At 55.7% G+C, this 108,505-nt stretch overlaps 6 protein-coding genes across 15 annotated transcripts; 5 read left to right on the top strand and 1 right to left on the bottom strand.

Annotated features, from left to right (window-relative positions):
• Positions 1–286: 286 nt before the first annotated feature.
• Positions 287–14,808, top strand: HELZ2 (helicase with zinc finger 2). The gene is made up of 20 exons (XM_049777125.1): positions 287–392; positions 2,459–3,536; positions 3,869–4,052; positions 4,172–4,279; positions 4,431–4,951; positions 5,098–5,739; positions 6,271–7,054; positions 7,224–7,299; positions 7,379–11,030; positions 11,133–11,251; positions 11,325–11,456; positions 11,564–11,710; positions 11,804–11,951; positions 12,053–12,169; positions 12,252–12,444; positions 12,552–12,686; positions 12,796–13,014; positions 13,143–13,296; positions 13,388–13,555; positions 13,928–14,808. The coding sequence occupies exons 2-20, from the start codon at positions 2,542–2,544 to the stop codon at positions 14,041–14,043; spliced, it is 8,610 nt and encodes a 2,869-aa protein (XP_049633082.1). The 5' UTR covers positions 287–392; positions 2,459–2,541; the 3' UTR covers positions 14,044–14,808.
• A 1,448-nt stretch (positions 14,809–16,256) lies between these two features.
• On the bottom strand, positions 16,257–17,243 carry FNDC11 (fibronectin type III domain containing 11). The gene has a single exon (XM_049777104.1). The coding sequence runs from the start codon at positions 17,241–17,243 to the stop codon at positions 16,257–16,259; it is 987 nt and encodes a 328-aa protein (XP_049633061.1).
• A 3,841-nt stretch (positions 17,244–21,084) lies between these two features.
• SRMS (src-related kinase lacking C-terminal regulatory tyrosine and N-terminal myristylation sites) lies at positions 21,085–27,360 on the top strand. Its single transcript, XM_049777147.1, has 8 exons — positions 21,085–21,473; positions 23,514–23,635; positions 25,162–25,329; positions 25,707–25,844; positions 25,919–26,077; positions 26,666–26,847; positions 26,925–27,081; positions 27,167–27,360. The coding sequence occupies exons 1-8, from the start codon at positions 21,085–21,087 to the stop codon at positions 27,358–27,360; spliced, it is 1,509 nt and encodes a 502-aa protein (XP_049633104.1).
• A 1,837-nt stretch (positions 27,361–29,197) lies between these two features.
• PTK6 (protein tyrosine kinase 6) lies at positions 29,198–34,091 on the top strand. Its single transcript, XM_049777148.1, has 8 exons — positions 29,198–29,427; positions 30,212–30,333; positions 30,491–30,651; positions 31,046–31,199; positions 31,657–31,818; positions 32,790–32,971; positions 33,596–33,749; positions 33,904–34,091. Exons 1-8 carry the CDS (start codon positions 29,198–29,200, stop codon positions 34,089–34,091), a joined length of 1,353 nt encoding a protein of 450 aa, XP_049633105.1.
• A 13,624-nt stretch (positions 34,092–47,715) lies between these two features.
• Positions 47,716–53,882, top strand: EEF1A2 (eukaryotic translation elongation factor 1 alpha 2). The gene is made up of 8 exons (XM_049777146.1): positions 47,716–47,874; positions 48,767–48,963; positions 50,097–50,276; positions 50,399–50,695; positions 51,235–51,385; positions 51,945–52,201; positions 52,702–52,936; positions 53,509–53,882. Exons 2-8 carry the CDS (start codon positions 48,820–48,822, stop codon positions 53,634–53,636), a joined length of 1,392 nt encoding a protein of 463 aa, XP_049633103.1. The 5' UTR covers positions 47,716–47,874; positions 48,767–48,819; the 3' UTR covers positions 53,637–53,882.
• Positions 53,883–66,304: 12,422 nt separating this feature from the next.
• KCNQ2 (potassium voltage-gated channel subfamily Q member 2) lies at positions 66,305–102,696 on the top strand. 10 transcript variants are annotated; one of them, XM_049777129.1, is made up of 18 exons: positions 66,305–66,717; positions 77,256–77,346; positions 77,814–77,940; positions 78,042–78,217; positions 78,431–78,556; positions 79,095–79,205; positions 79,905–80,000; positions 83,374–83,468; positions 84,389–84,418; positions 86,764–86,832; positions 88,001–88,030; positions 90,272–90,325; positions 93,230–93,417; positions 94,054–94,159; positions 94,354–94,485; positions 96,981–97,088; positions 100,221–100,344; positions 100,873–102,696. In XM_049777129.1, the coding sequence occupies exons 1-18, from the start codon at positions 66,422–66,424 to the stop codon at positions 101,578–101,580; spliced, it is 2,667 nt and encodes an 888-aa protein (XP_049633086.1). In that variant the 5' UTR covers positions 66,305–66,421; the 3' UTR covers positions 101,581–102,696. The 10 variants fall into 10 exon arrangements, with proteins under 10 accessions (XP_049633086.1, XP_049633084.1, XP_049633085.1 ...); XM_049777127.1 differs by having other exon boundaries at positions 93,194–93,417; XM_049777128.1 differs by lacking the exon at positions 84,389–84,418 and having other exon boundaries at positions 93,194–93,417.
• The last annotated feature ends 5,809 nt before the right edge of the window (positions 102,697–108,505 follow it).

Below are 108,505 nucleotides of genomic sequence, written 5' to 3'. Positions count from 1 at the left end.
CCTGGGGTTTGCCGGAGCCTCAGAAGCTGCAGGCTGGGGCTAGGTCTGAGATGTGGCACATCATGCTGGCAGGTTCCCCATGACAAGTCCTTGCAGAGGGAGGGTCTGCAATCGGCTGGGACCCTGGGTGAGTGTGTGAGGGGACACTGGGCCCCGGGTTGGGCGGCAGCAGCGGCCATCTGGAGCTGCGGAGGCGGGGCAGGGGTTGTGGGGGGGGGGGGCCGAGACTGGGGCGGGGCGGGGGCCCGTGAGGTAATTTCCGTGGCTGCCTATCCTGGTCCTCGGGCGGCGTCAGAGCTTTGAGTCACCCGGGGCAGAATCGAAAGTGATCACCAGGCGTTTGGCCAGGCTGGGCTTGTGCGATGGGCTCTGGAGGGCCGGTGAGCTGGACGGTGAGTGGCACAGGGGTCCGGGTCCTGCGTGGGAAGGGGTCCCTGCATGGGGAGGGTCTCGCTCCCTGCTTGGGAGCCCAGGAGCTGCCCCCCAGGTTTCTCTGGGGTAGGGGGATTGGACTCAGTTGCAGGTGGTAGGACCCCCCCACACCCAAAGTCTAGGCTAATCTTCGGGCTCATGAGGGTCTGTGCTGTCTGTGTGCAGGTGTGCATGACGGTCTATATGTGGGTCCGGGAATGAGTGTGTGGGTCTGGAGGGGTGGAGGGGTGTGCGTGGGTCCGTGTGGTCTGTGAGCGGGTCCAGGCAGGTGTGCGTGGGTCCCCGCGGGTGTGCATGGGTCCCGGTGGGTTCGTGCGGAGCTGTGCCGTGGCATTGGCTGGTTTGCTGCAGCTTAGCAGTGGCCCCGTATTTGCGTTTCCTTCCGGCTCCTGTCACAGCCCCCCCCCCCCCCGTGACCCCCCTAACTGAATCTGGTGCTAGGGGGATGTGCAGCCCCGGTGCTCCCTACTGTGCTCACCTTCCTGCCCCAGAGCACGGAACCGGTGGGAGCTCTCCGGGCTGAACCTGCCAGTACAGGGTCACCCCCCTTTTTCATCTGTTGTGCCCTAGAAGCTGGGTCCGGGTCTCCCCCATCTGCCTGCAGGGTCCACCCTCCTCCCCCACAGTGGGCTTAGCCCTCTCCTGGCTGCTCGGGTGTTAGATTACACCTCATTTATACCCAAAACAAAGGCCATCCCTGGTTCCTTTGTATCTGTTTGTTTACAACTTGGTTTCACCCCAAAACTGGGTTGTCTTACTTGTAAACTGGGCGGGACCTGTTCAGGATATCCTGAGCTCTGTCTGTACTCCCCCACTTGGGGGTGATGGAGGGACTCCATAAAACTGGCAGCTGTGGCACGCAGCTCACTCTTGATAGGAGGCAGAAGACTGCCAGATACCTGGGGTTTCACCCTCAGCCCGGTTCGGGTGATTTCATGGGCGACCCGGTTTCAGACCCCTGGGTAGAAAATACAGCGCTTGGGGTGATCTTCCACACAGGGGCACCTGCTCCATCTGCTTCTGGTGCCTGGGAGGGCTCTGAGCAGGGCACTGCCTACATGTGCCCATGGGTGCCCCTATTTGCTTATGTGGTATGTGCATGCTTGCACATGTGTGGTCCATGCGTGTAATGTTTAATCTATGTACCTGGTTATGTGTGCTAGGTGTTGAAGAGTGCAGATGTGTGGTTCATACATGTAATGTACATCTGTGTGCCTGCTCGTGTGGCATGTATTGTATGTATGTGTGTACATGGACCTGCGTGGCTTGTGTGTGGAAGTCGTACCTTGTGTTGGCATATATGTAGTGCGTTGTATTTTGTATGTGTGTGGTTCATGTGTGTAATGCGTATCTGCTCACATGTGGCATGTATTGTGTGCATGCGTGGTGTTTTATGCATGTGCACATGCAAATGTGTGGTTAGTGTGGAATTTTTTTTTTTTTTTGGTTTTGGGGCCACACCCGGCGGTGCTCAGGGGTGACTCCTGGCTGTCTGCTCAGAAATAGCTCCTGGCAGGCACGGGGGACCATATGGGACACCGGGATTCGAACCAACCACCTTTGGTCCTGGATCAGCTGCTTGCAAGGCAAACGCCGCTGTGCGAACTCTCCGGGGCCCACCGTGGAATATTTATCAGTGTGACTGCTCACATTGTGTATATGTCACATTTGCTCATGTACATGTTTGCTCATGTACGTGCATGTTCATATATGACAGGCACGCAACATACGATCAACATGTTACATATAGACCCACATTACATGTACTTCACATACACCGCATGCTACAAGTATCTTAACACACATGAACACGATACACATGTGTGCGCATATGCTCACACGTGGTATGTATTGTACATGTATGTAATAACGTGTGCCGTGCACCTGCTCATATGTTGTAGGTATGTATCTGATCACATATAGAATGTATAATGTATACATATTTGTACACGTACATGTGTGTTGTGTTTATCTGTGTGTCACACACGTGTGCCCGCCTGGCCTGACTTGAATGTCCCCCATACAGCCACATCCTGGTGGGGCATCAGTGTCCGTGGCCCTTTCGACCCGTGACCCGTGACGCTGCTCACAGACGAGGCTGCGCCGAACATGCCGTCCCCCGGAAGTGGCCGGGCGTCCGCCAGTGCTGGGACATCGAAGGAGCTGTGCCTGGCCCGGCTGCAGCTGCAGGTGGATGTGTCGCTGGGCTGCTCGCGCTGCACACAGCGGCTCAATGAAAGCACCTACTTGCTGCGTGGGCTGGAGCACAGGTGTGCGCAGGAAATCCTTCTGGCACGCCGGAAAGGTGCGGCGCCTAGCGAGGCCTGGCGCAAGGTGGACCGGAGGCCTCTCTTCCCCAGGCCAGCGCGCTATGTGGTGTGCCGTTACTATCGACCCGGCCTGGGCTGCCAGCGCCACCGCAATCGGTGCACCTTCGCACACAGCCCCGAGGAGGCGCAGGTGTGGAACTTGGAGCGGGAGTTCGGGCTGTACTGGCCCTGGCTGAAGGTGGCCCTGAAGGGGGGTACAGCCCAGACCAGCCCGGCTGATGCCATCCTTGCCGAGTTTGGGGGCCACTTCCAAGAGTTCTGCACCCACTGCTTCCGACGCTGCCCCCCGTGCCTCAGCCCCGTGGACGCCAGGGGAGAGTGTCACACACACAGGGCCTGCCTGGCAATGCTGGCACACGTGAGTGCCGAGGGCCACCGCAAACAGCAAGTGGTCGAGGTGCGACAGCAGCCCCAGGCTGGCTGGGCCTTGGACTACTGTATGTACGTGGCCGATGGCCGGCCCTGCAAGCATGGAGTCGCGCGGTGCCAGTTCGCTCACAGCGCAGTGGAGATGGCGGTGTGGAAGGCTGAGAGGCAGGATGGACTGCAGCGAGGGGACTTGCTCAAAGCCCTGGCCCCTGAAGCTCCTGCTGACCAGACCCCCAGTGTCCAGCTGTATTGCCAGGCCTGCTTGGTGTCGTGTGAGTCCGTGGAGGCCTTTGAAAACCACTGTGCTTCCCTGGAGCATTCTCAGATGGTGGCCTTGGAGCCAGTCACGACCTGGGAGCACCGCAGCCCACCCACGGGCCTGTCCACCTTTGAGCTGTGTCCTAGGTGAGTGAAACCGGCAGAAGCCGAGCCCAAAGCTGAGGCTCTGGGGCCAAAGTGAGAGCACAGCGGTAGGGCATTTGCCTTGCACGCAGCTGACCCAGGATGGACCTGGTTCGATCCCTGGCATCCCATATAGTCCCCCAAGCCAGTAGCGATTTCTGAGCACAGAGCCAGGAGGAACCTCTGAGCGTCACTGGGTATGGCTCAAAAACCAACCAACCAAACAAACAAAAAACCCTGAGGCCCTTTGTCCACAGGAGGGGGCAGGAGGTCTGTGGGATGGCCAGTGCCAGAGAGAAGGGACCCTGCCTCCCTGACAACTGTCCTCCCTGCAGGCCTGAGCTCTGTGAGTACGGACGTCTCTGCACCAAGGCTCACTCCCCGCAGGAGCTCCTGGAGTGGACCCGGCGGGCCGAGACAATACGTTTGCGGGAGGAGGACGCCTGGCGGGAAGGCCTAGTGTCTTACCAGGCTCGGCTGCTAGACGAGTATCAACGCAGTAGCAACAAATTGCTGGTGGTGAGTGGAAGGGCCGGGAGAGGAAAGCCTGGCTTGTCCTGAGGGTCTTTACTGCTGGTGAGTGGCCTGGGGGAGGCTGTGGGTCCTGCTGAGACCCAGCGTCCCGTCTGTCCGTGCAGCTGGCTGAGTCGGTGGAAGGCGTATCCGCTGCCTGTGACCAGCCCCTGCTGCACCGGGCTCAGCACCGAGTCACTGAACACAGCTGGACATTCACCCTTGAATCCAAGGTGAGCCTGGCAGCCCGAGTCTGTCTGTCCCATCATGTTCGCCTGTGTCCGCCTGCCCGCATCGTGCCACCTTGCTCTGGGCCCTGAGGGACAGGGGGGCTGGGTGAGCTGCTGGGAACGGGGCATTCAAGCAAGGCCTCTTCTCCCCCAGAAACCCCTGGAGCATGTGGCCTTACTCAGGCAGGAACCTGGAGCCACCTTCTGGCTTGCAGTCCCCGGCCTCGGCCCGGGGCAGCAGTACGCGCGTGGGGAGCGCTTCCTTGTGCCTGGTGCTGGCAGGCATCACTTCCGGGTGACAGTGCATGTCCTCAGCGCCTCCTTTGGCACTTTTGAGCAGTGGCTTGTGTTCAGCTTCGGCCACCTGCCGGCGCTGCTGAGGAAACTCACACTGCAGCTGGGCCAGGAACCCTGCCTGGAGGTCCCAGGCCAGTCCGCATCAGACCTCCAACAGCCACTGGAGCGTTGGCACACGGGCAACCGCCAGGTGGTCCCCGGCGTGGAGCGCAAGGCTGGGGAGGCGGCCCTACTGGCCAAGTACAAGGTGCCTGACCTGGTCCTGGATCTCAAGCATGGCTGCCAAACCCTGGAGCCGATCTCCTGTGCCAACTACCGGCAGCGGATGCACCAGTTTCTCTTTGAAGAAGAGACAGCACAACAGCAGCTGGTGGCCAAGTGCGTGCTGGTGGCAAGGGAGTGCTGATAGGGGACTGGTGGTGTGGGTGGGAGACAGGGAGGATCAGGTGGGAACAGATGGGTGTTGACGGGGGCAGGCAGGCAGGCAGGATGTCCCCAACTCCATGATCCTCATGTTTTCCCAGGCTGAACCTGCAGGCCCCGGTGGCTCTCAAGCAGACCCTGGAGACGCCAGCTCTGGGGATGGTGATCGCGCCACCGGGTGACCTGTATGCAGAAGTGTCTATCCCGTCCTCACTCACACCAGACACGGATCAGGGTTTCCTGCTAAGCCGGGCGGTCAGTACAGCGCTGGTGGCCCCAGTGCCGGCACCTGACCTCCGGGTGTTTGAAGTGCGTCTGGAGAGCCGGGCCAGCTCGGACTGGACCCTGTGGTTGCTGCTGCCCGCCCGTTGCTGCCAGGCTCTGGGGCTCCAGGCTGACACCAGCCCTGTCCTGGAGGTACAGTTCCAGATCGACCCACTGACCTTCTGCCGCTGGCACCAGGCGGTGGATGCGCTGGCCGACGAGCGCCTGGTGGTGCCAGACCTGCAGCTGTGCGCACTGCCCCGAGCCCTGAACAATCTGCCCTTGGTGCATGGCAATCGTAAGCAGAAGCTGGCCATCGAGGCCATCCTGGGTGGCAACCCCAGCGGCTCTAAGCCAGTGGCCCCTCTGCTCATCTATGGCCCCTTTGGTACTGGCAAGACCTATACGCTGGCCATGGCGACTCTGGAGGTGGTGAGGCGGCCACACACCAGGGTGCTCATCTGCACGCACACCAACAGGTGAGCTGGCATGAGGGTCGGCCTGGCAACTCCTGGGCTTCTCAGGATAGGCTCCTGTTGGAGCCTGGGTACGTTGTGCGTGCCCCCAATTCTTCCTGAGAGTTGGTGTTGGTTCTCCTTGTTACCCAGTGGAGACCAAGTTCAGGGGCAGACAAGCCCTCATCTCGGGGCTTCTGGGCTGGTCGGGCTATGGACCCCTATTCTGCTTTTCTGTCTCACCGCTTGGCCAGCTTCTCCTCATCTCCTTTCAGGAAGTCCTCCCTGATCACCTCCCTGTTCTCTGCCGCTGCATGGCTCTGCTCACCGGGCTCTGACTTTGCCCAGCTCCTCACCTCCTCTGGGAAGCCCTCCCTAACCTCTCAGGCACTGTGTTGCTGCTCCGTGCTCTCCCTCATTGCGTCTGACCTGCCTCTGTTTCTTTTATCTGTGTATCTGTCCCCTCTGCTGCCGCGGACTCTCCATGGGGGCCGGACACGGCGTCCAGGTGGGGCCAGTGGCCAAGGCCCCACGCGTGCCTCTCCTCCCTCTCAGCGCCGCCGATATCTACATCCACGAGCACTTCCACGGCTACGTCAGCAGTGGCCACCCCGAGGCTGCGCCTCTGCGCGTCATGTACATGGACCGCCCACCCAGCCAGACGGATGCGGTCACACTGCAGTACTGCTGCCTGAGCCCCGACCGCCGGGCCTTCCGGCCACCCAGCCCTGCGGAGCTGCAGAAACATCGCATTGTGGTCACCACCACAGCGCAGGCCCGGAATCTGCCCGTGGCCCCTGGCTTCTTCTCGCATATCCTCATCGACGAGGCTGCCCAGATGCTGGAGTGCGAGGCGCTGATGCCGCTAGGCCACGCGGTGGCCGGCACGCGAGTGGTGCTGGCGGGTGACCACATGCAGGTCACGCCCAGGCTCTTCAGTGTGGCCCAGGGCCAGGCGGCCAACCACACTCTGCTGTACCGCCTTTTCTTGCATTACCAGCAGCAGCCGCAGGAACAGGCCCAGAATAGCCGCATCATCTTCCACGAAAACTACCGCTCCACGGACGCCATCATCAACTTTGTGGGGCGCTACTTCTATGTGGCCAAAGGCAGCCCCATCCACGCCAGTGGCAAGGTCCCGCGTCACCCCCGCCTTTACCCGCTCATGTTCTGCCACGTGGCAGGCCCTCCGGAGCGGGATCTGTCCCTCACATCCTGGCTCAATCCGGCCGAGGTCAGCCAGGTGGTCGAGAAGGTGAGGGAGATCTTGGGGAGCTGGCCACACTGCTGGGGCGCCTGCGATCAGAAGCGGGTCTGCGTCGTCTCCCACGGTGCCCAGGTGAGTTGCCCGCTTCTGCTGGATGGGTGGAGTGGGGTTGGTGCTGGCACAGATGTGGGAACTCGGGCCGGCACCTGGGATCCCGCCTCTGTCCCCTGCTCTGTCGGGGCCTCCTGGCATATCCCAGTGATCGCCCGGTGATGGGCTGCTGATGGCTGTGCATCCCCAGGTGAGTGCGCTGAGACAGGAGCTGAGGAAATGCTACATGGGCCAGGTATCTGTGGGCAGCTTTGAAATTCTGCCAGGTGGGTGCCAGTGGCGAGGGTGGTGGGGGCGGCCGGAGTGGGCCCCGTGCAGGCTGGTCTGACCATGTGCTTCCCGCAGGCCGTGAGTTCCGGGTGGTGGTCCTCAGCACTGTGCATACCCACCACAGCCTGCTGGACCAGGGTGCGCCCACCCCCGAGGTCTTCACCGACCCCCGCGTGCTCAACACCATCCTGACCCGCGCTCAGTCGCAGGTGGTGGTTGTGGGTGATGCTGTGGCGCTCTGCTCCGTGGGGGCCTGCAGCAAGCTGTGGAAATGCTTCATTCGGGACTGTATGGAGCACCACAGTGTCTGTCCCCCAGACCTGTCACTGGAGCAGATTGAAACCAGCGTGCGACGGCGCTGGGCCCATGGGGTCCTACAGGCACCAGGAGGCACCACCAGGGATCCTGTTGCTGGGCCCAGGACCGAGGGGGCTGTGCCTCCTCCAGATCCTACTGCAGACACATCTGCACAGAAGGCCGAATCCAGGGCTGTGGTATCACTGGGGTCCGTGACTGCAGCCAACATGGCCCCGGAGAAATTGGAGGAGGCAGCTGCAGGCAATGGGAAGCTCATGGGCCCCGAGGATACCGAAGAGACTGAGTCTGACTTTTGGTTGTTCGAGGGGGAGCTGGACCCCGAGGACTCCATCCTGAAGGAGCTGCTGGATGAGAGCCTGAAAATGGCTGTGACTGTGCGTGAGGATGGCCTCCTGGACACCGTGGCCAGGCCCACATCCCGGCTGCAGGCCGGGCAGTACACGAATTTGCCGCTGGCCATACTGCAGTCGCTGCTCCGCTCACAGCCCAAGCTGTACCATCGCTGCACCTTCGTGCAGGACACCTTCCATAGCGCCACGGCAGTGCCGCTGGATGCGGTGGGTTCAGAGACCATCCAGCTCTGCGGCCGCTTGAACTGCGGCATGGCCTTCACAGGGGACGAGGTGGTGGTGAAAGTCATCAAGCAGGTGCCCAGGCAGCCCCAGGGCTGTGTGGTGGGTGTGCTGCAGCGGCGGCAGCGCGAGCTGGTATTCGTGTGCCGCATGGATGAGTGGGACTCGCGGATCATGACCCCCATCGACAACAGTGTGACCAAAATCTTTGTGGCGGAGCTGCGGGACCCACGGGAGGTGCCTTTGCATCGCCTCGTGCGAGGCCGTCTGAAGCGGGTGGGCACCGAGCGGCTGGCTCTTAGTGAACGGCATACTCGGCTCTTCCTCGTGCATGTGGTGCTGTGGCGGGCACGTTTCTATTACCCACTAGGTATCATCCTTGAGGTGCTGCCTGAAGCATCCACCTGGGAACATGGCCTCAAAGCCCTGGACTTGGAATACGGACTAAAACCGCTGACGCCGGAGCCGGGTGCTGTGTCCCAAGCACTGCAGAGGTTCCGTGGCCAGCTGGACAAGGCTTCCAGCCAGAGGCAAGACTGCCGCAACTTCCTGACCTTCACCGTGGACCCGCAGGATGCCTGCAACTTGGACGATGCCCTCAGTGTCCGGGACCTGGGCCCCAGGTATGAGGTGGCTGTGCACATCACGGATGTGGCCAGCTGTGTGCACAGGGGCGGAGCCCTGGACGTGGAAGCCCACAGGCGAGGGTCGACATTCTATGCCCCTGAACGAGAGCCGGTGCCCATACTGCCCGCCAGCCTCTGCCAGAGCGCACTCAGCCTCCTGCCCGGCCAGGACCGCCTGGCCATCTCCTTGTTCCTCACCGTGGAGAAAGGCAGCGACCAGCTCAAGGATGTCCGCTTCGCGCTCTCCCTCATCCGCTCTGACCACCGGCTGTCCTATGAGGATGCAGAACGGCTCATCCGAGAGCACCCAGAGTCAGGCTTCAAAATGCCTGCCAGCCTGAACTCTTTGGGCGACTGCGTGGCAGCCGCCTGCTACTTCTCCCGCGTGCTGCGGGAGCGCCGGTTGCAACATTCCTGCTATTACGAGCGGCCGGACGAGGACATTGCGCTGGGCTTCCGTGCCTCGCATACCATGATCCAAGAGTACATGATACAGTTCAACAGCCACGTGGCCGAGTTCCTGGTGGGCAGCAAGGCCACGCAGGATGTCACCCCACTGCGGTGGCAGCAGGCGCTCAGCAAAAAGCAGCTGGAAACGCTGAGCGAGAAGCACAGGGCTTGGCTGCCCTTGTCACTGCAGATGAAGCAGCATCTGGGTGACCTCTGTCCCCCAGCGTCAGCGGCTGAGGCGCAGCTGCCCTTGCTGATTGCCTTCTGGAGGCATATCCGGCTTGCAGCCCAGGAGCAGGACCTGCAGCTGCTGGTGGACCTTGTCACCACAGACGACCTGCACCCCACTCTGATGCCCGTTATGCTAGACTACCGCCGGGCACAGAACCGCTCTGCCTTCTACCGCTCTGGGCAGGGCAAGAATGAGCCTCTGGGCAAGCACCGGCCTCTGGGCCACTACTCGCTGCAGGTAGACTGGTACACCTGGGCCAGCTCGCCCATCCGCAGGTACCTGGATCTGGTGCTGCAGAGGCAGCTGCTGCTGGTGCTGGGCCAAGGGAACGTCGCCTATTCAGCCGGGGACATCGACCGGCTCTGCCAGGAGTTCAGCCACCAGCAGGTGTGCGCCCAGGGCTACCAGCGCCGGGCGCAGAACCTGCACCTGGCCACGCAGCTCAAGGTCCAGCCCCGGGACAAGCTGGGTTTTGTGGTGGACGTGGAGCCAGGGGCCCGCTGCTTCAAGCTGCTCTTCCCCGGTGACAGAGAGAGCCTGCCAGAGCCCTGCCCAGTGTTCTACCGTTCCTTGCTACTAGCCGAGCACCCCCAGACACAGCCAGGCCTGCATCTGATGTGGCGCCGTCGTATCTACTCGCTGCAGAAGGATAAGGCATGCCTGCCGCTGCCTGGTGCCCTGCTGGACCCCCACTGCCAGCCGGTGGATTCCGGAATGTGGCAGCAGCTGCTGGAACTGATGCAGGAGCAGCGCTGGCCGGAGGCAATGGCCCTTGTGAAGGCGCAGCGAGTGGCTGCGCCCACGCCGAGGCGGCTGGGCTGGGTGCAGCAGAGCAAGTGCAAGCTGTTTGTGGAGGTGTCTCTGGACCTGTGCGCTGGGGACGTGCTGCAAGTGCAGCTGAGCCCAGCCCTGCAGCGTGGCTTCCTGGCACCTGTGCTGCAGCTGTGGACAGTGGCGCCTGGCCTCAGCTTATGCCTGGAGCACGCGGACAGGCCGGAGAACTGCTTCTCGGGTCATGAGCTCCAGCCGGGCAAGGACCGATACCACGACCTGGCTGAGTACGAGCGCGTGTGGCAGCCATTTTGCACACTGGAGACGATTATCGGAGCAGTGATTGAGAACGAGTCCATCACGCTGCAGGGAGTGAATATCTTCTGGACTCAGGAGCAGACTGCGCAGAACCAGATGCAGGGAACCTTCTACCTGGATGCAGCCTTCCTGATACAATATAGCATCAACATCAGCTTCAACCAGTGCTACCTCTGCATTCGGCTGGAGGGACTGAAGGCGGCCCAGCCCCCTGCCTGCCAAGGCCTAGTGCCTGCCGTCACCATGGACCCCGGCACCTTCACCTGGGTGGCCCATGGACTGACAGTGGACACCGAGGAGGACAGCCGGTCCAACCTCTTTTCTAGCAAATATGTGAATTTTTTTATCCAGCACATGGCCATGGAGAAGGTTCCAGACCAGGTATTTGAGCCTGATGCCCGGTTCACCATCGAAGTGCTACCCAAGCAGCTTCCAGACATGTGAGTTGAGTGGGCTCTAGGGGACAGGCAGGTGGTTCGTGGGATGGTGGTCCTGTCCCTAGGGTCAGCTGCCATGTTTTGCCATCTGCACCCACCCCCCAGTCGCAAAGAAGAGGCGTTGCGAAACCTGCCAAAGGCCTCGAAGCTGATCACCAGCATTGCCCTAGGCCAGCCCCTTACCCTGCCCAGCCACTCATCCCGCCAGCCTCCCCTGAACAGAGGTAAGTTGGACCTGGCCACCTTGGGCTGACCTCTGCCCGCCTGCCCCTCTGCTCAAGGATGCTCCTTCCTCAGGGGTTTACAGCAGGTTCCTGGAGCAGAAAGCCTTCGACATCCCACAATACTGTCACAAGCTGAACCCCAGCCAGACCATGGCTGTCCGAGAGGCCCTGAGGAAGCAATTCACGGTCATCCAGGGTCCTCCAGGTGGGCCACATCTGGGGGAGCTGCTGGCTTCCCACAGGTCGGCTGGGAAGATGATGGTGGTGGGAGCAGGGCACTGGGCCACCTGCCCTCATCGCCCATTCCCACAGGCACGGGGAAGACCGTGGTGGCCCTTCACATCGTCTTCTGGTTCCACAAGTGTAATGATCAGGTTCTGGACAGCAGTGAACGTCGGCGGTCAGGCCCTCACATCCTGTACTGCGGGCCTTCCAACAAGTCGGTGGACGTGCTGGCAGGTGAGTAATCCAGCTGCATGGGAGGCTCCCCTGGGTTCCCCAGAGTCTAGGCACTCACACTCACTCACTCACGCTCACTCCACCTGCCCCCAGGTCTGCTCCTGAATAGGATGCAAGAATTGAAGCCCCTCCGCGTGTACGGCGAGCAGGCCGAAGCCACCGAGTTCCCCGCACCCGGAGTGGGTAGCCGGGGCCTTTCCAAGAAGAGCCCCGGGGAGGGGCGTCCAAACCAAGCCCTCAGGTGTGGCCCCTGTGGATCATTCGTGCCTGGGAGGAAGGAAGCAAGGGCCCAGGCCCAAGCTGCCCTGTAATTCGGCTTCACCACCTTGTCCTTGTCCCCAGGAGTATCAGCCTCCACCACCGCATCCGGCAGCCATCTAACCCCCACTCGGCATTACTCAAAGCCTTTGACACACGGCTACAGAGCGGAGAAATCTTGTCCGTAGAAGATCTCATAAAGTAAGGGAGCAAGCAGGACTGGACCCCGTCTCCGGGCATGTCGGCTCCTGCGGTGACTCACAGACCCCCTTCTCGATGGTAGGTACAAGTCTGTGCTGTCCAAGGCGAGAAGATACGAGCTGGCCCGGCACCGCGTGATCCTCTGCACCTGCTCCTGTTCCGCTGCGGGATACCTCAATGACCTGGACGTGAAGCAGGTGCTCATAGATGAGGCGGGCATGGCCACGGAGCCCGAGATCCTCATCCCCCTGGTGACATTCTTCAAGATCGAGAAGGTGGGTCACTGCTGAGCTGGTTCTTGCCATGGCTCCTGGCCGGGCACAGGCGAGCAGGTGGGTTGGGTACAGGCTGTGAACCCACCCGCCTCCTGCCTGCCCCATAGGTGGTCCTTCTCGGAGACCACAAGCAATTGCGGCCCGTGGTCAAGAACGACTCGCTACAGAAACTGGGGCTGGACCGTTCCCTCTTCGAGCGGTACTACCAAGACGCCCTCATGCTGGACACGCAGTACCGCATGGTGAGAGCTCACGCTGGGGCCGGATTGTCTCGGGGGGGTTCCAGGCAGGCGGGCGGATGGTGTCCTGACCCGCTACACACACACACACATACATGTTCTTGCCGCGCAGCACAGGGACATCTGTGCCTTTCCATCCATGGAGTTCTACCAGAATCGACTCAAGACGTGGCCGAACCTTCAGCGGCAGCCCAGCATCCTGGGCCACCCCGGCAAGAAAAGCTGCCCTGTCATCTTTGGCCACATTCAGGGCCACGAGAAAAGCCTACTGGTGTGCACGGAGGAAGGAAATGAGAACTCCAAAGCCAACCTGGAGGAGGTAGACAGAGTGGTAAGTATGGATCAAGGAGGACTTTCCAGAGAGGGAGGCAGAGGTGAGAGAACAGGCCCGGCCCCAGAGGCCCAATCGATTGGGAGCTACTCTGAGGCCACATTCTCACTACTCTTAACCCCTGTTAGGTCCACATCGCCAATCAGCTGGTTCTTGGGGGCATCCTCACCCGGGACGTTGCCATCCTCACCCCCTACAATGCACAGGCGGCAGAGATTAGCAAGAAGCTCGCTCTCAAAGGCATCAAGGGCATGACCGTGTCCTCCATCACCAAGAGCCAGGGTGAGGCTGGGGCACAGGGGCGAGGTGGGTGTGCGGGTGGGGTCTGTGGGGGTGCGTGGGGGGTTGAAGACTCCCACCTGCCCTCCCACAGGCAGTGAGTGGCGCTACGTGCTAGTGAGCACGGTGCGTTCCTGCCCCGAGCTCGAAGTGGACCAGCGGCCCACCAAGGGCTGGATGAAGAAGTTCCTGGGCTTTGTGACGGACCCCAACCAGCTGAACGTGGCCATCACACGTGCCCAGGAAGGGCTGTGCTTCATTGGTGAGGGTGTGGGCAAGGTCTGGGGTTCTCTGGAGGATTTATGGAGTAGGGCTTCTCTATGGGAGGGAGAGGAGCCTGTCAGGATGAAGCTTCCTTTTCTGAGTGTGAAGCTCTTTCTAGGGAGTGGGTCTTTTTATGGGTGAAGTTCTTACCTGGGGGAGGGTATTTCCTGGGGGTGGAGCTATTCCTCGGGGTGGGGCTCTTCCCTGGGGGTGGAACTCTTTCTTGGGGGTGGGTGTTTCCCCCTGGGGGTGGAGTTAATCGTTGGGGTGGGGCTCTTCCCTGGGTGGAGCTCTTTTAAGGGGCAGGTCGGGAGTCATCCTTGGCTTGCTCCTGGCCCTGGGTGAGCCCCTGCTGACCCTTCCTTCGCAGGGGACCACCTCCTTCTGCGCTGCTGCCCGCTCTGGCGCCGGCTCCTGGACTTCTGCGAGGCCCAGGGTGGCTTGGTGCCGGCCGAGCAGATCCGGGTGCAGAGAAGGTCCTTCTGAAGAGCCCAGCCCTGCCCTTGCAATTCCTCTGCAATTCTTGGTTGGAGGAAAGTCCCACTGGCTCCCCGCCAGACACTGTCTCAGCACCACCTCCTGACCACGGCGGCTGCTGGGGCCTTGCTGAGTGGGAGGAAATCCGCTGGGGCAGCTCCTCAACCTTTGATCGCTGGATTGGGTCCTGGACCTCAAAGGGAAGTACAGGAAGCTCAGCTCCATTTTCTGTTTCAATGAGCCGAGCCTGAGCACTGCACCCCGGCTCTCAGGGCCACTCTGGGCCAGGAGTCCTTTCGGGGAAGAAGGGCCCTTTTCTCTGCTACCTCTTGCCCCTGCTCCGGCTGCCCATTCTCCTGCCTGGCCATCCAGCTGCTGTGCAAACAATCAATCACTCAATACCCAATCTACCAATCATTCCTGCTGGGGGCAGGGGTGTGCCTCACCCCCCAACCTGGGCCTTTTTGGGGAGCCCCGTGCACTGTATCACTTTGCAGCGCTGAGGCATCGTCCACCCCCATACTTTTGGGCCTCTTGGGTGGACCATGCCCCGTGCTACCCTCCCTCCCCCAGTGCCTCTGGGCCCGATGCAATTCCTCTCCCCACCATGTGGCGGCGCTGCAAGCTCCGTTTACATCCAGGGAGTGCCTGTGATTCTGATTTTTTTAGTTGTATTTTATTTTATTTTTACAAATCAGATTTCTATATTCCAATTTTTATATATATCTTTTCTTGGACCCTGGCTTAATTTTATTATAAAGACTGCTCTGAAAAGCTGTTGTCTTTGGATTTTGGGGAGGTGGTTCTGCTCTCTGGGAAACATCAAGGAGACCCTAGATTTGCTTTTTGGGGTGAGGGACATCCTCCGAGTGAGGGCAAGGGGGCGATCTCTGATATTCACCCAGATCTGGGAACTGACCTAGGCAGGGCAGATATGCCTTGTCCAGGTGAGCCAAAGGGCCTGCCTGGGGCTGGAGAGAGCACAGCAGTAGAGCATTTGCCTTGTCTACGGCTAACTCAGGAAAGTGGTTCGATTCCTGGCATCCCTTATGGTCCCCTAGCCTGCCAGGGATGATTTCTGAGCACAGAGCCAGGAGTAACCTCTGAGCACTGCTGAGTATGACACCCCCTTTCCCCCCTCCCCCAAAAAACCCTAACATGCAAAAAAAAAAAAAAAAAGGCAAAGGCAAAGGGCCTGCCTGGAACTGGGAAATTAAGTGTGAGAAGCCCTTGAGGATTTGGAGGTGGGACCTTCTCTGCCTGGAATCCCTGAGAGTTTCCTGGAGGAAGAGGCCTGGTGGCACGAAGGACCAGGATGCAGGGCAGGGTGTAAGGTAGGGGATTTTCAGGCAGGGTGTGTGTGGGAGATGTACATATCCTGTCTACATCCCTAGCCCTCCCCTCCCTTTCCCTCGGACTCTGCCAGGACATTTGGAGACACTGGCATGAGCCCTAAACTGACACGGTGCCACAGAAGGTGTGCCCGATTGGCCTCCCAATTCTCAGCAGGCTGTACTGCTCACGGCTGGGGTTTGACAGTCCCCCACCCTAATCCTTGCTGAGCCCCACGTCTTTCTGGAGGCCCCACGGTGCAGAGACCACAATCAGCAACAGCCTGGTGCTTTGGGCAGCTCCTGGCTGTCCCTCCTGCCTGGACAAGGCCTCTCAGGTGTTCATGTGATGGGTGGGTCAGAGCAGTGTACTGGCAGGCTGGTCCCTCATGGGTTGCGGTTGATAAAGGCCAAAGACCAGGAGGGATTCTGCACAGACCCCCTTGCCCTAGGGGAGGGCCTGCTGATGAATTTCAGTTCCTTTTGGGGAGAAGATAAGAATTTTATTGTTATCATAAGAAAAAAATGTCCTCTTGACCTCAGGCACCTTGGCACTGGGGCAGGGGGACAGGGCTGATAGGGCCTGGCCCTTGGGGAGCCCAGAACTAGGCACAGGAAAAAGCCCACCAGACCATCAGCCAGGGCCATGTGGGTGGGTGGAGGGAGGGACACAGGGCAGATGAGTGCTATCCATGGAGGTGCAGCCTGTGCGGCCTTCTTCAGGCTGTGGAAGGTGCAGCTGAGGGAGGCCTGAGGCTGGGAATGGGGTGGGGGGCACTGATGGGACTCCTCCAGCCGGAATGAGTGGGTTTGCGAGTCTTTGTGGACATACGTGTATACTCCTTTTTATTAGCAGATAAATACTAGAAAATCATCTCTTAGAAGGTGAGGTCAGGGCTGGGCTGGGCTCGTCCAGCCGGTGTTGTGGGGGGCCAAGCCCTCAGGGGGCCCTGGCTTGGTCTGCAGGGTGAGACTGTCCCGCCAGGACTCATACACCAGCGTGTAGCTCTCGGCCCTCTTAACAGTGAACCGGTAGCAGCGGTTGGGCAGCAAGTTGTGGATGTCGAACGTGCAGGCGGCCACAGGGATGACGCTCCTCTGGGTGCCCTCCTGTTGGCTCCGGGGGTTCAGGAGCTTGAAGCGTAGCTCAAACTGCTCAGGCGCAGCTGGTTGGACGGTGGCAAACCAGCGCAGGCTTACCCAGTCCCTGTGCGCCACCGACTCCTTGCGGTCGAACATGACGGGCATCTTGGTGCTCAGCATGAGCCGGATGTGTGGCACCTTGGTGGCGCCGACGTCTGACACCAGGCGGTGCTTGATGTGCAGACGCCCTGGCACCATCATGGCCAGGAAGCTGTCCATGACGCCCGACAGGTCTGCCAGCCGCTGCTCCACCATCCCCCAGCCTGCCAGGAAGGGCCGCGGGTCTGGGGACTCCAACAGGGCATCCAGCTGGGCACGGCCGTGGTCCAGCTGCTCCAGGAGGTCCCCGAGCAGCAACAGCTGGATCTGGGTTTGTGCTGTGCCCACTTTTTTCATGCGCTGGAACTTCCAGGGGTCGATGAGCTGGAACATGGTGTTGGGCAGCGCCAGCGGGTTCTGGTCGCCCAGTGCAAGGTGCTTGGGGAGGACCTCGATGTAATAGGAGCACTTCTGGAGCAGCTCCATGCGGGCATGGTGTCGCTTGAGCAGGTGGGGGCTCAGGTCAGAGCTCAGGAACTCCCGCAGCGCTGCCCGGCGCCCCACGTAGGTCCTCCATGCTTCGGGCTCCAGGAGCTGCCTGTCCTCTGCCTCCTCGGTGTCCTCCTGGTCCGGGAAGGACTGGGGACTGTCGAGCTTCATCTTGTCCAGTCCCAGGCCCGTCACCTGGGGGTTCATTGTCTGGGAGCTGGACGGGAGGAGAGTGGGTGGTCAGAGCACATCTGCCCCTGCATGTGGGGTGCTTGAGCACCGGGTTGGGCTGATGTCCTGGCACTGGGGCCAGCAGTTCAGGGGCTGGCGCCAGCTAGGGCATCAACTCTGTGCACAGCGGAGTGGACATGTTGGCTCAGGGATCTCCCTGAAGATTTGAGGACAGGGTCTGAAACCATTAGCAGGGGGGTTGGGAGTGAGGCCTGAGCAGGGAGGGGAAACCCCACTCTGGACTACCCGCCCATACCAGTCATTGGAAGCTCTTGCTCTGTCTTGGGCGAGTTGGGAATCCCCCACGCGGTGTGGACATCCCCAAAATGTGAACACAAGGACGGACGGGTAGGGGTGAGGCCTCTGGTTGCCTCAGCATCTCAGCTGGGAGCAGCAGGGGCTTCCCTGTGAGTTCCTGCTCTTTGGGCCGACCAAGCAGAGATCTCACAGCCCAGGGGGGAATAATAGTGGGGTCCAAGTCGACCCTTCCAGCAGGCCCCGAGCACGGAGGTTTTTGGGGTGAAATGCAAGCACGCACGCTTGCAGAAGAAGGCCGCGGGAAAGTGGGAAGGGGGACGTCGTCCAGCATCCTAGAGTGCCCTGCGGCCACTCCTCCTGCGCCTCCCGGACCTGGACCCGCCTCCGCTGCCCGGCCCGGCCCCACTTGCCTTGCGCCTGGGAGCTGAGCACTGGCTGCCCGGAGCCAGGGGCCCAGCCTCGCGCCGCCGCGTCCCTTGGTTGCCTGGGGGACAGCGCGCCTCTGTGACGCCGCCCGTGTGTGTGGGGGGGTGGCCTGGGAAGTCCGAGCGCGCCCCGCTGGGGAACCCCCCACCCCACACACCCAACGTCGCTCGAGCTCCAGGTTCGACCACGCACGGATCCTGCGCAGCAGGGCCGAGGAGGCGGGGCTGGAAACATGTAATGGGCGTGGCCTGCGAGGGTGGGTCTGTGAAGGGGCGGGGCCTGCACTGGACAGAGCCACGCTATAGGCGGGGCTCTGCGCGGGGCGGGGCCTTGCTATGCAAAACTATGTTGTGGGCGGGGCCTCGCAGAGCTGAACCCATTTGGGACTTGGCCTTTGAGAGGGGGTGTGGTCTTGTGGGTGGGACCCGTGGTGGGCGGGACTACAGGGATGGGCGTGGTCGTGGTGGGTGGGACTTGTGGGCGGGGCTTCAAGACGTTGGCAGTTTGGGGCGTGGCCGTGTGGGCTGGACTTGTTGTGGGCGGGGTTACGTGGGCGGGGTCATGTTGATGGGGCGTGTTGTGGGCGGGGTCTTGTAGAGCCAAGCACATTTGGGGGCGTGGTCTTTTAAGAGGAAGCGTACTCATGTGAGTTGGGTCTGTTGTGGGCGGAGCCACGCGAGTGAGCGTGGTCATAGTGGGTGGGGCTGTTAAGGGCGGGACTAAAACGTTGTGGGAGGGGCCTTGTAGGGTGGAACACGGCTTAGATGAGGCTCTGAGGGGGAGTGGCCTTGTAGGCGGGCCTGTTGTGGGCGGGGCTACATCTGGTGGGTGGGGTCATGTGTGGGCGTGGCCTTGCTGGGCAAGGCCTTGGGCAGCACACGCTGGGTTGAGCCCTGTTGTAGGCGGGATCCTGTGCAGGGGAGGGGGCCCTCATGGGCAGGGCCTTGCTGGGCAGGACCTTGTGAGGGGCGCGCAATGTTGTAGGCGGTGCAATGCAAGGGATCTGTGTGTGGGGTGCGATGTGGGATTTGTTCATAGCAAGCCCTTTGCAGAGTACTCTGTCCAGCTTGGGAGCATCCTGATCGCTGTCCAGCCAATCTGGGGCTCCCCCGTGTGGTGGTCCACCAGTGGGAGGGACCCCCTTCCTTGCTGCCCTCTCACGAGAAGGCTTGCCTTATTGTCTTCACTGGAGAGCTGGGTGGAACGCTGCAGGCCGGGTGCTGTGGGGGAGGCTGAAGTCAGACCAGGAAAGGGGCTGGCTGACTCGTGGGGAATCCACCTCTCAGCGGCAGCTCTGCTCCAGACACGTTGGGCCATATGTAGCTGCTCTTTGTGTGGCAGTGCTTGGGGTCTGCAGTCATCAGAGGTTGTAGTACTTAGCTTTCCTAAGACACTAGGGCCTCAAGGAGTTGGGCTGGGGATGGGACAAAGCCTTCAGGCTGCCTCTGACTCCACCCCAGGCCCCCACCAGGACTTTGCTTCTCTCCTGGTTCCAGTCCAACAGTGGGAAGGAAGCTGCCGGCAGTGGGCAGATAGTTTGATATGCCAAATTGGTACCTAGAGAGGGAGGGTGCTGACCCAACCTCACTCACACTTCCTTCTTCATTGCCACTGCTGTCCGTGTCCTCCCAAGTGGGGAGTCAGCCATCCCCATATCCTATCGCCCCATGTCGCCCTGAGTGGAGGTCAGCCATGCTGCTGTCCCCTGGCCCAGAAGCACATCTCCTTGTGAATTTACCCGCATTTGTAATCTCCACCAGTTCAGAAAGCTGAGCTCGATGGTCCAGAGCCACAGGAGCAGGGTGTGGTCCTCATGATAATCTCAGTCCCCACTGAGACACCCAGAGGCTCCTAGCTGGCCAGCCCTGCTCTCTCCTGAACACTTAGCAACTCTTTATTTATGTTGGCGCCTATAATGGTACCCAGGACTCTCACCCTCACCAGGGATGCATTTGCCCTTTCTCGGAACCACACCCAGGCCTTGGCCAATTACTTTGTAGAGCACAGCAGTTTGCTCACAGATCTCAGCTAGGCAGTTAATGGTGTGTGCTACTCACCACCCATCTGATAAAACTCCAGTTGAGTTGGAGTCAAAGGCAGGTGCAGGGCACTTTCTCCAGTGATCTGATGCCCCCTGGCTAGGCAGAGGCACCTACAGTAGCCTGGTTGGTGGGCAGGAAGGGAAGGAACTTCCTGAGCTGTCTACCGCATACATAGACCCGCCCTCCTCTCCCTAATCGTCCTCCATTCACTGCCCTCCGGAGGGGGGCCCCCCCGCCTCCTTCGAATAACGGAGGCCCCGCCCCAAAGACGACACGCCCACTTAGGCCCCGCCCCGAGGCTCTGAGGTCCCGCCCTACAGTTTTGAAGGCAGGTCATTGGCTGCCCAGTCCCAAATCTAAAGGCCCCACCCACTAGGCCACGCCCCGTAGAAGTCCCGCCTTGAGGATGGCGTTGTCCAACCCCGAGCCTCGCCCGACTCCCGAGGTCCCGCCCACAGACACCAGCTGCCCAATCCAAGCCTCACCCGACTCCCCGAAGCCCCGCCCACAGAGGCCCATTGTCTAACTCCGAGCCCCGCCCGACTCCCGAGACTCACCGAGGTCCCGCCCACCCAGGCCACGCCCACACCACTGCCCCGCCCACCGAGGCTAGCTGTCCAATCCGAGCCCAGTCCGACTCCCGAGGCCCCGCCCACAGCGGCCCATAGTTCAACATCGAGCCCCGCCCGACTTTAGAGGCCCCGCCCACGTGTCCCCGCCCACAGAGGCCAACTGTCCAATCCGAGCCCCGCCCGACTCCTGTGGTCCAGCCACCGAGGCTCCGCCCCACGCCCTGCATCTTGCAGCACGCTGAGCATCCTCCAGCAAGCAGCCGGAGAGGCTTGTCGGGCAGGTCCTGCATGCAAGGTCGCTTGAGTTGGCGAGCTCGGGACTGGGCGGTCCGTCTTGCCTGCAGCCGGGGCCGGGGGTGAGCACCGGCTGGGAGGCTAGTGAGAGGGGGTCCCCATCGCACCCGTCCTTCCAATTTCGCGGCCCCACGAAGGGCCCCATGATTGCAGCACTCGAACCCCGAGCCCGCGGAGCGCACCGCGCGCGGTGACCAGCGCCCGCCGTCGGAGCGCCCGCCGAGCATGGAATCCTTCGCCAGGAAGCGGCTGGCTTTCCTGTCCTTCTTCTGGGACAAGATCTGGCCGGCGGGCGTGCGCTCCCCAGACTTCCACCCCGACAGGGACTTGAACCCCGATCCGGACTCGAACCCCGACCCGGACCCGGACCTAGAGCCCGACCCCGCCGCCGAGCTGGTCCACCCGGCGGCGCGCACGCAGCTGTTCCGGGTGCTGCAAGACTTCACGGCGCGCTGCACCGACGAGCTCAGCGTCCGTCGTGGGGACCGGCTGGTCGCGCTCCGGGAGGACGGCGACTGCATCTTCGCCCGCAAGCTTTCGGGTGTGCCCGGCTCTGGGCGCATCCCCATCACCCACGTGGCCAAGGCCACCCACGAGGCAATCCCGGACCAACCGTGAGTAGCACCCGGGAGGGGAGGGGGCTGTCTGGGCCTGCAGAAGTTAGTGACAGCAAACTGGCCCTGCCTGACTCTCTGGGGGTCTCTGGGATGGCCCTGTGGTGGGCAGGTTCCCCGCGGGATAGGTGTTCCCCAAAAATGTCAGGTTCTGGGAGGACCAGCAGGGGGAGAGGGTCCCTGTCCACTCTTCCTGGCCAATGCAGGGCACACATATGCCTGGCCAGCCTGCCCTTCCCTCACCAGACTGCCAGGGCTATGCCAGTCCCAGACCCCTAGAAGGTTTACCAAGCAGTTGGAGGAGGCTGTCAGCATGGGGTCTGGGCCTGTTGGACATGGCCAAGCGGAGGAGATGGACTGGCTTCCAGCAGAACCAGGTGTCATGCTTAGTGTCCTTCTCCTGGGCTGGAGTCTCCTGACCCTTCAGTGCCCATAGGGGGATACTCGCTAGGGGCATGTTCTTACTCCCAGTCTGCATGTGGGGTAGGAATATCCAGAGCAGGCCAGTGAAAGGCTTGTTGACCCAAGTATTCCCTCCCCTGGGTCAGGCCTGAGCCCTGGATACATTCTTTGAAAACCAAGTGCCAGCTACACTCAGTGTCTGCATGCTTCTGTGCCCTCCGCCCCTGTCAGGCACCTGTGTCAGGGGTCTCAAGGAGTGCCCAGGGTGCAGGGCATAGGCTCTGGGCAGTTCCCAGAGAAACTAGAAGGACTGGGGCAAGCTCCTAGCTAATGATTATTTGCTGGTGTGTGATGAGATGAAAGCTTGGCCGCAGCTTGGCCATGGGCCCCAGATACTTGTTCCTAGGCCAGCCGGGCGACCTCAAGGCTCCACCCCATGGTGGCCTTTTGTCCTGGGCTTCTCTTCTTCATCTCGGGAGTATCCCCTCATAAACCCCAACTGTTGCCTCTGGGGGAGGAGGGCTCATCTCAGGACGGATGCTTTCTGCTCCCTCAGGCTACTGCCCACCATCACCTGTCTCCCCTCAGGCCCCCTATCCTTATGATCTGTCTTCACTGGACAATATCTTTCACCAGTTCAGCCCATAATACTCTTGGTCCAATGTCAACCTTATACCCCTCTGTACTAGCCTCTTCCCTATAATCCACCTGTGTAGACCTGTGCCCCAATCCTCCCTAATTCCCTTTCATCCCTGTGCAGGCCCATCCCCTACAATCCCCCCTAATTCCCCATGTGTCAGCTTGTCCCCCTAATTCTTCCGTATACAGACACATGTCCTAAATATCCCCAGTTCCCTCTCATCCCCTCAAAGTTTCTTGTACAGGCATGTCCCCCAATTCCCCCTCATGTCCCCTTGTGCCAGCCCACCTCTGTCCCCCCTCTGTTCAGGACATGAAGCAGTACCCCTGGCTCTCACTGTGGGATGACCCCCTGTGTGGACTCCCTTTGAGCCTTTAGTGGTTCTTGGCCCAGCTCTGCACCTCTCAGGCTTCTTGAAGGACTTTCCCTTTGAACTTTCCCTTCCTCTGGGTCCCTGGATGCTATGGGAAGTGGACACCCTGGTGGCACCGAATGGTGTGAGGACCCCCTACATCAGACCTTGTGGAGCAAACCCAGATGGGGGTAGGTTTTCACAGGGATCTGTCTGTAGACCAGGGATGCACACAGAGTGCAGGTGAGGACCCAATTCTCCCGAGTTCCAGCCCTGGACATGTGCACATGGACAGACCTTAGTGACCACCTCTACTTGCCACTCACTCCCCATGGTAGCCAGTGGAGAGATAGGTCTCTCTTGACCTCTGGGGACCCTGGAACTGATGCCTCCTCCCTGCCCTGGGCTATACCCAGCAGTGCTCCGGACAGTCTGGATACCCCGGCAATCACCACCATTGGGTGAGGCCTGTGTGCTCAGGGCCTGAGGGCCAGAAGGCACCTCCCCATGCGGGCAAACACTGCAGGGAGAGTTATCTCTGGCCCAGTTCAGTGCCCTACCCCGCCCTGCCCTCCTGCACAAGTAGTTTTCTGGGGCCTCTGCTGGTATGGACAGGCTCACTTAGGCCCATTGCTGTCCCCTGTAGCTGGTACTTCAGCGGCATCAGCCGGATGCAAGCCCAGAAACTGCTCCTGTCTGCTGCCAATGCACCCGGTGCCTTCCTCGTCCGGCCCAGCGAGAGCAGCCTCGGGGACTACTCACTCTCAGGTAGGGCTGCCAGAGCCGGGCCGGCATCCCACAGTGCTCCCACCTCTGAGCTGAGCCCTCCTAGTCTACAGTGCCCCCCACACCTCAGGGCTGGGCCCTGCACCTCACAGTGCCCCATAGCTCTGCCCATTCACAAAGTGGCATGTTTGTTCACTTGTCTTCATGTGTTATATATGTTTCATTCATTCACTCACTCATTCAGTCTCATTCATTCAGTTATCCATTCACTCATTTATCCTTGCCCATTCTCTCTCCATTCATTCTTATTCACTCACTGATTCAGTTATTATTCACTCATTCATTTACTTGGTCATTCACTCATTTACTGTCATTCATTCAGTTATCTATTCACTCACTTATTCTTGCCCATTCTCTCATCCATTCATTCTTTTTTTTGTTTTTGTTTTTGGGCCACACTTGTCAGCGCTCAGGGGTTACTCCTGGCTCTGCGCTCAGAAAATGCTCCTGGAAGGCTTGGGGGACCATATGGGATGCCAGGATTTGAACCACAGTTCTGCATGCAAGGCAAATGCCCTACCTCCATGCTATCTCTCCGGCCTCATCTTTGTGTGTGTGTGTGTGTGTGTGTGTGTGTGTGTGCATGTGTGTGTGTTTTGTTTTGGGGCTTACCCAGTCTTACTCAGGGGTTACTCCTGTCTCTGCACTTCAGAAATCACTCCTGGCAGGCTTGGGAGGGCATATAAAATGCCAAGGATCAAACCCAGGTCAACCCACTATGCTATCACTCCATCCCCACCTCTATTCATTTCTACTTGCTTGCTGACTTGATTTCCCATTCACCAATTTTTTGGGGGGTCACACCTGGTGGCACTCAAGGGTTACTCCTGGCTCTGTGCTCAGAAATTGCCCCTAGCAGGCTCGGGGGACCATATGGGATGCCAGAGATCTAACCGGAGTCTGTCCTGGGTTGGCTGTGTGCAAGGCAAATGCCTTACTTCTGTGTTATCTCTCTGGCCCCTCATTCACCAATTTATTTATTTATTTACTTATTTGTTTGTTTGGGGGGGTCACACAGGGCAGCGCTCAGGGGTTACGCCTGGCTATGCCCAGAAATCGCTCCTGGGCAGGCTCAGGGGACCATATGGGATGCTGGGATTCGAACCACCGTCCTTCTGCATGCAAGGCAAAAGCCTTACCTCCATGCTATCTCTCCAGTCCCAATTTAGTTATTTATTAACTCATTCACTTACTCAGTTATCATTTTACTCATTTATTACTCAGTTATCCATCCTTACATTGAGTCACTCATTCACTCACTTGCTCATCCATTCATTCAGTTCCCCATTGTGGGATTAATCGAATCCCATCCATCCAATCACTCATTCGCTCTCAGCCTCTCCCTCACATCTTTCTTCATAATCTCAAAGACTCACTCACATGTAATCAGTGAGGAGGACCCCTGACGTTGGCTTCACCGCCCTCCTCTAGCCTTTCTCTGCATCAGCGACCCCCTGGATTTGAGTCAGGGGGTTGATGGTGACATAGCTTCTGTGTATGTCCTGCAGTGCGGGCTCAGGCCAGGGTGTGCCACTACCGGATTTGTGCAGTGGACGGCGGCCTCTTCCTCCAGAAAGGCCGGCTCTTCCCCAACCTGGAGGAGCTGCTTTTGTACTACCAGGCCAACTGGAAGCTGATCCAGAACCCCCTGCTGCAGCCCTGCGCGCCTCAGGTGAGTGGCCGGGGTTAAGCGCGAGGGACAGTTGCAGTGAGGAGGGAGGAAGAAGAGGACACTGATCAGATGTCTCAGGGGAATCTCATTGGGGGCTGGGGACCATGAGGTGCAACTGTGGAGCTTGGGAGCCGACAAGGCTGGAGAGTTGCCAACGCATGCCCGAGGCCCTGGGGAGAAGCTGTGTGCAGAGACAGCTGTGGGGCTCCTGCCATATCCAGCCCATTCAGCGGGCCGGTTCCTCTGGTCTCCTAATGACAGCCCGGTTGTGATGAGTGTTTGCGGAGGAACTTCCGGTCCGGCTAAGGTGCCACTTAGGGTGCTGAGTAATGAAGGCCTGGCTCTGCCCCCTCTGTGTCCCCCATGTCCCCCTGCAGACAGCCCTGGAGCAGGATGAGTGGGAGCGGCCACATTCCGAGTTCCTGCTGCAGAGGAAGCTGGGCCAGGGCTTCTTCGGGGAGGTGTGGGAAGGCCTGTGGCTGGGCTCTGTGCCCGTGGCCATCAAAGTCATCAAGTCAGGTGGGTGAGGCCTCCCCTGGGCCTGGGCACGGATGCCACGGCGGGTCGTGGTGCTGAGTGTTTGGCTCCCACAGCCGACATGAAGCTTGCCGACCTCACCAAGGAGATCGACACGCTCAAGAGCCTGAAACACGAGCGCCTGATCCGGCTCCATGCTGTGTGCTCCGCTGGCTCCCCCGTGTACATCGTCACGGAACTCATGCGCAAAGGCAGCCTGCAGGTCTACCTGGGCAGTGAGTATTCTTGAACTTAGGGTGCTGGGCTAACTGTTGATTCCCACTTAAGGCCCCAAGGCTCTAGCCAGCAGTGGGCTTAGATGGACCTGAGACAGGCCTGGGGTGTCCTGGGTTGGGTCTGTCCCAGCTGAACCCTGAAGGTGGACATGGCCCTGGGGTGGCCACTGTGACTGTGTCCAGCTGTCCAGATATAGGCTTGTCATTCTCAGCCACACTCAATGTCTCCTGGGTCAACAAAGTCACCCAGGCCCTGGGTCCTTCTGCCTCCCAGTCTGGCCCTTCTGCATTCTGTTTTTGTTTTTGTTTTTGGGCCACACCCAGTGATGCTCAGGGGTTACTCCTGGCTGTCTGCTCAGAAATAGCTCCTGGCAGGCACGGGGGACACCGGGATTCGAACCAACCACCTTTGGTCCTGGATCGGCTGCTTGCAAGGCAAACACCGCTGTGCTATCTCTCCGGGCCCCCTTCTGCATTCTGGCTTCAACCTTCCAGTGCCAGATGTGGGTGCCCTCTCACCCACTAGCCTCTACACGAGCCCCTGCAGCTGCATCTCATAGCCTCTGAGCCTGTCCCTCACTCCCACAGGCCCTGAGGGCCGGACTTTGGGCCTGCAGCTCCTGCTGGGCTTCGCCTGCCAGGTGGCTGAGGGCATGAGCTACTTGGAGGAGCGGCACATTGTGCACCGGGACCTGGCTGCTCGGAATGTGCTGGTGGGTGAAGACCTGGCCTGCAAGGTGGCCGACTTTGGTCTGGCACGGCTGCTCAAGGTCAGCTCAAGGTGACCCAATGGCTGGCTGGCTGGCTCGGGGAGGGCAGGGAGGTGCCTGCAACACCCCTGTCCCAGGACGATGTCTACTCTCCCAGCAGCGGCTCCAGGATCCCCGTCAAGTGGACGGCGCCCGAGGCCGCAAGCTATCGCGTGTACTCACAGAAGTCTGACGTCTGGTCTTTTGGGGTTCTGCTGTACGAGGTCTTCACCTACGGCCAGTGTCCCTACGAAGGTGGGTCGTGGGGGCCCGAGGCTGGGAGTCAGGCGAGGGTAGGGGGAGTGAGAATCCAAGCCTGCCCTGTCTTCTGCGCCCCCAGGGATGAGCAACCACGAGACATTGCAACAGATCCTGCGTGGATACCGGCTACCAAGACCGCCTGCCTGCCCTGCAGAAGTCTATGCCCTCATGCGGGACTGTTGGCAGGGCAGCCCCGAGCAGCGGCCGGCCTTTGCGGCACTGCAGGACAAGCTGGTTGCCCTCTGCCGGCGTCTGCACCCCACCCTCACGTGATACCCCCTCAACCTGCCATCTCAGCTCACTGCCACATCATGACAATATTTGCTACCATGACCAGTGTAGATATGGGAATAGGAAACACGCCAGTGTGAGCCATGTTTACATGCACGAGCACAGAGATCTGTGCTGGCACAGATGGGCACAACATGTACCCATACGTGTTTACAGAACGGACATGCCAACACACATGTGCCCACATGCATGTTCACATGTGACGACAGGCTTCAACATAGGCTGACATGTGTTTCCAGTTGCAGGTGTGCACCATGAACAATGCACACATTTTTTTTTGTTGTTCTTGTTATTTGTTTTGGGGGCTCTTACCTTCAGAAATCACTCCTGGCAGGTTCCGGGGACCTTATGGGATGCCAGGGATCAAACCCTGGTTGGCTACGTGCAAAGGAGACACTCTCCCCATTGTGTTATTATTGCTCTGACCCTGAACTGAGACATGTTTGCATGAGTTGATATGCTGAGATATTGTGACATACAGTGACAGTGACACTTGTTTACATGCGCTGACATGCACCAACATGAGCTGCCATGTCCACAGACTGACTCCAAGTAGATGCAGCTAATGTCTCTTTGTGGGGTGCCGTCCAGAGCTATGTTGCTCACTGACCTGAACAGCTGCTGCAGTCTGGAGGTGCCCACTTTGGGGAGTGGCATCTTTCTATTAGTGCCCTGCTAGCCCTCCTGAATGTCATTGGTCAGGATTGATGGGGCGTCCCCATGTTCTCCAATGTGCCTGGGATGGGAATGAGGGACCATTTCTACCTTCCCTCAGGGGTCCAGACACTGATGCTGATGACTGGAGGGTCAGGCTGGGCATCAGTTACCATCTCAGGGCCCCTCTGGGAGCAGGACTGATAGATCCTGGAACAGCAGGCAAGAGGTAGTACGGGTCACAGTGTGGTGTGGCTGTTACGCTCCTTTCTGGCCCTCTCATAGGGGTGCTGAGTGGTGTTAGAGGGGTGGATGCCCCTCATTACTGTTTCTGCTACTACAAGCCAAATCCTCCTGGAGCCCCCTGCTGGAAGCTGCACTCCAGATAACTTAGGGCAGGAGGCAAGGCTGCCCACACCTTGATCCCTGGGAGAGCTGTTGCCCCGTGTGGTGGGGTGAGGTGGGGAATATCTCCAGGACTGGCACAGGAGGAGCCCAGTGCCCCTCTATGCAGAGAGGGTGCAACTGGGGCAAGGAGTTCACCCTCACAGGGTAGTCCAAAGCAGGCGGGACTTTGCTGCCAGGGCAGGGCAGAAGCTGGCATAGAGTGCCCCAGCGAGCTGAACGAGACTGATGCCTAGGCAGGCGTGGGCAGGACCTGGTCGGGCACATTCCTGCTCACCTCATCACGCAGGCCTGAGGGTTCAGGGGCAGGCATTGCAGACTCAGCTCCTGTTCCCTGGGTGACTCACCAACTACTCTGCACCCCTGAAGGACAGGGGCAGTGGGTGACACTGTCTCAGCATCTCTCTGTGTCTGCTCTGCTGTCCCAAAGTCATTCCTGCCCTACCTAATTACTCGGCCTCCTCAGGAGGAGGCTGCCATGGAGACCCCCAGGATCTGACCTGCCAGCTGGCATGCTTTTGCTCTACCTGAGGTGGGTCTTTGCTTGCTGGCTGGCACAGAGTCCCTGAGTCCCAGCATGGGAAGAGCAGAAGGGTTGGGCAGAATTTGAGGTGTTCAACACAGGGAAGTAGGTGTCCCTGACTGGGTGGGGACAGTTGTCAGGGCCAGCCCCATCTCCATCCTTCCCACTGCAGTTAGTAGCAGGTGCCCAGCGACAGTTGCAGGAAGGGCAGCTGGCGGTCCCGGCTCCGCTTTCACCATGGTGTCCCGCAACCAGGCGTCCTTGGTTCCACAGTATGTGGGGCTCTGGGACTTCGAGGCCCGCACAGAGGAGGAGCTGAGCTTCCGGTCGGGAGACCTCTTTCACGTGACCCAGAAGGAGGGCCAGTGGGGCCTGGCTGAGAAGCTGGACTCATCTGGCAAGGCGGTGGCCCGGGGCTATGTGCCCCTCAACTACTTGGCCCAGAAGGAGACGCTGGAATCAGAGCCGTGAGTGTTCCCGCCCCGCCTGCTTGGGCCACAGAAGTCCTTGCAGAGTCCCTGGGGATAGGACTGTGCCCTTTGTTCCTCTGTGCCTAGCCAGGTTGAAGGTCCAGTCCCAATTGCTGCTGCACCGCTGTGTGTGTGTAACATCTGGGGCATGAGGACTTGAGTCCTTTCCCTGGGCTGTCCAGGATCCAGAGGACGGAGGGACCACCAGGAGCTGCCGGGTGCCCGGCTGCCCGTGGTAGAGGCTAGGAGACTCTAAAGATTTGGCAAGGCAGTGGCTGGGGCTGAAACCAGATGCCTGCCCTACTTAGAAACTGTGGGTGGGGTAACCACACCCCATGTGGGCAGCTAGCCCTGCCTCCTGTACTCACTGGGGCGGGTCTTGCCAGGGCTTCCTAGGAAGCCTACACCAGGCCAGACTGCAGTGAGGGGTCAGACCACTTGTGGGCCATGGGCCTTGCATCCTACACAGGGACTTCAGGAGCAGACCTCAGGAGAGGGTGTGCGGTGCAGAGAGCACAGACTTGAGCACCGCAGCCTCTGAGCCAGGCCCACCACAGCCCCTGGGGTTTCTTCGGTGCTGACCCCATAAGTACAGGCAGGCACCTGGGTCCAGGGCACCTTGCTCTATCTGGGGACAGCATAGCAGGTGGGAGGACTGACCATGAAGCCACAGCACCACACAAGGTCGCCACCGATGACCAGGGGACCAAATCGCTGCTATGGGGTCAGGGGTCTGGGTGGGGGTGTCCAGGGGCTGGAGTGAGTGGTGGACCCGCCGCAGGTGGTTCTTTGGCTGCATTTCCCGCTCAGAAGCGTCGCACCGACTCCAGGCTGAGGGCACTGGACGCGGAACTTTCCTGCTTAGGGTCAGCGAGAAGCCAGGAGCTGACTACGTCCTGTCCGGTACAGCCCCAGCCTGCTCCCCTCTTCCCCACGTGCCTCAGGGCCAGGTGCCCCCATGCTGCGTCCCTGTCCTGCTGGGATCTGGGTGGCAAGTGAGGGTCCCCAGACTCGGCTCCTCCTCACGCACCCCTCCCCCGGCTCTCTTCTCGTTCTGCAGTGCGGGACTCGCAGAGTGTGAGGCACTACAAGATCTGGCGAGCGCGGGACAGGCTGCACCTCAGCGAGGCCCTGTCCTTCCCCAGCCTGTCCGAGCTCGTGGCTCACCACCAGGCACACAGCCTGACCCACGGCCTGCAGCTGACCGTGCCCTGCCGCAAGGTGGGTACCCCACAACCACAGCAGCAGAGCGGGGAGCCCTTGGGGCTGCTGGTGAGGACCTGCCCTCTCTGACCCGCTGGACCCTTCCTCGTGGGTCCCTGCAGCCAAGCCAGGGGTCCAGATGCTTGGGCAACAGCCAGGCAGGAGGGGCTCAGCTTGGGTGAGGGCTACGTCTCAGGGGCTCATGGGCTTGGGTGACTCTAAGGTGCAGGGGTGAAACTGGCCTGCCTGCCTGCTGAGTTTGGTCTGGAGTATCTGCTAGGGTCCTGCATGAGTAGGAGGGGAGCTGGACAAGGTAGACACGCCCGAGCACCTGTCCCCAGGGAGCCCCAGTAGGCTGCACAGCAGCCACAGGCAGTGGGACGAGGGTCTCCCCGGAATTGTCCGTTTCCAGCATGAGCAGGAGCCGCTGCCTTACTGTGACGACTGGGAGCAACCTAGGGATGAATTCACACTCTGCAGGAAACTCGGCTCTGGCTACTTTGGGGAGGTCTTTGAGGCGCTCTGGAAGAACCAGGTTCAAGTGGCCGTCAAGGTCATCCCCCGAGGTGAGTGGGCACAGGGAACCCCCAACGACCAGTGTCCACTCAGCACCCCACATTGCCCACCCAGCTGTGTCCACTCAGCACCCCACATTGCCCACCCAGCTGTGTCCACCCAGTACTCCACACTGCCCACACCACATCCCATACTGCCCCGTGCCCATCCAGCATTGCATACTGCCTACCCAGCACCCCATACTGCTCAGTGTACCTGCGGTACCAGCTACCCCCTGGTCTGGTTCTGCTAAACCACTAGAGGCCTCGAGGGATGGCTAGGCCCTTTGGTGGCTGTGGAAAAAATTTGAGCAGGAGTTTCTACAGTCCAGATCACAAACCACAGGACTCAGGCCTGCAGGTGGAGGGTGGGGAGGAAGAGCAAGGATGCGGTCCCAGGGTCAGCTGGGGGCCGTGGGCAAGGCTGGGCCAGACAGAACCTGCCCCCTGTGCCTTGCCCTGCCCACAGCTGACCTCAAGCATCAGCACGTGATCCACTCGGAGATCCAGGCCATGAAGCAGCTGCGACACAAACACATCCTGGCACTCTACGCCGTGGCCTCATTGGGGGACCCGGTGTACATCATCACGGAACTTATGCCCAAGGGCAACCTTCTGGAGCTACTGCGGGGTGAGCAGCTGGGAGGCACCGCCACCCCCTTCCCCGAGTCTATCAGGACAAATGTGCCTGCTAGTCTGGCAGGACTGGGGAGGTCATGGGACATGCTGGGCACAAGCACTCTGAGGCTCCTGTTGTCTTGGGACAAGCTGTTGTCAGAGCCCAGGACAAACACTGTCTCCTCATCTCCTCACCTCACTCCATACACTACACAATGCTCCCACATGAACTCATTGTAATGTTCTGATATAGTGTATGCCCTCAACACATGAAAGACTATGCACCCAAGACAGCCAACAACACATATGACCAATAATCACAGCACATCTCATTCACTCACACAGGAATCATGGCGTGTGTGTAGACATCTAGTATATCCACCCTGGGCAATTGGCACAGTGGACAGACTCAACACACAGCTATAACATGCATAAAATCACTCCCACTGGGAACCAGAGCAATAACACAGTGGGGAGAGCATTTGCCTTGCACATGGCCAATCCAGGTTTGATCCTTGGCATCCCAGATGGTCCCCTAAGCCTGCCTGGAGTGATTTCTGAGCTCAGAGCCAGGAGTACTACCCCTGAGCGCTGCTGGGTGTGCCCCCCCCCAAATAAACAACAACAACAACAACAATAAAAATACCGCACTCAGGTTGGGCCTCAGCATCTGTGAAACGGCCAAATGCCTGGGTGATCATTGGTATTCATTCAGTGGTACATGTATAAATGCTCTGGAGAACTGTGCTTCTTGAGCTTCATGTGACTCTGCCCAACTGCTTTGCTATCTCTCTGACCCCTGAGGTTTTTTCCATCACAGGGATCCCCTCCTCATCTGTAGTCTCATTTCTGCCCCTGCTAGTGAGGCTATTGGGTCAAGTGGAGGCAATGAGCCCATACTCAGTCCCACCAGGCCCACTGTCCTTTGCCCCCGAATCTGGGACCAGACTGCTTGCTCTGGTAACATGCCTGTCCTTGCTCTAGACTCTGATGAGACGATCCTGCCTGTGTCCGAGATGGTGGACATAGCATCACAGGTGGCTGAGGGAATGTGCTACCTGCAATCCCAGAATTTTGTCCACCGTGACCTGGCTGCTAGGAATATCCTTGTGGGAAGGAATAACATCTGCAAAGTTGGGGACTTTGGCCTGGCCCGGCTCATCAAGGTAAGGTCCTAGGGACGCAGGATCCACAGAGTCAGTCTTGCATGGGGCTGCTGTGTGGGGGCCCTGGACCCTGCATGACCTATACTGATGTCCATGTGCTTGGCATGACTGAGGAACAGAATTCAAGGACTGGCCCATCTCTCCCAGGGGTAGTTTGCATGGTGACTGGGGTGAGCTCTAGCCACTGTAAACACCTGAATAATAAAACCTGGTGGAAGGAGGAGAGGGGCCAAAGTGTCATGTGTGAGTGAGACCTACATCCTGCTACCCCATGCTTTCCCGAAGAGAGTAGCATGGGCTAGTCATGGTGATGCCCTCCCTGACTCTCCTGTCTGCCCCACAGCAGAGCCTAGCAGCCTCAGGAGGCTTGCTGTTTCTCCTCAGGCAGCCCCTCTATCCCCATCTTCCCCAATTATGCTCTGGGAGGAGCCCACGCCCTCATCCATGTGAGATTCTAGGCTCACTTTCCCTCTTCTGCTGGATGCTTCTAGAAAACATTCCCTCACCCAGGCCATTGGCTGTAGCTGCTGGCTCTTGGATCTGAGGCAAACACCTGCCACTTCTGGGTACCCCTGCTCTGTGACCCCATCCAAGGAGGGCATCCCAGAGTAACTGTGCTTGCAGGAGGGCACGTATCTGTCCAGAGAGCACAACATTCCATACAAGTGGACAGCACCCGAGGCCCTGGCCCGAGGCCACTACTCCATCAAGTCGGACGTCTGGTCCTTCGGGATCCTCCTGCATGAGATCTTCAGCAGGGGACAAGCACCTTACCCAGGTATAAGCCGGAGGGGTAGGGGCAGGGACCTACCAGGTACAGGTCCAGAGGGGCAGGTCTGGCTGGGCTTCCCAGGTTTGGGCCATGCGGCTGAGGGCAGGGGTCTGGGCAGGGTGTGGAGCATCATCCTCTGAGCCATGCTTTCTGGCTGCAGGTATGACCAACCATGAGGCCACCCAGAAGGTGGATGCTGGCTACCGCATGCCCTGCCCGCCCATGTGCCCACCTGCCATGCACAGGCTGATGCTGTCCTGCTGGCAAGCGGATCCTGGGGCCCGGCCCTGCTTCCAGGCCATTCAGGAGCGGTTGTGCAGCCTCACCAGATATGAGAACCCTCTGTGAGGGCCGCAAATCCCACTGAGGGGCTGTGCTCCCAGCAAGTGGGACCCCCAGGAAGGACGGTCCTGTCTGCCCATGCTGTCTGGACAGGACTCCATGCCATGGGACCAGCCTCTGGACCTGGGTTCGACCATTAATCCCTGCTGCTTGGGGTCTAGGCTCCTGTCCCTTCTCCACCAACATTGACAGTGACCCCTGAGGGTCTGTGGTCCCTTGTGCTGCATAGGAGACTTGGGGCTCCCTGGAAACCATGGAGGATAACAGGATACTTGAAGGGTCACAGAGACTTTGGGGGCTTCTGTGACTCCAGGCACCCCCTTCTACATGCAGTCAAATTGGATAAGAACTTTCCAATTCAGGCCTTTGAAGACCACTGGACCCAAGGCAGCCCCTACCATGTCCCTGGCCCCCTGTGGGGAAACTGAGGCAGATACAACAGCAGCTGCCAGAAGGACCCAAAGGGCCTAAGAAGCCAAGCTGAACCTAAGATGGTCCCCACACCCAAGGTGCCTGTCCTCAGTGGTACCACACCTGGGCCCACCCCACTGTACCTCATGCAACTGCTTGTCCTGCCACCAAGTCCCTATATACTGGAGGCAACAGATCCACACATGTTGCTTCTTCCTCATCCCTGGTGAGGGTTTTGTAGCTCCAGAGACTCTGCCTGGGTGCGAATCCGAGTGTCTGACCTCCAGAAGCAAGTGCCCTGCTTGGCACATGTCATAGCAGTTTACTCTATCCTGCCTCTCATAAACTGTGATTCATTCACTCCCGGAATTTCACTGTGGTAAAAGACACCTGGAAACTACTGTCTTAACTATCTTCCCTTTGTTTTTCTATTCTTTGTGCTCAGGAGTTGTAAGATAACACCCAGCTATCAACCCCAAACAAAGGTGTTCTCCCAACTTCCTGTTTCCTTGAACCTCTCTTCCTTGGTTATGGATACTGGATAGGTACTTTTGTCTCACTCTCAACTTTCCCCTTCTGGGTGGATGGGCATTAGTATAATAAAGAAAAGTCAGTTTTGGCTTGGGGCTCAGAGATTTCACCAAGCACACACTGGTTCCATGGCTCTCTCCTAACTAGATTGGCTTATTATTTCTTTGCTGCTTGCTACTCAGCTTCTTCAGACCTTGCTGAGTGGAGTGTAGAAATACGGTGCCTTGGATGATCTCACAATTCATGGATTTTTATTTTACAACTGGCGCTTGAACAAAGAGCCAGGACCCAGGGACCCAAGAAGACGCCAGCGATGTTGAGTACCTTGACCCATGGTGGCTAATCACCATCATGGTCTCCTTGAACTGGACTGTGTGTGCAGAGCCCATCACCAGAAGGTTGATGAGGTGGCATAGCCCCTTCAGGCAGAACAGAAGCAGCAAGTGAAGGGGAGAGATCTGAAGACTCTGAGCAGCATCCCAGAGGCCAAGGACCTCTGCCTTTCTTCTACCAAAGATGTTTTGTGCGAGAACCCCCAAACTTGCAGCAATTTATCAAGCTCACTGATGGGATAGAAAGCTCCATTCGAAAGGGACCAACAGAAGAGAGATGAGTGGGTCCCCCCCGACCCAGATTTCAGCCCAGGAACCAAAAGCCTTTCTGTCCCAGACAATCTAAGTAGCTTACCACAGAAGAAGAAGAAGATGGAAGATCCAAGCCCAGCAGAAGCCCAGTGAAGGAGCCTAGTGCTTTCTTGCAACTTTCTTTTCGGTTAATCTCTTGACCCTATTTGTGTCAGTCATGATATTGCTGGTTAAACTGTAGTCTGGTTAAACTGTGTGTTCTATCTGTATAGATCTTAATGCTACAGTTTTGTTCTATGCCCACTGCAAAAAGATAATTTTGTATCCAACTTTAGCGGTTTTATATTAATTTGCACAGTTCCGGGGAAACGCATAATGTTTTTAGATTTTTAAAAGTTCTCAGCTATCCTTGTGAATGTTTCTCAATTGCTGTAATGTTCATGTATATATTTATTGTGTATGTAAACATTTTAATGGGATTATTATGTTACTGACCCTACCCTGATCGGTGATTGTGCCCTACCCTAGGATGTGACCGGCATTCTGCTCCCACCCTAGGGTGGTACCTGATTCTGCTCCCACTATTGGGTGGTACTTGATCCCACCATTGGGTGGTACCTGATTCTGGGGGATAAAAGCAAGGGTCTGTGGAAGGCGAGGGGCTTTTTGTCCTGGACCTATTCTTAGGCCTTTTGGCTTCTGCCTCTTCATGGAATAAAGAGCTGTTTTCTTTGGAAGCCTGACTGCCTATTGGCTTTCTTCCCGCCACATTCACCTCAGAACCACCTACTGAACAGGGTAACAGACGTGTGGTCTGAGCTGGAGGAGAAAGGCCTCATCCTCCATCCCTCCATCAGTCAGACCCTCTTCAGGGGCTGACTTGCAACATATATTTTAGAAAATATTTTCAAAATTATGTCTGTTAGGGGCTGGAGTGATAGCACAATGGTTAGGTGTTTGCCTTGCATGTGGCCAACAAAGGATGGAATCATGGCATTCCATGAGCCTGACAGGAGTGACTTCTGAGTATAGAACCAGGAGTAATCCCTGAGCACTGCCAGGTATGACCCCCCCAAAAAATTTATGTCTGTTAAAATGTTCTAATGTCTTTGTCCACAGAAGTTGATGGAAAAGGAGCTTGGATGCTATACACTCTTATTTTAGTGCTCATTAGAATTTTTTAGCAAACTTCTTTTTTGGTTTTTGGGTCACACCCGGCATTGCTCAGGGGTTACTCTTGGCTCTATATTAGAAATCCCTCCTGGGGGCTGGGAAGGTGGCGCTAGAGGTAAGGTGTCTGCCTTGCAAGCGCTAGCGTAGGACAGACCGCAGTTCAATCCCCCGGTGTCCCATATGGTCCCCCCAAGCCAGGGGCGATTTCTGAGTGCATAGCCAGGAGTAACCCCTGAGCGTCAAACGGGTGTGGCCCAAAAACCAAGAAAAAAAAAAGAAATCCCTCCTGGCAGGCTTGGGGGGCCATATGGGATGCTGGGATTTGAAATACTGTCCTTCTGCATGCAAGGCAAAATGCCCTACCTCCATGCTATCTCTCCGGCCACTACAAACTTTTTTTTTTTTTTTTTTGGTTTTTGAACCACACCTGGTGACGCTCAGGGGTTACTCCTGGCTATGCGCTCAGAAGTAAGTTGCTCCTGGCTTGGGGGACCATATGGGATGCTGGGGGATAGAACCGCAGTCCATCCTAGGCTAGCGCAGGCAAGATAGGCACCTTACCTCTAGCGCCACCGCGCCGGCCCCCACGACAAACTTATTTTTAAACTGTATATATGCAGAAATGTTCTTGTAATTTTCTTTAGGGAAGTTTATGAAAAGGAACTCATGTTTTAGACTCATATTATAGTACTCGGTGTAAGAATGTTTAAGAATTCTCTTTTTTTAAATAATAATTTCTTTATTAAATATCATGGTTACAAACATTTTTGTAGTTGGGTTTCAGCCATAGAATGCACACCCCTCTCACCAGTGCAACATTTCCCACCCCCCACTGTCTCCCATTTCCCTTCTCCCCTTCTCTTACCTGTCTTCGAGACAGAAATTGTATTTCTCTCTCTATCATTGAGGTAGTAGTAGTGTAGATATTTCTTTTTTAGTTTTTTTTTTTTTGTTTTTTGGGCCACACCCAGTGACACTCAGGGGTTACTCCTGGCTATGTGCTCAGAAATTGCTCCTGACTTGGGGGACCATATGGGACACCGGAGGATTGAACTGTGGTCCCTCCTAGGCTAGTGCTTGCAAGACACCTTACCTCTAGCACCACCACTCCGGCCCCTACTGTACTTATTTCCTAAACTGCACTTACCACTCTTTGTAGTAAGCTTCATATATGGACTGGTCCTTCTGGTCCTCATCTCTATTGTCTCTGGGCATTATTACTATACTGTCTTTTTGTTTGTTTGTTTGTTTGTTTTTTGTGGTTTTTGGGTCACACCCGGCAGTGCTCAGGGGTTTTTCCTGGCTCCGTGCTCAGAAATCGCTCCTTTTAGGCACGGGGGACCATATGGGACATCAGGATTCGAACCGATGACCTTCTGCATGAAAGGTAAACGCCTTACCTTCATGCTATCTCTCCGGCCCCACTATACTTTCTTAAATCCCACAGAGGGATGAGACTATCCTTTACCTCACTCCCTCTAACTTGTTTTGCTCAACATAGTAGTCTCAATATCCATCCATATAAAGGCAAATTTTGTGACTTGATCTCTCCTGACGGCTACATAGTATTCCATTGTGTAGATATACCACGATTTCTTTAGCCATTCATCTGTTTTTGTGCATCTGGGTTGTTTCTAGATTTTAGAATTTTTAAATTAAGTGTATCTGCAGAAAGGTTCTAATGTTTATTTTCAGATGTTTATGAAAAAAATTGTGACATGTATACAACAAGAATATGGAAAAAGCAGATTGTTTTGGGAATAATGTATGCACAATCTAAATTATGATGCTTTTACAGCCAGGTCTACCCTCACTAGCAGTGATTCCTAGAAATTAGCTACAGGGGCCGGGCAGTGGCGCTAAAGGTAAGGTGCCTGCCTTGCCTGCGCTAGCCTTGGATGGACCGCGGTTCGATTCCCCCCGGTGTCCCATATGGTCCCCCTCGCCAGGAGCGACTTCTGAGCGCATAGCCAGGAGTAACCCCTGAGCGTCACCGGGTGTGGCCCAAAAACCAAAAAAAAAAAAAAAAAAAAATTAGCTACAACAGTAACTGGCTTAAATTTTCCTCACAACCTTACTTAATGCTAAAAGTTTTTTTTCCCAGGCCCGGAGAGATAGCACAGCGGCGTTTGCCTTGCAAGCAGCCGATCCAGGACCAAAGGTGGTTGGTTCGAAATCCCGGTGTCCCATATGGTCCCCCGTGCCTGCCAGGAGCTATTTCTGATCAGACAGCCAGTAGTAACCCTGACCATCTCCGGGTGTGGCCCAAAAACCAAAAAAAAAAAGTTTTTTTTCCCGTCTTTGAATATCCCCAGCTTTTACCACGCCTATGAAAATAACAATCACTTTTATAATTTCTGCTCTGGGGTTCCATCCTCTTGCATAGAATAATAGACCACTTATGTACCCCTTTCAATTGTTTTTTGTTTGTTTGTTTGTTTTGGTTTGGTTTGGTTTGATTTATGGGTCACACCCAGCAGCACTCAGGGGTTATCCTGGCTGTACGCTCAGAAATCGCTCCTGGCAGGCTCTGGAGAACATATGGGATGCTGGGATTCGAACCACCATCCTTCTGCAAATGCCCTACCTCCATGCTTATCTCTCTGGCCCCCTTTTTTCAATTTGTTGAACAAAAAAGGGGGACTTGTTAGATTATACCTTGTTTTACCCAAAATAAAGATCATTCCTGGTTTGTTTGTTTTTTGTTTTGTTTTGTTTTTTGGGTCATACCCGGCAAGGCAGACATCCTGCCTCTATGCTATTTCTCCGGCCCCTCATTCCTGGTTCCTTAGGATCTGTTTGTTTTCTACTTGATTTTTTTAAATTACAAAACAGAGATCATCTTACATGTAAACTGGGTGGGATTGGCTCTGGATAGCCTGAGCTACCTGTCCTTATTCTGTCCTTATTGCCCCACCTGGGGGTGTTCTCTGTACTCAATAAAAATGAGTCTGGCAGGCAACTTGCACTCAATACAAGATAGAAGGTGGTCAGACTACATGTGTTTTACTCTCAGCCTGGTCTGGATTATTTCATGCAGCGACTCTGCTTCAGACTCGTTCACCTGGGGTTGGAGATATGGTGAGTTGGGTGACTTTATAAGAGGTCAATCCCCACTTGGTGCCTTGGGCACAAGCCAGTGCCAGGATCAAACCTAAGACAGCCCTGTGCAGAACCCTCTCCCAGCACGGCCTTCCTTTTATTTTTTGTTTGTTTTTGGGTCCCACTCAAAGGTGCTCAGGGCTTATTCCTGACTCTGAACTCACTCCTGTTGAGGCTTGAGGGACCATTTTGTGGTGCCAGGAATTGAACCTGGTCAGCCATGTGTAAGACTAACATACACTCCCTCCCTACTCCAGCTCCAACCCCTTGGTTTCATATCTGCTGCACTCCAAGCTCTTTACTTGCAAATAAACTGCCTCTGGAAATGAATTCCCACATTTTTGGGGGCCACACCTGGCAGAGCTCAAGGGGTTACTCCTGACTGTGCACTCAGGAATCCTGGCAGGCTCAGGGTACTATGCCAGGGATAGAAACCAGGGTTGGCATGTACAAGACAAGTACCCTCCCCTCTGTGTTATTAGTCCAGCCCCTGAGCTGCCATTTTTCCATCTCATCTCAGCCTCTGGCAATTCCTGTTGAACTGTGTGGCTCTGGGCTGCCTCTGTGTGTCTGTCCTACTAAGAACCTCTTCTTTCACTGCACTATCTCTGGGCCAACCTGGAGTGTGTGTGTGTGTGTGTGTGTGTGTGTGTGTGTGTGTGTGTGTGTGTGTGTGTATTTCCTTCCCTCTCAAGGTGGATTTAAGTTGCATTTTATAGGGACACCACCTTTTTGTTTCTTCACTCAAGTTGACTCAAGTAAAATATGTATCTGAATATTAAACTCTTAAAATTTTGAAGACAAGCAGAGGGAAACAATATCACCCAGGCCAGCCAAGGTCCAAAGTATGATTCAAACAGGAAAACGGAGACAGATTGATGGATGTTAGAGCTTTTCTTTTCTTTTCTTTTTTCTTTTTTTGTTTTTGGGCCACATCCAGCGGTGCTCAGGGGTTGCTCCTGGCTATCTGCTCAGAAATAGCTCCTGGCAGGCTCGGGGGACCATATGGGATGCTGGGATTCGAACCAATCACCTTAGGTCCTGGATCGACTGTTTGCAAGGCGTTTGCTGCTGTGCTATCTCTCTGGTCCCGAATGTTAGAGATTTTCTGTTTTGTTTTCTTTTTGGGTCACACACCCTGTGGCACTTAGGTTATTTCTGACTCTGTGCTCAGAAATCACCCCTGGCAGGCTCAGAGGACCATATGGGATGCCGTGAATAGAACCACAAACCATCCTGGGTTGGCCGTATTTAAAACAAATGCACTACCGCTGAGCTATCTCTCTGGACAGAATGTTAGAGCTTTTGTGCTACTCAAGACACATCAGTGAAAGAAACCATAGTTGGGGGCCAGCGAGGTGGCACTAGAGGTAAGGTGTCTGCCTTGCAAGCGCTAGCCTAGGAAGGACTGCGGTTCGATCCCCCCCCCCCCCCGCGTCCCATATGGTCTCCCCAAGCCAGGGGCAATTTCTGAGCGCTTAGCTAGAAGTAACCCCATTAGAAGCATCTAATGGGTGTGGCCCAAAAAACCAAAGAAAAAAATAAAAGAAACCATAGTTGAAGGGATGGTATTTGCAAGTCTGATGGGGCAAAGCATTTGCATATAGAATGCAGCTGAACCCTCAAAGTCACCACCCAATAAATAAATGACAGGAGATGGAGGGATAGCATAGTGGGGAGTGTGTTTGCCTTGCAAGCTGCCAACCCTGGTTCAATCTTCAGCACCCCATAGGGTTCCCTGAGCACCGCCAGGAATGATTCTGAGTGCAGAGCCAGGAGTAAACCTGGGCACCACCAGGTGTGACCCAAAAACTCAAAAATAAAAAAATAAACAAGCAATTAATTAGTCCTTTTTCTAAGAGAATCAGTGAATGAACCTGGACCAGCTGGCACACTGAACATTCTTCCATATCATGAGTCATTTGAGCAAGAGATGGAATCCTGGAGCACCAAGTCTGAGTACCAGCTTGGCAATGGTTTAATCTCTAGGGCCACGCCACACCGCACACCTTCATGCGCCCATGTTCCCAGGTGGAGCACCACAGAGGGCAACTGTTAAATGTGGAGAGGTTAGGAGCTGAAGCGATAGCTCAGGGCATTTGCCTCGCAGGCAGCTGACCTGGGGCAGACCAGGGTTCGATATCCGGCATCACATTTGGTCCCCTGAGCCTGCCAGGAGCGATTTCTGAGCACAGAGCCAGAAGTAACCCCTGAGTGCCGCCGGGTGTGACCCAAAAACCAAATAAATAAATTAAAATAAAGTTAGAGAGTGCCTCCTCCAGGGCCCCCACCCCTGGTCCTCCAGCTCATGTGTCTGAGAAATTCTGTCTCGTTTTACATAAAAGCTTATCCCCAAATGTTAGCAGACAGGATGGGATATGAGGACAGTGCAAGGACCTGGCTATCGGGGGTCATGGTGACCCCTTGGTTTTGCTCCTTTGAGACTCACGAAGGAGGGCCTGCCCAGCATGGCCCAGTGAGGGGGCAGGTGATGATATAGAGAGGAAATCTAAAGGGCTCTAAAGTGACTCAACAAACAGGAAGAAGAACAAGGAAACAAAACCTCTGAAAAAGCATTGACAGAGATGCAGATGGCTCTCACACGGGGCTGTGGATGTCATTTGTATTCGTATGCATGCACACACAACATTCGCACTCATACACAAGGCAGATGTATGCAACACACACACACACACACACACACACACACACACACACACACACACACACCATCTTTGCTGCTGCTGCTACTTCCAGGAAGTCTCCTATGTGGTCACCTGTGGTACTTTGTGTTCTGGGTTTGTGTTCTTTGTGGTTCAGGAGAGGCCGGGAGAGAGTACAAGGGCCTGTCTGCCCTAGACCCCCAGTGAGGGCCTCAGGGAGGAGGAGGAGGAGGAGAAAGAGGAGGAGGAGGAGGAGGAGGAGGAGGAGGAGGAGGAGGAGGAGGAGAGGGGTATTGGGAAGAGGGAAGACAATGGGGAGGAGGGAGAAGGTGGAGGAAAGAAAGAAGGAGCAGGAGGGGAGGGGAGGAGGAGGCAGAGGAGGAAGATGGGAAGGAGGAGAGGAAGGAGGGGAAAAGGGAAAGAGGGGGAGGAGGAAGGGGAGGGGAGGAGGAGGAACAGGAGGAGGAGGAAGAAGAGGAGGAGGAGGAGGAGAAATAGGGAGGAGAAAGGAGGAGGAGAGGAGGGGTGCGGCCCCCATAGGAGAAGCAAAGCCCCACAGCATCAATCTGCACAGCACCCACTCTCCTCCAGCTCTGCGCAGCTCCGCAAGGCCGCTGCCCTTCCCCACTGCCCGCCCATCACGGGGCCACCCCGATGCTGCGGGAGGGAGGGAAGAGGCCTGGTCCCCATGGCGACTGCTCACGCGCCCGCCCCACGCGGTGCCTCAGGGGCGCATCTTGGGCCGCGCATCCTGGCCGGGCTGGGGGGGACTCTGGGCATCCTGGCAGGCCCAGGTGACCTAGCCCCCCTGGAATAGGGGGGTGGGCGTCTTCTTGCTCTGCCCTTTGAGTTGCCCAGCTCCCGTCCCCGTGACCCAGGGCGCAGGCGTAATCCCATAGGGCCCCCTCATTACTGAACCTTTCTTCACCATGGAGACTGTTTCTCAGGCCATCCCCCTGGGGTACCATCCCTGGGGTACCGCGCTAAGTGCCGCAGGGCTGGCCAGAGGGACTTGCCAGTGGCCAGACCCTCCCTGCAGGCCCAGGTGAGCTCAGGGGGGCTAGAGCACACCCCGGGAACCCCAGAAAAGGTCACGCTGAGCCCAGGCCTGGAGCATTGTACATGTTGGTGGCCTGCGCCCCGGAAAGTTATTATTGACTGGCAGTGACGTCACCCGCAGCCAATGGGAGCAGGATTTATTTCTGGGGCTCGCAGCTCCATCCGGGCCTTTTAGCTGCAATCTGCCAAAGAGGGAGCTCCAGGGTGTTCCCAGACAGTCTGTGTGACCTGACTGGGGGTGCAGGGGTGGGGGAATCGGCTGGCCGGGGGATGACACACAGGTGGGGCCTAGGCTGCTTCTACCTCCAAAGAGCACTGTTTTCAGAGTCCAGTGGGCAGGACCAAGCTGCCACTCATGCTACAGCCTCACTGGCATCTGACTGACCATTTGTGTTGTTAGGCCCCAGAGGTTTGCTAGTACTAGTCCTTGGTAGTTTGTGCGGGCCTCCAAGTGATAGTACTTAGTGCTGATCAGTGCTGTGAATAATTGGGCTTGTCTAGGACCAGCTAGTTCTTAAAAGTCCTTGACTCAGGGGCCGGAGGAATAGCTCAGCGGTAAGGCATTTGATTTGCATGCGGCCAGCACAGGATGAACCCCGGTTTGAGTCTCAGCATCCCATATGGTCTCCCAAGCCTGCCGGGAGCGACTTCTGAGCTCAGAGCCCAGAGTATCCCCTGAGCACTGCCAAGTGTGACCCTCCCCCCATAAAAAGAGAAGCCCTTGACTCACTTGTCAGTACTTAGGAATGACTAAACTCTGGATCGACAGTCCTGGCACCTTGTAACATTGGTATCACATGGTCCATGGACTAGTTAGTGGCTCTGGGCTCTGGTCAGTCCTGAAAAGTGTGTGACTTGGCAACCTTGGGAGTTTGGGGGGCCAGAGAGATAGCTTGAAGGTAAGGCGTTTGCCTTGCACATGCAGAAGGTCGGTGGTTCGAATCCCAGCATCCCAAATGGTCCCCTGAGACTGCCAGGAGTGATTTCTGAACGTAGAGCCAGAAGAACCCCTGAGCGCTCTGGGTGTGACCCAAAAACCAACCAATCAATTAAACAAACAAACAAACAAAAACTTTAGGAGTTTGGGCCTGGCATTACCTTGCTTTCCACCTGTGCCCACGTTGGCCCTGGTGCCCAGATGGTCAGTAGCTCCATTCCTGTGGGAACAGAGAATATCTTGGGGGACCCAGAGAGCCCAGGATATCCCATGGACCTTGGGCATTGACCTAGCTCCTCCGTGACTAGGTGAGCAGAAGTAGGAGCCCTCTCAAAGCCTGTAGACTGTGGGGGTAGGTTTTTGGAGTCCTTCAGAGAAAGCCCTGGGCCCTGGGCCTGCCTGGCCCCTGTCAGCTGCTGAGGTGAGCGGGGACCAAATGCAATCTCACCTCCCAGTTGAGGGCATATTAAATATAGACCACTGGGCCCTGCCCCTCCCCACAGGAGTTTATTTTTAATTGCTGGCTCCTGTTTAGTCAAATCTGAGCACCGGCGGGAATGGCCCAACGCTGGGATTCTCCACACTGTCCTGAGCCCTTTCTCATCTGCTGGGTTCCATCTCTGAGTTCCATTTTGTTTTTAACCTTTATTTATGGGCCCAGAGAGATAGCACAGCAGCGTTTGCCTTGCAAGCAGCTGATCCAGGACCAAAGGTGGTTGGTTCAAATCCTGGTGTCCCATATGGTCCCCCATGCCTATTTCTATTTCTGTTTCTGAGAAACCCCTGAGCACCGCCGGGTGTGGCCCAAAAACCAAAAAACAAACAAACAAAGAAACTTTATTTATTTATTTATTCATTCATTCACTCATTTATTTATTGGTTTTTGGGCCACACCTGGAACTCAGGGGTCACTACTGTCTCTGCACTCTGGCAGGCTTGGGGACTATACGGTATGCCAGGAATCTAACCGGGTCCCTCCTGGGTTGGCCACATGCAAGGCAAAAGCCCTGCCACTGTGCTATCTCTCCGGCCCCTATCTCTGAGTTCCTGAATGCATCATCCAGAGAGACCTTGTCACTTGCCTTACACACTTGCCAACCCAGATTTGATACTCAGCAGCCCATAATGTAAAGAAGCTGCATAATATTCCATTGTGTATATATACCACATTTTCTTTAGCCATTCATCTGGAATATTATGCAGCCGTCAGGAGAGATGAAGTCATGAAATTTTCCTATACATGGATGTACATGGAATCTCTTATGCTGAATGAAATAAGTCAGAGAGAAAGACAGACACAGAATAGTATCACTCATCGATGGGTTTTAAGAAAAATAAAAGACATTTTTGTAATACTTCTCAGAGGCAATAGAGATGAGGGCTGGAAGATCCAACTCACGATAGGAAGCTCAACACAGAGAGTGGTGAGTGCAGTTAGAGAAATAACTACACTGACAACTATCATAACAATGTGAATAAATGAAGGAAGTAGAAAGCCTGTCTCAAATACAGGCAGGGGGTAAGGAGGTGGGACATTTGGGGCATTGTGATGGGAATGTCACACTGGTGAAAGGGGGTGTTCTTTATATGACTGAAATCCAACTACAATCATGTTGTAATCAAATTGTATAAATAAAGACAGTAATAAAAATAATTCATATACTAGGAAAAAAATTATAATTTTTTCTCAATAAAATACAGAAATAAAAATTAAAAAAAAGAAAATAGTGTACGCCATACTTAAATAAATGTTTCTGAGATAGACTATCTCATTTTATTATTTTTTTTATTATTTTTTTGTGTGGTTTTTGGGTCACACCCGGCAGTGCTCAGGGGTTATTCCTGGCTCCAGGCTCAGAAATTGCTCCTGGCAGGCACGGGGGACCATATGGGACTCGGGGATTCGAAGCGATGACCTCCTGCATGAAAGGCAAACGCCTTACCTCCATGCTATCTCTCCGGCCCCCTCATTTTATTATTAAATTAAATATCACTTGAATGGTAAAAATAATGTAAAGAAGCATAACATAAGCAGTGAGAGAGAGAGAGAGAAAGAGAGCGATCTACCCCTCCCAACTGCCAGGCTTCTCCTTTTATACCAGATCAGTTATCAGTTACAGGGAGCGGGTCCCAGTCCATTGACAGTTACAGAAAGACATTATCACTCCTTAAAGATAAATCAACATTTGGGGACAAAATGATAGCACACTGATAGGGCATTTGCCTTGCACGCGGCTGACCTGGGATGGACCTGGGTTTGATCCTCGGCATCCCATATGGTTCCCCGAGCCTGCCAGGAATGATTTCTGAGCACAGAGCCAGGAAGGCCATCGAGTGTGGCCCCAAAACCAAAAACAAAGATAAATTAACACTGCATATGCTGTATTTATACAGCAGCACTGACAGAACTGACTTCAGAGTGCTGAGCTAGGAGGAACCCCAAGTACCACCAGACTTAGCCCCTAAACAGAGGGGTCCTTGTATTCTCCCCTGGCACACATTCCCTGAGACACCATTGTTGCCGGCTCTCTTCCTCTGGCCTGGCAGTTAGCTGCCCTGGGATCCTAAAACCCCCCTCACCATAAGTGGGAGCAGAAATGGCCCCAGAGGTGGGATGAGGGGGTCAATCCTGGAGCCTCCCCAGCATTCGTCCCATCCTTGGGGGCCCAGGATTCCCCTTCCAGGGAGAGGAAGGAACCTCAGAGCTGCCTGCTCAGGGGTTAGGGAAGATGGGAGCCTGGACTCGGGGAGGTCCCCTGGGCAGTACCCCAAAGGGGGCCTAGAAGCTCATTTCCAGCGCACTTTGTGGGGTCTCCCACAAACCCTCGGTCACTGGGCAGCAGATGGCCATAGGCTGCCTATCTGGGACCACTGAGGACAGGTCAAGGGCAGGGGGAGGCCAGCAGACTGCCCCCCACCACGCTGCCCAACTGGGGTCCCTCCTGGGCAAGAGCGCATGCAGGCTCAGTCCTGCCCTCTGGGGGACCCCCAGGAGCTCCTTTGTGCCCACCGTGCGCCCTAACCGCACCCTCCTCCCCAGGCACGGTCCTCTCCAGGACTCCTGTGGCTCGGCCCCTCCTCCCCGCCTGTTTTCCTCCGGCTGCGCGTCCCCATCCCTCCCGTCCCTCCGGTGCGGGGTGCGGTGCGTAGTCGCCCCGCGTGCCTCTGAGCCGGCCCCGCCGCTGCCCGCGCCGTCGCCCCAGCGCCCCGCCCGCCAGTACCGCAGTGCGCGGTGCGTCGCCTCGCGCCGTCAATAGGTGGACCCCGCCTGGAGAGATAAAACCGGGGCGCCGGCGCCGCCTGTCCCTCTGCTGAGACCGCGGCTCCGGGTAAGGACGCGCCAGCCGGGGTCCGGGTTAGGGGACAGAGAATGGGGGCGCACGGAGCGCAGCCCTTGGGGACCCGCGGGTGCCCAGCGCCTTGACGCGCTCGGTGCGCATCCGTTCGGAGGATGACAGCGGGGTGGGGAGGGGACGCCCTGGAAGGCGCAGGGGGTCGCGGCGGCGCTCAGATCCAGCCAGAGTCGTCCCCCTGCCCCGATCTTCCTGCCTTGGTGACCTTGGAGCTGCTCAGGCCTCCTCCCCACTTGGGGCAGGGTTTTTAGGGAGCTGGGGTCTGGCCTCTGGCGAGAGTGGGGGCGGCCTTGGAGAGGGAGGTAGGGAAGGTGGGGGACATGCCGCTACTGCAGCTTTCTGGCAGCCCCTGGAGTGGGTGACCCTGACCTTTCAGAGAGGGCACCCCCCAAGCTGAGATGTCTCCTCCTAGGATGAGTCTCGGGGTCCTGCCTGTTGTGAAATGTAAGGGCGACATCTCAGCCCTCCTGTCACCCTCCTGTCATCCCCTGCCCTCAGAGGCCTGAGCTATTCTGGGCGCTGGTGTGGGTACCGCATTGCCCGTCTGCCGCCTGGCAGGCAGGGAGAAGGAAGATGGCGCAGTCCCAGCGGGGGAGGGGATGGCCCTTGCCTCCCCCAGGACGGCTCTGTGGGTGGGGAGTGCTGGGGGCAGCGCCTGGCCGGGAGGAGGATGGGGCAGGCCTTGCCCTGCTGTGCTGGAGACCTCTGTGGCATCTGGACACCCTGGTGGTCTTCAGCAGGCTTGGTTGGGTCAAGGGCTAGCGAGCTCACCCCTCCCAGGCATGGCAGGGACCTGGTCCCTGGGGGCAGGGCTGTGTCCTTGCTGGCATCCCGCACACCGCCTATCCCTGACCCCACTGCCCCACAGACCGAGCCGGAGCAAACCCAAGTGGTGCCAGCCCCTCCCCACAGGTGGGCAGGATGGGCAAGGAGAAAACCCACATCAATATCGTGGTCATCGGCCATGTGGACTCAGGCAAATCCACCACGACGGGCCACCTCATCTACAAATGTGGGGGCATTGACAAGAGAACCATCGAGAAGTTTGAGAAGGAGGCAGCCGAGGTGAGTGGGGGGAGGAGGAGTTGTGCAGGGGGACCCAGGGGAGAGGGTCCTGCTGGATTGATCAGAACCAAAACATCAGGAACCTAGAGCTTGCCATGGCCCTGGGCTTGTTCTGTGACCTCCGCTAAGGTCTGGCAGGGGGGTGGCATTGCCATCCCTGCCCAGCGGGGCTATTAATAACCCCTGACAACACCAGGCAGCAGCTCTGTTTCCCTTCCAGGAGGTGTCTTAGTAGACTTCTGCTTGCCTGGGGCTGGGGAGGGGGTGTCCCTTAAAACTGGTTTTCTTACAAGCCCTGGGCGCAGACATGTCTAGGGGGGGCGGTGCTGGAGGATCAGCCACTTGGGGAGATGCAACACCCCTGCAATACCCAGCACAGACCAGTCATGGGGAGTGTTTGCAGTGTGTGTGGTCTCAGTCCAACTGGACCTTGTCCAGGGTCCAGCTGGGTGGTCAATGCCACAGGTGGGAGCTGTGTATGCCTGGCTGTAGTGGTGGCTGGGGGGGGTGTCCCAGGGACACCAGGAGAGGGGAGGAGGGAGAAGAGAGATAAAAGGGAGGAGGGGCCAGAGAGATAGCACGGAGGTAGGGCGTTTGCCTTACATCCAGAAGGATGGTGGTTCGAATTTCGGCATCCCATATTGTCCCCTGAGCCTGCCAGAGGCAATTTCTGAGCATAGAGCCAGGAGTAACCCCTGAGCACTGCTGGGTGTGACCCCCCCCCAAAAAAAAAGAAAGAAACATAAAAAGGGAGGAGGAGGAAAGGTACATTTCTGGTGCTCATCTCTGCAGTCTGTCCCATTTGGGTTTGACAGCCCAGCCCTGTAAAGGCTCCACCTTTCTCTCATCTGAATGGCACAGGCCCCAAAATGCTGGTGGCAAGTGACCTGCTGGTGGGGCTCTGAGCTGTGCGTCCTTCCCCCACAGATATTTTTATTTTGTTTTTGTTTTGTGTTTGGGTCACACCCAGCAGCATTCAGGGGTGACTACTGGCTCTGAGCACAGAAATAGCTCCAGGCAGGCTCGGGGACCATATGGGATGCTGGGGATCGAACCTGGGTCCGTCCTGGGTCTGCCGTGTGCAAGGCAAATGCCCTACTTCTGTGCTATCACTCTGGCCCCTTCCTCCACAGATGGGCAAGGGCTCCTTCAAGTACGCCTGGGTGCTGGACAAGCTGAAGGCGGAACGGGAGCGCGGAATCACCATTGACATCTCCCTCTGGAAATTTGAGACCACCAAGTACTACATCACCATCATTGATGCTCCTGGCCACCGAGACTTCATCAAAAACATGATCACCGGCACCTCGCAGGTGGGCCCTTGTCGGCACTGCTGGCTACCTCTGGGCAGCCTGGCAGTGAGTGAGAGTGAAGGGTGGACAGGGGACTGGGGGTGCTCAACATGGAGGGCACTGTGGCTCACTCTGTCTTGCAGGCCGACTGCGCTGTGTTGATCGTGGCAGCCGGTGTGGGAGAGTTTGAGGCGGGCATCTCCAAGAACGGGCAGACGCGGGAGCACGCACTGCTGGCCTACACGCTGGGCGTGAAGCAGCTCATTGTGGGGGTGAACAAGATGGACTCCACGGAGCCCAGCTACAGCGAGAAACGCTATGATGAGATCGTCAAGGAGGTCAGCGCCTACATCAAGAAGATCGGCTACAACCCCGCCACGGTGCCCTTCGTCCCCATCTCGGGCTGGCACGGGGACAACATGCTGGAACCCTCACCCAACGTGAGTGCCCGCTTGCAGCTCTGGAGTGGGGAGCGCTTAGGACATTCAACTTAGGCTCAGCTTAGCCTTCAGGATGCCCTGGAACCCCATTCTGGCCAGGGATACCAGTGACCCTGTATGCTCTTGGGATCCCTGTGCCCTGGTGGGGACCCTCTTGCGCCCCATGTTTGCAGGGGCCTCGAGAAACTGTGCATCTGGGAAGTGGCTATGACTAACTGGCTCTCCCCTGGGCCTCCTGACCCACACAGCATTGGTGTGTATGTGGGGCTCATGACACCTCAGTTGGGGCAGCCAGGCAGTGGGGGGCTGTGGGGAGCTGTGAGGGGCTGTGGGGACTATAGGAAGCTGCAGGTCTGAGCTGGCACCTGGATTTAGAATTCTTCTGCCACTACCCTTTATAATGACAGGTTCTTCTCATGGATTTGGGATATTGGGGTGAGAAGTGGGGAAGGGGCTTTTTGATAGCAGGTTGCAGCTTCCACCCAGGGTTCTGGATCTCAGGTGGGCTGTATCAGACACGCCCCTTCTCTCCCACACAGATGCCATGGTTCAAAGGCTGGAAGGTGGAGCGCAAAGAGGGCAATGCCAGTGGCGTGTCCCTGCTGGAAGCGCTGGACACCATCCTGCCCCCCACACGCCCCACGGACAAGCCCCTCCGTCTGCCGCTGCAGGACGTGTACAAGATTGGCGGTGAGGGGCCACCCCCCAGATCAGCACCCCAAGAGCAAGGATCCAGATTAGCATCTGTCCAAGCCCCACCCAAGCCCAGGGGTTCAGCAAGGACACCCATATTGCTGCCCCTACCTCTCCCCTGAGGTGAAACACCTTGGGGAAGTCCATTTGTCAGTCCGTGCCAGGAGCTGGGAGCCCAGGTTGAGGAACAGATCACAGATGTTCAGGATCACTGTCCCTCTGTGGAACACAGGCCAGGGAGGCACGACACAGGTGCCAGCAAGGAGGAGGCCTGGGGGTGGGTGAGTGAGGTCCTGTGTGCAGGAAAGGGGGACTCCACTCTCACTGCAGCACAGAGCACAGCCAGGTCCCCACCACACTGCAGTGCCCCTACAGTGTCTGTCACAGCCCGGCAGAGCAAGGTGAAGCTCTCAGGAGTGATCAGCCCCTGAGAAGTGTTTTGCCTATGCCCCCATCAGGCACATCAGAAGCAGGGCAGCAGCCCTTACCTGCCAGGGTGCTCCCCTACAAGGTCACTTCTCTCCTCACCTCGTAACCCATGGGTCCCCCTATACAGGCATTGGCACTGTGCCAGTGGGCCGTGTGGAGACGGGCATCCTGCGGCCTGGCATGGTGGTCACCTTTGCACCTGTCAACATCACTACTGAGGTGAAGTCAGTGGAGATGCACCACGAGGCGCTGAGTGAAGCCTTGCCCGGAGACAACGTGGGCTTCAATGTGAAGAATGTGTCTGTGAAGGACATTCGCCGAGGGAATGTCTGCGGTGACAGCAAGGCTGACCCACCCCAAGAGGCTGCCCAGTTCACCTCTCAGGTGGGCAGGATAGAGGGCACAGGTGGGCAAGCCTCCCCGGTGGGTGGCTCTGTGCTCTGGCTGACCCCTGATACCCTTGGTGCATCATCACAGGGGCCTCTCATCACCTCATGATTCGGTTTAGTTTTTTGGGCCACACCCAGTGGTGATCAGAATTTGCTCCTGGTTCTGTTCTCAGGGGTTTCTCCTGGCAGGGATTGAACCTGGGTCAGCTGTGGGCAAGGCTAGTTCTTTTCTCTTGTGCAGAGCTCTACCCAACCTCCAGACAACAGTTTAAAATATGTTTTTTTTCTTGAGAGAAATCGAAAGATAATAAGTGAGGACTAATTTATTCAGTCCTGAGAAGTTTGGCCTTCTTGGCCATTTGCTCAGTTCCCCTTTGCAAATGCTGTCTGAAGGCTTCAGAGGAGGCTGGGGGAGGCTGGCTATGACTGGATGGAGCCCTCCTTCACCCCAAGACCCCTGGATGGGCCTGATGGCCTCTTGTGACTGTCCCACAGGTCATCATCCTGAACCACCCGGGGCAGATCAGTGCTGGCTACTCGCCAGTCATCGACTGCCACACGGCTCACATCGCCTGCAAGTTTGCTGAGCTGAAGGAGAAGATTGACCGGCGCTCTGGCAAGAAGCTGGAGGACAACCCCAAATCTCTCAAGTCTGGCGATGCTGCCATTGTGGAGATGGTGCCTGGGAAGCCCATGTGTGTGGAGAGTTTCTCACAATACCCACCGCTCGGTAAGACTCGTGGGTCATTGCTGCCTGGGTTGGGGCCTTCAGTTCTTTATTCTGCCTCAGTGCTTAGAACTTAGTTGGAAAGCGAGGTCTGGGTTCTGTATCACTGGGAAGGCTAGGGAGGGGCAACCAGGACAGCCCTCAGATTGGGGGAGCAGTTCTACAACCTGACCCTCAGCACTCTCACGCTCTCAATGACACAGCAACTCCTGGGGCTACCTAAGGAGGCCGCCTCACAGGCTCCAGAATTATATGCCCCACCATAAAATCTGAGAGCAGGGAGGATGCCACTAGAGCCAGTGCGCCTGCGCACTGTATCCCAGTGGACCAGGAGGATGCTAAGAGCACAATGCGCCTGCGCACTGCATCCCGCAGCGGGCCGGGAGGACGCTAAGAGCGCAGTGCGCCTGCGCGCTGCATCCCAGCGGGTCGGGAGGATGCTAAGAGCGCAGTGCGCCTGCGCGCTGCATCCCGGGGGACCGAAAGGATGCTAAGAGCGCAGTGTGCTTGCCCGCTGCATCCCAAGGAGTGGGGATGGAGGAGGGACCCCTGTCCCTGACGTCCCTTCCCGGCAGGTCGCTTCGCCGTGCGCGACATGCGGCAGACGGTGGCCGTGGGCGTCATCAAGAACGTGGAGAAGAAGAGCGGCGGTGCCGGCAAGGTCACCAAGTCGGCGCAGAAGGCGCAGAAGGCGGGCAAGTGAAGCGCGTGCGCCCGCGGCGCACCCCACCCCGGCGGCGCCGCGCCCCGTCCCCCGCCCCGCGCCCCGCCCGCCCGCCAGGCGCATGTCTGCACGTCCGCTTGCAGGAGGCTCTCGGTCAGCGACTGGATGCTCGCCATCAAGGTCCAGTGGAAGTTCTTCAAAAGGAAAAGCGCCTCCCGCCCCGGCTTCCGCGTCCGGCCCCCCACGCGCTCAGCGTCCCTTGTACCAATAAACTGAGCGCCCAGAGCTGTGTGAGCCTGCTGTCTGGGGCCCTGGGGGAACCCCCTTTTCCCTCTTTCCACCAGGTTGCAGCTCTGACCACCAGGCGCCTCGCCTGGGCTCCAGAAGGGACTGGCCAATTTGGAGGTTCACAGTGTGAGGTCATAGTTTGGGGATGTTTCTGACGGCTGGCTGAGAGCCGAGGGTTCCCACACACAAGGGTTCGTCCACAGGTTCCTCATAAGGCCTGTGATCTGCACCCCAGGGTTCACTCAGCAGCTGCCTCATCCAGCTGTGCCAGCTCAGGGTAGCCCAGCTGGGCTCTGTCCGCTGAGCAGGGGCCCATTGTATCCAACTATAGGTAGCCCTGCAGGGTGGTGTTGGATGCAACCAGAGCCATCTCAGGCCTCAGAAGAACACACTCACAGCTATGGCATATGGCACTGGGACAAAGAAACATGTAGACACTCTATCCTGGGGACCACAGCCACCTCCCATCTTCAGAGCCAGGGTCCCTCTGGACTCCCACAAGCCCAGGCCTGACATTGCAGAGCCCTGCCATGAAGGGCCAGGAACTCATGTGGGTGTGGCTGGGAAGGGGCTACTAGGCTATGGGCAGAAAGTGGACCTGAGAGGCTGCTTCGTCCGGGAGGGGCACTGGTGCAATCTGAGCAGACAAATACCTGCCCTGTCCCAGGACTGGCTAGTGGCATCTCACAGAAATGTGCCCCAAAGAACAGGCTGATCTGCTATATGCTGCCAACCTAGGTTCGGTCTTATGGTAGCCCCCACCAATGCACCCTGGACCCTACCACTTGGCTGCACTCAGAGTGGATGTGGTCAATCCAATATACCTCCTAGCCCAGGGATGGCAGGAGTGATGTCACTGTAGTGAGACTGAGCTAGGGCACCATTTCCCAGGGGTGCATAAGGTGATGTCAGCCCATACCCGCCCCAAGGGACCACTGGCCTTGGTGGATTACTTTGTGGGAGAGGCCTAAATCCCCAAGATCCCCCCAGATTTTCTCAGATTCCCTAAGATCCTCACAGGTCTCCCAGGTTCCCCAGGCCTTCTTTGCAGGACCTTACAGATCCTCAGCCTCCAAATACTCTAAGAACCCCTCATATCTTCAAATATTTCTCCAGATCCTCCTTGTATGACCTTGCAGATGCCCAACCTGCCAGATCCCCTAATATCTCCTCATATTCCCAGAACCTTGTGGATCCTCCCAGATCCCTCGAGATCTTCCCAGGTCCTCCTTCTCGGACCTTGCAGAGCCTCCCAGATCCTGTGACCTTCAGACTGTGAGAGGTTGGGGGAGGACTTTTTTGTGTGTGTGTCAGGGTTCAAATTGAGGCTGTGATATGGGGATGGAGGCAGCAGCTGGATGGCTTTTGACATCTCTGACCTCTTCTGAGTGGGGAGGTGAGGAAAGACCCAGAAGTCCAGAAATCTCGGGAACGTTTCAGTACAGGCACCGATGTCACTGGGGGGGTGGGGGGAGATGATAGCGGGGAGTGTCTCAGTCTGGGAGGAGGCGAGAAGCTGTCCCAGATCTCGTGGGGAAAATGCAGTATCTGCCAGTATCCACACGGGGGCAGCATACAAACACATTTCCCAGGATTATCCTGCTAACTAGGATTTAGGAGGGCCTATGGTATGCGGGGGGGCGGACTCACTTAGTGCAGCTAACCTGGGGCACAACACAGCTGACCTGGGGGTCGGTGTTGCATGCTCCAAAACTCTGTGGCCACAATACAAACATGCCACAAGCTCCTAACATGCACACAAAACCTGAGGTGTTCCAGCATGTCACCCCATGTCTGGGAAAGGATCTTTCTTCAGTGAGATTCTAGTACCCCATCTGGTTGCCTAGTACCCTGTCTAGTACCCCATCTGGTTGGCCCAGTGAGGGAAGACCAGTGCCCTTAGGAAGACCAGTGTCTCCCTCCTCTCTCAGGGGCCTCTCTTGTCCCATTCCCCCCCCCCCCGCCTGTGCTGAGACCTTGGGAGGTGGTCGTAGCCCTGAGAACCCCACATTGCCCAGGCTCCTTCATTTCCTGCAGCTTGGGCCCCACACCCTTTTCCAGAAAATGGTCATCTCTTTCTTTGGGTCTTCTCAGGAGCATTGCCAGAAAACACATCTGTTTCAAGGTTTCAAGGTTTTCAAAGTTTGAGGCCAGAGCTATAGCACAGCAGGGAGGGTGTTTTCCTTGCACACAACTGACCCGGATTTGATCTCCAGCATCCCATATGGTTCCCCCTGAGCCTGCCAGGAGTGATTATTTCTGAGTCTAAAGTCAGGAGTAACCCACCCCCCCAGCACTGCCAAGTGTGGCATAAACAAAACAAAACAAACAAACAAAAAATAATCCTTAAAGTTGAAACTTCTGTTTTGAGATTATTGTAGTGTATGAGTGTAAATATATTTATATGATAAAATAGAACTATAAAATTTATAAATATAAATATTCGATATAAACATAAAATATAAATATATTTATATTTAAAATTGAAACATCTGTCTTGAGGTTATTGTAATATATAAGAACTCAGAGACTCATATGGCTCCTAGTCAGCCATAGCAGCTACTGTTCCTTTAAGGGTGACAGGTACCAGATGTCCTGCCCCTTATAACTGCTGTTGGAGGGCTATTGGCCTGGTGGTATATAAAGCCAAGGCTGAAGTACTAGGGGCTTGCTGTCCCTGCCATATTGCTCCTGCCGGGTGGTCGCTGTTGAATTGCTGAAGAAAATGTTTGCTGGACTCTCTGCTCCTGCTGCCTTTTGCTGCCTCTCCTACTGCTCTGGGCCTAACAGTTGGCACCTGGAACAGGCGGTGAGTAATGAATTAGAGTTGTGATCCTGTAGATCAAAGTCATGATCCCTTCATGGATCAAGGCCTTAATCCCATGGTGGATTAAATCTATGCTTGTATCTTGGATATTTAAGTCTTTTATCCTATTTCATGTGTTTCAAAGATCTGCTGCTATTTATGTTCTTAGGGGTGATGACATGAACATATATCTTCAAATAGTGAAAAAAAACCCAATACTGTATTCACCAAATTACTTAAATACTATTACCCCTTCAACCCCTCTCAACCCCACCCCAAATTTTTGTTTTGTTTTGTTTTTGGGTTTTGGGCCACACCTGGTGACACTCAGGGGTTACTCCTGGCTATGCGCTCAGAAGTCGCTCCTGGCTTGGGGGACCATATGGGAAACTGGGGGATCGAACCGCTGTCCATCCAAGGCTAGCGCAGGCAAGGCAGGCACCTACCTCTAGCGCCACCGCCCAGCCCCGTACCCCACCCCAAATTTAACCACAAATGTTAACCTCTCAGCACCTCCTGTGTGTATTCCTTGAAAAAAGGGAGTCCTGCAGGATTTAGATCATATCCAACGGAAAGTGTTACTCCCACTCCCCAATACAAGAGAATTCCAATGAATAAATGCCATCAGAGGGGAGAGGTGTCTTTCCAGAAGAAACTTAGGCTCAATCTTAAACCTAATTTAAGACTGATAATATTCCAATACTACTGGTGACAACTCAGAGAGACCTGCATATCCCAGGCATGACTCAAACTTCATCAGCTCAGAGGATGAGCTCGTCAACATCTCTTCAGACCAGGAGCCAACCTTGTTATGGTTAGCCATAAGTGGCTACAGTCTCTTTAAGGGTGAAGCTGTCAGTTACAGATATCCTGCCCCTTGTAACTGTCACAGGAGGGCAGTTGGCTAGGGGGGCATATATAAACATCTGAGCTGAAATACTAGGGGCAACTGCCTCTGTCAGATTGCTCCTGTTGGATGGTCACTGCCAGATTGCTGGAAAAACTGTTTGCAAGATTCTCTGCTCGGGGCCGGGCGGTGGCGCTGGAGGTAAGGTGCCTGCCTTGCCTGCGCTAGCCTAGGACGGACCGCGGTTCGATCCCCCGGCGTCCCATATGGTCCCCATATGTTGCCAGGAGCAACTTCTGAGCGCATAGCCAGGAGTAACCCCTGAGCGTCACAGGGTGTGGCCCAAAAACCAAAAAAAAAAAAAAAAAAAAAAAAAAAAAGATTCTCTGCTCCTGCTGCCTTTTACCACCTCTACTACTCCTGCGGGCCTAAACTTATATTTGTGTGTGTGTGTGTGTGTGTGTGTGTGTGTGTGTGTATATATATATATATATATATATATATATATATATATATATATGATAAAATAAAACTAAAAATATTTTTATATATTAAAATAGAAATATATTTATATGTGGTCAGGTCCCAGGACTTAATTGGCCACAAGAAACAACATTGAGATAATTGGGCTATTTCTTACACAACTGTTGTGGTGTTAGTAAGGATGTTGGTTCTCCCTGGGATAATGTCCCTTATACACAACCATGTTCCAGGTCCATGCTTAGTTTCTGTTCTGAGCTACCAACATTTCTAGATAAGGGGCAGGAAAGATAGCACAATGGGGAAGACATTTGTCTTGCATGCAGTCAACCCAGGTTCCATCCTTGGCATCTCATATGATCTCCTGAGACTGTCAGGAGTGACCCCTGAGAGCAGAGGCATGAGTAGTAGAGGGCATCATGTGCATGTCACCTACTCCCACTGACAGGATACAGATGCCATGTCAAGAAGAGAAGGCTGGAGTCCCAATAATTTATATCTACTGTCTGTTTTCTCTGCAGAAGTTCTGATGTCCAGTCGGTGAGCTACCTGGGGCCACTCTCTTAATTCACATGCAGCTGACTGCAGTGCTACCTGCCCGATGGCTCTTGGTGCAGAGATCAGGAACACAGATGTGCAGAGACACAGCTAAACGTACCCAAAGATGGCCCATGGTCATGGTCACCTGCTTCGCTGTGTGTTTGTTCGCTGGTCTGAGCAGCATCATGGGAAAGGGTGGGAATTGTCTGCTCCCTCCTGAGGAGGAGTTCACTCCCAGGCTGAGGGGTGACCCTCTGAGCTGCTATGTGCCCGGCCCTCTCAGCAAGGCCACCTGACCTACCCAAGGTTACATAGCTTAGAGGGAGGGACATGCTTCCTATCCCTGCTGGCCATGACACAGCTGATGGTGGTGAAGGGTCCCAGAAACTGGCCACTCATCCTGACTCTGGTCCCAGAATGGCCAGAGTGTCTCTGGTTGGGTGGGCAGAGAATCCAGCCAGTCCTTCTGGTGACCATATGTGTGGAGGGGCAGGACAGGACAACCCTGATCTCTCTGTTTCCTTCTGGGCAGTCAGCCAGCAAGTACGGTTCTCCATGAGCCTGGGTGGGCAGTGGCAGGCAGCCAGGGCCAGAGGCTGGTGTGTGGGCAGGCGGCTGACCGCCCTGCTGGCGAGGTGCCCGTCTGCACTTCTGCAGGCCCCACTCCTGCGCCTACATATCCCACAGCTGCCCCCTGCTGGAACCACTGCCTGGCTGAGCTCCAGTTCCTCACGCAGGCCACCAAATCTCCCTGCTGGGCACATGAAGCAGCAAAGACTCAGAGCTGCAGGGAGGGCACCATCTTGCCTGTGGGACACACTCTCCCTTGGCTCCTGTCTGCTGAGTTACAGGGTTTCAAATGTCTGTGGGTGCTTGGTCATTGCAGGGTCAGGCATGGACGTGGGAAGGAACCAGCTGGGATGGAATTGGGGACCAGTAGACTCACATGGACATGAGGATGCATATAAGAGATGAAACCCTTCTGGTTGCCACACTGGTCCTGGGGTGTCCTCTGCCACCTGCCCCAATGCTCTCGTGCCCCAGGACAGGACACGTCAGTCCGACCACCAAACTTGGATTTAGACCCATCATCACTCAGGGGGTCCCCTGAGTGCTGTTTGTTCTCTGGTGGTGTCCTCCTCCCTCGTCCTTGTGTGATCTGCTGCTTCGCGGGCTGGGAGCTCATGGAGAGCCGACTCCAGCCCCTTTTAAAACACCATAAATTCAATTTGTATTGACTCCCGCGGAGGGCCTGGAGGAAAATCGATGCCTCCCTGCTCCAAGGTACTGCCCTGAGCTGGATAAACATAGCTGATACTCTGAGGAGCCGGCAGGGACCCACTGTGGGAATGCGTGGGGAGGCACTTCCTGCTGCCCAAGTTCCGGAGCAGCCGCCTCAGGGTCTAAGCTGGCTCCATGATGGGGACACGGCTGCCTCCACTTCCCCGAGTTTGCTGAGTTCCTGACACAGCAAGCTCTGGTCTACTGATAGATTCAGCAGCTTCTGCAGTGGCTAGGAAAGAACTTTAGGCTTTCAGTGGGGACTGAGAAGAACTCCCCACTCTTCAGACCCTGCCCCCCCAGAACACTCACACAGAAATGTGTTAGTCGGGTTACAGGAGGGGGACAGCGGCTGTGAAAAGCTCGTTGTCCCCACTGTCTGGGTTGGCCAGCATTAGGGCGACCAGCTTTCTCCTCTGTCTTCCATCCTGTGTCAGCCCTGCTAGGAGGAGCAGAGACATGGGGCCACACAATGGGGGAAGGATGGTCTATCTAGCTCGTGTCAGTGCTCAGTTCTGGGCCCCCAAACACCATTGGCCACACAAAGAGCATCCCTGATGGGCCAAGCCTGGGGAGAGCCCATGCAGGGCACAGTGGGCATCAAGGTAGGGGCCAGTGAGAAGGTCCAGGCTGTGGCTGTCCAGTAGCCGGAAGTGGATGGTGGGGGTCAGGGATAGTCTCTGGTGATGTTCCGGAATGACAGTGTTCACACCTTGCACTGGGCAGGTGTATGACCCCCACAGATGCCCAGCACCATCAGACATCAGAGAAGGTCCCTATTGCTGTCAAGGGCAAGTCCACTCTGACTAGAAGGTAGTCCTGGGGACCAGAAGACACAGGCCCTGATAAAGGGTCATCACAGCGGAGCAAACCACATCAGTTCCTAAAGGGATCATTGGCCTCCAGCATCCATAGCTTCTGCTCTGTCCAGGTCAGGTTCCAGAGAGAGAGAGGGTCCGTCTATTACCCCATGGTCCCTCTAGCTGTTACAGGATATACCTTCCCAGTCTTTTTTGTGGGGGATATATCTTCCCAGTTTTTTGGTGTTCAGGGGTTACTTCTGGCTCTGCTCAGAAATTACTACTGTGGGGCCGGAGAGATAGCATGGAGGTAAGGCGTTTGTCTTGCATGCAGGTCTGTGGTTCAAATTCCAGCATCCCATATGGTTCCCTGAGCCTGCCAGAAGCTATTTCTGAGCAAAAAACCAGGAATAACCCCTGAGTGCCCTCCCTGCTGCTCTATCGTTCCAGCCCTCTGCATTTCATTTTTTGGGGCCAGGGAGCAGCCAGATCCCTCTCAGCCTCAGGGCTCAGCTCCATCCACTGCGCCTGCAGGGGCTCCAGCTGCTGACATGGCCGTGTTTGCTCAGCTGGGCTCAGGGTATCCCTGACCTTGACCGATAACAGCTTTGTCCCTTGCAGAACAGGTCACTTACTGTTGTAAAAATATAAAATATAGAGACCTGGGGCCAGAGAGGTGGTGCTAGAGATAAGGCGTCTGCCTTGCAAGCACTAGCCTAGGATGGACTGCAGTTCCATCTCCGGTGTGTCCCATGTGGTACCCCAAGCCAGGATCGACTTCTGAGCGCATAGCCAGGAGTAACCCCTGAGCATCAAATGGGTGTGGCCTTCCCAAAAATATAGAGTCCTATGGTGGGGGTTGCTCCAAACTTTCAGCTCTCTCTGCTTCACTACCTGCTCTCCTGTCTGAATAGGTCTCCCCCATGTTCAGATCAGGGGCCACGTGCTTCAACATTTTGGGCTCTTCATTTTCAGTCCAGTTTAAGAAAGTCATGACTGGGACCAAAGCAGTGGAGCAGTGGTAAGGCATTTGCTTTGCACATGTCTGACCTAGAATGGACCGCTGTTCGATCCCCCAGCGTCCCATATGGTCCCCCAAGCCAGGAGCGATTTCTGAGCGCATAACCAGGAGTAACCCTTGAGCATCAATTGGTGTGGCCCAAAAAAACAAACAAACAAAAAATGAGTGGGGGGGGGGAAGAAAGCCATGACTAACCATCAGAGGATCAAAACACTCACCATCATTGTAATCTTCTTGGGTCCTGTCCCCTTACAGGCCACCAGTTGTTGTTTAATAATATAAAAGATAAAGTCCTAGTGTTGGTGTGAGGCCTTTCTAGGCATGGTGCCTGTACCTCCTTGACTGGCAGGTCTGAAGGTTGCAGGATAATGGAGGAGAGATTCACAAGCAGTCAGAAGAAGTTTCAGGAGACAGCCAGTTTTATGACATGGTCCTAACTGCCATGTGCATTTCTTTACATGGTTTCTAAGCTAAGCAACCTCTTTCCTGCTGCCCTCCATGATCCCTTGCTCCCTTTTCTGCCTCCCCATCCCCCCCCAACCAACACTTTTTTTTTTTTTTTTTGCTTTTTGGGCCACACCCTGTGACACTCAGGGGTTACTCCTGGCTATATGCTCAGAAATCACTCCTGGCTCGGGGAACCATATGGGACACTGGGTATTGAACCAACGTCCGTCCTAGATCGGCTGCATGCAAGGCAGATGCCCTACTGCTGTGCTATTGCTCCACTCCCCTAACACTTTTATTCCAAACCTTAGACCCCTCCCAGGTGTGGGTTGGTCTGACCAGTCAGGTGGGATAAACAGGAAGTTGGGGGGATACCTGTAACATCACATTTTCTAGGAGATTGGTTGGGGTTGGATTCCCACAGAGCTTCCAAGGAGGAAAGGCACTTCTCATTCCCCTGTTACCCTGGTCAGGGAAAGCTATTCTGGTTGTATAAATCCACAGTAAATAATCCACAGAGACAGGAAGGTAAGAAGAGGCAGGAAGGTAGGATACCAAATCCTTTTCCAGCTGCCAGCTGCTCCAAAACTCTAGAGCATGCTAGCCAGTTGCAAAAGAACTCCATCTCCCCAGCTAAGCTCTTATTTATTTATTCAGATATAAACAGCGCCCCCTATCTGAAAGGTTGTAGGTGGGAAAGCAGACAGGAAAATATATACCAAAGAGAAAATTATGAAAGCCTCTAAATATGAACAATTCCCCCCTTTTTAGTATAAAAAATATAATACAACTTGGTAAATAAGTAATGTACCCTATAAGTACAAGGGAAAACCTAAGCTAACAAAGAGCAACAGTTTGCATAGGCACATCACCGGGAAGATGTAAAGAAAAACTTCTAAGCCTAAAAACAGGGTGTCCATAACCAGAAACATGAGTCAAGGAATCAGCTATAAGCTTCAGAGATGATAGTTCCACGATACACGACGTACAAGATGAAAATTCAAAATAAGGTCTTCCATAGAAGATCAAGTGACATAGCCGGAATTCAATGATGAAAGACCTAGTATAGGTTGTGGAGATCTCACGAAGTAATCGAAAAGTACAATTGTAATTCGAAATCAAGATCCTTTGAAGAGGTGATGGAAAGGCTGTCAGGCAGGTGAGATGAAGTTTATTTTCAATTCATGCCCAGGATGGCAAGAAACCCATTTTTGGGGGCGCTGATTTGAGTCCCTACTTGGGAGATGGTAGGCACACCCCCAAGATCACTGGGGAGATTTCTGCAATGTAAGACCAATAGGTGTCTGGGTTTAATCCAAGTTCTTCCATATGTAGAGTTCAAGGAGAAGTCCATGAAAGATCCAAAAGTGATGAAAAAAATATGGGGGAGCACTACAGATGACTTAGTGATGGGAGCTAAAGTCAAAAACCAAAACAAAATGTTTCAGACTGGGAACCTACCTGTGTAGATAAATAACTTGAGGTTCCACCCAAAATGGATAAAAACTCCTTTTGAACCTACAATTTTTTTCTTTATGATGCACCCAAGCAAAAACCCTGCATGCAAGGAACATCATTAGGGATAATAACAACAGTACAACAAAACCACTAACCTACAGTTGTTAGAAGCAACAACCAAAATGTAATACAGAGAAAATTTCTATAAGTAACACCTCAAATGGGGGAGAACCATAATTGCAATAGACAAAAATAGACTGGCATCAAATATAAATCCAAGAAATACACTCAGAAGAAAAATACAAAAGGTGAATGTCCTTCAGAGTCCAATACAGATCTGAAACGATGAAGGATCTGGAAATCTGAGAAATCTGTCCGTGGAAACTTGAGGAGTCCAGATAAGTGGCTCATAACTGTCACAGGAAGCGAAACTCCCAAAGCCGAGGATCTCTTCCATAGACCAAAATCAGGAAGCTTGTAGCTGACTATGGAGGAGATGATTTGAGGAGAGGGAGGAGTTTCTGAAAAAGGAAGGTTAAGGACTAGGAGGAGAGAAGAAAAGAGCTGAAAGGAAGACTAAATCACGGAAGAGAAAATTAAGAAAAAGGAACTATAGGGGCCAGAGTGGTGGTGTAAATGGTAAGGCATCTTCCTTGCACGTGCTAGCCTAGAATGGACAGTGGTTTGATCCCCCGGCATCCCATATGGTCCTCCAAGCCAGGAGCCATTTCTGAGTGCATAACCTTAAGTAACCCCTGAGTGTCACTGGGTGTGCCTCCCAAAAAAACAAATAAGAAAAAAAAAAGAAAAAGGAAATATATATAAAATATACAAAACAGACAAACAAGTAACAAAAGAGACAAACATAGAATTGACAGAATGGTGGCTACCATACTCACTCACACAATAGGTTAACCAAAAATTCGATGGAATGGATCCAAAATGAAACAAAAGAAAAATCAGCTGAAACAGTACAAAGCGCTTCAGAACACGCTAGCCAGCTGCAAAAGAACTCCATCCCCCCAGCTAAACTCTTATTATTCAGATCTAAATAAAAAGTGTCCCCTACCTGAAAGGTTGTAGGTGGGAAAGCAGACAGGGAAACATATACCAAAGAGAAATATTATGAAAGCCTCTAAATACTAACAGATACCCACAACTTACCCCTAAATTGACCTATTCTAGTCCCAGCTGGCCCGGTAGCTAGGCTGGCTGAGTGTGGGCATCTTTTGGGGTCACTATCTAGTGCTGGTGGCCACAGCTAATGGCATAGCTCGATGACAGGGCCAGTGTGTGTCCTCACCTAGGCCTCATCCACCTGGGCCTGTGCCACACGGTTCTTTCAAGTCAGAGACCAGCTGGCCAGCTCCAGGCCCACTCAGCTGCCAGTGCCAAGGTGGGCAGTTTTCAGGAACCCGGGAGGTGGTAGGGAGGTAGGGTGGTGAGGTAGTGAGGGGTGAGAAGATGAGGTGGGATGAGGAGGTAAGGTGGTGAAAGGTGAGGGGTGAGGAAGTGAGATGGTGAGGTGGATGAGGAGGCGAGGGGTTAGGAGTGAGAAGATGAGATAGTGAGGTGAGGGATAAGGAAGTGAGGAGGTGAGGAGTGAGGAAATGAGGTGATGAGATGATGAGGTGGTGAGGCGATGAAGTGATAAAAATGAAGAGGAGGTGAGGCATTAGGAGGTAGAGTTGAGGAGATGCTGTTTTGAGTCGTGGAAAACTGAAGAGGTGAGGGGGTGAGATGGTGAAGGAATAAATAGGTGAGTATGTGAGGCAGTGAGGTCATCGATCAGGTGGTGAGGAAGTAAGACAGCGAAGAGGTGAGAAGGTAAAGTGGGAAGGAGGCGAAGGGAGAGGTGGTGAGGTGGGAAGGAAGTGAGGTGAGGGGTAACAAGGAAAGGAGGAGTTGAGTCAGTGAAGTGGTGAGAGGTAGTAGTCAGTGAGGTGAGGAGGTGAGGCAATGAGGCCGTGAGGAGGTGATGGTGAGGAGGTGAGGTGATGAGAAGGTCAGGGATGAGGAGGTGAGGCAGTGAGGTGTCCATCTTTGAAAGGACCTAGCTCCAGTCAGCCATGCAAGGCGGCAGCCAGGTGAGCTGGCTGGCTTCAGAGAGACCACCTCTGTGGGTACACGTATGAACACACGTTGGCAAGTGTGTGCTGGTGTGGGTTCGGGGATGTGTATAAATATGCCCGTGTGTTCGTGTGTGAGCACATGTGGACACCTACGCATGTAGCATGTCTGAGAGTTTCGAGGTCCTTTGACTTTTCTATCTCCCTGAAAACCCGGGTGGGCCTTTTGTCTTGGCCTCAGGCCCTGGTGTTCCCCATTCCTGCCTTCCTCGGGCCTTTCTGGGGTGCAGAGAGCAAAGGAGAGGGTCAGAGGAGGTGAGGCCTCATCTTTGCAGCAGCTTCCATCAGAGGTCAGCCTGCAACGGGCCCCTTTTCCAGCCCCCCCAAAGCACCCAGCAGAGACGCGCAGGGTGGGTCTGCGCGATCAGGCCAAGTCCCAGGGGCCCTGCGCGCGCGCGCGCGCTTCGCGTGGCGGATCCAAAGAGGGGCCGGACATTGCGCCCTTGGGGCCCAGCCCAGGACCCCCGAGAGGACTGGGAGGGCGCAGGGGTCCCCTCGGGGAGTGGCCCGTGAGCGGTGCCAGAAGGGTTAATGGGGGGCGGGCCGAGGCGGCGGGCGGAGCGCGGGGCCCGCAGCGTCCCCGCGCGCAACCGGGGACTGGAGCGCGGAGCTGCCACTGCCTGAGCCATGCGGCTCCGGCTCCGGCTCCGGGTTCCAGGCCTGGGGCCCGCGCTGAGCCGCCCGCGCTGATCCACCCGCACCCCGCGCCCCGCGCCCCGACACCACCATGGTGCAGAAGTCGCGCAACGGCGGCGTGTACCCCGGCCCGGGCGGGGAGAAGAAGCTCAAGGTGGGCTTCGTGGGGCTGGACCCCAGCGCGGCCGACTCCACCCGGGACGGCGCGCTGCTCATCGCCGGCTCCGAGGCGCCCAAGCGGGGCAGCATCCTCAGCAAGCCGCGGGCCGGGGGTGCGGGCGCGGGGAAGGCCCCCAAACGCAACGCCGTGTACCGCAGGCTGCAGAATTTCCTCTACAACGTGCTGGAGCGGCCCCGCGGCTGGGCCTTCATCTACCACGCCTACGTGTGAGTGGCAGCCCCGCACGGAACAAAGGGCCCCCGAGGGAGTCGGGTGCGGGCGGCGGTGGGGACCCCCGGCGCACTCCATCCACAGTCTTTCATTCCCCAGCGTTGCGTTTCGCCTTCATCTGGGAGCTGCGGGCTGCGGGCTTGGGGGGTGTCCAAACAGCCGTCCCCATGCACCCCATCTCCAGCCTGCCTGGCCCCAGGGCCGCCCAGACTCTGTTCAAGACCCCCCCACATTTCCAGGGGCCTCCCTTCCCGGGTTGCTGCTGGGGGGGTGTATGTGGCGATGGTGCTTCAGCAGTACCTCATTTATCCATCTTCTCCATCCATCCTTGCCCTCGCTCCTCTGCTGGTCCCCACTCGGCCATTTTGTAGGGAAGAGGCTGGGTTGGGAGGTCTCTGTGGGACCCAGACTCTCAGTTCCTGGGGGTTCCCAACTCTGTCCTCAGCCCAGAGCCTCCGCGAGGTCCCCAAGTGGCAGCCGAACACCCTGGCTCTTCCTGTCTGCTTACTGGGGAGACATCAGACCCATTTCACCCCTGCCCCCAGACTGATCTGGGTAACCACTGGGACAGGGAATGTAGGCTCTGGGTCCCCCCAGCCCAGCCTGGGATCCCCATGGCCACTTCTGACCTAGTGTGAAGGCTGCTGATCGGGCCTGGGATTCTCTCAGTGAGGCCTATGGATTCCCCCGGGGCAGATTCCCCCCTGCTGGAGCCTCTGCCTCTCCCGCAGGGCTAGGGATCCCCCTGGGGAACATCAGGCAGAGCGCCCTTGCCTGAGGCCTCTGCTCTTCCCTCACATCTGGGGGACCACCTGAGTGTCCCAGGGCCCTGCTGCAGCAGCTCTGCCTGTGCCCCCAGGTTGGGCAGTCTGTCTTGGTGCAGCCCAGCTGGCACTTCCCCCCAGTCCCTATCCATCACAACCCAGTGAAGGCTGGTGGCGGAGGGGGGAGGTCAGAGGGCGCAGCAATGAGGCACCTCCGGGGCCATCTTTTTGGGGTGCTGCGCCACTACTGGGGGCTCAGCAGGTGGAGGTCTTTCTAAAGCTCAGGGGGCTCAATGTGCCTCACCTTGCAAGCTGCTGCATGCCAGGTTCGGACCTTCTTCACCGACTGTGAATTCCCCATCTTCACCCAGGGGAAACCGAGGCATGGAATCTGGTACTCACCAGCTGTTAGGGGTTGGAAGTGAATGCCAGCTGCTTAGCTGTGCCCTGCTTGTGCTACTGTGACTACCTCTGCCCACGCAGCATCTCACTGCCCGCCCCACTCACTACCTGCTTGTCTTGAAGGGCACCCACCCCGCTTTCCCACAGCCGTGGTAGTCCTGGTCGGGAGTTCTGTATCCCCACTTCCTCCCAGGAAGGAACAGCGGTATTGATCAAAGCATTGGAAAATCTTGTGGAAATTCCCCAAAAGGTGGCTCTGCCGTGCGGGGTGTTTCCAGGGAGACCTGATTTGTGGTCTCAACCCTTACGGACTCCCGCACAGTCCCTCCATGTCCACTTTATCCCCCAGCATCGCTGGGCTCCTTTTGCCTCTGGCTTGGAAGATCAGCTCCACTGTGGAGTTGAGGGACAGGGCAGCTGGGGGATCCAGATTTGATTTAAGGAGCACCTCCCATAGGAGAATGGAGTGGGAGGCGGGAGAATAGGTGCTGGAGTTTGTGGGGGCTGGCTGCTGGCGTGGGGGTTGTGTGTAAATGGGAACTCCCACAATGCCGGTGTGTGAGGGACAGGTGTGACCCTGTGCTGTAGGGCCAGGAGATGTGTGGTGGGGCCCCCGTGGTCAGCCTGTGATGTGGGGATACTTCCAACAGTGAATGAGTCCCAGGAGCTCATGTGCCAAGCTGCCTCAGGTTGGTGCTGCTGCCATCACAGCCCAGAGGTGATCTTGAGAGAGTGGAGACTGGAGAGGCAGGCTGCCCTTGCAGACAGGCCAGTGTGGCCTCTGGGGCCAGCAGAGCTCAAGGAATTGTGAGGAGGCAATGATTGTGGGCCAAACTCTTGCTCTGGACCAGGAGTGCCTTCACGTTTCCCCTGCCCCACATCCAGGAATCACCCTCTGCCTGGAGGAGGAAGAAGGATGGAGGAAGAAGAGCAGGTGCAGGAGGAGGAGGAGGAGGGGATGTAGGAGGAGGGAGGGAGGAAGAGAGCATGGAGGAGGAGGAGGAGATGGAGGAAGAGGGAATGGAAGATGGAGGAGGGGATGGAGAGGAGGAACGGATAGAGGGAGGAGGTGGAAGGAGAGGAGGAGGAGGAGGAGCGGATAGAGGGGGAAAGGATGAAGGGAAAAGGTGGATGAAGATGTGAGAGGAGATAGAGAAGGGGACAGAGAAGGGCATAGAGGAGGAGGGGTGGATGGAGAAGAAGATGGAGGAGGAAGAGCTGAGGAGGAAATGTAGGAGATCACGGAGGAACAAGGAGTGCAGGGAGGAGGGGAGAGAGGAGGAGGACATGGAGAAAGAGGAAATGGAGGAGAAAGGGAGAGAGGAGTAGGGGATGGAGGAAGAGAAGATGGTGGAGGAGTAGAAGGAGGATGAGGAGGAGATGGGGGATGGAGGAGAGGGAAGAGAAGGGGATGGGGAGTGGATGGAAAGGAGATGAGGGGAGTGGATGGAGGAGGAGAATTGATTAGAGGATTGGATGCAGGAAGAGGAGATGGAAGAGGAGTGGATGGAGGAGGAGGAATGGAGGAAGAATAGAAAGGAGGAGAGCATGGAGGAGTACACGGAGGGCATAGCTGAGGAAATAGAGGAAGAATGGATGAAGGACATTAAGTGGGACCATTCGGAGGAGGAGGGGTGCACTCAAGAGGACGTGGAGTAGGAAATGGAGAAGGATCTGGAGGAAGAGACAGAGGAGGTGTGTGGATGGAGTAGATGGAAGAGGAGGAGTTGGATTGTGAGGGCTTAGAGGAAGAGGGATGGACAAGGAGATGGAGGAAGAGGAGCATGTGGAGGAGGAGGAGGAAATGAAGGAGGAGTGGATGGAGGAGTGTTGGAGTAATCAGCTTTTACTCTGCAGGATAATTCTTTGCATGTGTTTGTCTCACCTGGGCAGGAAGTACCCCTCGATTGGCCCCTATCCCTACCTGTCCACCCCTCCATGGGGTGGTCCTACTTTTCCCAATAAAGACTTACAGTCAGAAACTTCTGATTATGGACCCTCAGCTAGCCTGTCTGCCTGCTGGTACCCTTTGCCTACTTGCAGGTATCTTATAGTTCCTTAAACCTGTGTTATCTCCCTAATGTTGTGTGGATTATTTGCTGTGTTGGCATTGCTTCCAAAGCCACATTCCCCAATCCCCCCAGGATTCGGGTGAGGCTTCCACTACAGAGGAGGATATGGGGGAGTAGGAGATGGAAGAGGAACTGGAGGAAGAGAAGATGGAGGAGGAGAAGGGGTTGGAGTTGATAAAAAGAGGAGCAGATGGAGGAAGAAGACATTGAGATGGAGAGGAAAATGTGGAGGAGGTGCTGATGGAAGAGGAGGGGATGTAGGAGAAAGACATGTTGGAGGAGGGGGTATGGAGGAGATGGGCTAGAAGAGGAGGAAATAGAGGAGTAGGCGCAGATGGAGGAGGAGATGAAGGAGGAACAGGGGATGATCAGATGGGGTTAGAGGAGGAGGAAAATGGAAGAGGAGGTGATGGAACAGTAGCCCATTAGACTACAGGGAGACCCCTGGTTGTTGGCTGATGCTGTATTTGTATGTGATGAGAAACATGGTGGGACCTTGCCTCAGGGCTTTGCCTCTGGCAGCTTCTCATACAGTAGCTTCTGTCTTTGTCTGGAAGTGTCTCCCACTGCAGCTGCACCCCTAAAGACTAACTGAGTGCAGACCCCAGAAGCTCCTGAATGCTCTTGCCATATGGGAACATGGGTGTTTCTGGGAGTAACTAAATCCCCCTAACCCACCTGAGCTGGTCCTGTTGATGGGTTCAGGTTGCCTTGGGACTTACAGGTAGAGGTCAGCAGATCGAATGCTTGGGGAAGCTTCAGTGTCCCCAGAGGCAGGACCTGCTGGGCTCAGAGCTGGACTCTGTCCCCAGAGGCAGGACCTGCTTATCCCAGATCTGAGCTGAGCCTCCCTGGAGAAAAGTGCTTCTAGAATTGTCTCTGCTGGGGCCGGCGTGGTGGCGCTAGAGGTAAGGTGTCTGCCTTGCCAGCGCTAGCCTCGGACGGACCGCAGTTCAATATCCCGGTGTCCCATATGGTCCCCCAAGCCAGGAGTGACTTCTGAGCGCATAGCCAGGAGTAACCCCTGAGCGTCACCGGGTGTGGCCCGAAAACCAAAAAAAAAAAAAAAAAAAAAAAAGAATTGTCTCTGCTTCTATCTCTGTAGTAGGTAGTGCACTGTCCCCAGTGGGGGATATGTGTGCACCCTCTGAGTCCAGGTGTGGATGACAGGGCCCCTTGGTTCTCTGAGCATCTGGGTATGAGTGAGCTCAAGCTCTGGTGAAAGCCGCTGAATTCTGCTTATGGATTTTAGTTCCCACCTTTGGTGAGTCTCTGAAAGGAGCTTGCAAGCTCTTCACATTGGAATACTCCCTGGTTTCAGAGGTGGGGATGATGTAGTACCAGGATGGGGTCCCCCGGATTTAGGGACTGGAAGTATTCTGTGGCTTCTCTCCTTTTGGCCAGGACCCCCATGGCGCCCAGCAGCCTGTGGGGATGGGGCAGAGCCAGTTGTTGGCTGCATTTACAGGTACAGCCTGAAGGGCCCCAGCTCAGATATGACCTTGTCTCAGGACATGCAGGGAGCTCCTGCTGGCTCCCTCGCTTGAACACAGTTCATTTTTAATTTTGGGGAGTACTCAAGAGTGATTTTGTAAATGCACAGAACAGGGCTTGTTCCAGAAAGCCTCGTGGGAGTTGGCGACGCAGCACCTCAAGTCCCCTCTGTGGCCAGCTACTGGGGGCACCTGGGTGCACGGAGCTGAGTGCACAGCCTTCCTGTGGTTCTTTGCGGCTGCGTGGGGCCACCTAGGCCCTGCCAATCCTTGCATGAGCTTCAGTCCCGGCCTAACTCAGAACCCTCGGGAGTTTGCTTTCCTGTTACACTTGGAAAATACATCTCAAGTATTTGTGGGGAAAAAAAAAAAGGTCGGTTGGGGGGGCAGAGCTATAGCACAGCGGGTAGGGTGTTTGTCTGCCTTGCATACGGCAAACAATCCCCTGCATCCTATAGGGTCTCCCTGAGCCTGCCAGGAATGAGTTCCAAGTGCAGAGCCAGGAGTAGCCCCTGAGCAGCATAAGCTGCTGCCCCCAAACCAAAAACCAAAAAAATAGAAAAGAAAAAGAAATAAAGTTTCTCCCAGGATGTTCTATTTGGGGGGCACTTGTGAAAAGTTTTGAGAAGCAGGTTCTTGTGGGTGCATTTTTCCAAGTGTGGAGGTGCGGGGGCCATTCTGCTCCCAGAACTGAGTCTGGAAGGCATTGGGCGCTGAGTGGCTGACACTTTCAGGGTGTGGGTGGGGACTTTGGGATCTCCCCGGGAGCTGCCCTTGGTGCTGAAATTGTGTCAGGAGCTGGCCGTGGTGCTGAACCACAACCTCGACTTGACAGTGGGCCCCGGCCCCTGCACAGAGAAGATGGTGAGCCAAGACCTATACCCCAGATGTAGATGAATTGCCTGCTTGCCTATTGACCTTCCTACCTCTCGGTTCTACATGCTCCCCAAGCCCTGCCATGTGCAGCTTTGCAAGCAGGAGTTTCACCAACCTTGAGTAGAGGGGTACTCACTCCTGCTCAAGCTCCTGCCGGACTTCAGTGTGTCTCTGCTACTTCAGAACACCCAGGGGCCGGAGAGATAGCATGGAGGTAAGGCGTTTGCCTTTCATGCAGGAGGTCATCGGTTCGAATCCCGGCGCCCCATATGGTCCCCTGTGCCTGCCAGGAGCAATTTCTGAGCCTGGAGCCAGGAATAACCCCTGAGCACTGCCAGGTGTGACCCAAAAACCAAAAAAAAAAAAAAAAAAAAAAAAAAAAGAACACCCAGGAGTTGCCCAAAGTTCAGTCTACTTAGGTGGGTGTTTGGGCATCTCTGTGTTTCTTTATTTTTCCTTTTCTGTGTTTTTTTTTTTTTTTTTTTTTTTGTGGTTTTTGGGTCACACCCGGCAGTGCTCAGGGGTTTTTCCTGGCTCCATGCTCAGAAATTGCTCCTGGCATGCACGGGGGACCATATGGGACGCCGGGATTCGAACCGATGACCTTCTGCATGAAAGGTAAATGCCTTACCTCCATGCTATCTCTCCGGCCCCCTTTCTTTTTGGTTTGTTTTTTTGTTTTTTGAGTCACACCCAGCAACGCTGAGGGGTTACTCCTGGCCTCCTGGCTCTGTGCTCAGAAATTGCTCGTAGAAGGCACGGGGGACCATATGGAATATTGGAATTTGAAACTCGGTCTGCCCTGGATCGGATGCTTACAAGGCAAATGCCCTACTGCTCTTGCTATCTCTCTGGCACCTGTGTGTTTCTTTTATTCTTTCTTCCTTCCTTCCTTCCTTCCTTCCTTCCTTCCTTCCTTCCTTCCTTCCTTTCTTCCTTCCTTTCTTCCTTCCTTCCTTCCTTCCTTCCTTCCTTCCTTCCTTCCTTCCTTCCTTCCTTTCTTTCTTCTTTCTTTCTTTTGGTTTTTGGGTCACACCCGGCAGTGCTCAGGGGTCACTCCTGGCTCTACTCTCAGAAATCACTCCTGGCAGGCTCGGGGAACTATATGAGATACTGGGATTCAAACTACCGTCTTTCTGTATGCAAGGCAAACACCCTATCTCCATGCTAGCTCTCTGGCCCCTTATTGTTACTTTTGTTTGGATTTTGGCCACACCCAATGGTGTCTAAGGGTTACTCTTGGCTCTTCTCACCTAGGGGTCATTTCTGGCAGTGCTCAGGGATTATTTGGGATGCCAGGGATCAAACCCAGGCCAGCTGCATGCAAGGCAAAAACTCACTCTGCTGTACTATTGCTCTGGCTCTCTGCTTCTTTTTTTATTTTGGGGGGCCACACCTGGCAGAGTCCAGGGGTTATTCCTGGCTCTGCACTCATAAATTGCTCCTGGTAGGTTTGGAAGACCATATGGGATTCCAGGGATCTAACCTGGGTCTGTCCAGAGTCGGCCTCGTGCAAAGCAAATGCTCTACCACTGTGCTCTCATTCCAGTCCCTCTCCGTGTGTTTCTTTTTTTGTTTGTTTGGTTTCTTTGGGCCAGACCCAGTGACACTCAATGGTTACTCCTGGCTCTGCACTCAGAAATTGCTCCTGGCTTGGGGGACCATATGGGATGTCGGGGGATAGAACTGTAGTCCTTTCTTGGTCAGCCACATGTAAGGCAAATGCCCTACTGCTGCACCACCACTCCAGTCCCTCTCTGTGTGTTTCTTATAAAACAAAATTCAGGCTTCCGTGGACTCCTTGTGTGGAGGGCAGTATGAGGATTTCCTCTGCCCTTGGCCTTGTGAAGGATTCCCAGAGCATCTATCGCAGATGTCCTGCCATGTCCTTGGGATGTGACTATTGGATGCTGATCTGTGGGAGGCACCAGGAAGGCTGAAGGAGATCAATCCCACCCATAGGATGCTCTGACATGAGACTCTGCCTGGGGTGTTCCCCCTGGACATTTTAGGGGGGTAAGTATCCCAGAGCTGGGCAGAGCCTGGAGTCTGCAGCCAGTGAGAGGGAAACCATACCGGCTTCAGGTAGGGGTGGTACAGGGGGCGCACCCCAGGCAGACACCCCAGCATGGCTGTCTCAGGGACCCAGAGATTAAGGCCCTGCCCTGACTGGCGAGTTTCTGTCCATAGAGGAGTTCAGGTTGCTGTGGAGGGCTAACCCCCACCCAGAGGGATAGGAAGCTTTGTGGAGTTTGGGGTGCTATGTGGGGATCAGGGCAGTGCATGAGGCTCAGTGTGCTAATGGAACTCGGAGGTATGCTGCTTTGGGATGCTGTCTGTGCTCGGGGTTCTGGTCTTGGTCTGAGACTGGTAACAGAAGGGTGGGAAGTTCACAGTTTGGGGCTGCTGCTGCCATGGGTGTGGGGAGACTCATTGGGAATGGGAAACCTGACCCTCCATGCACCCTTCTCTGCTCTCACCTTGGGATGCCCCTTCTTGGGAGATCCATGGAGATGTGGACTCAGTCCCTGGCTGTGTGCTAAGTCAGCTGCTTCCCTGTGGCTCCCCAGAGCCTCCTGGCTACCAGCCCATTGGGACACCCCTATCCACATCCACAGTTCCAACACACCTGGACATCACAGCAAGGTGCAAGGTGCCTTGTGGTCTGTATGGGTACCTGGGATGTCACAGTGCTTGGCACTAGGGCAGCCTGCAGAAGAGCCAGTGTCTGACACTCTCCAGGTACTGGAAGAGGCAATTGTGCAGTACTGGTGTTGTTGGGGCCCATGAGACTCCTTGAGTCTACCTCCAGACAGGTCCTCAGCAGGAAGGGCCTCCAATTGTCCCCCATCACAGCCACATCTCCCTATGGGTTGTCACCAGAGGGTTGTCACTCTGAGGTCCAGAGTGGTGCAGTGCGTGTGGACAGGAAATGGAGGAAGATGCATTGAACTGGCTTCCTCTGCCAGCCTGCTCGTCAGCTGGTGAGCTGCAGAGGGTCACTGCAGGCTGGAGCTCAGACTGTGTGTGCAGGTGGCCTGGGTTCGAGCTTCTGAGCACCAGCAGGTGAGCCCCAGAAGAGCAGCTGAAGTAGCTGCATCTTGGAGACGATGCTGTCCATCTGCCTGTGGCCCCATCCTGGGTCTGCAGTGGCTGTGGTTCTTGATGGGGCCGTCCTGGCTCTGAGACATACCACACTCATTGCATGTGACACTTCCTGGCTGGCTGGCTGTTCCTAGCCATTTTCAAGAAGCCCTGAAGTGTCCATGCCTGAGTTCGTCACCTCTTGAACTGTAATTTGTGCTAATTAGGGGCTAACTGGATGCCTGGTATGTCCAGGCCAGGCTACTGTGAAATGTTCTGGATGAGTGTTTGAGAAGCTTCTGGAAGTGCGTTGGGAGGGCCCGGCCACTGTAACCTGGGCTTTTTCTTTCTTTTTTTTTTTTTTTTTTTTTTTGGTTTTTGGGCCACACCCTGTGACGCTCAGGGGTTACTCCTGGCTATGCGCTCAGAAGTTGCTCCTGGCTTCTTGGGGGACCATATGGGATGCCGGGGGATCGAACCTCGGTCCGTCCTAGGCTAGCACAGGCAAGGCAGGCACCTTACCTCCAGTGCCACTGCCCGGCCCCTGCTTTTTCTTTCTTTTTGTTTTGTTTTGTCTTGGGGCCACACCTGGCAGCTCTCAGAGCGTTACTCACAGCTGTGCACTCAAACTATTCCTGGTGTGCTTGGGGAGATCATATAGGATGCCAGGGATCAAACCTGGGTTACTAGCTCCATATAAGGCAAACACCCTCCCGCTGTTCTATTGCTCCAATCTCAACCTGGACCTTTTATTCTGCACTTTAGAAAAGGCTCTTGTCTGAGCCAGAGTGTTAGCACAGCGGTAGGGGGCATTTGCTCTGCAATCGGCAGATCAAGGATGGAACTGGTTCGATCCCCGGTGTCCCATGTGGTCCCCCGAGCCAGGAGTGATTTCTGAGTGCATAGCCAGGAGTAATTCCTGAGTAATCACCTGATGTGGCCCACAAACAAACAAACAAACAAAAAAAAGAGGGGTCGGAGAGATAGCATGGAGATAGGGCATTTGCCTTTCATGTAGAAGGATGGTGGTTCGAATCCCGACATCCCATATGGTCTCCTGAGCCTACCAGGAGCAAAACAGGGGTCTCAAACTCGCGGCCTGTGGGCCGCAAACGGTCCTCCATACAACATTTTGTGGCCCTGCCCTAGAGGAATCTTTTGTTTTGTTTTGTTTTGTTTTGTTTTAGTTGTTTGGGTCACACCCCCCAATGTTCAAGGCTTACTACTGACTTTGCACTCAAGGATCACCCCGACTTTGCCTTCTGCGGCCCCCAGGTAAATTGAGTTTGAGACCCCTCTAGATTCTAGAGCCAGGAGGAACCCCAGAGTGCTGCCAGGTGTGACTCCCCCCTCCCAAAAAAAAAAGAAAAGGTTCTTGTCCTTCACAAAAGCAGGTCTTGGGGTGCACTTTTGGGGTCAGTGCAGATGTGGGCTGCCAGCTGAGGTCCCCTGCCATTCCTGCTGTGGTCTCACTGACAGTTACTAGGCCCCAGGACATGCTCCTTCAGCCCTGGGTTCCCACATTGCAGGAGGCGAGCTGGTCTGGGACCCCTCCCAGACAGAGCTCAGTCCAAGGTTTCCATTGCCTCCCTGGAGGGCTGAGCAGCCTGAGGCTCCCAGATAAAGGACATGGATTTGCCTGGCCATTAATTGAACGAACCGGCTAATGAGCCGAGGAAATGAATTGCGGTTTGGGAATTGGGCTGTTTCTCTCACACCCGGAGCTGCCACACTGCTGCAGGGGCATCTCCTGCCTCACACAGGGACAGGCCCTCAGCTCGCTGGACTCTGAGGGCTGCAGCAGAAGGCAGCCCAGTCACTGCTGACCCTCTCTGTCCCCCAGGTTCCTCCTGGTCTTCTCCTGCCTCGTGCTATCTGTGTTTTCCACCATCAAGGAGTACGAGAAGAGCTCTGAGGGAGCCCTCTACATCCTGGTGAGCTCACAGGGTGTGCGTCCCCTTCCCACCACCTACAAAACTCATTTCCTGGGGGGTGGAGCAGTGGCACAGAGGTAGGGTGTTTGCCTTGTATGCCGATGACATAGGATGGACCGAGGTTTGATCCCCCAGCATCTCATATGGTCCTCCAAGCCAGGAGTGATTTCTGAGCTGATAGCCTGAGCATCACCGGGTGTGGTCCCCCAAAAAACCATTTCCCATGTCCCATTTTGCCCCAATCTCCTCTCTGCAGAGGTGTGGGTGTCCCTCAGCATGTACTGGCAACCAGCATCAAGTCCATGTTGCTCTCAGTGCTAGGAGGATGTGGGGTTCCCCAGGCTTGCTCTTGCTTCTATGCACCCTGAACCCCACCAGGCCTGTGGGCCAGGGCAGTGCCCCCTAGTGGCTTTCAACTCTAGCCCCCCTGCTCCGGTTGGGTTCAGCATGGCTCCCCCCCCCCCCAGGAAATCGTCACCATCGTGGTGTTTGGCGTGGAGTACTTCGTGCGTATCTGGGCTGCCGGCTGCTGCTGCCGCTACCGGGGCTGGAGGGGTCGACTCAAGTTTGCCCGCAAGCCCTTCTGTGTCATAGGTGAGGCTCTGGGACGGGTCAGCCAGACCTGAGGGCAGGGCAGGGCTGGGTAAGGCAGGGGCAGCAGGAGGCAGTGTTCATCTTGGTTACTCTTTTTGCAGACATCATGGTCCTCATTGCCTCCATCGCAGTGCTGGCCGCTGGCTCCCAGGGCAATGTCTTTGCCACATCGGCCCTCCGCAGCCTGCGCTTCCTCCAGATCCTCCGAATGATTCGCATGGACCGTCGCGGGGGTACCTGGAAGCTATTGGGCTCGGTGGTGTATGCACACAGCAAGGTGTGTGGGTGTAGGCAGCCAGCTTTTAGAGTTCTGTTCACCGACAACACACAGGTGGTCTGGGTGGGAGACTCCCCAGGGCTGGCTTGAGGATCTGGGGGCTCCCAAGGCAGATACGCAGGATGGGGGTACCCCACTGGGGGAGCTAGCTCTGGAAATACTGACCATAGGTGCTGGCCTTCCTACTCTGGGCATGGCTCGTTGGTCTTGCAGGAGCTGGTTACTGCCTGGTATATTGGCTTCCTCTGCCTCATCCTGGCCTCGTTCCTGGTGTATCTGGCAGAGAAGGGTGAGAATGACCATTTTGACACCTATGCTGATGCGCTCTGGTGGGGCCTGGTGAGTTGGTTTTCGCATTGCCACTGGGGCATGGTTTCTGCCTCCTCTAGGAGCCCAGGGCTGAGCTGGCTTATCTCTAGTGCCACCTGCTGGCCAGGTGGCCTGCCAGGTGGATAAGGGGCCCACCAGTCCTCCAGCACAAGGGCATGACCTGATCACTTCCCTACCCCTGTCCTGCCCGAGCCCTGATTTCCTGGGCACAGGCAGGGTCACTGTCACCCATCCCAGGGGCTCAGGGTCTGGGAATCAGCCACATTTCTTCAGGCTTGATGACTCACCCCAACAGCCCTCCCACTGTCTGAGCCTGCACTGAGCCAGGCCTACCTGGGTGCCCCATACCCCCGGCCACCCCTCTCCTCAGACATGTCTCAAGCCTCTTTCCCTTTGAGGGCCTGGCCTTTATCCCTGTGTTTGGAGAGGTCCCAGGCTTTGGGGGGACAGATCCCAGAGATGCCTCTACCTGAGGCCTCAGTGGATGCCAGACCTGAGCCCCTGGGTGTGGGTGGGCCCCTGCCCTGAGCAACTCTACTGCCCCCAGATCACACTGACCACCATTGGCTATGGAGACAAGTACCCGCAGACATGGAATGGGAGGCTTCTGGCTGCCACCTTCACCCTCATAGGTGTCTCCTTCTTTGCATTACCCGCGGTGAGTATTGGGGCCAGAGCCTCCCCATGGGATCCAAATACTGACTATGGCATTGGGACAAGGGGCACAGCAGGAGATGCCCATCTGGGGCCTAGGGATGGTGTGGGGACCTACTTCCCCCTTTCTGGCCTTTTCCAAAAGGATTAGGCCTCTGTGGGGAAGTAGAGAGGTGGATAGGTCTCTGAAGGGTCAGGGGGAAGATGGGCGGAGTCTCTGCAAGGGTCAGAGGGCAGGTGGGCGGGTCTCTGAAGTGTTAGAGGGGAGGATTTAGGGTCCCTAGGTAAAGTTGGGGTCCCTGCTTGGTCTGAGGAAGGAACTGGGCTACCTGAAAGGAGTTGGGGGCTCCTAGGTTGGCTGAGGAGGATTTGAAGTTACTAGGTGTTTCTGAGTAGTTTGGGGGGATTTGGATTTCTGAGTGTTTTTTGGGAAAGTTGAGAGGAAAAGTTGGGGTCCATAAGCATGTCTGAGGGGAGGAGTTGGGGCCTCCAGGCAAGTCTAAGGGGAGGAGGTGGGGCTCCTAGGTAGGTATTTAGGGTATTTGGGGGTTCCTGGGTAGATCTGAAGGGAGGATCTGGGAATGTCCAGGCAGGTCCGAGGGATATTTGGGTGTCCATAGTGGGCTGAGGGGAAGAACCAGGAATTTTCAGGAGAAAGTGGGGCCTGTGCAGGTCCTGGGCTGTCTGACTTGGGGCCTTGCAGGGCATCCTGGGCTCAGGCTTTGCCCTGAAGGTGCAGGAGCAGCATCGGCAGAAGCACTTTGAGAAGAGACGGAACCCTGCAGCAGGCCTGATTCAGGTATGCTGACCAGACCTGGGCACCCCATATGGGCTTGAAGCTCCAGGGCTTTGATGGAGTTGGGCAGCTCTTCCAGGAAGTCTCCTCATAATGGTTACTCCCAGGGCTGTCTTTTCTGCTCACCCTGGATTTTGTGGTGTGTGTGTGTGTGTGTGTGTGTGTGTGTGTGTGTAATCTGAATTGTAGCCATATGCTCTACACTTAGTCTCTAAATCCATCCAAGTGGTTCCTCAAAACACCTTTTTGGGCTGAGGTAGCCACAGAGGGGTGCCATGTGTTCCTGTCCACTGAGGGCACTGTGGGATACCTGACTACAGGGGGTACTTGAGATGGGCTGATGGACATATTTTGGAGGGGTCACACTTGGCAGTGTTCTGGGTTACTCATGACTCTGTGCTCAAGAGTCATTCATGGTAGACTCTGGGGTTCCCGTGGGATGCTGGGGATCGACTCTGGATCAGCTACGTAGAAGGCCTGTGATATTGCCCTGGGAAACCTTTTCTAATGCTATTCATTGTCATTTTTGGTTGGTTTGTTTTGGGGCCACACCTGAGGGTGTTCAGAGTATATTCCTAATTGTCTTTAGGGATTATTCCTGGTGAAACTTGGGGACCATATGAGGCTCTAGGATGGATCCTGGAACACTGACATGCAACTCAAGTGCCTTAACCCTTGTACTGTGTCTGGCTCCTAGTATTTATCTTGTTTTGTTTTGTGGCCATATCCAATGGTTCTCCAGAATTACTCCTGGCTTTGCATTCAGGAATCATTCAGGCTCAGGAGATCCTATGGGATCCTATGGGACCCGAACCCAGGTCAGCATTGTTCAAGGCAAAAGCCCTTCCTGCTGTGCTATCACTATGACCCCTGGACTGATGGACTTTATCACCTTAGAATCCAGTTCACATCTGGGCAATTGGTGGTGGGAATCTTGCACTAGTGAGGGGGGGTGTTCTTTTTTTGTTTTGTTTTGTTTTGTTTTTGGGGCCACACCCATTTGATGCTCAGGGGTTACTCCTGGCTACGTGCTCAGAAATTGCCCCTGGCTTAATGGGACCATATGAGACGCCGGGGGATCTAACCGTGGTTCGTTCCTTGGCTAGCACTTGCAAGGCAGACACCTTACCTCTAGAGCCACCTCACCGGCCCCAAGGGGGGTGTTCTTTACATGACTATAATCATACAACTACAATCATATTTGTAATCATGGTGGTTTTTTTTTTTTTTTGGTTTTTCGGTTTTTGGTTTTTGGGTCACACCCGGCAGTGTTCAGGGGTTATTCCTGGCTCCATGCTCAGAAATTGCTCCTGGCAAGCATGGGAGACCATATGGGATGCCGGAATTCGAACCGATGACCTCCTGCATGAAAGGCAAACACCTTACCTCCATGCTATCTCTCCGGCCCCGTAATCATGGTGTTTTAAATAAAGATAATTTAAAAAAAAGAATCCAGATCACAGAGACTTAGAACAGGACAAAGAATAGAGGCAAGCAGGTGCCCTAGGTTTTGGTAGGTGAGTCTGGGTGGGACAGTACTTTTTACTGATAGAAAGGTGTGTGTAATTGTGGTACTCACAGTTCTTATTGAGAGGTAAAGGCTGAGAAACCATCCCCCAGGGCAGGTACAGTAGCCAGGAGATGGCACACAGGGCATAGGATGGGACAGGGACACATGAACGGAGCATAGGTGCTGGGGAGAGCACAGGAGATAAAAGATAGGAGCTATCAAGAGAAGATTTAGATCCCACATTTAGGAGGCAGAAGGGAGTATTTGAGGCTCAGAGATGTGGGGAGCTAGGAAGAGGGGGTGGCAGATAGGATGACGAGGAGACAGGCAAAATGAGACCTCCAGGACCCCTCGAGAAAAGGAGCCAGAGATAACATGGAGGTAAGGCATTTGTCTTGCATGCAAAAGGTCGGTGGTTCAAATCCCAGCATCCCATATGGTCCCCTGAGCCTGCCAGGAGCGATTTCTGAGCATAGAGCCAGGAGTAACCCCTGAGCGCTGCCAGGTGTGACAGACAGAAAGGAAGGAAGGAAGGAAGGAAGGAAGGAAGGAAGGAAGGAAGGAAGGAAGGAAGGAAGGAAGGAAGGAAGGAAGGAAGGAAGGAGAGAGAAAGAAAGACCACTGTTGCGCTTCCGAATAGAGCCAGGAGTAACCCCTGAGCGCTGCCAGGTGTGACAGACAGGAAGGAAGGAAGGAAGGAAGGAAGGAAGGAAGGAAGGAAGGAAGGAAGGAAGGAAGGAAGGAAGGAAGGAAGGAAGGAAGGAAGGAAGGAAGGAAGGAGAGAGAAAGAAAGACCACTGTTGCGCTTCCGAATAAGGGTCCCTGTGCTTGTAATCTTATTCCAGTGGATCCAAAGAGCATATTTTTAAAAAAGCTTAGAATTAAACAGGTGTAAATTCATATGACCTTGATACCGAAAGCCAGGTAGGTCACAAAGGGAAAGAGAGAAACAGGAATGTATCAAAATGTAACATGTTTGTATATCTAAGAAGAAGAGAGAGGGAAATGCCCACAGAATGAAAATGAGTATTCACCAGTCTTAAGTCTGTGAAGGCTCTGCTCTCACCAAAACACAAAGAATTCCAATAGTCGCACCACAAAAAGAGAAGGAGCCGCATTTGAAAATATATGGACAAAGAATTTCGGAAGAACACAGATGGCCTTTAGTACATGACACATAATTAATCACTGGAAAACGCAGAGCAAAACCTATGATAAGAAAACCTCTCAGTCAAGACTGAAGCAATACACAGCTGGCAGGGCATTTGCCTTGCATGTGGACAACCCAGGTTTGATCCCCAGTATTCCATAGAATTCCTCCAACCCCAAGCCTGCCAGGAGTAATTTCTGAGTGCAGAGGAGCCAGAAGTAACCTTTGAGCACTGCCAGTGCTGCCCGAAAGCAAAAAAGAAAAAGAAAAGGAAACTCTTCCCATCTCCTGGACTGACTAACTTAGTGGAAATGTGGAAATCAGAACCTTCAGGTATGATTGGTGGAATGCAAAATGATGCTGTCATTTCAGAAGAATGGTTTGATGTATCCACAAAATATTTGATGTTACTTGGCCAGAGTGATAGTACAGGAGAGAGGGCATTTGCCTTGCACATAGCCAGCCCGGGTTCAGTACCCAGCATCTCATAGGGTCCCTGGAGCCTGCCAAGAGTGATTGACGAGTGCACAGCCAGGAATAATCCCTGAACACTGCCTAGTATAACCCGCAAACAAACAAACAAAAACAACAAAAACATCAAGGATATAGGGTACTAAGGGCCAGGATTGGTAAGGACAGGCTATCTCGATGGACCACACCATGGTCACTTTGGAGGTGCCCTGTGTCTGCTGCACTGACCCTTCTTTCCTCTACAGTCTGCCTGGAGATTCTATGCTACGAACCTGTCACGCACTGATTTGCACTCCACGTGGCAGTACTATGAGCGTACGGTGACCGTGCCCATGTACAGGTATGCAGCCCGCATGTCTGTTCTTCCTCTTGTTTTCACTGAGGTTTCATTTCTCTGTTTTCTGAGCTGACGCACATTCAGAGGGGAGTTCTGTGTGATTTTTTTATTTTTATTTTTTATGTACTCTACAGCATTTATTGGTTTGGTTTTTTGTTTGGTAATGACACTCCCCTCTTTCTTTCTCTCTTGCTTTCATACTCTGATTTGCGGAGAAATCAGAGTCAATTGATTCTGGGTCAATGCTCCTTTCCTGACCCCTTTACTGGATGGTACACTTGCTCAGGAGGCAGAGGGGGACTCATCCCATTTTCCCAGCAGACCAAGCAAGGTCTTTGGGGGAAGATGTGTCGCAGACACAGTGAAGTGTTAGGGTCAAGGAGAATTGTGTCGACCCAGGATCCCTGCCGCAAAGTTGGAGAAATCAGTTCTCAGGGGTTTACTAGGTTTCAGTAAAGTCCTATTTTTCAGGGGGAAATATGGCTCGGAGTGGGGAAGCCTATATGCCCCATGCCTGTGAGGCTGTGGACTCCACCTACCCCCAGGATCTGCTGCTGGAGAGATGAAGCTGGGTTTTGACTTCCCTTCTGGGGTCTCCACTCCTGAGCCCTGGGTTCTTTGTGACCAAGTCTAAAGGGAGACAGGCCAGATTGTGCCCACCCACCCACTGCCCACCTCTGGGCTGGACGAAGCACCGGAGTGAGAAATCCTGGGTCTCCATTCAGCTGCCGGATTCTTTCAAGTGTTCCCTTAAGCCGTCCTTGCAATGCTGAGGCTTGGGTGCCCAGCAGACCAGACCTCATGCTAATTTTCTTTGTTCCTTTTTTTTTTTCTTCCCTTTTTCTATTTCTTTCTTTCTCTTATCCTGTCCTCTTTCAATGTTCTGTTCTTTCCCCTCTGTGTGTGTGTGTAACCCTCGAAAGCTCGCAACCTCAAACCTACGGGGCGTCCAGGTAGGAGGCATGGCCGAGCGTGTGTGTGGTGTGGTCCCCTTTGAACTGGCCTGATCCTGTCCAGTCCGGTCCACAGTACCGCCTGCCCGCCAGCCCTGCACTCCCGCCCGTCCTGTAACCCCCCCATCCCCAGATGTCAGGCCTCCCTGTCACCTGTGTATCCTGACCCGCCTGGAACAACTTGCTCACCTGTGTTTCCCCGTCAGCTGCTGCTTGTCCGCTCAAGTCCATCCCGGGTTCCCAGTTGTATTGCTCCTATTGCTCCCTGCCGCGACCGTCCATTGCCAGCTCCCTGCCTTGCCTCTGCCCCCTCCACACAGCCCCCTTAGTGAAAATGGGGACCCATGAAGGGTACCTCCAATCCGTTTATCTTGGGCCCCTTACTCTGCACTGGATCCCCTGTGGACCTCTAATCATCACTGTCTGGGGGATCTCTTAGATAGTGACATAGCTCTTCGAGGACCATTTACTCAGATAGGGATTTCTAGGTACTCCCAACACTGCAGAGATGGGGTACCCTCTCCCCAGTGACAGGAGAGCTTTTAATGCTGACCATCTCGATACACACACATACACCCCAGTATGTTCACCTCCTGCTGCTTGGGGACTCCGGACCCCAGAGCCCAGGTGGCAGTTATGGGGTGCAGCTCTCCTGTCTTCTGAGTCTGCTCCCAGGTTTCAGATGCTCTGGAGCAGGGGTCCTCAAACTTTTTAAACAGGGGGCCAGTTCACTGTCCCTCAGACCATTGGAGGGTCTGACTATAGTAAAAACAAAACTTATGAACGAATTCTTATGCACACTGCATATATCTTATTTTGCAATGAAGAAACAAAACAGATACAAATACAATATGTGGCCCGCGGGCCATAGTTTGAGGACCACTGCTCTGGAGGACCCCACTGCAGGCACTGAAAGGCTCCTAGGGGCCTGGGTGACTCGCGCCCCTTTTCTTCAGGCTCTCCAGATCGCTCATTGTCAGGATGTGTCCACGTCCTGGGTCTGGGGTCTTTTTCCTGTTGGCCCATCCAATAGTTCCCTCTTTTCTTTGTCCCAGGAAATGTCCATGTGAGCCCTGCCATTGGCTCTTGGGCCCCCAGGAAGTCACAGGGCATGTGTGTGTGGCCTCACAGGTGCACTGTCCAATGCTCCTCTGTGTCCCAGGCATGCCACCCATCTGGCTGAGGGCTGTCATCCGTGTCCCTACCCCTGGACCTGTGTGGGCAAGGGGGCTCTGGGTCTTTGTTCAGTGGGGGACTGAGGAGGGAGGTGGCCATTCCTGTCCTTGGCATGAGCCAATCGGAGCCTGATGGCCACCACTGTCACTAGGGTGGGGAACAATCTAGAAGAGGCATGGCTCCCATAGGCTCCCCACTTCTTCTGGGGTCCGGGGCACCAGGCGCCACTGGGCTGCACAGGAACCAGATGCCACATGTGTGGGGAGCAGGGGTGGGATGTGAGCAGAGCCCAGTACTGAGGAGAGCAAGGGACTGTGGGCCTAATGGTATCTGGGAAGAACAAAGTTGAGGAATGAGGATGAGGTACCAGACCTCACAGTGGGAGGGGGTGCTCTGCTGGCCTGGAGTCCTTTTGGAGGGGATGGAAGAAGCAACGACCCCCAGGAGGCCATCAAACGGCTGAGTGGTCCCCAGCTTGGGAAGACAGCAGAGACAGGGCTCAGAAGCTAGTGCTGTCTGGGGTCTCTGGGCTTGGTTTAGGAGGGCATTTGGGATTCAACAGGCTGAACAGGTCAGATGGATAAGATAAGCTAGGGCCTCATAATTGAAAAATGTCTCTTAAAGGGGAGAGGATCAAGGGGGCACAGGACTTCCTGCTGTCAGGGGCCCACAAAGTAGGACCTGTGATCCCAGAGCCTTGTGATTTGCAGACAGCTGCCAGGCCATTGAGGCTGGGACCAGGCGTTGAGTCAGCAGCGCCCCTGGAATTCAGCGCAGGGTTGAGGGTGCAGAGAAGGGTGATGCTGGTGGTAGGAGTGCTGGGAGGGTCCCAGCTTCTCTAGACGAACAGGCAGGGGTTCCCTCCTATGGGGGTGCCTTTGCTGATGTCTCCCTTCGCTAGCCCCCAACACCCCTCCCTGGCTTTGGCAGACAACAGTACCACAGAGAGAAATCTTGACCCTAGATAAGTTGGGGGTGTTGTGACTATAAGGCAAGACTCCCACTCTCTGCTGTGGCATGAGGGGAACCCCAGACCTGGTTGGAGTGCAGCTCAGAGGTTGCAGCTGGTGCCCAGGGCCCAGAGAGGAGCCAACCCAGGACACCTGGGTCTGCCTTGCTCTGGCTTCTGTCCTGTGCTGCTGGGTTGATGCTTCTCCTTCTCAACACAGACTGATTCCTCCTCTGAACCAGCTGGAGCTGCTCAGGAACCTCAAGAGCAAATCTGGACTCGCCTTCAGGTAGGCGCAGGGGTGGGGTGGGGTGGAGCATCAGTCAGTGGGGGAGAGGTCAGGGGATGGGATAGGAGGGTCATCGGTCAGTGGGAGAGAGGTCAGAGAATGGGATGGGGGGGTCATGGATAGGAGTGACCCTGAGCACGACCCATGTGGTGGAGGACACATTGCCCTGAGATTGTTCTGGGGTCCTGGTTGTGGTGGGCTGTGAGCATCTGTGAAGGGCTTCAATAGACAGGAATGGGGAAGAGAGTCTCCCAGACAGAGGGGTATGCAGTCAGAATTGAGGGTAGCTGTGCCCCAGAACTCGCAGCTCACCTGAATACCAGGACCCCTGAATCCAATTTTTTTTTGTTTTGGGGGGTCACACCGAGCAGCGCTCAGGGCTTACTCTTCTCTCTGCTCTCAGAAATTGCTCCTGGCAGGCCCATATGGGATGCTGGGGATCGAACCTGGGTTCGTTCCAGGTTGGCCACATGCAAGCAAATGCCCTACTGCTGTGCTATTTATTGCTCTGGCCCCTGAACCCAATTATTTTTTGTTTTGTTTGTTTTTTTGTTTTGGGGTCACACTCAGCAGCGCTCATGGGTTACCCCCAGCTCTATACTTAGGATTACTCCTAGCTGGCTCAAACCTGGGACAGCCACTTGCAAGGCAAACATCCTTCCTATGGCTCCAGCCCCTGAGCCCAATTCTGAGTGTCTCTATGAGCTTGGAGAAGCTGAAATCAATGTTTAGCAGCCTCAAGACCAGACCAGACCCACGGGGCTCACAGGGCTGTGGGAAGCAGGGACCACCTGAGGAACAGAGTATGGACCCAACTTAGGCTCCAGATGCTGGTATGTCTTAGTGTCTTCGACCCTGGGCCAGGGCCTGCCTCACTCTGGTTATGGAATGGACAAAGCTGTGAAGGGCAGGATGAGGATGGGTTTAGGGAGAGCACAAGAACTGGTAGGGAGACTAACAGGGGAGGCCGCGAATGGGAGGTGTCTGTGTGTGGGTGTTGAGGGGGGTCTCTGTGGCTCACTGTTTTGTGGGTGGGAGTGGGGTCTATGTGTGCATGGTCATGGTGTGGTGTGGTGTGGTGTGTGTGTGGCTGTGAATGTGGCTGCACTGGGTTTTTGTGGGGTTTTGTGGCTTCAGGGAGATGCTCATCATCCCCCTTTCTTTACAGGAAGGAGCCGCAGCCAGAGCCCTCCCCAAGGTCAGTGGCGCTGTGTGCACAGCTGGTGTCGTGTGCAGTGTACACAGGTGTTTCGGGGGAGCCAAGGGCTGCATGGGCCTGTGTGGAACCTGATGGTGATGTGGTTTAAATCACTTTTCTCTCTTCTGACCACCCTTGGGCCCCCATACGCAGCACCCACTGGCCTCTGCTTCAGGCTGGAGGGGAAGCCATGGGCCAGTCCTCAGGTGCGTCCCCGTCTCCAGGCTCCACCATCCCATGTCCCCAAGGGAGTGACACTGAGACCCCAAGAGGCCTAAGGCCTGCGCTGGGTTGTGGTCAGCGTGGTATGGTCCACAGGGGACCCAGGGAGGCTCCCTGATGGGGCTCAGCTGGTAGCTGTCCCTTTGCCCACCCTGGCACCTGGCCCTGGGGGCAGCAAACGTCTTGGTCATTTCACTGCTGTTTGAGGCTTCAGGCCTGAAGAGACTCATGTGCCCTCCAGAGTTTCCTTCTTAGGCCCCTCATCCCTCGCTCCCTCACTCTTTCCCTCACTCCCTCCTTCACTCACTCCTTCCCTTTTTCTTTCTCTTCTTCCCTCTCCCTCCCTCCCTCTCTCTCCTTCCTTCACTTTCCCTCCTTCCCTTTCTATCCCTCTTTCCCTCTTCCTCCCCTCCCACATTGGAATCTTGCCTGTCCCCAAGCACCATTAATTCCTTCACTAACTTTCTGGGCCCCCTTCCCTGCCGGCAGTCTTTGGGGTTCAGTGTCTGCGCCAGGTACAGGATGTAGGTGAGAACTGACAGGTAGGCGCCTCCCTGGGTCTCCAGAAACTTCCATAGTTTCCTCCCAAAGGCCCGCCCTGGAAAAGACCTGAGGACCTTGTCCAGAACTCCTGGTGCCTTCCATAAAACAGGGGTGACTTTCCAGGTTAGACCCTTGTCACCAAGAAGAATGGTTGGCTGATAGGTGAATAGGATGGGGTGCTCACTTGGCCTCTGGCCTTAGCTCAGTGGATGGCACCCCCTCTGTTCCAGGGTTTGTTCTGGGCAGGAAGTGCTGGTGTGGGTTCAAGGTTGTCTGCATGGTCAGTCACATGATGTCAGGATGTGACTTTTCCCTTTGCCCCAGAACTTTCCTTACCTTCCCCCAACCTCGTGCTGGGGCTGTCAGCAGTATGGGGTACACTGTGATGCCCTGGGCTTTGCCCATCAGTATCTGATTCCCCTGGGCAGGCAGCCACCTGCCCCCTTTGCCAGCCTGACTTCTGAGACTGCCCAAAGTTCAACTCAGCTATACCCAAGTCTGGGCATTTTCTTCATGTGGGTCATTTTCTTTGGTCTCATGGAGTCCAAGTTCTCGGCCATCATGTTTCTCTCAGCCTTAGGCTCTGGGATGTGTTTGGGCGGGTGTGGTATTGGGGGTCAGAGGCAGCTGACTGGGAATGGGACGGAACCATCTGTCCATTATCCTCTTTCCCCAGGGGAGGCGCTGCAGGTGGGAGCCTGGTTTGCCCATCTGAAGACCCTGGGAGGGCTGGTTGAGGTCTGCTCCAGGCCCAGTCTTATGTGTGCCCAGCGTGGCTGGCACCCAGGGGCTGGACAGCGACAGGGGCCCAGCTGTGACTCCCCAATGGATCCGGTGTCCTCAGTCAACACCACTGGCATATCTGGGTTACTTGGGCACAGTTTAAAAACTGCCACCTTAGGAATTGACAACAAGGAGCAGCCTTCTGGATCTGTCTTTGCTTGGTGTGTGGTGGGGCTGCTACAAGGGGCTTTGGGTAGGTGTGCTCTGCAGGGTGGGGTGATCCGACTGAGACTGTACCCCCCGCCCCATGCTGGGCCCAGCCGAGAGAGCCAAGGCCTCAGCTGGCTGGGCTTGGTGAAGCCGCGGTTGCTTTGTGAAACCAAACTGCACATTTTTCCCTCCCTAAAATGTGCACTTTCTGGAATCTAGTGCAGCTAACACAGCCTTTTGCAGGGGCCACAGCCCACGTATTATTTTTTTGTTGGCATGAATCTGGCAAAAAATAATACAGCGTTGAACACAGCGCCCCAGACATGGACTCTGGAAAGAAAAGGTATTTTTGGAGGAAATACCGAATTTTTTTTTCCTTTCTCCAAAAATAGGGACTGTTTTCTTTCCCAGGCCGGGGGAGCTCTGGGGGGCCCGGGTTGGGGGGCTTGCCCGCCCCCCACACACACACTGAGCGCGGTGCCCGGTTTCCCGTGCTAGCTCCCGGCTCTGCGGCCACACTAACTGCGCTCTCCTCGTTTTCAGTCCAGGCAGGCCGTGCAGCGAGTCCCTGTGTGGATGTTGCCCTGGACACTCTAGGTACCGCGTCGCGCCCCCGACGGCCACGCTGCACGCTCGCACCCGCCTCCCCATCCCACACACTCCCCGCTTCTGAGAGGATCTAGACCAGCCCCACCCCGGCCCCTCGCCCCCCCAATTCGGATTGGCTGCCTGGCCCCTCACGCGCCAGACCACTTCTTGGTGGGTGCAGCACACAGCTGGGCCCGTCCCTCCACTGAACCAAACTATGCTGAAGCTGGAGGGGGCCGGTCAGGGGCTCTGAGACCCTGTCCCGACTGGTGAGCCCCTTCTGGGGGGTATCTCACTTATTCAGCACCTTGGCTCTGTGCCTTACCTAGGACAGCTCCCCTGAGCCAGCAGCCAGGTATGGAGGTGCGGTCAAGCAGTTCTGTCCTGGCTTTGCGTGCCAGGCTCCACCCTCCGTCCTGACTGCAGGACCCAGAGGCCCTGGCCCCTGTCCCCGCGCAGACCTGGTTCGGGTGAACGAGAAACAGGCAGTGCAGGACATGGCTGCCCCCTCCCCGCTCTGACCCCCCTGCTGCTGGGTGTGTGGGAGCATCTATCCTGCTTGCTCTGGTCCCCTTCCTGCCCTCACGGTGCCAGCCGCACCGTCCGTCCGTCCGTCCGTCCGTCCTCCACTGTGTGCATGTGTCACGCTGGCCCTTGGACATGCTCGAGCCAAGGCGGGTCTGGGGAGGGGCCGTGCCCCTAGGGAGGAGCATGCTGGCACCTCTGCACGGGCGCATGCTCCAGATCCTGCACTGAGGGGCCAGAGGGCCACCTCCCACCCCCCACCCCGCTGCCTGTGTGTGCCCCAAGATCGATGCTTACAGGGACGGCTGAGCTCCAGGATGGGAGACGATGTTGGGGGCCCTGGCTCAGGCTGCCTTGCTTGCCCAGACTTTGTGTCTGGGTGCTCCTGGTCACACGCTGGCCCCGAGAGTCAGGGGGGGGTGGTGAGGCTGCTCGGGCTCTGCTCCTGGGTTGGCCTGTCTTCCTATGGATGTGGCCCCGCCACTGTGCTGGGCCACCTGTAGACAGGGCTTTGGCCATGAGAGTGCCTTTCCCGTGTGTGCCCATGTAGCCTTAGTGACAAGTGGGGCTGAGAAGCTGGACCTTGGCATTGGACCCCCACACCTTCCCTGTTCCCAAGAAGAGGCCACAAACTGTCCTTTTGTGCACGCAACAGGGAAACCCATCATTGTTTCCGCCTTTGGCACAGAGGCAGGGACTCCCTTCAGATCTGCAAGGTGCCGGCTGTCAGGGACTCTGGACTGGGCAGCTTGGGTGACTGGGTAGGACATGAGAGGACCAGGGTCCAGAGCTCCCTGACTGTCCTCCTGCTTACTAATGCCACAGTCCTGCCTGGGGCTCAGGTCTGGGGACTTACGCTCTTGGATGAGCAGGTCTCCGGGAATTCCCAGGCTCCCTGCTGGTTGCACTCATCTCCTCTGATGGAAACAGGAAACAACTTGAGTCCCCTCACCAGCTGTGGGGCACCCATCCACCCCCTGTCCCCACTAGCAGTTAGCAGGTACCGTCCTAAAAAGCTATTCCGAAATGCGAACAGCGTGACCAGTTGCTGGGACCAAGGTCCTCTGTGCACTAGAGACAGCCTGAGTGAGGAGGTGCATAAGGAGAGTATTTTCCTGCCCCCAATGGTGCATATGATGAAGAGGAGTCCACAGAGGAAGGGAATGTTCTGGAAGTGGGAAGTGTGGCCAAGAGAGCCAGCTGGGCTCGGATGTGGCCACTCAGACTGCTCCTAGCACTTCGTCTTCTGGTTGATCTGACACATCGAGCCCCCCCACCCCAGCCAGATCTTTTCTCCAGAGATACCCGTGTCTGGCATCGGGTCCCACTAGGTGGCCACACACCCTTCCCTGATGGATGCCTTACAAGGCCATTTATCATAGAAACTTCTTCCTATTAAGCTCCTGTAAAAATTGGGTGCTAGTCCCAGCAGAAATTTCTCGTCTCAGCAGCATCCGTGATGTTGGGGGTTTGGGGACAACCAGTGCCCTAAGGTGTCCTGGCTCTGTCCTCTGCACCAGGCTCTCCTTCTGAGGCTGTTCAGATATCTCAGCTGTGGGTTTTGGTTGGGGCTAATGCAGGGAGGCCACATCACTGGCCTCGAGGGCACCCAACAGCTGCTCCACATGGGACAACCCAGGGCCAGCTCAGAGCCATTTGGGGGCTGGTCTGCGGCCCTGTGTGGCCACACAGAGCCCAGGTCCACCTTCCTGAGCCAACACAGCAGGTCTCCATAGCCCCAGCTCCATGTTGAGGTTCAGAGGGTGTGAAAACTGGTCTGGGGCATCAAGGCCTGTGTCCAGGAATTACGTGGGACCCGCAGAGCTGGGATACATAACACAGTGGCGCTTCCCCAAGTCTGGAGTCTCAACTCCAGTGTTGAGGCTTGCTCATGGCCGCCAGTGCAATTCTGGTCAAAGTCTGAGAAGCAGACAAAGAGACACCCCAAGTTGGCTGGGTCAATTAGGGACCGCATGTCCTGATGTTCCTCCTTGTGCTTCATCGAAGGGTCCCATGGGGGCCACCCTCATCTCATCCCCCTCCCTCAGGCCCTGGGCTGGGGACTGCTCATGGAGATGGACACAGGCCACTACCAAAGTGATTTAAGAGCCACTCACATCACCTGCTGGCCACACAGAACTCCTGAGTGTTGGTCGGGCCTGTGCTTGGTTCACACAGTCCCTGTTGGTCCTCTCTCCCCGCCACCGTGGCCACTGGCCTCCTCCGGTTGCTGTCCCCCTTTCTTCCATGGGGACCATGTCCGTCTGGAGCGGACGCCTGTGTCCGTGTCCCCAGTGACCTTCTTGCTGTCTCTCTGTGTGTCCGTCTGTCTGTCTGTTCTTGCTGGAGCAGCCAGAAGGTCAGTTTGAAAGATCGTGTCTTCTCCAGCCCCCGCGGTGTGGCCGCCAAGGGGAAGGGGTCCCCGCAGGCCCCGACCGTGCGGCGTTCGCCCAGCGCGGACCCCAGTCTGGAGGACAGTCCCAGCAAGGTGCCCAAGAGCTGGAGTTTCGGGGACCGCAGCCGGGCTCGCCAGGCCTTTCGTATCAAAGGTGCAGCTTCTCGCCAGAACTCGGAAGGTGGGTCAGCAATGCCATCATCTCCTACCTTCTGGGGACCACCACCACCCCACGCCACCCTTGACCCTCTGGAACCTGCAGTGGCCCAGAAAGGACCAGAGCTTAGCACAGCAGGGAGGGTGTTTGCCTTGCATGCAGTCGACCCAGGTTCCATCCCCAGCATCTCATGTGGTCCTCCAAACCTGTCATGAGTGATTCCTGAGCACAGAGCCCAGAGTAAGCCCTGAACACCTCCAAGTGTGGCCCAAAACAAACAAACAAAAAAAGAAGGAAAAGAAAAATTTCAGTCACAGAGCAAGCACCCCTCTGACATGAGGACTCTTTCCACCCCACATCCGGCTGGCTGTCCCAACAGATTGCCACCACCCTGCTGGCTGGACGTCCCCTAGGAAAGGGGCAGCCTGCCTGTCTGAGCAGGTACACCCCCAGGTGCCTTAATAGAAACAGATGACACCTGTTCTTGCCATGGACAGTCCCTGCATCTGCCATTCCACAGGGCTGTCCCTTGAAACCTGTGAGTAGCCACTCCCACATGCTGGGCAGACCCTGGTCCCCTCCACTCTCAGAGAGCACCTTTGTGGGGACAAAGGAACAGGTGACTCGAGTGGCCTCTCTAAGAGCCATGTCTCCTCCCAGAAGCCAGTCTTCCCGGGGAGGACATCGTGGATGACAGGAGCTGTAACTGCGAGTTTGTGACCGAAGACCTGACTCCGGGTCTCAAAGTCAGCATCCGGGCCGTGTGGTGAGCCAGGCGCCAGCAGCAGAGGCGCCGTCGCTGTCCCCTCCCTACCACCGTCCATGTGGCCCTGGACTCCTCGTGGCACAGATGAGTGGGCATCCAGGCTAGAGTAAACCAGGCCTGAGACAGGGTCAGGAGGGGGGGACAAGCTCGCCAGTGGTTGATGTGGCTTTGCTGAGGCCTCCCTGTCCCTGTAGTGTCATGCGTTTCCTGGTGTCGAAGAGGAAATTCAAGGAGAGCCTGCGGCCCTACGATGTGATGGATGTGATAGAGCAGTACTCGGCTGGACATCTGGACATGCTGGCCCGCATCAAAAATCTGCAATCCAGGCAAGAGCCCTTCCCTGCTGGCCCAGTCACACCCACGGTGTCCATCCCACTGGCCCTTTGGACCAGGATAGGAGGACACAGTGCCGGGGCTTGCAGGCACCCAGCAGAACTGGGCAGTGGGCAGTCAGTTGGCACGGTGCCCCCCGGGCCACCCTCTCCACACCTCCCCACACAGCACCTGTGACCGTCCCCTGTGTGTATCCCTGTGTGTCCCCTGGGGTCTGTCTGTGTCCCCAGTTGTTCTGTCTTCTGTCTTCCCCTGCCCATGCTGCACTGGACTGGTGTGTCTGTGTCTGTTCACTTGCTGTGGGGGGAGGCATGGATATCGTGTGCATGTGTGTGATCCAGGGAAACTATGACTCTGTGAGTGTCTCTCTGAATGCATGCACGCACACAGGTCTCTGCTGTCTACATGAGTGCAGGACAGGCATCTCTAAACATCATGGTTCGTGCCCACACACATCGTGTGCTGCTACCATGCATGCATGTGTGTGCATGTTGTCATGTGTGTTAGTGTCAGTAGGTGGACCTTGTGCTGAGGAATGAGAGGGGCTGGCACCCACAAAGTCCCCATTTACACGTGTCCTCACCTTTCTTTCCTTCCTTCCATCATTCCTTCCTTCCCCCTTTCCTTCCTTCTCTCCTTCCCTCCCTTCTTCCCTCCTTCCTTCCCTCCTTCCCTCCTTCCTTCCTTCCCTCCTTCCCTCCTTCCTTCCTTCCTTCCCTCCCTCCCTCCTTCCTTCCTTCCTTCCTTCCTTCCTTCCCTCCCTCCCTCCCTCCTTCCCTCCCTCCTTCCTTCCTTCCTTCCTTCCTTCCTTCCTTCCTTCCTTCCTTCCTTCCTTCCTTCCTTCCTTCCTTCCTTCCTTCCTTCCTTCCCTCCCTCCTTCCTTCCTTCCTTCCTTCCTTCCTTCCTTCCTTCCTTCCTTCCTTCCTCCTTCCTTTCTTCCTGGAAGGGCCTTGTCCAGCCTCCAACCTCCCATATGCCAACATGGCCCTGCTCACCCCTCTCCATCCTCATGGTTGGTTTGTTGTCTTGCACCTGCCTTATGTGTGTAAAACACTAGTGAGCCTATTAGAATCAGGAATTCTTGTCATATGGCAGAACATGTGATGGCACGTAGAGCTGAGACAAACTCATTCCCACATAGGGGGCGTGAGTCCAGACGTGTACGTCCCAGACCTCCCACTTGTGTGCGCATATAGTACATGTGCTCACATGTATCACACCACACACACGCACACATGTCATGCTCCACACACACACATAAGTATACGTGTGCAAAACCACTTGAGTATTGTATGCACCAAACACTACCACATGTGCATAACTCCCTGTATGCTTGCGTGCACTAGCTTCCATCTCAGGCACGCGTGCTCTATTGCTCAGAGGTCACAGGGCTGACACCTGGCCAGACCCTCACATGTGACCACCGAGGTATCTGATTTGCACAGGAGTGTCCTGGGGTTGGTCCAGCTTGTTTCTGTCAGGAGCCATGTCTTCACTCAGAAAGTCAGTTGGGGGCAGGAGCGATAGCACAGTGGGAGGGCATTTATTTGTCTTCCACGCAGCTGTCCCAGGTTCGATCCCTGGCATTCCATATGGTCCCCAAGCCTGCCAGGCGTGATTTCTTAGTGCAGAGCCAGGGGTAAGCCCTGACCGCTGCCAGTTGTGCCCCCAAGACCAAAATAAGGAAAAGAAAAAGTCAGTTGCCTGATTTGGTGCCTTCCCTTCTAGACTTGGGTACCAGGGTGGGGCTGTGTGAACCAGAAGTGGTCAGTACTTTCCTGAACAGAGACAAGGGCAGCAAGACTTCCCTGGGGTCAGACTATATGGAGGTCACTGGAGCAGTTTCTTCCATAGATTTGAACCATGCCACTGTTCATGCAAACAGACCTGTGTGTACAATTATGAACAAGTAGGTATGCTTCTGAGCACTCATGTCACCATATATGCATTTGATCAGATATGTGTGTGAGAAAGAGTACGTGAGTATTCATGCCTGAACAAGCACCTATGTGCGTGTGCGAGTGTCTCTGAGCAAACGAGCAGACAAGAGCTGGAGTGCTGGCGTGGCTGTGACTGCCGCGTGATTGTGAACCAGTTGTGATGAGCACAGGCAGGCTTGCGATCTGTGTACGTGGGCCTCAGAAGCTGCCTGAGAAGTTGCGTGTGCCTAGCGTGTTACTTGCACATCCAGAACATGTGCTCTGCCTCAGGATCTGTTTCTGCTCCCAGAGCCCTATGTCCTCATGCCTTTGTTGCCCCTTTCTGGAAGCCATCTGCCAGCGTCTACAGGGCCCCCTATATGGCTCTTCACGGGCATTAGTACCTGGGCATTGGGCCTGGAGTGCGGGGCTGACCGGGGAGGTGGAGTAGTCCTGGGTGGTTTAGTGTCTCCGTGTCAACCAGCTCCGTCCCTGTGGCTCCTAGCTGCCTCCCTTCTGTGTTGCTCTGATTTGTTTGTTGGTGTCTCTCTTCTCGTTCCCTCTGCCAGGATAGATATGATTGTGGGTCCCCCACCCCCTTCAACTCCCCGGCACAAGAAGTACCCCACCAAAGGACCCACGGCCCCTCCGAGAGAGTCGCCTCAGTACTCTCCTAGGTTCGGACTTTCTGTTTCACAGCCAGTTCCTTTTCCCCAGATCACATGACGGCAGCCCCGCTTTTCTTCCCTGGCCAAGGGTTTGGAGGAGATGCCCCAGGGGCAGGCAGGGTGCCTGGACTGAGCCCCTCAGGGCCAGGAGGCTCTGCAAGAAGAGGGGAGCCCCAACATTCCCAACAGGATCAAACACAGGGTCTTAGGGGCAGAGTGATAGCACAGCGGGTAGGGTTTGCCTTGCATGCGGCCAACCTGGGTTTGATCTTTGGCATTCTATATGGTCCCCTGAGCACTGCCAGGAGTGACTCCTGAACACAGAGCAGGAGTAACCCCTGAGCACAGCTGGGTGTGGATCAAAACAAACAAAAAACCTCAAACATGGGCCCGGAGAGATAGCACAGCGGCGTTTGCCTTGCAAGCAGCTGATGCAGGACCAAAGGTGGTTGGTTCGAATCCCGGTGTCCCATATGGTCCCCCGTGCCTGCCAGGAGCTATTTCTGAGCAGACAGCCAGAAGTAACCCCTGAGCACCGCTGGGTGTGGCCCAAAAACCAAAAAACCAAAAAAAAAAAACAAAACATAGTTTGTGGGTGGGTGGGTGGATTCTGGAGTGATAGTACAGCAGTAGGATATTTGCCTTGCACGTAGCCAACACAGGACGGACCTGGGTTTGATCCCCAGCATCCCATATGGTCCCCCGAGCCAAACAAACAAGGGGTCCCATGGATGGTCATGCCTCATTCCCTGGGACCAGACAGTTTCTGGGTCAACACCACACTCCAGATGCTCTGCTCCTGGTGCCGGAGCGACAGCACAGTGGGGCGGGTGTTTGCCTTGCACCTGACCAACCCAGATTTGATTCCTGGCATCTCATAGGGTTTCTTGAGCCCACCAGGAATAATTTCTGAGTGCAGAGCCAGGAATAACCCTGAGCACCATTGGGTGTGAAGCAAACAAACAAAAAAGCTCTGGGTCATGTGCTGAGGAACTATGGGGGTTCAGGTCCTCCTGAGTGTGGGGGCCCCAGCACACTGGACCTCCACCCACTAGGGAAGCAGGAGAAGGCAGAAGGGCCTGCAGCCCTAGGTAGTGTTGGCAGGACCAGTTCTGAGGGATGTTGTGAAGACCCATCCCCAGCTCTGGGCATTGCTGCAGGTGACCTGTTGGAAGCCTCTTGCCTCCTGGACAGACTCTTGAGGGGCCACAGCAGCCCCACAGTACCCTCCCCAACCCAGCACACCCAGGCGGTGCCGTCATGTGGCAGCGGGGAAGGCACTGAGCCCTATGCTTTGACTGTGCACCCGGAAATATAGGACCCCACTCTTCCCCATTTCCCACTGGCATCTGCCTGGTGCCCGATGCTCTCCTGCACCCCTCTGCCCCCGCCCTGCTTGCATGTGGAAAGCATGAAGCTCTGTGCATGAGGTGGTTGACAAGAGCCTGCACCCTCTTCTGCTTCATGCAGCAGAAGGGGAAGCCACCCCTTGACTCCTCACCCACGGGGAGGCAGATGGGCAGGGGGGAAAGATGACCTCACGGGTCCACACGCCTGCACCCCAAACTTCCTTGGTGATGAGAGATGAGAGAGCTGTCCCTGAGTCTGCAGCCAACTGCTGACTAACAACTCAGGGAGCCTGCAAGTTCCTGCAGCTCTGCCTGCAGGCTTCCCTGGATGACAACCCATCACCATTCTCTTCTTGTTGGTCTCTCTGGCCCGTGTGTGGCTCATTTGAGACCAGCTTAGCTGTGTTCAGCACCGACACCCATGTAACACACACATGCACACGGACATGTGTGACCACACAAACCAGGACAGATGTTGCATGTACACACGGTAGGAGCAGACACTCAGCTATGCAGATTCATCTTGTACCAGCATCTAGATGGCAGCCGGTTTTGGTAAAGCTCAGACACAGATATTACATTTGCTCAGGTCTCCACATTCTTGCGTCTCATGGGCCCATGTCAGTAGAGACACAGAAATGCACATTCCTGAACTCCTGGTGGATACACATGTTGGTGTGTTCATGCTAGCACATGTTAGAAACATGGGTGCATGTGTGTGTTCTCTGGAAGCACACAGGTATATTCACACACATGTCTGCGCATCTTTACTCGCTGGTGGGATTACATGCATGGATATCCCCACATGTGTGTACATATCTCATATGTGCAAGCACAAACAGGCACTCATATGGGGAGCCACACATGTGTTCATGTGTGTGCAGAAGTGGTAGTAAAACACACATGGATGTGTAACACTGGTCAGCATGTGTGTGTGTGTGTGTGTGCGCGCAGTAGGGCACTGGGTTCTCTGGTGGCTATATTGTTCTACTGTCATGTCTGCCATGTTGGTGTCTGTCTCCCCCACCCTGCATGGAGCTTCCACCTTCTGCCTCTGTGGTCCCTGCCACAGACATTCAACTAACCCAGCACAGCCAGTCTTTCCTCAGTGACACATTACGTGGGGGAAAATGGTCAGTGGGTCAGGGGCTGGAGTGATAGTACAGTGGGAAGGGCATTTGCCTTGCATGCAGCTGACCCAGGTTCAATCCCCAGCATCCTGTATGGTCCCCTGAGCCTATCAGGAGTGATTCCTGTGCACAGAGCCAGGAGTGACCCCTGAGCACCAAAGGGCATGGTCCCAAATAAAAGTGGGGTCCGGGTGAGGGGTCTGGGTGGATGATGGGGGCTGGGGAACATTGGCTTCAGAAATTCTCTTTATTCGGGGCTGGAGCAATAGTACAGATGACAGTGCATTTGTCTTGCACTCAACCGACCCGGGTTGGATCCCCAACATCCCATACGGTCCCCCGAGCCTGCTAGGAGTGATTTCTGAGTGCAGAGCCAGGAGTAACCCCTGAGCGCTGCCGGATGTGGCTCAAAACCAAATATATATATATACTCAATGTGTCATTTTCCTGGGGTACAGTGAACAGAGTGCCCAGGGCATCGGAGCAGGTGAGCAGGTGCCCGGAGTCTATCTGTCCTGGCCATCTGCTCTCCCCTAAGAGCTCTAGGCTCTCCGGGAGCCTGGATCTGGGTGACTATGGCCTGGCTCAAGAATTGGGGGGGGGGTCCTCAGCCCAGTCATGCCCTCCTGAGCTCATGCTGGGGCGGGGTCTCTCCCCCGCAGAGTGGACCAGATCGTGGGTCGAGGCCCAGCCCTCACAGACAAGGACCGCACTAAGGGCCCTGCCGAAGCGGAGCTGCCGGAAGACCCCAGCATGATGGGCCGTCTGGGCAAGGTGGAGAAGCAGGTGGGTCCTTCTAGGGCTGCCCTGATGGGTGGATGGGGACCAGCACCAGCCACAGCAGGCTTTACCTGGTGCCCCACGGCCAGCACTCCCAGTCCTTGAACCATAGTGCTGGGGCCGGAGAGATGGCCCAGTGTGTAGGGCGTTTGCCTTGCATGGGGCCGACCTGTGATGGACCTGGTTTTGATTCCCAGCCCCCCATATGGTCCCCGAGCCTACCAGAGCCAAGAGTAATCCCTGAGCACTGCCTGGTGTAACCCCAAAATGTTTCTTAAAAAATGGGGGTCAGAGAGATAGCACAGCGGTAGGGCATTTGCCTTGCATGCAGCTGATCCAGGAGGACCCCGGTTTGATTCCCAGCATCCCATATGATCCCCCAGAGTTTCAGGGGCGATTCCTGAGTGCAGAGCCAGGAATAATCCCTGAGCGCCACTAGGTGTGGTCCAGAAACCAATCATTCAATAAAGTTTAAAAAATAATAAAAAGAATCACAGTGCTGGGTGCAAGCTGACCCCAAACCCCCCTTTGCAGGTCTTGTCCATGGAGAAGAAGCTGGATTTCCTGGTGAACATTTACATGCAGCGTACCGGCGTACCCCCCACGGAGACCGAGGCCTATTTTGGGGCCAAGGAGCCAGAGCCGGCCCCCCCTTATCACAGCCCGGAGGACAGCCGGGACCACGGCAGGAACGGCTGCATTGTCAAGCTCGTGCGCTCCACCAGCTCGGGGGGCCAGAAGAACTTCTCAGCGCCGCCCGCCCAGTGCCCGCCCTCCACCTCGTGGCAGCACTGCCATACCCGCTCGGGCCCTGGGGTCTCCCCCGTGGGTGACCCTGGCTCCCTAGTGCGGATCCCACCCCCACCAGCCCACGAGCGATCCCTGTCGGCCTACAGCGCGGGGGCGCGGGCCAGTGCTGAGTTCCCACGACACGAGGACTTGCCGACCAGCCGGGGCCCTGAGGCAGGCCTGCGGGGCAGTGACACGTCCATCTCCATCCCATCCGTGGACCACGAAGAACTGGAACGTTCCTTCAGCGGCTTCAGCATCTCCCAGTCCAAGGAGAACCTAGATGCGCTGGCCAGCAACTACCCGGCTGTGGCCCCCTGCGCCAAGGTGCGCCCCTACATCGCAGAGGGCGAGTCGGACACGGACTCGGACCTGTGCACGCCCTGTGGGCCCCCTCCTCGCTCTGCCACTGGGGACGGTCCCTTCGGGGATGTGGGCTGGGCCCGGAAATGAGGCGGTTTATCCAGCTGTACATGCAAGAGTTTCTGTGAGGACCATTTGGGGCCCTTTTCTGGTTGACGAAGACAGGCCCCTGGGTGCAAAATGGGCCCCTGTCTGCTGGGAATCGGTGAAGCTCTCTCTTAGAGGGGGCTTCAGTGCCAGTACTGTGTGGCAGCCAGGTGGAGAGGTTGCTTCAGATGGCAGAGGACTGGCCCCTTGAGGAGCAGGGCAGGGGTTTCTGTCTACATTGGAGGCCACAGTCCTGAACTGGCCATCTGGTCCTCCATTCCTTTCCTGCTGGTGGTTGGGTAGAGCTTTAGGGCAGACTTCCAGCCTCCCACCCCTTGATTCTTGGGACTGCCAAGTCCAGGGGAACCCTCATATCCCCCCCTTGCTCTTGGTGACAACCATGTTCCACAGGATTCTGAAAAGGATTAGATAGGACATCTAGGATGGCTTCCTTGGCCATGTCCACATCATTATGACAGCCAGGCCAGTAGAATAGCAGTGGGGTTGGGGAACATCTAGAGTGGGACCATCTCCAGAGTCTGGAGGTCACTGTCCCGTGAAATGTCTCTATGACCCCCTACACCAACTTTCCACTGAGAACCAGGCTTTGCTCTGCCCTCCTGGGCCCCTGGCTGAGGGTTTCAGCCCGCACAGTGCAGAAGAAAAAGTTGGGGGCAAGGACAGGCAAGAACAGATACAGACATGTCTGTGAGGGGCCCAGCTGGACAGAGAGTGAGCCACAGTCCACAGTGTCCTCAGGAGGGACTGTCCTGGGTGCTGGGGGCAAGCTCAGAGCAGCTGTGGCTGGTCCCAGCCCTGGTGTTCAGGCACCTTTGGGAGTTGCCTCTACTGCCCTGGTCAGCTCCCTCCCTCCACCACCCCTTGCCAGCAGCTTGTCCAAAGGGTCCCCAGGGAGACAGGCCCACTCTTATGGTTAGGAGCTGAGGGCCATGTCCTGTACCCCTCAGTTTTTGGAGCCAGATTCCTTCCAGCCATGACATGTGGTCATTGCTGTGGCTCTACTAGTTACTCAGCGAAGTGGGGTCACTTAAGCACCCCAAGGGGAGGAGCAACAGCCACTGGAGGTCCTAGGCAGGGCACCCGGACCGAGGTCCTCCCACACCCTCCAGGGAAGCCTGTCCCCGGACACCGACTCTAGCCCTGATCCATGGCCAGGGTTGTCTGGCCCAGTCACCAGCAACTCGAGGCCTTTGTCGCCTCCTGGCCCCACCCAGTCCCGGACAAAAGTCACCCCCATCCCAAGGCGGGGCCCTGGGTCCTTTGCTTTAGAGAATTGTGGCCTGAGCTCTCTCAAGCCCTCAGATTCACAGCATGTGGCCATAACCAGACCAGAGCACGTGTCTCATAGCTCTCCTGCCAATACACACACGAATACATACATGTGTTTCCCACCTGCACATATGCCCCATAGGTTTGTGCTGGTTCTGGCCCTACAGTAGAGAGCTGGGAGAATTAGGGGTCAGGGGCACGTGTGGCCTGGGTGTCCAGTTGGAGGCCACAGATAGTGACCCACTCCCTCCTCAGCCACCGCACAGTCCTGGCCCAAGTAGGATTCCTCCATCCTTCGGTTCAGCCTCTGTGGTGTCCAGGTCCACAGAGGGGGTCCCTCACATCCCCATGAGGGACTCTGAATCCAGTGCTTCTGTGGCTACTCTGATCAGGGCCAGGAGTAGGGTCCAGGTGTGTCACCCTTCCAGGAGCATCTTCCCCCCGTTTGATTTGCCATCTGCACCCGAAGTGTGCTAGTTGGTCTCAAAGGCACCATTCTGGAGGTACAAGATGCAGCCGAGCCCCCTCCCCATGCATGTCTTCCTCACCCTTGGGTGGGGCAGGGGGCACGTAGGGGTGTGTGCAGCTCCTCGGAGTGCTCCTGCAGCCCAGAGATAGGCTCCCTGTGCTCCTCGAAGGTGTGAGGTAGAACCAGGATGGCTTCCTGAAGATGGTATAGGGTTTGGGCCTCCTTCCTGAGGCCTGGAAGTAACCAAGTTGGGAAGTGGGGGATGGCGCCACTCCTGGGTCTGATGAATCTAGAAGGGCAGAGGCCAGGTGTCCCCTTTGAAAGAACTGGACAGGGCATGCAAAGGAGGTGGCCCTGTGTGTGGGTTCTAGTAAGGGTCTCAAGGCCCTGCTGGGGCTGGCTGGGTCCAGGTTTTCCAGGAGGGCAGTGCCCCCTACTGTACCCACATCCAGCTGGGAACCCCACACAAACTACACCCACATCTAGCCAGGCCCCCCACTGTACCCACATGCAGCTGTATGTGGATTCCAGACACAATGTTCGCACATCTGGCTGGGGCTCGCAAAGCTCTTGCCTTAAAGTCTATTGTTAGCAGAAACTTTCCAAGGTCACTGCTCTCTCCTTGGCATCTGGGTCACCATGGTGCCCCTGCCTCCACTTCTAGCCAGGACTGGGCCTGGTGGAGCTGGGGCACCAGGTGGATACTGCCAGGGTCGAAAGCTCCATTCCCTGGCCCCCCCTGTGGCCGAGGCAATCCCTCCCCGTGCCATCGCCTTGGCTGTCTGCACTTTGTTCATGCTCCAAAGAACCCTCGAATGCCTTTGGTACTGGCTCCGCTCTGTCCCTCTGCCCATGAGACTGGCCTCCTTGAGGGTCATGCCTCGGCACTGCCTGTTTTCCAGGGGCAACCGATGCCCGGGGCCAGCACCCACCTGTGGAAGTCACGGTCAGCTTCTTGCTCCCTGTGGGGCCCAGGCGAGTTCACCCAGGATTGGAGGGATGGGATCCAGCGTGGGGACAAGGCTGGGTGTCCCATGGGCTATGCACTTAGTAAAAATGCAGTGACCAACCTGCATGAGCCTGGTCTCCTTCCTCTCTCTCAGTGGCCAGGAGAGGGGCAATGATAGTCAACTTGGGTTTGCCATCTCAGAGGGAAGAGCCAGAGGCCCTGAGAGTGCCATAAGCGGGGTGTCAAGGAGAGGCCAGGATGGGACCCTCTTGGTGTGTGGGTTGTGTGAGACTTAGGTTCTGCTAACCAGCAGCTGCTTTCTGAAGCCCACGCCTGCTGCTGGCCAGCGCTTCGGCCCACATGCATCTGCCAATGGAGTATTTAGCTGCCCGGCTTCTACCTGAGCCCCTCAAAGCCTGGCTGAGGGAGGACCAGCCCCATCTGTCTGCCTCTGTCCTCAACAACTGTCTGCTTTGCTCAGAAAACTCAGAGGCCTGCTGGTGGCCATGTGCCCAGAACAGTGTCCTATGGCGGGACTCAGGCCACTTCTGTACTGCAGCCACACCTACCATGTGGACTCTGTGTCTTCTAGAAAGTTCCATCTCTGGGCCAGGGTTAACACAGCACTGGGCTCAGCCTGTGGGCCCTGGGGTTGCCCAATGGATTATGTCTCCCCCACTTGTGCCCTGAGCCTCTGCCAAGAGGTCACTGCAGGCTACTGGGTCTCCATGCCTGCAGCTGCTGCCCACCAGGAACTCCTGCAGTTGGGGGGGGGGGCTCTGACTAGAGCCTGAGGGTGGGGCTGAGCTGGGCACTACCTCCAAGCAGAACTCCTATGACTTCTCAGATGCAGTGGGGAGGTTCATTCAGAAAGGTTCAATCTGGGGGGCCAGAGTGGTGGTGCTGGAGGTAACACATCTGCCTTGCAAGCGCTAGCCTAGGATGGACCACAGTTCAATCCCCTAGCGTCCCATATAGTCCCCCCAAGCCAAGAGAGATTTCTCAATGGATAGCCAGGAGTAACCCCTGAGCATCAATGGGCGTGGCACAAAAACAAAAAATTTAAAAGAAAGATTCAACCTGGGTACGTGGCTGAGTGAAGGCTGAAGTGTCTCTCACTCTCAGGTTTGGGGAGAATGAGCACTGTAGCTGACCCCACCAAGGGGCCAGGGACCAGCAGCCTCCTGTGGCCTTGTGGGAAAGGTTCAGCACCCCTGCACAAAGCTCCCCGACAGAAGTGGAATGAGCACCCTGACCCCACCTTCTCTGGAACCCTCAGGCTTCACCCCCAGCCTGGGGCCTTTGAACCCCAAACATCCTGGGCATTCAGAGGTGTGGAATGTGATGAGCATATGGGTGCTTGTGGGTGCATGTATCTGCATCTGGGGACAGACAACCCACCTTCTACACAACACAGGGAGCCTAGAGAGCAAGACAATTGTTCCCTGAACTCGGGGAGGTGGACATGGCAGCAGAGGGAAGGGTGAAGTCGGCGGGGCTCAGAATTGGAAACAGAGAGGGGCCGGAGAGATAGCATGGAGGTAAGACATTTGCCTTGCATGCAGAAGGATGGTGGTTTGAATCCTGGCATCCCATATGGTCCCCTGTGCCTGCCGGGGTGATTACTGAGTGTAGAGCCAGGAGTGACCCCTGAACGCTGCCAGGTGTGACCCAAAAACCAAAAAGAATCCCTGTATCCCATATGGTCCCCCGAACCTGCCAGGAACGACTTCTGAGCACAGAGCCAGGAGTAATTAATCCCTGAGCACTACCAGGTGTGACCCAAAAACCAAAAATAAATAAATAAATAAATAAAAATAAACTGGCTGCCTCCTCTGATAAAAGCTTTTATCCCTCCTCCAAGAGATTTCCTGCCTATGGAAAAGCACTTTTCTCTTTCTTTCATGCCATTTATTTTAGCCCATGCTGTTTGTTGTCCAAAAGAAACAGGGTCTGCCTCAGATCTGGCCATTTCCTGCTAAACAGGGACATCAAGGGACAGACCAAATGTCCCCCCAAAGGTGAACTATGTTTTAACTATAGAAACAGCTCACCTAGGGGTAATGAAGCTTTGCTACTCCCTGGTGCCACCCTTGGCACTTTTGGGGGAGTTTTGGTCCACACCCAGCAGGACCCAGGAGTTACTCCTGGCTCTGTGCTCAGGAATCACTCCTGGCAAGCTCAGGGCTCTATGGGATGCTAGGAATCGAACCCAGGTTCCATGTATAAGGAAACCATCCTACCCACTGTGCTATTGCTCTGGCTCCCCTTGGTACTTTTTTTTTTTTTTTTTTTTTTTTGGTTTTTGGGTCACACCCGGCAGCGCTCAGGGGTTACTCCAGGCTCTATGCTCAGAAATCGCTCCTGGCAGGCTCAGGGGACCAAATGGGATGCCGGGATTCGAACCACTATCCTCTACATGCAAGGCAAAAAGCCTTTACCTCCATGCTATCTTTCCGGCCCCTCTTTTTTTTTTAATTAATATCTTTATTTAAACACTTTGATTACAAATATGATTGTAGTTGGGTTTCAGTCATGTAAGGAACACCCCCCCTTCACCAGTGCAACATTCCCATCACCAATGTGCCAAATATCCCTCTTCCCCAAGTTTTTGGTTTTGATACAAACCCAGCTGCACTCTGAAATTACTCCTGGCTCTGCACCCAGAAATAGCTCCTGGCAGGCTCAGGGGACGTCCATATAGGATGCTGGGGGTTGAAATGGGTCCATCCTTAGTTAGCAGCGTTTCGCCCTACTGCTGTGCTATTACTTCTGACACTGCCTTGGTACTTCTTAACACATAGCACAGAAGTCCAGTGCTCCTGGCGGCCAGTCTTGCATTCCTTGGGCTACATTGATCACAGACAGAGCTAAGTCTAAAGGTGAGACAAAAGAAATCAAACCGAAACACCAGGAAATGGGCTTGAAATGCAGACGCCCCGTGGGTTGTGCAGCTGCACTCAGAGGCAGGTCCCTGTGCCCTGTCTGCAGTGTGCCCAGCTCCCATATCTAGCTGGCCTGCCTGGACAAGAATCTTGGAATTGGGGCCCGGAGAGATAGCACAGCGGCGTTTGCCTTGCAAGCAGCCGATCCAGGACCAAAAGGTGGTTGGTTCGAATCCCGGTGTCCCATATGGTCCCCCGTGCCTGCCAGGAGCTATTTCTGAGCAGACAGCCAGGAGTAACCCCTGAGCACTGCCGGGTGTGGCCCAAAAACAAAAAAAAAAAAAAAAAAAAAAAAAAAAAGAATCTTGGAATTGTTCACAACAAAGGTCTGCTAGAAAAGGCGAGAAACTCTGCTTAAGAATGCCACGGGCTCCTCTTACAGACCTCTGGTATTTATTCCAGCTTACTGGTCAGATGTTTTACAGAAGAGACCAGAGCAATAGCACAGCAGGGAGGGCGTTTGCCTTGCATGCAGCTGACCCAGGATCAATCCTGGCCTTCCCATATGCCCCCCCTTCAAGTCTGCCAGAAGTGATTTCTAAGCACAGAGCCAGGAGTAACCCCTGAGGGCCACCAGGAGTTGCCCAAAACTTCCAAAGCCTGACATGACCTGGCTGGTCAAGGCCAGCTTCTTCCCTCTCTGAGTCTTCTTGCAAATCCTGGCAGGAAAAGGGACTATGGGAGTAAGTGCCTTACTTGAAAGGAGGATCTGAGAGCAGGGTGGGGGCCCTGCATGAGAGTTGGGGGGGGGGGCTCTGGTAGGGGGCTGGGGCTGGAATGTGGAGCGCAGAGGCTCCTTGCAAGGGGATCAAGGTGGACAGATAGGGGTTCTGGTCCTGTTACAGGACACCCCAGAGCCTGGAGCACTGGGTGGTAAGAACAGGTTGATGCCCACAGCCTCAGTGTGGAGAGTAGCCAAGAGAGTTGCAGCTGCTTGTCTGCCCCTCTATCCTGGGATCCAGGACAGACCTAGGCCTGAGAGCTATGGACCTGGCCTAGGCTGACCTGGGGTGCAGGCAACCCCACAATGCAAGGAGAAGGAGGGTCCAGGCTACCTCTGAGGCCCCAGAACGTTTGGCTCCCTAGACTGGCAACACCTGGGTCTCCACCAGGTGGCGCTGCAGACACGTCCTCTGCTCCCAGGGGCCAAGATTTATTGTCCTGGCTGGGCTGACCAGCCCTGGGTGTTGGGGGGTGGCACCCACCCGTGCCCTGAACCTTCCTGAGGACTGCACCCTGAGCTGCAGCCCAGAAAAGCACCCCCAGTCCAGGCTG

The sequence above is a fragment of the Suncus etruscus genome, chromosome 7 (assembly GCF_024139225.1).
Source record: "Suncus etruscus isolate mSunEtr1 chromosome 7, mSunEtr1.pri.cur, whole genome shotgun sequence".
Lineage (NCBI taxonomy): Eukaryota > Metazoa > Chordata > Mammalia > Eulipotyphla > Soricidae > Suncus > Suncus etruscus.
Note: the sequence above shows the minus strand (reverse complement) of the source record. Positions and strands in the feature narration are given on the sequence as shown.

What these genes read in the sequence shown, in the direction of transcription:
- HELZ2 (XM_049777125.1), top strand. Translation starts at nt 2,542, where the DNA reads ATGCCGTCCCCCGGAAGTGGCCGGGCGTCCGCCAGTGCTGGGACATCG. An exon ending in CCCAAGCAGCTTCCAGACAT is followed by an intron (nt 11,031 to 11,132) that starts GTGAGTTGAGTG and finishes CCCACCCCCCAG; the next exon opens with TCGCAAAGAAGAGGCGTTGC. An exon ending in CCAGCCTCCCCTGAACAGAG is followed by an intron (nt 11,252 to 11,324) that starts GTAAGTTGGACC and finishes CTCCTTCCTCAG; the next exon opens with GGGTTTACAGCAGGTTCCTG.
- FNDC11 (XM_049777104.1), bottom strand. Translation starts at nt 17,243, where the DNA reads ATGAACCCCCAGGTGACGGGCCTGGGACTGGACAAGATGAAGCTCGAC.
- SRMS (XM_049777147.1), top strand. Translation starts at nt 21,085, where the DNA reads ATGGAATCCTTCGCCAGGAAGCGGCTGGCTTTCCTGTCCTTCTTCTGG. An exon ending in GAGGCAATCCCGGACCAACC is followed by an intron (nt 21,474 to 23,513) that starts GTGAGTAGCACC and finishes TGTCCCCTGTAG; the next exon opens with CTGGTACTTCAGCGGCATCA. An exon ending in GCCCTGCGCGCCTCAGGTGA is followed by an intron (nt 25,330 to 25,706) that starts GTGGCCGGGGTT and finishes CCCTGCAGACAG; the next exon opens with CCCTGGAGCAGGATGAGTGG.
- PTK6 (XM_049777148.1), top strand. Translation starts at nt 29,198, where the DNA reads ATGGTGTCCCGCAACCAGGCGTCCTTGGTTCCACAGTATGTGGGGCTC. An exon ending in CCTTCTGGAGCTACTGCGGG is followed by an intron (nt 31,819 to 32,789) that starts GTGAGCAGCTGG and finishes TCCTTGCTCTAG; the next exon opens with ACTCTGATGAGACGATCCTG. An exon ending in GCCTGGCCCGGCTCATCAAG is followed by an intron (nt 32,972 to 33,595) that starts GTAAGGTCCTAG and finishes CTGTGCTTGCAG; the next exon opens with GAGGGCACGTATCTGTCCAG.
- EEF1A2 (XM_049777146.1), top strand. Translation starts at nt 48,820, where the DNA reads ATGGGCAAGGAGAAAACCCACATCAATATCGTGGTCATCGGCCATGTG. An exon ending in TTGAGAAGGAGGCAGCCGAG is followed by an intron (nt 48,964 to 50,096) that starts GTGAGTGGGGGG and finishes CTTCCTCCACAG; the next exon opens with ATGGGCAAGGGCTCCTTCAA. An exon ending in CTCACAATACCCACCGCTCG is followed by an intron (nt 52,937 to 53,508) that starts GTAAGACTCGTG and finishes CCTTCCCGGCAG; the next exon opens with GTCGCTTCGCCGTGCGCGAC.
- KCNQ2 (XM_049777127.1), top strand. Translation starts at nt 66,422, where the DNA reads ATGGTGCAGAAGTCGCGCAACGGCGGCGTGTACCCCGGCCCGGGCGGG. An exon ending in CAAGCCCTTCTGTGTCATAG is followed by an intron (nt 77,941 to 78,041) that starts GTGAGGCTCTGG and finishes CTCTTTTTGCAG; the next exon opens with ACATCATGGTCCTCATTGCC. An exon ending in ATGCGCTCTGGTGGGGCCTG is followed by an intron (nt 78,557 to 79,094) that starts GTGAGTTGGTTT and finishes TACTGCCCCCAG; the next exon opens with ATCACACTGACCACCATTGG.